We start from the raw sequence: 141,443 nt of genomic DNA, 5'->3' as shown, positions 1-141,443 counted from the left end.
TGAGGCCGCATTTGAACTCGGGTCCTCCTGACTCCAGAGCTGGTGCTCTATCCATTGTGTCACCTAGCTGCCCATCTCTGCTTTTTTTTTTTCAAATTACTATTCAGCTTCTTGAAGAATAGGAAATAAATAGAAAGAAGAGTAATTCTAGGAAAAAGAAAACAGGGATTCTGTTTTCTGTACCTAGAATTCCCTCACCTCTGTCCCTTTCTAATCTCTCCCCTCCACCATCTCTGCCTACTGATATTTCATCATCCTTTAAATGATGCCATGATGCTTTCTCTGATTTCCTTACTCAGATTCATAGAATAAGTAGGACTTTAGAGGTCATGTAATTGAAATCCTTTTTTTTTTTTTACAAATGAGGAAACTGAGGCCTAAAGAGGCAAAATGATTTATTTAAGGTCACATAGTGATTTTTTCCTTCTCATAACAGCATTTTGTTTGTACCTTTCATGTATTTCTCATGTTCTACTTCATATGATAGTAATTTGTGTCTTATTTCTCTTGCTAGGTTAATCTCCTCGAGGGAAAAAATGGGCTCTTACTTATCTTTACATCTTCATCAGCACCAAGTGCAATGTTCTGTATCTGTTAAACACTGAAACTTTTGTTGAATGAATGAATTATGATATGAGAAAGATAGCTGGAGAGTAGGAAGCAATAGGAAGACCTAGGGCAGGGAGTCAGAGGGATGGGATGTGGTTGTAGATTGGAAAGCATTGCCTAATGGAATCCAAAGTGAAAAGGGAGAATTCCTACCCTCAATCCTTCCATTCCTCCTGTCCCCTCCTCATTCTCTTCCCAATCTTTCTAATTTGTCTGACTCATCTGCATGTTGTAAGATTTTTGAGATGCTCCTTTTCTTTCTTACTTTCAACTTTTTCTCAGAGACCATGGTTAAAAATTTTTTTTTAGAAATTTCAGATATGTAGTACACAACAGGTACTCCTCCAAACAAAGAGAGTTTAGACAAGTTTGTCTAAAGCCACACAGCAGTATATTGGGAGTGGGTATGGGACTGGTGAACAGCTGGTGAACAGATTCATATCTAGGATCTTCCAAGCAAGTGGCCAATAGCATCATCTGTTTCATAAAGTATGAAACTGGAAAATGGCAGGGGTTGGGGTGGAGAGAAGGGGAAGGGCTGAAAGTGCTCACTCCAGTGGGACTCTTTATCATCTGGGGTATGAATGAGGTTTCTCCTTAAAGGAGCTAACACCCTCTACCACCAGAATACTGAAAGAACCTAAAATCTAACTGTGGTTGTTTTCCTCCTGTCTACCTAATGCCTCTTTCCTGTTTCTCAGCCCTTGGAGGGAAATGACTGATCTAAGAGTGGGAGGAAAGATGTGTAATTAAAGAGGTGGAGGTTGGGAGAGTTCAGAGGAAAGAGATAGAAAACAATATATTACCAGCCTTTGACCCAGTCTCTCAACGGAGGTATCCAACTTGAACCACCCAGGAGAATAAGAGTTCCCTCCACATCCTGAGGACTATGGAGACCCTCTGTGAGTAACCAAAGATAGAGAACCAGGATGAGAGTGTAATGGGAATCTTTTCTTTCCCCCAAGTTTCTGCCCTGCCTTTCCCTTCCTTCTTTCCCCTTCATCTCCTTAGTTCAGTATCTTTCTCTCTTTTAAGAGAGGTGCCCTCTTGCCCCTCAATCTTCCAGCTACAGCATACAGTACAGTACAGTACTTACTGCTTTCTGGGGTTTTATTAGGCCAATTTCACACACATATCCCATTCTTCATATTTCTGTCTTTCAGTGCTAAAGGGAATCCCTAAAATGGAAAGATGGGATGATCTCTAAATCCAAATACAAACATTAGCAGATTAAAGCAACCTGCCAATCATCAAGGATCCTTGTCCTGAAAGAAACAGGTTATGAGGCTCTCTCTTTTATCCCACTAAAAAACAATTAGCCTTATTTTCTTATTAACCATCTCTTTGGCTAAGGAAAGAATAAGAATCTGTTATTTATATGACTGTGGATAGTTAGCTTAGTTGAAGAGAGGATGGGGCTAAGGAAGTCAACACTGAAGGTTTATAGACCAATTAACTTTGGTCTTAGCTCTGCTACTAACTAGATACATGACTGGGAACTTAAACTCCCTATATTTTACTTTCCTCAGTCAAGTTAAGAACTTGAACTAAATGATTTTAGATATGTTCTCTAGGATTCACTTTTAATCACAATGCCTGGCAGAGAGACTGGGTACCCAGAGAGAATGTGAATGGCTCAATGTAAACCTATCTCTACTGCTAGAAAAACAACTGAAAGTTTATCTGTTATACACTGAGAATTCCCTTCTTGTTAGGATTATTGTGATAAGTAAGATCTTTGAATTGCTCAAAATCATAAGCATCCAGCATTGCAGATTTAATTGGAGTATCATTAGAAGTCAGAGTAGTTTTCAAGGGTTGAAATTCAGTATCACACTCAGACCTAACCAGATCCCATTTTTCTAAGTGGGGAGGAAAAGGAAAGGATATAGCCTCTTTTCTTACTCCTTAAAGGAGAGGACTGTAGATAAGTCCAAAAACTAACATATTTCCCATGGTATATGTGTTGCTATGTTACATGCATGCAGGAATATATACATGTGTGTACATGTATATGTTTATATGTGCTTTGCAGGATGCAGTAGAGGAAAAGAGAGCATTAGGAAGGAAGTCTTAGGCCTCCTAATTTCAGAGGAAAAGTAGGAGAAGAACTCAGAAAAAGGTACCCAGAGATGGAGAAAGAACTGAAACATTCTGGGAATACGTCAGAAGGGTCAGGGCTGATCTCAGAGAAGAGAAGGCTTGGCAAGAATACTTCATTTTAGGTCATTAATCAATGAATAAAATAAAAAACAATAACAACAACAAAAAAAGATCATAGGATTTAAAGTTGGAAGGGACATTATATCTAATACTCCCTTATTTTTTTAGATGAAGAACTGAAGGCCAGTGTCGGGAAATAACCTGCCCAGGGTCACACAAGTGGTAGTAGTAGTAGCAGAGCCAAGATTCAAATCCAAGTATTTTGATTCCTAATTCAGTGTTTGTTTCAGAACATTATACTTCCATTCCCTTCTCCTCCTCCCACCAAATAGATTATAAAACTATTATAAATAGTTGTAGGGTCTATAAGTTCCCAAACTTCTTTGACCTGCCACCCCCTTTTCAAAATAAAATTACTCAGTATCCCCCTGTAAATCTACTTCCTTTAACCCTTTAATTTTTTTTAAATTTGTGTCATTTCAAAAAAATATAAAATATATATTTTTTAAATTATGCATCTTAAATTTAATAATTTATCATAAATTTGTGGGGGTTTTCCTGCATTGAAATTTTGAAGTCACAATATTGTGTCATATAACTGTATAGTATCATATTGTAAACAAGTCATTACATGCACATATTCCTGCCGATGCATGCTGGACTTCCCAACAATGTGCGATATGCTTGCTTGCCAACACTAGCTTGTTAAGATTTGACCACTGATAGGTTATAACTTGCATTTTGTGTGTTTATTTGGAAAATAATGTAATCACTACAACTTTAACTCTGTTACACAACAGATGAAACAAGTACAAATGGTTTTTCAAAATGTTCCTATCTAGGGGGCAGCTAGGTGGCTCAGTGGATAGAGCACCGGCCGTGAAATTAGGATAGACCTGAGTTCAAATATGGCCTCAGACCAAACACTTGACACTTACTAGCTATGTGACCTTGGGCAAGTCACTTAACCCAAATTGCCTTAAAAAAATGTTATCTTCTCTTCTTTCCTTATGTTTTTCAACTGCCCCCTTATTTTTCTTCAGTGCCCCTCAATTGCAGTCAAGGCTACTGCTGCCCCCCTGGATTATTCCAGTGCCTCTCAGGGGGCAGTATCGCCCTCTTTGGGAACCTCTGGATAATGTGTGTGTATATATCCTGATATACATGATATGTGTATAACCTGATATATCCTTAGCACTCAGCACAGTGTTCCTACATGCAGCTTGTTCTTAATAAATGTTTGCTAAATGACTGAATGAAATTAAAAAAGCCATGAATCAGAGTAAGACTTAGCAGCCTGAAAAAAGCCATGCTTAGAGATCTAGGCAAACCCTAAATCAAAGTAAGAGTGGCATGATAAGCCTCCACTCTAAAGTAAAGAATGGAAGATTGGAACAATTGTCCCACCTGCCATCCTTAGACACATCTGCTTAACAGAACCAGGTACAAGGTTATTCCTTTATCCCTCATTAAAAGAGAGAGGAATAGGCAAAAGGAAATAGACATCATCTATGGAAGGAAAAATGGAGGTTAGATGTTAAGATGGTCTTCATATGGATTGAGATGAAGAGACAGTGGAATGAGATCTTGAAAGAATTTGGTATATGAATAAGGAAAGTGGAGTGGAATAAAATCTTACTCTAAAGTAAAAAGATGGGTCTTTTACAAGTCCTCTAATCTATCTTTAAGGGCTCAATGTCCTTAATGGATCTGGAGTCTAGAGTCCTAGCTGTGTGACTGTGGGAATTCACTTAGTTATTCTGTGCTTCATTTTCCTCATTTCTGAAAATGGAGATAATTATGAATAAATGAAAAAGCATTTATTAAGCACTTATCATGTGCCAATCACTACACTAAGTGCTAAGTTACTTTCCTTCAGGGGTTGTTCTGAAGAAAGCATTTTGTAGAGCTTAAAACATTATGTAAACATAAGCTGTGATTTTTAAAAGTTGTTGCCAGTTCTGGGGTTCTCCCAACCCCAGAGAAAGCAGAAGAGACTCTGATAGGTTGTGTCATTAATCTACTGACATGTCTGGAATCCCAGACATCTCTAGTGTTATAGCTATTCTCCTGACTCTAGTCTTTCTCTCTTATCATCTCTAGTGAAACTGTTCCTCATGGGTATAGCATTGCTGAGCCCCTCCTCTCAGGCTTTTAATAGTGAGCTGGTGAAGTGCTTTGATGACCCCCAATATGAAGACCTGCTCAGACTATTGAGGGTTGGCCTGGGAGCACCCACTGAGAAGAAGAATGTGGTAGTGATTGGAGCTGGCATGGCTGGGCTTACTGCTGCCAAAGCCCTACAGGATGCTGGTCACCAGGTATAAGAGCTGAAGACGCCAGAATTCTGGGCCTAAAACTTCAGAGAGGAATGAGAAAGGGAAGGCAGTGGGAGGGAAGTAACATTATGCAGTTGTTTCAGTTACATCCGACTCTTGGTGACCCCATTTGGGGTTTTCTTAGCAAAGGTACTGGAGTGGTTTGCCATTTCCTTCTCCAACTCACTTTATAGATGAGGAGACTGAGGCAAACAGGGTTACGTGACTTGTCCACAGTCACATGGCTAGTAAGTATTTGAGGCCAGATTTGAACTCAGGAAGATGAGTCTTCCTGACTCCAGATGCTACTCTATCCACTGCACCACTTAGCTGTCCCAAGAACAGCAAAGAAATCAAGAAAATAGGAAGGAGAGTGGACTGGGTGGATGGCTAGATCCCTGAGTCTTTAATTCCAAACTTAGTAAGAGAGAGAGAGAGGTCTAAGCTGGAATGGAGCTAGTGCCTGTAACTGGGATCTGGGAAAAGGGAGGAGAGGCGTGATCAGGATGAGATCTAAGGGGTGTGGTACTTGTGTGGGGATAGGGCTTAAGGGGAAACCTGATTTCACTAAGACTGGGCATAGTATATCTTTCTAGGTTACTGTGCTAGAAGCCTCTGGGCGAGTAGGTGGGAGAATTGAGACTCATCGGGTGCCTGGAGCAGAGTGGTATGCTGAACTTGGTGCCATGCGGATCCCTGCCAACCACAGGTAAACAATTATTGTCATCGATTCCTAAATGGAAATTCTTCACCCATTCTATTCCCAGTCTCTCCTTTCGAATTCACCCTTTACACAGCTGCCAAACTTATAATTCTAAAACACAGATCTGACTCCCTATTACCTTTAAGATAAAATACAGATGCCTGTTTTGGCATTTAAAGCCCTGCATAATCTACTCCAACCTATCTCTTCAGGCTCATTATACATTACTCCCCCTCACTTCACTCTATTTTCCAGCCAAACTGACTGATCTGTTGTTCCATATATACAATATTCAGTCTTTCGTACAGTCTGTCCCTCATGCCTCTCCCTCCTCACCTCCCTTCTTGGAATCCTTAGTTCCCTTCAAAACTCAGCTCAAGTGCCACCTCCTTCAAAGAGCATTTCTTAATTTCTCCAGCTGTTAGTTAATCAGTCAGTCAACAAGAACTTATTAAGCACTTACTCTGTGCCAAACACGGAGGCAAAGAAAAGTCAAAAACAAAACCTGTCCTCCAGGAATTCACATTCTAATCAGGAAATAACTAACTATAGTATACACAGTTGTTGTTAGTGTTCTCTCCCCACCCCCACCCCCACCCCCACCCCCAAGTACAAATTGCTTCGTATTTACTTTGTGTCTATTTCACATTTGAAGAAATAGACAGGTGTCCATGGAGTGAGGAAGAATGGAACTCAAGTTCCGTTTCAGACAACATGCTAGGCACGAGTGTGAACAAGCTGCTTTATCCCTCAGTGCCTCAGGCACATCTTTAAAGCTGCAAATTGCAGAACTATTGCAGATCTGCATTCACAAAGGTAGTTTCCTCACCAAGAAATATCTACACCAATAAAATCACAGGTCCAAACAAAATATTTTGTATTTGTTAATCTGCACATACTGCTTCCCCCCCAATAGGACGTAAATAGGGAGTAGGATCATTTTTGTCTTCGTATTCCCTGCATATAGCCCAATGCCTAGTATCTAGGAGGCACTTAATAAATCCTTGTTGAACTGAAGATCCTTGAAATAACAAGGATAAGACCTGGAGTAGGGAGAGGAAGCTAGAAGAGACAGCTTAAGGATATTGACAGGAAAAAAAAATCAGAGAAGAAGATTTAAGGCCTGGACTACAGGTTTGTCTTTTGTTCTCAAAGAGGATCATGACCTCAGGGAGGTGATGCCATGAAATGCAAGTGAACTGAATTTAAGTGAGGCAGATCTGTGCAGAGTCACCTGGATCCAGTTGCAAGATATAGATCAGGATGACTGGAGATGGCCCTGGATGCAGCAAGAGACTTTGGCCTTTTAAAGCTAAGGTCTTTCACAGGTTTCAGTTTGACTGAGGCAATGCCCATTCAGTGATTAAGGTTAGGTAAGAAATGAGGCAGAGAAGAGTCTCTATTACCTAGTAAAAAAAAAAAATCAATCTAGGAGGGTAAGACCAAAACATAAACGACTGCTACTTATATTCACTACTGACTTGGTTATTAAGAACCTACTTGGCACTATGCTAAGTGCTTTACAAATATTATTTTATTTGAACAATTGCTCACCAACTACATGATATATTGGAAAAAGTCCTAGACCAAGAGCCAAGAGTATTCAAAAAGTATTCGAATGCTGGATCTGTCCTAATGCATAGTATGACCATGGCAAATCAAAACTTCCTGCCTCTGGGCCTCAATTTCCTCATCTATAAAATGAGGGGGTGGAATGAATGCTCTAAAATGCAATCCATACAATTCTAAAATTCTATTGTCAGTTCCAGTGAATGCAAAAATATAATATGGAAAGTCTAAAGTCTGCTCTAAGTAAAAGATGTCATCATTCAGTTCCCTGATGATAGGAATAAGAAAAAAATAAAAAGAAATGCTTGCAGTAAGGAAGACTGAGAGCTCTGAAAGACCTTTCTAATAACATGATAGATTCTTGGATGAGGAAAATGGAGGCTGGACAATCTGCCTTCCTAGAGAATTATCAGAAGATATGCCCTGATCTGTGTGGGCTAAGGTGGTAGATAGAGTACAGCTTCTGTATAGAAGCAGAGAAATGGAAAGTAAAACCTCCAAGTAAGAACATTTGATCCCCTGAAAAAGGAAAACTGAAAAATACTTCTCCAAACCAAATTGTCTCCAACACACACACACACACACACACACACACACACACACACACACACACACATATACACACACCCCATTTCTCTAAAGAAAACTGAATTTTTCTATTTAAAGTACAAAAAACTCAAATACATAAAACATAATCACATATACTAAATAAATAAAATTAAATAGGGTGACTGTCAAGTAGCCAGTTCTTCCCCAGCCATTCCTATCTTACCAGGAAGAAATGAAAAGTGAATTGGAGGTAGGAATAATAAGCAAAGGGAGCTATGGTGCATAGCATAAATTTTCTGCTTTCTTCCTGAATCTCTGACTTTCTTCATGAACTCCTCTGACCTGTGCTCCTACCAGGTTTACTCGTGAACTCATCAGTCAATTTGGATTGAAGCTGAATGAGTTCTCCAGATATGATGACCGAACGTGGGTCCTCATCAATGGAGTGCGTCGACGGACTGGGGAGATACAAGCCAATCCTGGCCTCCTTGGCTACCCTGTCCGGTCAGATGAAAAGGGGAAAACAGCTGACAAATTATTTGATGAATCCTTGAGGAAGGTAAGTCTTGGACAGCCAAGGTAGGACCTACCCTAAGCATACTAGGCAAATCCCCAGGAGGCCTAGCCGCTAAATCCCCAAACTCAGGCTATCGCTATTTCTGGAAGTTTGAACAGTGCAAGTTTTTCTCCCTCCCTGGATATCTTTCTGGTGAGAGTTTGCTATTCAGCATTTGTTCTATATGTCCATTGTTACACCTAGCAATAGACACAGTGAAGAGATATGAATTAATGAATGGGTGAGTGAATAAATGAAAGAAATTTTTAAAAAATATTTACTGCCAGGTATGATGGAACATACCTGTAATCCTTACTTTTGGGAGGTTGAGGCTGTTGAGCTTGGAAGTTCTGAGCTATAAGACTAAAGTTGGTTGGGTATCTATCCTGCGTCTGGCATCAATATCCAGAGTCTCTAGGAATGGGAGGCCACCAGACTGCTTACAGAGGGGTGAATTGGCAATAGATCAAAACTTCTGTACTGACAAGCAATGAGATCAGACAGTTAAGGGTTGCTTTACTTAATTAAGCTTGAGTGACATAGGGATACCTAGTCTCCAGAAAAACCCACTATGTGCTACGCATTAAGGATAAAATCTTTTTAAAAAATGTGGATTTCTTGCTTTCAGGGAACTTATACTGGAATTGAGAGAGATAGCATATATAAAGGTTTCAGCTTCTGGGCAGAAAGAAGTCCTGGAGGTCCTAAGGGTTCAGTAGCAAGACTCAGGAGAACTTAGGATGCATCAGTGTTGGCCCCACAATATGGGTGCATGGAGGGGAGTGGCCCACCATCAATGGGAAGGGGAAAGTATGCCTAAACATTTTTACTAGATATACAAGAATGCCTCACTCTCAGGGAATTTATAATCTATTATGAGAGAGAAAAGGCCCTTCCCCTTTTTCAGATTGTTTTCTCTCCATATCTAAATTTAGGGACAGTCCCTACCTAAATTTAGAGAGCTTCCTGGCTGATGTGGAAAACAGCCACAACCACTGGGGAGCTTCCAATCTAATTGGGAAGCAGGAAACACACAAGACACATGTAGCATCTCTTAATAATGCATCTATTCATGGTTTTACTGTTGATACTCTGTATAATTATTTATGCAACTCATGGCCCAAGAGTCCTCATAAAATCCACATTATTGTCAGACCATATATGACACATAAACCTAATATTCAAAGTGTTTAATTAAGACATGAAACACAATAAATAGCAAGTAAAGGAAATTTGGTTTTTAAAAAAAGGGTATTCTCTTTAGTAATACACAAATGGATTCAATCTCTTATACCTCTAGGGAAATTATTACCTAATTCCCCTTTAATTTCCCTGATTCCACATCACAACAGGAAAATTATACAGTTCAGAATGTACAGTCCCAGAGGCAGATATTTAGGATGCAGTGCCTTCTATCTCCTAGAATTTTGGTGGAAAATTTATAGGGGCAAGCTTGAGAATTTGATAAAACCTAGAGACTCTAGTATAATCAGGGTCCAGCTATGGCTCCTGATTTTGGGAACTTCATGTTCTAATGGACCTATGTGCTTCCCTTCTTTCTCTTTCTCCATCTGTAGCCCCACTACTTCCTTCACCCATGACTACTTATGTGGCCACCCAATAGTCCAACTTTTATAAACTCCTTCCTTGTAAAGTATTCCCTATCACTCAAAATCCTGATATTACCATACTACAACCAGCCCAAGGACAGTAGGAAATGAAGCCTTAATGTCACACCCAGTACCAGACTATGCAGAACCAATACACTGACAAAACAAGTCTATGAATGCTAAGGGAAGAGCTGGTGGGAATGAGGGTATGAGAAAATGAACAAAGAAGAAGATGGGAGTAAATCGTGAGAAAAGAAAGAATCCCCTTCTCAACATTTTTTCTCTTCCCCTTCTCTGCCCCAGGTGGTGGAAGAGTTGAAAAAGAACAACTGCAGCCAAATACTAGAAAAATACGATTCTTTCTCCACTAAGGTCAGTCTCTCAGTGCCACTTAGCCCCATTGGCCCTCCTACCTTCCCCTGACACCCACAAAAATTGAGAAGAGATTACAGTTAATCAGATTTATCAGACTAGCACGAATCCTTACTGAGGTGGGATAGAGGTTTTACCTCAAGAATTCAACAAAATAAACCTTATACATACAGCACTTTTAAGGTTTACAAAATGCTTTCCTTATGACAACCCAGTTAAGGAGCTTGCACAAGTATTTTTATCTCCATTTTACAGACTCTGAGAAGTCATATAACTTGCCCCCTGCTGCACAGCTATCCTAGTCACACAGTGTGTCAGAGCGGGGATTCAACTCCAAATCTCCTTTCTAAATTCAGATCCTTTTATCCTCCATCACCCTGCCTCTCTTCTGTGTGAGTGAAGAGACATTGGGATTCTGGAGTCATTACTCATCTGAAGTGTCCTAGCCTGACCTGGGCTGACCTGGATCAATCTATGCTACATGGATTCTGTGTCTTTCCAACTCAGACTCCTTTCCTCCTTGAGTGTCCTGCCTAGAATTAGAGAGATAGATATTGTAATCTCTCACAATGCAAAGATTTTCAACCTCTGATTTTCTTTTTTCCCCCCCTCTGCCATGGAAGGAATATCTGATTAAGGTGGGAAATCTGAGTCGGGGTGCAGTGCAGATGATTGGAGATCTCATGAACGCTGATGCTGGTTACTATGAAGCCTTCACTGAGACCTTAAGAGGAGTTATTTTCTTCTTCCAAAATCCTAGGTGAGGTTTGGGACAGGATGGGCTAGAGAGGTGGAGAGGGAGGAGAAGCAGGAGAAGCATGGGAGAACTGACCTTTCATTCACCTAAATGTAGACAGCCACAAAACTAGGTAAAATAACAAGGTTTAGAAGCTATCTATCAAGCAATGACTACATTAGGTAATAGGTCAAATGGTACCTGTGCAGCAGGACCTAATGTGACTCTGTCTGGACTTTGCCTGGGATGCTGCATGGAAGTCAGTATAGTGGAGTGGGGAGAGCACTGGACTTGGAGTCATGAGCCCAGGTCCAAATCCTAGCTTTGCCACTTGCTACCTTGTGACCTTGGGCAAGTCATTTCATTTCTATGGGTTTCAGTTTCCCCAACTGCAAAATGAGGATTAGATGCCCTCTACATTTCCTTCTAATTCTGAATCTGTCATTCTATATGATCCCATGATCTTGGAAGGACTCTGGCTATGTTTACTGCAAGGAGATGTTGCTCTCTCTGAGCAAGGGGAGAGAGAAAACAGGAAGAAGAAGAAGGCTTACCTGGCAGTGGGGAAAGGTGGTGTAAATGTACACATTGCAAGCTGGAGGAGATTTTAGTATGTGTGTTTTTGTTTCTGTTTTTGTTTTTGTTTTTAACTGTGCTCTGATGCCTGCTTTCCTGGCATGAAATTGTGGCTTCTAAAGGGCTATACCAATAGAGCTGAACCTTTAGCAGAGGATACCAAGCTGAAAAGTGTTTGGGTATTAGTCTCAGGACTGTTAATCTGTGGTCAGTGGACCAGCCTAGATAAGTACATAGAGGCTCATGATCATAAGGTTAGCCACCATGTAATGAATTATATAGCCACAGATACTGTTGTGATCTATGTTAGTGAGGGAGAATATGAAGTCACAAATCCCTAAAATGTCAAAGTTTGTTTTGGAAAAAAAACTGGCAAGGGCTATTCTTTCATCTCTTTCCATTTCATGCCCAGCTGTATATATCCTTCTGAATGGTAAAACTAAGGGCAACAGTGCTTAAAGCTTGAAAAATGTAGTATTAGGACACTATAAAAATATAAACAAGTTCAAAAGGAGTTAAGATAACCTGACTAAAGTCAGGACCCTAAATACAGCAATTCATCTACAATGGGTCATTAAAATCATGGAATGCTAGAGAGGAAAAGAACCATCTAATCCAACACACTGATTTGACAGATGAGAAAACAGTGGCCCAGAGAGACTGAGTGATTTGCTCAGGGTCATACAGAGTTGGTGAAGGAATTGGGACTAGAACTAGGTCTGTTGTTTCTCCTAATTATCTTTTCCACTACACTATTTTTCCTACATGTTTTGAGTAAAAAACTAGTTTTTGAGAAAGACGTCATGGAAGGCAGCTAGCAGGGTATAACAGATTAATCACTTGGTACCACTGCCAGAAATTGGAAACTGGATGAGGTAGACCTTTTAATGTAAATGCAGTTCCCGTTCCATATTAATCCATATCCATATCCATATCTATGACTATCAGCATAATTATTCACCAAAACTCTTCATCCATCCTGCATGGTGGGTGAATAGAATAAGGTGAAAATAACCCATTCTCCTGTGAATGACTCATAGAACATTCTTGCCTTTATACTTTCCTTCCTGTTAAAAAGTCTTGAAGACCAAACAGTCTTCCCAGTGCATACCAGGTAGGATAAAAGCATTAAGACCTAAACAGAATCTTAGAAATCATCTAGTCACAGCTTCATTTTTACAAATAAGGAAAGTAAGGCCCAACAGATCCTGTAAATTGTCCAAGTCTGCTATTTATCAGAATGGGGAAAATAGCAAAAGTAGAATTGGAACCAACATCACCAAACTCCAGATCCATTGCTCTTTCTACTAAACCTCACTGCTTCTAGATCAAGGGTTCTTAACCTGGAGCCTGTGAACTCTTAAAAATATATTTTAAGAAATGTATTTTAATATAGTTTTTCTTTGTAGGCCTATATATGCTATTTCATGCATTTAAAAACATCATTTTGAAAAGGAGTCCAGTACACAAAAGAGGTTAAGAACCCCTGTTCTAGACAAACTCAATTTCAACAGAAATGAAATTTAAACTCATGCCTTCATATCTCAGAGTGCAGACATATTTTCCCTATTTTTCCTTGTTTTCCAGATGTGGAAAAGGAGAACCTTATGTTGGGTGTCTTAGCTCAGTCAGTCATACTGGCACCCAAAATGCTGACAACCTCATGTCATCAGACCACAGAGTAGTAAAAGAGTAGCCAACCTGCAGGACTTAGGACTTCATGAAGAGCTTTATGTGCAAACTGATGCAGTGTAAAGGGAGGGAAATGTAATTTTTAATTGCATTCATACTATATATATATATATATATATATTCATACTATAATTACAAGTAACATTATATCCTTTGAAAGACCAAAAAACATATTGCTATATAGAGGTATATGAGGATACTAGTAATAAAGTCATTTTCATATCAAGATGGTTTAAGTATTGAGATCTTTAAAATAATATCATGACCATTTGTCAATTATTTTTATGAATTCATGCTCTAGGAAAACTAAGAAACTACCAGAGGGGCAAATTTCAACTGAATAAAAGGAACACTTTTTTTATAAGTAGAGTTGTTTTTAAAAATATAAAGGGTTTCCTTTCAATCTGGTGAATTCCCTGTCATTGTTAGTATTCACACAACATCTGGATAATAACCTGTTGAGACCATATAAAGGAGAATACTGCACTGTGTGGGAAGCTAATATCCAAAGTCCTTTACAATTCAAAATGTCTAAGAACTTGTAATTCTTATTCTATTAATTAAAATTCTTGTCTGCAATTTCTAATTGCATCAAAGTTTATGATCTAGTAAAAAAGACTGATGCATGTCACATGTATGATAATCTAGCAAGTAATCCACATTTTCTAATCCACAATTAATCCACAAAGTCTAAAATAAATCAGATAGTGGGCCCCAAAGAAATGGAAAATATTCCACCTTACCTTCCAATTTGATCTGCTCAATAGAGTGTTAAGGAGCTCAGTCTGCTTCCTCTCTCTTCTAATCCTGCTACAGGGCCTCTTGAAGAGGGAGTACCCTTGAGTTAGTGATTCCCAGTCCCAGTTTTGCAATATCCCCAATTATCAGAATAAAATACTGAATAAAATCAGTTTAAATCAACATTTTTAAAATGAGCCATGTATATCTACTGAGAAGCTGTGTAGAAAGGAAAAAGAACAAGGTAGTGATCCCTAACTAGTTGGTAGTGTATGTATGAGGACCTCAGATCTTTGTTACCATAAACTGGCAGGCTAACCTGGTACCAAAGCAGCACAGAACCCATGAATACACACACACACACACACACACACACACACACACACACACACACACACACACACACACACAAATACAGGACAGTACAGGACAATTGCCCCACTTTTCCATTTGCTAGGGACTGCCTTGTCAATTGCAAGACCCCCTCAGAAGACCTAGTGGAAGACTAAATCCATATCTGCCTCATCCTTTGCATAACCATCTCACCATGTTTCCTCCTTTTAGGTTTGAGGAAATTACTGGTGGCTTTGACCAGCTCCCAAAGGCCTTACATGACTCCCTCATCCCTGGCACTGTCCGCCTCTACTCACAAGCAGAGCAGGTAATAAGGGATGGAAACCATGTCCATATTGTCCATCAGACACCTGACCCACTTCGGCCTCACGCCCGCCTGACTGCCAACTATGCCATTGTGGCGACAACAGCTAAGGCTGCCCGGCTCCTCCACTTCCACCCACCTCTATCTCCAGGCAAAGATGATGCCCTGCGCTCAATCCACTACAACAGTGCCACCAAGGTGATCCTGGCCTGCACCAAGCGCTTCTGGGAACAGGATGGCATTTATGGTGGGAAATCCACAACAGACCGTCCCTCTCGATTTATCTACTACCCCAATCATGACTTTCCCAATGGAACTGGTGTCATCTTGGCCTCCTACACCCTGGATGATGACTCTACCTTCTTTGCTGCCATGGATCAAAAACAGGTAGTAGATGTAGTGTTAGAGGATTTGGCTGCTATCCATAATCGCCCCAAGGAAGAGCTTCAAGCCTTTTGTCCCTACTCTGTGGTCAAGCGTTGGAGCCAAGATCCCTACTCCATGGGCTGCTTTGCCTTCTTTACTCCCTACCAATATGTAGACTATTCCCAGGAGCTCTTCAAGCCTGAAGGGAGGATATACTTTGCAGGAGAGCACACCACCCTTCCTCATGGTTGGATTGACACGGCCATTAAATCTGGACTCCGGGCAGCCCAGAGTATTCAAGAAGCTGTGGGATTATTGAAACAGGACAAGGAAGCCAGGAAGGAGACTATGCCTAAGAGTGAGTTGTAACCAGTGAAAAAGCATTTTACATTGGTGAGATAGTGTAGTGTATTATAGTGAAAAGAACCTTGACTTGGAATCAAGAAAGACTCAGGTTTAAATCTTGCCTCTGGCACATATTAGCTATTTGACCAGAGGCAAGTCACTTAACTTCCTCAAAATTTCCTCACTTTTCTCATCTGTAAAATGGAAATAATAATACCTATTGGTTGGTACCAATCCCACAGGATTATAATGATGCTCACTTAAATCCAATTCATCTGCATGTCATGGCATCATCACCCTGATGTCATAGAACTCTTAGAGAACAAAGGACAAACAACAATGATGATGATGATGATGATCAAATGAAATGATGTCTACAAATGTGCTTCTGAAAATGTTAAAAGACGTTCCTGACCTGTCTACATGTTCTTGGCTGATTTCCTAGTCATGGCGATGGGTTGAAGAGACCGGCCTACAATTTGTCTCACCTTTGACACAATGATGCACATTTGTGAAATAGATGCCTGGATGATATCTTCAGCTAAGGAGTAAAGAACAGAGAAAAATCAGGTGGAGATCAAACCCCAAACCTTGCTCTAAAAAGCTCTGTGTTGTGACCAGCCAAGGTAATTAGCCCAGTAACTAGTCTTTTAATAAAGACATCACATTGTAGTTCATTAATCATATTTAAATGTCAGCTGGTACAAAATATGCATTCTAAGGGGACTAACTGACCTAATATTAGCATTTATTAACCAATAAACCACATTTACAATTAACACAATAAATCAGTAATCAAATTTAAATCTGTTCATTAGACAACATAATATGCATTCTAAAAACTAGGAGACTTTCTGTCTTTCTTGGAGTTATAAGCCTGCCTTTTCTTTAATATGGGTCTCACTGTAGTCACCCTGCCTCTCATCTTGATACTTCAGTAACTTTTCTTTCCCTGTTGAGGTCCTGAGAGATGGAGAAACAAATAGAATAAATAAGAATAGGCAGACAGTGATTTGGGAGATGGAGGCAACCTTAATGAATTGGAGTCATTCTTAGCAACCCAATTTTAATTGTATCATTAATCAGTCCCTCTGGAGACACAAAAAAGTGCACAAGAGGAAATAAGGAAGGATGGAATGTGGAGTGACCAGTAGTCTACTGGCCAGCTCAAAGAGGGCATTTCACAACTACAGTCTAAACCTCTGGATATGTTGACATAGGTGAACTCTGTCATTCTTTCTCCTACCTTTTGGGTCAGTGCTCAGGCATTTTCCACCATAGGTATACTCTCCTCCTCTAATCTGTTAAATCCTTTTAACCAGAAGTAGATGCTAGAGACCACAGTTTACAGCATTTAAGATATTACCGTCTCAAAGTGGCTGTTCTGTGCAGTACTTTTTCTTCTGTCAGTCTACTTATACCAACTTTTCTCCTTTCCCTCTCAGGGGAGAGCTGCACTTCATACTTACTTGAAAAAAATAAGATTAACCACGGGGGAGCTTCTTCTCTTTCCCAGTTTCACACTTCAAATCACCTCAATATCACCAGTCTCATCAGTTTCAGTAGTTTAGGTGGCCTTTCTCCTTGTCCTCTATTTATGCCCCTAATCATATCCCCTTCTGTCTCCTCTGTCAATTTGTCCCTTTGACCACCCCCTCCGTCTTCATAATTTTCAATCTCTCCCTCTCCTGCTGCTTAGATTTCCCTGTTCTTAGAAAATTTCACCCTGAGTTCCTTTCAGTTATCCTGTATCATTCCCTTTCTCAGGCAGACACCTAGAAAAAGCTTTCTATAGTCACTTCACCCCCAACTCACTTCACTTTTGCAGTGACTCCTGTCCCTGCTATTTAACTAAAGCTGCTCCTTTGAAGTTCACCAATGATGTTGCAATTGTGAAATACCTAGGGTACCCCCTTCTCACCTGTGGGGCCTACAAAACAGCTACACCAGGATAGTTGCTGTTGCTCAAAACCATAATTCCCTGTACCTCCAGAGAAGCCTTTAATTTTTTTTTCTCTAGTTAGCCAAGACATTATTACAAAGCAAAGGTTATCAAGTACCTTTAGAGGCAGCTGGATGGGGCAGTGACCTGGAATCAAGAAGACCTTAGTTGACATCAAAAAGTGGGCAAGTCATTTAACCTCTGCCTCAATTTCCTCATTAGTAAAATGAAGATAATAATATCATCTACCTCCAAGGGTTATTGTGAATATAAAATGAGATATTTGTAAGGCTCTTTGAAACCTTAAAGCATTAATAAATGTTACTTAATTTTAGTAGTATGGTTTAATATAATATTGTTGTATAATAATAATATAGTTGTATAGCATAGTTTAATATAGTATTATAATTATATAGTAAGAAAAATTACAATGAGACATTCTTCCTATAAATCCAGAGCATATTCTACCACAAATGCACATACCATCAGTGGGAAGAGTGGGTATACATAGGCATCATGTACTACGGGAACATACGTGCCTAAGAGTCACATGTAGAAGGAAAATTCACACGTCTTTATGCTGTAAGACTACTAATATCTTCTTTCTGCCCTCACTGGATTTGCTCCCATTAGACATGGTATCCCCATTGGGCATACTGCTAGTTACTTGGTGACAATCTTTGCTGGATTTCATCTCTTCAGGACCATTTTTAGATTATTTCAGCTCCACTCTGCTAGTGTAGGTATCTAGAACCTCTTCTTGTTAAGAGCAGATTGACCTCTCCTTGGTGATAGCCAACACACCCAGCTAACAAAAGCTAGTCTGTGTGACTCTGGGTTGCAGTTCAGTCTTTTTTTTTTCTTTTTTACCACTAGGTCTGGACTGAAATGAAACCCATCTGTTATAGATAATTATCTGTCAGCAGCAAAGCCATGTTGCTTTGGTACTGTATTTTAGCCAGGAAAAAACAAAAACAAAAACCAAAGACTATCTCTCTAAATTGCCTTTCTTACTATCTCCAATGATTAGCACAGTAAGCCCTTAATTAATGCCTATTGACGGACTGACTAAATTTGCTAAGTCCAATGTAATTTTCCTAATCTTTATCCTTTATAATCTCTGTAGCATTTGGTACTATTGATATACACACAACCCTCTTCCCTCCTTCCCATTTTCCATTCTGAATATTCTCTGAGTTTTTGGTAACTATGCTGTTATGGTTTTCTTCCTTACCTTTCATTTTCCATTATCTTTTGATAAATTGCCCATGTCTTGCCTACTATGTATGTATGTATGTATCCCAGGACTCTGTCCTCTCTGTCTCTCTCATCTTCCCTCTCTACTTTGTTTCTTGGCAGTCTCATCAGCTCCCATGATCTATCATCTCCATATAGTTAACTCCCAGATTACATATCTAGCCTGACTATATAGGTATCGCAACTCCACAACCCTTCAAGGCTCTAACCTCAGTCCTTTTCTCTTTCCTCTTTACATTCTCCCCTGGCAATCTCATTTACAGTATTTCCAAATGGTCCCCAAACCTCCATCTTCAATCTTTCTGTGAGTTTCTGATGAGCATTTCCATTTGCCTGATAAACATTTAGCACTTCAAACTCAACATTTTCAAAATTGAACTTATCTTTTCCCCTAGTTATACGCCTCCTGATGTCCCTGTTTCTATTAATGGAACCACCTTTTTTCTAATCTCCTATTACCTATAATTCTCACCTGCCATATCTCATCAATTGTCAAGCTTTATCCCTTCAACCTCAAAAATATTTTTAATACTCAATCTTCTTTACCATTTCCACGTCTATCACTCTAATTCAGGCCTCCCAGTTTATTAAAATAGCCTCTGCTCCCTCTAATTTCTACTTACTGGAATCCATCCTTCGGATCACTTCCAGGTTAATCGTTCTAAAGTACCACTCTGATCAGCAGTCCACTGCTGAAAAACTATCGATGGCTCCCCACTGCCAAATGAATAAAGTCCAAACTGCTTAGTTTGGCATTCAAGTCCCTTCACATTTAGGGTTTGAATGTCTAACCTTTTGGCTTCAGATCACCCTTCTGTAGTTTGCTATTTGCCTTTTCTGTAACACTTGCTCTCGCTCAGATTTTGCTCGGTGGCAGAGAGCATAGAGTGCTAGATTAGTAGCCAAAAGCCGGCCCCATCACTGACTTCGTGACCTTGGGCAACTAACCTCACTGCTCTGCGTCTCAGTTGCCTCATCTATAGAATGGGGAGGTTATTGGGGGTCTGGGGAGAGATCATAATTCCAAAACTGGAAGGGATTTTTAGGGATTATCTAATCCGGGGGTGGGGAACCTGCAGCCTCGAGGGCACATGCGGCCCTCGGGGTCCTCAAGTGCGGCACTTTGAAAGTTTGGAGCTCACGGTGTGTGTGGGGGGGGAAGGAGAGACCTCTTGCAGACAACTTTGTACACCCACGGCATCTGCGGAAAAATCGGAAGCAATCTCACTAGGAGACGCTGACATTAAGGAGTCCCTTAGGGCTGCCCAGACGCGGGCTGCCCGCGGCCGCGGCTGAGTGCGCGGGGCTCGGCGTCCTCCGCTCCCACGGCCTCAGCCCTCGCTTCCGGCCGTTCCCGGACACGGAGGCCACCCCCACCCCCACCCCCGCGGCCGTTTCTCTCCACTCTGCCTCCAGCTCACCCCCGACTGAGAGCCCAGGAAAAAGGGACGAGGAAAATGGGGGCATGGGGGTGGGGGGTTCGTGATGGGAGAGCCCGGAAGGAGCGCCGGCTGAAACACAAGCAGGCCAAAAGCCAGGCTTGTGGAGACGCACGCGCCCCACAGACATGCAAAAGGCAGGTTCCTATTGTTGATTATGGCTTTTAATTTAAAAAAAAACCAACAAAACTTTGTATATGATATTTACGTATCACTGGTAGAAGTCGAGGTGAGGTGGGAGGGAAAAAAAAGTAATGTGTCAGAAGTGGGATTTGAACCCACGCCTCCATACGGAGACCAGAACACTCCGTTAGAGAAGGAGAACCCTTGAGTCTGGCGCCTTAGACCACTCGGCCATCCTGACACTCGTAAGCTAGCTTGCTAAAGGACCTTATTCAAGCATCGAAAATGGAACGTGATTTCAACTAGACTTGGTTTGTTTCCGATGGTTTTTTTTTTCTTTCTGATTTCGTAATTTTTCTTTTTTTTTTTCCCCCTTGTATCTGCCTCTTTCTAGCCTACGATTTCTGCTGTAAGACATGGGAGCCCCATTTGAACAAGCAGAATTTAACTGAAACAGAAAGGGAGACAATCTATTTGTAATTAACTCAGTAAATATATTGATCACCTACTCTCTACATATCATTGTTTCACAATATAGTTTCTTATCTGGTAATACTAGGCCCCTTAGCTACTCCCTTAATTATTTCCCTTGAAATTCTTGTCTTTTGTCCCTTAAAACCAAGTCTTTTATTTTGTCAGGTTTTATAAAGTAAACCTTTGGTAGTTTGATATCACCACATTAACATTATGGTAGCACCTAGAACCAAATTATTTCCCTTACTACCTGTACGATTTTGGGCAAATCGCTCATTAAATCTCTTTAGGCATCAGTTTCCTCATCTAAATGAGGGGGTTGGATCAGATTTGTCTCCAAAGTCTCTTCCAGTTAATCCTGTTCTTCTCTAAAAAGGAATGTCCACCTATGAGCACACTCCTCTCTACCATTTCAGTCCTTAAAAGCATCTGCCGTAAAGAATCCTCCTAAAAATAATCTGTCATAAATATGAAAAATAGAAATTTCAAAATGCTTTGACACAAAATCTGACCAAAGGGTAAAAGCCCCCCAGTCTCACCACTAGACCAGCAAAGAAATTTTCAAATGAGAAACTTCTTAGATTAACACTTCCTTCCCCAAACCACTTTCGGAAGGGTCTCATGTTGATCGGGTGTCTAACTCCCAGAACCAAGCAAGGGTGAGTGGAGAAGGGTCCAGATGTTCCTCCTGAAGGTTCTGGTGCCATAATTGCTGTTGCTTGCTCTTTCTGCTGCTGAGAGACACCAAGCCTATGATCCACCTCCTTAACTTGATCTTCAAGGTCAAACAATATAAGTCTTAATCTACTTTTTAAACTGTCACTCTCACTACTTACATATTGTACCCTCTTAACCAAATTAGTCTTTCCAAAATCACTGTCCTTTAAATATATTTACACTCTCCAATCTTAGTACCTTTATTCATAATTAATATACCCTGATCTGCAATGTCCTCTGTACTACTCTGCATGGAGCCAACGCCTATTCATCCTTCAATCCTGGCTCAAATTCTAACTCCTTCATGAAGCTTTACCATCAGAAAATAATCCTATCCTTTCACAGAGCTGCTCTACTCACAGAATCACAGAATTTTAGAATTTCTGATTTTAGAATTCAGTGGCCATCTAGTCCTAAATGAAAAGGAATCCCCACAAAAACAAAAAAAAACAATTATTACTTAATAGCAGAGGTCATCCAAAGATAGGTCATTTTCCAAAGACAGGTCATCCTCCAAAGAGAGGAAACCCACCAGCTCTTGAGACAGCCCCTTCCTTTCAGACTGCTCTAGTTTTTCCTGACTTCGAACCTAAATTGCCCCCTTTGCTTAACAACTTAAAATAACTAAATAAATTAACTCCTGCTCATTGCTTCTGGTTCTACTCTCTAGTGCTAAACAGGATAAGTCTAATCTCTCCTTAACATGATAAACTTTCAAACACTAAAAAATAGCCTTCATGGTCCCCCTGTGTCTTCTCTTCTCTACACTAAACATGTTCAGTTCCTATCATTGATCTCCAGCTAAGTGGCACAGTGGATAGAGGGCTGGGTCTGGAGACAGGAAAACCTGAATTCAAATCTGTCCTCAGACATTTACTAGCAGTGTGGCCCTGGGCAAGTTACTTAACCTCTGTTTGTCTCAGCTACCTTATCTGTAAAATGAGAATAATAATAGCTTTACTCCCCCAGGGTTGTTATGAAGATCAAATGAGATAATATTTATAAAATGCCTGACACATAGTAGGAGCTATTATTATATGTCATGAACTCAAGGTCCTTCACCAAGTTTCCTTGATTGAACACTTTCTAATTTATCAATCTCCTTCTTCAAATGTGGTGCTCATAACTGAACATGATATTCAAATGAGATCAGAAGAGGGCAGAGTACAGTTGGACTATTGCATCCCTATTCCTGAAAGTTAAATTATGTGCCTCAATCCAGTCCAAATATCACATTAGCTTTCTGGGCTGCCACCTCACACTGCTGACTCATATTGAGCTTGCATCCACTAAAACTCAGAGATCTTTATCAGAACAACTGCTATTTAACCATGTCTAACCCCATCTTGTACTTGTGAACTTGACCATTAGTACCCAAGTGTAAGACTTTACATTTATCCCTACTGAATTTCATATCATTAGATTCAGTATATTGTTCTATCTAGCCTATCAAAGATCCTTTTAGAGCCTGTCTTCTAATATGTTAGATATCCCTCCCAGCTTTGTGTAATCCCTAAATTCAATGGGCATACTGTCTATAACTTTATCCAAATCATTGATAGAAATGATAAACAGCATAAGGGCAAACACAGATCCATGAAGTACCTTGACTGGAGACTTTCTGCCACATCTGCATTGAACCAGGACTACTCTTTGAACCTGACCATCTAACCAGTTCTGAATCTATCTAATTGTATTATTATATAATCCATACCTTTTTATCTTTTCCATAAGAATAATATGAGATACTTTATCAAAAACTATAAGTCATCAGCTTAGAGATGATTGTTGAAACCCTGAGAGCAGATGAAATAACCTAGAGAGTGCAGAGAGAGGAAGGCCCAGGACAGAGCCCTGCTTACCCCAATGTATCTCTAGAGTGTGGGACATGTATACAGCACAGGAGATGAAGGAGTGGTCAGGTAAGCAGGAGAAAAACCAGCATAGAGCAATATCACAAAAACCAAGGGAGGAAAAAGTATTCAGGAGTCAAAGGTAGTGAAACAGGGTGAAATTCTACAAAGGGGTGAAGAAGAATAATGATTAGTCTTCAGATTTGATAACTGAGATGGTTGATAATTTTGGAGAGAGCAGCAGGCAAGTATCAGCAAGTGGCCCATATAATTGGAGTTGCTGTGCAGTAGTGGGGTGGGGAAGCTTAGCCCTTTTACCTCCTTTCACAATATCTTTTTTCTTCTGGCACTTTCTGACATAAAATATCCCCTGCTCTTCCCCCTACCTTAGGCTCATGCCTTTTTGAAGGTTCAAGCAAATAAGTATTCGTCAACCCCTGGTTACATTTAAAATACCAAACAAAAACCTGTCACTCTTTTGCTTAGTGGAAATTGTTTTCCACAAACTGCTAAGACAGATAAAGGCATTCCCTAAAAGTTACTGTGTAAACAAACTATTATATGCCTTTTGTGAGATAATTTCAAATAGAAAAAAATATCTCTCAGAATACCACAACATAGCAAAGATAGATAGAAGATGAGAGAAAGAATTGTAGTCCTCTTTTTATTAAATGCTGGGCATAGATTAAAATTTTGTTAACTTGTAAGTGTTTATTTTGTCATTTTGGGCTTATTTATTGGCAGTGCATTTCTGAGGATGCAATTGAAGGATTATGCCCTAGAGAAGAGAGAAAAAACAGATTTAACACTGAGGCATTTGCTGAGTGAGGTGCTGTCTCTCTGGATGTGTAATTAAAGTTAAAACAGAATTATAAAGGGGCAGCTAGGTGGTGCAGTAGATGGAGCACCGGGCCCTGAAGTCAGGAGGACCTGAGTTCAAATTTGACCTCAGAGCAAACACTTGACACTTACTAGCTGTGTGACCCTGGGTAAGTCACTTAACCCCAATTGCCTAAAAAGAAAAAAAAACCACAGAATTATTGATCCTTTCGTTACCACTTAACAGAGCAGAGAAATATTAATACCGGGAAACCAATCTAGATAATAAGTTAGTAGGAAGAATCAGAGTGAATAAGATTGCATAGATAACCTTACTCACCACCCCACCTTACCATACTATAAGGATTGAGTTTGGTGTCGAATTGAATTCGACTTCTTGCTGATTTAGAGGGTCGTTATTGGGCTTAGATTTTTATAATATTGATACACAATTTTTTAAAAATGCCCTTTTATTCCTTTTTACTGAAATTTTGTAACCTATTTTTAAAATACTATATTATTTTTTGTTTTCCTTCATATTTTAAAAATGATACTTGTGATGACACCTTAAATTTTTCAAAAATGTTTTCTATATGCTATTTCATTAGATCCTCACAACAACCCTGTGAGATAGGCATTCTTATTACAGTTAAGGAAACTGAGGCTGAGAGGTTAATTGACTTGCCTAGGGTCACACAGCTAACTTTTATCTAAAACACACTTTGGTGTGTTTAAGCATATCTTATGTGTCTAAAAAAAGATTTGTATTCATGTCTTTCTGACTCCAAATACAGTGGAGTACATCCATTTTATCCCTTTATTGAATTCAATCTATAAAATTCCTATGTCAGATTTAAATTTTAACATCCACATTGATATATACTGGACTATCCAGAGTTGTGGACCATATCCCTTTACCTTTACAGGCTTTTTTTTTTTTAATCTTAGAACACTCAAATCTTAGCGCGCTCTGATTGGGAGATACCTGGATGGAGAGATGGAGTTCTTTGGAGACTCTCTGGAAATTGTGTGTGTTTCTGTTCAAAGGTCACATGAGAGAGCCTTTTCAGGAAGAAATGAGGCTTCAGTTCTGCTCTTCTCACTGTATCCAGTCAGTTGCAAGGTCTTGTGATTTCTTTCTCTACATCTCATATGCAATCTCTTTTCTCCATTCACAGTCCATATTCATGGTCCGACCACCTCTCATCTAGACTATTGAAATTGCCTTCTAATTGGATTCATTGCTTCAAGTGTCTTCCCACTCCAGTGCATTCTCTACACTGATAGCGAGGGATTTTCCCAAAGTATAATAAGTCGGAACATTGGATGTTGCCTGTCCCTCCCCTGACCTCCACTTGGCAAGTTCCAGTTGTTCCCTATTAACCTCTGGTATTTAAAGTTCTATATAACTTGGCTCCTTCCTATTATAACATGGTTCACTCTGGCTCCACTCTCTTGGGGACAGTCCTGTTATATCTCCTCTTCCTGGTTCTTCATTATCTGAAGATTTTGTAGGTGCTTCTGTTGTCTTCAGGAAGAGAAAGAAGAAAGCGGGTGATAAGTGGGACTTCCATCTCTTGTCTTCTGCCCAATCTCCAGAAATTAAATGAGGCCTCTCATCTGAGCTTGTGCCTACCATCTAATACTGAGCTTGTCTCCTGAATGATCTCCAGCCTCTTCTGGTATGAGGAGTGGCACTTTCCACTCAATAATTAACATACCCCCTCCTGGTAATACCCTATCCCTGGGATAGGGAACCTGCAGCCTCCAGGCCCTTAAATGCAGCCCTTTGACTGAATCTAAACTTCACGGACAAATCCCCTTAACAAAAGGGTTTGTTCTGTAAAACTTGGACTCAGTCAAAAGGCGGCACCCAGGGACCTAGAGGGCCACATGTGGCCTGGAGGCCGCAGGTTCTCCACCCCTTACTTTCCTGTGATTCTAAGCCCCTGTAGCTCATCATCCAAACCCCATTCCTCATTATCCACTTCTGGTTCCTTGTTCTCATCCCCTCGCTCGCCCCGCAACCTTCCCACCCTAAAGTTAGCCAATCAATAAGTCAGTCCCTAAGTATTTATTAAGCACCTACTATGTGCCAGGCACTGTGCTAAGCCAAATTCCCAACAGAACGCTACTGATGCATTTCACTGTGCGGTCTGGAAGGCCTGTTCCATAGGCAACAAACTTGCCTTCATCTCCCACTCCTACCATCTTCTAGCAATAACTGAGACTTAGCTCCCCCTCATGACACAGCCTCCCTGGCCACCCTTTCCGGTATTGTCTACACTCTCACTTATTCCTCTCAGTTCACAGGTTGAAGCAAGGAAATTTAAATATTCCTTGCTACTTCCCATTAACACTTCCAGATTATTCCCCTACCTGCATTACTCAGGAACCTCTTCTTGCATGCAATCAATGTCTGCCATCCCATCCCAATTCTGGTACCAGTGCAGAATTCAGAATCCAAGACTCTAGGTCACTCTCCTTCCTGTCTCAACAAGTTCAATATCTCACATTTTTCAAGCAAATAAGTATTGCTCCTGTCCTCATACTAGCGGACTTCAACATATGTATTGATTTTCCCTCACACACCCTAACCATTCAGTTCTTCAACTCATTCATTTCCCCATGACCTACTCTTCTATCCCATGTCAACCACACACAAGGATGATCATAGTCTTGATTCTGTCATCACAAAATGTTAAACACTTATTTTAAGAATTCTGAAATCTATTCATTTTCCACCTCTCCCTCTGCCTTCTCTCAGCAAACCCTTATCTTTGTCCACACTGTGACCTCCAGTCCCTTGACCCTTCAGTTCTCTTCCAGGCTATCACCTCTGCACTAATAACCACTTTCTTCCCTTTTCCCCCTCTTCATATCTTTAGGAACCAGTTCAGTACCTACACTGTTCTCTTCTCTTGAGTCACGGGCTCCATTATTGTATCTCCTATAGCATCCTGTCAAGCTTCACCCTTAAGTCACTCCCATCATCCATTGTTTTCACTCCTACACAAATGCAATTAAATGAAGGTGAAGAAAATCATGCAACCATTCTGCTTGGATCCACTACAAATTTATGTTATACAACTTCAACTGGGCCCTTGTTCCTGCTAGGCAATCCTTCTACATCTGTCTTACCAAGTCACTATCTGACTCTTCTAAACCTTTTCATCCTTCCTCAGATTTCCCAGGGCTTCCTCTAATCCCTATGCTCTTAGCTGAGAACCATGCTTCATATGTTATAGAAAAAAGTTTGAGGACATTCTCCGAGAATTCCCTCTCCTCCATACTTTCTCATTTCAAATCAGTCACATACTTTCTTCTACTATCTCCTCCTTCTTCCTGTCTCACAAAAAGAGGTGGTTCTATTTCTTGACAAGGCAAACCCCTCTATCTGCACAAGTGATCTCATTCCATCCTGTTTCCTCCAGAAGAATTCCCTGTCTGTCATCCCTACTCTGTTACTTATCTTCAGTCTCTCCTTATCTTCTAGATCCTTGACTACCACCTATAAACATGCCCATCCCCATTATCATCCTATATCTCTTCTGTCCTTTGTGACTAAACTCCTTGAGAAGGCTGTCTACATTAGATGCCTCCACTTTCTCTCCTCTCACTCTCTTCTTAACCCCTTACAATATGACTTCTAATAATATCATTCCACTGAAATGGCTCTCCAAAATTACTAATGATCTCTCCTGATTGCCAAATCTGATGGCTTTTTCTCAATCCTTATTCTTCTTGACCTTTCTACTGCCTTTCACACTGTTGATCACCCTCTTCTCACTGATACTCTCTTCTCTCTAGGTTTTTGAGATACTGCTCTCTCGGTTCTCTTTCTACCTATCAGACCACTCCTTTTGCTGGACTTTTTTCTAGGCCTTAATCTCTAACCATAGTTGTCCCAAAGGGCTCTGCCATGAGCCCTCTTTTCTTCTCCCTCTATATTATTTAATTTGGTGATCTTATCAGCTCCCATCACTATGCTGATGATTCTGAAATCTACATATCCAATCCTAACCTCCCTACTGACCTCTAGTCTCACACTGCCAATTGTCTATTACTTATTTTGAACTGGACGTCCTATAGACATCTTAAACTCAACATGTCCAAAACTGAACCCATAATCTTTGCCCCAAACTATCTCCCCTTCCAAACTCCCATATTACTGTCAAGGGCAACACCATCCTCCTAGTCTCTCAGACTAGGTATCATCCTGGCCTCCTCCCTATCTCTCACCCTCCCCCCACCCCATACCCAATCTATTGCCAAGGTGGGTTGATTTCACCTTTGCAACATCTCTTCAATATGCCCCCTTCTCTCCCCTGGTACTGTCAACCACCCTGGTGCAAGCCCTTATCACCTCACTTTTGAACTATTGCAAGAGCCTGCTGGTTCATCTGCCTGCCTTCAGTCTCTCCTCATTCCAAGTCTCCATTCAGTCCTCAAAGTAATTTTCCTAAAGCACAGATCCAACCATGTTACCCCTCTACTAAACTCCAGTGGCTCCCTATCACTTTCAGGATCAAATATAAAATCCTTTGTTTGGCATTCAAAGCCCTTCATAACTTAGCCCCTCCCTATCTTTCCAGTCTTCTTACTCTCATCCAAGTGCTCTTTGATGCAGTGACATTGGTCTCCTTGCTGTTCCGTGAACAAGACATTCCATCCCTGGATATGCTCCATACCTGTAATGCTCACTCCCTCCTCATCTCTGCCTCCTGGCTTCCTTGGCTTCCTTCAAGTCCCGACCAAAATCTAATCTACTGGAAGCCTTTCTCAATCCTTCTTTTTTCCCCCTTGAAAATAGTGTTTTATTTTTTCCAATCACATGAAAAGGTAGTTTTCAGCATTCATTTTTTGTAAGATTTTTGAGTTCCAAATATTTCTCCTTCCTTCCCTTCCCTCCCCACTCCCCAAGACAACAAGCAATCTGATATAGGTTATACATGTGCAATCATATTAAACATATTTCCACATAATCTTGTTGTGAAGAAAGAAACGGAACAAAAAGAAAACACAAAAAAATAAAGTGACAATTTTATGCTTTGATCTTCATTCACCTTTCTCTGGATGTGGATAGCATTTTCCATCATGAGTCTTTTGGAATTGTCTTGGATCATTGTACTGCTGAAAACAGCTAAGTCTTTCATAGTTGATCATCATACAATGTTGCTGTCACTATGTACAATGTTCTCCTGGTTCTGCTCACTTCATTCAGCATCAGTTCATGTAAGTCTTTCCAGGTTTTTCTGAAATCCACTTGCTCATCATTTCTTATAGCACAATAGTATTCCATTACATTCATATACCACAGCTTGTTCAGCCATTCCCCAATTGATGGGCATTCCCTCAGTTTCCAACATTTTGCCACCACAAAAAAAGCTGCTGTAAATATTTTTCTCAATCCCTCTTAATTCTAGTGTCTTCCCTGCTAATTATTTTCTTTTTTCCTGTATATAGCTTCTTGGCATATATTAACTTGCTTGTTGTCTCCCCCCTTAGACTGCGGAGAGTTCCTTAAGGGCAGAAATTCTCTTTTACCTCTTTTGACCCCATTGCTTAGCAAAGTGGCTGGCACATAGTAGGCACTTAATAAAGGTTTATTGACTACTTATTGACTGACTCTGTCATAGGCTCAAGCCCCCACTGTGGCTATGTCTCCCTACTCTTGCCCCCTTTTTAAAGACCTGTGACTAGCACTCTCAGTTCCATTTAGCCACCCAACATCAGATGAGCTTTTACAATGGGACATTTTATTCAAAGACATAACAAGAACAAGTATACAAATCTTTTCACCAACACTTGAGTACATTACCTTACACAAAATTCAGCCCTCGGGCCACTTACGGCAGCACTGCTTGTGGCCCTGTGAAAAGATTTCAAGTGGCCTGTGAAAAATGTAGAGGATGTAAAACAGGCCTGCACAACATGCATGCGAATTGTTGTCACACCACAGGAAGGTGAGGATTGGACTGAAAACTTAGCTCAGTTCCCATAAAGCATTAGTTTTCACTAAGTTCATGTTCAGATGTGGAATAACTACTAGATGTGCCTTGTGTCTCAACTATCATTTGGATAGCCCCTGAAGAAAGGCTGCTAGGGGTCAATCTGGGCCTAGACCTCAGACTACTTGCGTACTAGTACCCTGAGCCTTCTGTCTTCTGCTGTGTGTAGTGTGTACCCTGATAAAAGGCTGCTAGGAACCAGGCCAGGTATCTTCTATCTGTCCCAAAGCAACTGGTTTCATTTATACCAGCACAAGGCATCATCCACCTCCTGCTGCCAGCCCAATCTCTGAAGTGGGAAGTAGAGAACCTCAAGAGCAAAATCCCTTTGACTTCAGGCCTCCTGTCTATTGCTGCATGTGTTCTTTGAGGGTAGAAGAGTGGTGTCCTCCACTCAGTGATAAACATTCTCATACCTGGTCATACCCTTCACATCCCAGTGATTCTAAACATGTAGATCATCATCCCAGCCGTATTCCATACCCTCTACCACCTCATTCCCTATTCCCACCATCCTCAAGCTTCCTATCCCTAAGTTTCAACCTGACTCCACCCAGACCTTCTACTGTGCCCTCTGTAATGCCTATTCCATAAGCAACAAACTTCCCTTCATCTTATTTTTTTTCCTCTCTCACTCCTTCTGTTTACTAGCTCTTACTGAAACCTGGTCACCCATGACACAGTTTCTGTGGCCAGCCTTTCCAGTACTGTTGGCACCTTCATTTATTCTCCTAGGCTCACTGGCCAAGGTGTGTGTGGGGGTTGGGGTTCCAGGTTATCCCCCTTTCTCCAGCAGTCAGTAATCTCTCTTCATTTGAGGTTCATGCTATTCATATCTAACACCCAGTCAAAATCCTGGTAGTTATCTATAGACCCCTAGATCCCTCCCCTTCCTTTTTCAATAATTCAATATATAGCTTACAATTTTTATTTCCTCCCCAACTACTGCCTTCATACAAGGGACATCAACATACATATTGATTCTCCTTTAAATACCCTAACCACTCAGTTCCTCAATCTACTCACCTTTCATGAGCTAGTACTCCATACAAACCCAGTCACATACAAAAATAGTCATACCCTTGATCTTGCCATCACTCACAAATGTACCACTTCTATGATAAAGACTTCTGAAATTACTGTATCCAATGATAATCTATTGGCTTTTCACCTCTCCCTCTGCCTTCTTTTACACAACTCTTCATTCACACCATCAACTGGATCCAGTCACTTAACCTCTCAATTCTCTCCCAGGCAATCTACTCTGCCTCTCTTCTCTTCTCTCTATCTTGACTCCTTGTTGAACCAATTCAAATCTACACTGAATTCCTCTCTTGAATTCCTCACCCCCTTATCATACCATCAATTATGCCCAGTTAAACCTTAGCCTTGGATCACTCCCACCACTTTTCACCTCTGTCCTTACACACATGCTGCTGAATGAAGGTAGAGAAAAGCATGCGACCTATCTGCCTGGGTCCACTACAAATTTATGTTATATAACTCAACTGGGCCCTCGCTGCTGCTAAGCAATCATACTATATAATCCCTTGTCAACTCACTAACCCAGTCTCCACACCATCTTTTTATTCCTCCTCAAACCTCCTGTGGCCCTCCTCCTCCAGACCTCTAAACTGAGAACCTTGCCTCATATTTCACAGGAAAAAAAATGGGGCATGGACTCCTCTCCCCTCTTCCTCATCTCCTTTCACTCTTCCTTTACCGCTACCTCACATCACAAAGTAGCCTTAACTCCTTACCAAGGTTAATCCCTCTATTTGTTCAAGTGGATTCCTATTCCATCCCATCTCCTCCAATGGATGCCCCCTCTGTCACCCCAACTCTTTCACTTATTTTCAATCTCTCTCCTTATTTCATACAGCTTACAAATATACTTATGTCTCTTCCAGCTTCATAAAACCCTCACTAGATCATTTCAACCTCATTATCAACTTGTATTTCTTTCCGCCCTTTGTAGCTAACCTCCCTGAAAAGGTCATCTACAATAGATGCCTCCACTTTTTGTCCTCTCACTCTTTTCTTAACCCCTTATAGTATGGTTTCTGACTTTATCATTCCACTTTATCATTCCACCAAAACTGCTCTCTTCAAAGCTACTGGTGATCTCTTAGTTGCCAAATCCAGTTGCCTTTTCTCAATCCTCATTCTCCTTGACCTCTATTGACCTTTTCACACTGTTGGTCACTCTCTCCTTGATACTCTCCTCTCTAGGTTTTCAGGACACTTCTCTCTCCTGGTTTTCCTTCTACCTATTGGACTACTCCTCTTTCTCCCTTGAAGGATCTTCCTCCAGATCATGCCCTCTAAATGTAGGTGTCCCTCAGGATTCTGTTCTGGGCCCTCTTCTCTTCTCCCTTTGTACTCCTTCATTTGGTGATCTTATCAGCTCCCATATCTATATGATGATTATCAAATCTACCTTTTCTGACTCAGTCTCTCTGCTGATCTCATATTTCCAACTGCCTTTCAGATATCTCAAACTAGATGTCCAGTAGGCAACTTAAACTCAGTGTGTCCAAAACAGAACTCATTATCTTTCTCCCTAAACTCTACCCTACCCCCACCTTCCCAAATTACTGTAGAGGGCAACACCATCCTCCTAGTCCCTTAGGCTTGCAATAGGAGTCATCCTGGATTCCTCACTATCTCTCATCCCATATCCAATCTGTTGCCAAGGCTTGTTGATTTCACCTTTGCAATATCTTTTGAACATCCACCTCCCCTTCTTTCCTCTGACATTGCTACCAATCTGTTGCAGGCCCTCATCACCTCACATCTATATTATTGCACTAACCTGCTAGTGAGTCTGCCTGCCTTAAGTCTCTCTCCCTCTAATCCACCCTCAATTTAGCTGCTAAAATGATTTTCCTGTAGGTCTGACCACTGAATTACCTCCCCTCAGTAAACTCCAGTGGCTTCTGATTACAAATACAAAATCTTCTGTTTGGCATTCAAAGCCCTTCATAACCTAATCCACTCCTACCTTTCCAGCTTTTTTTTTACACATTACTCCCCAAGACGTACTCTTCAATTCAGTGACACTAGCCTCCTAGCTGTTTCATGAAAAAGACACTCCAAATTTCATCTCTGAGCATTTTCTCTGACTGTCCCTCATGTCTGGAACACATTCTCTCCTCCACTCTGACTACTGACCCTGGCTTCCTTCAAATCCCAACTAAAATCCTACCTTCTACAGGAAGCCTTCCTTAATCCTTCTTAATTCCAGTGCTTTCCTGCTCTCCCCTTGTATCCTCAGTGTTTTAGCACATAGTGCCTGGCATATTACAGGATCTTAACAAATGCTGATTGATTGATTTATTGATTTGACTTCCCAAAGGTCACTTTTAAAAGTTGTTTCTTATTACCCAGGGCATTCTGGCTATGAAATCTAGATTGTAGAATGAAGAAGGTTCATCCTCTTCAGTTTCTTTTGTCTGCAAAAACAAATTCTTGAATATCAGGATGCCAAGGAGCTTTCTGGACCTTTCTAACTAACAAGGTTATAAGCTCCTTTCCCTCCACCTATTGCTGAGCTCCTCTCTAGAGCACTTACGCAGAGATAGGAACTGAAGCAGACCAAACTTTTTGGATGCCTCCGAAGCCACTTAAAGAGCCTCTTCAGACCTGAATCAGAGACAGAATGTCCATATATGTTCCAGTTCCTCTCTGTAAGGCAATCCCTTAGACATTATCATGATTCTCTAGCTACCTAGTGTCCTCAACCAGTAGAGATGCTATCACGGGTTCTGGGCATGCCTCAGACTTCCCCTTCTCCCCCTAGCATTACAGTATCTTTCCAGTCTTTTAGCATATTAGTCCCCTTCACACAATACAGTCCAGCTATACTGGCTAACATGCTGTTCCTCACACACATAGATCCACCTTCCATCTCTGTGGCTTTGCCTTGACTGTCTATGCATGCCTGGCATACTTTCCCTCTACTTCCTACTTTTTAGAATTGTTAACTTCCTTTAAGATTCAGCTCAGGTGCTACCTCCTATAGGAAGACTTTCCCCAGTCCCCACAGCTGCTAGTGCCGTTTCCTTTAAGATAACCTTCCAGCTAGTCTGGATTTATCTTGTAGGTATTATGTTATCTCTCTTAATTTTTTTTTTTTGCATGTGTGTCATGGACTCCTTTGGCAATCTGGTGAAGCCTATGGAATTTGTTAGAATGATGTTTTAAAGTGCAAAGGATTTTACAAAGAAAGCCAATTACATAGAAATAAAAATGAATTTTTTCCCCTCCATCCTCCCGATGAGCCCCAAGTTTAAGAACACTGCTAATTACTAATGCAGAGGCATTAGAGTAAAGGTTCCATAAAGGCAAGGACTCTTTTTGCTTTTTCCTTGTGTTCCAAGTGCTTATCGTATAGCAAGTACTTAATAAATACTTGCTGATTAAATGATGATTAGCTTTGAAGTGGGTTGTCATTGAGAATAAAAAGCCATGTATGGAGCAACAAGTATGGACCTAATAATCCACTGACTGCAGAAGTGGACAGGGGATAATCATTGTGGACACAGTATGTAAAGTTAAAATAGACTGACCTGTTGTTTAGTTTTGCTAAACTGCTTATTTTCCCCTTTTTATTCTTTATTATAAGGCTGAGGTGATATATTTGGAAATAAAAACAAAAGATATTAATTTTTAAAAGAAGTATAATTTCTCTATAGTAATAACATTATATCAGTTCCTGTTCTAGACCAGTATGTTTATTCAGCATATGAAGCTACCAGACAGATAAATGATTTTTTTTTCAGCACTTCAGTTTTTACTCCCTTTAATTTACAGTGTTAGGTCCTTTTAGTCAGTTCTGAAGCTCCAATTCTGTGAATTTCTTGTAATTCAAGCTTAGTTGAATTTAGTGTGCTTCTTTTTGTGTTGATTTGATACTTCACTTTCTTTTAAGTAGGTTACTGAAAATTTCTTAACTCTATGCTTACTGTATCTAAATCAGATTTCATAAATTCTCTTATTAGTTCTTGCTTCTCCTTTCCAACAAATTTGTTTCTCATTATTATCACACTCCTTATTAGTTGGGCAAATGATCCTTTCATATATGGATATGCTATCTATAAAGCCCAAACTACCCCTGGATTCCACTTTGGCCTTTGTCAAATTTTATATATGCCTCATGCAATTTGACTACCCTGGCCATCATGTGGGAAATTGCCAGATTTCTAAGAACAGTTTGGAATTTTGCCAATCAATTTTTTTTCTATTTTCTTTCCTCTTTGTGTGACCACACTCTAGAACAGAGGTTCTAAATGTTTTTTGTGCTATGGATCCCTTTGGCAGTCTGGTGAAGCTCACCTTACAAACCTTTTCTCAGAATAAAGTTTTTATGTACATGAAATTTTAAACCACACAGTGTTTTCTAAAGAAACTATAATTGTATTGAAATAGTTATCAAAATAGTAGAAAAACAAAGTTCACCAACCCTAGGTTAAGTTTCTCAGAAACTTAGTCTCAATTTCCTAATCTGCAAGATGTACATGATTCAACGACTAGATAGTTCATTGAAGACTAAGTATTCACAGATCATACAGTAGAAATCAGTAGTTTCATAATGGATTATTTTAATTCAGATCTCTAGATCAGTCCACGGGTTGGGCTTGTACAGTCTTCTATACCAGACAAACACAAACCTGATTTTATTTTGGTCCCAGCTGTCGTCTTTCTAACCCTTTTCCCCAAAGTTGAATACACTTACCATGTAATTTTGTATTATACTTAATGACATATGTGATAGATAGTGGCACAGTGAATTTAAAAGTCTTTTTCTAACACTTAATAGCTATGTGACCATTGGTAATCAATTAACCTCTCAATGAACTGGGCAACTTCTCTTAAGACTTAGGTAAGTTCTACAGACAAGTTGCTGATCTGCATTTGTGTAGCGTTTTTCATATCAGAACTTCCATACACTGATGAAATTGTAAGGGTAGAACAACAACAAAAGACAAAATAAAAGGTAGCTTGTCACAGTGGAAAAGCAGCATTGTCTCTGAGGTTGGAAGATTTGGGTTCAAATCCCTCCTCTGTGGACCTTGAGCAAATAAATCACTTTAACCTCCCTAGGCCCCACTTCTTTTCACATGGAAAATGAGAAGTTGAGGTCACTTTCTTAATTTCTCTCTCTTTTTTTTAAGCTAGGCAATGGGGTTAAGTGACTTTTCCAGGGTCACACAGCTAGTGAGTGTTATGCATCTGAGGCCAGATTTGAACTCAGGTTCTCCTGACTCCGGGGCTGGTGCTCTATCCACTGCGACATATAGCTGCCCCTGAGGTCACTTTCAAAGTCCAGGTTTATGATCCTATTCATTGTGTACTTTATTTGTATATATTTCAAATCCTAATTTTTTATTCCTATAATAGAATAGCTCTACTGCTATTCTGGACTGCTTTCTTTTAAGGGCCCATTTATTTGCTCAACTCCCAAACCTTAAGCCACAGTCAGCCTCATCTAGCATTCTGCTCAAAATCCCCACCACATAACAAACCCCAGTCACATTTTCAGAAAACACACAAAAACTTATTCCTCTGGAATGAGACTGCTTATGCCCCTTCCCCCCCCCCTTTTTTTTTATTATCTTTCATCTCCGATCTTATTTTCTCAATGCCCTTTGCCCTCCAAATCCCAATCCCCTCATAAGTTGTTTGTGGGTATGGGTGGGGGCTTTGAGAGTCACACTCTCTATCAGGCTCTTCAATCTTGCTCACCATACTCTTTCTTCAGGCCCCGATGGACTTTCTTTTTGTTATGGTTTTGGCTCTGGAGGGCGGCATGTAGAAGGTCTTCTGTTTTGGGAACCTTCTTGCCTGGTTTGACCCCATTTTTGTTGTAATAGTCATAGATGTAAGAGATGACTGTTTCCTTGGCTTTCGATGAAATGTTCACCTTGTCTTGGTATAGCTTCTTCAGCACCTTGAGGGGAAGAGAGAAGACCATATTATAAGTGGTAGAAGAGATAAAGGAGAAGAAGATTTTGAAAGGGATATAAAAGGGCAGGGCTAAGCTAAGGAACAGAAAAAGGGTGGCTATTAAAGAGGGATCAGCCTACAAGAAGGAATAGGATGTAAAGAGAGTGAGAAATGAAAAAAAATTAGTCAAAAAGGGGATTGAAAAACAGAGAGAAGAGGAATTTAAGACTGAGGGAAGTGGAACTCGGGAGAAGGGTAAAAGAAATGATAGGCTAAAGTAGGAAAGGAAGTAACCAGTAAAGAATTATTTAGGAGTCACTTGGAAAAGAGGCAGGTGGTAGTTGAGGGCACAGAGGCAGACAGTAGGAAGTTTGGGAGTTAAATGAATGAAAGTGGAAAAGGAATGAGGTTTGGGATTTGAGGGAACAGAGGATAGAGAACTAAGACCTAGCAGCTAACCTGGGCTATACAGCGGGATTGCGGTGTGGGTTTCCTTTTCTTTTTGCCCTTGCGCTTCTTGCCTCTATTTCTTTTTTGTCTCTTTGTTTTCTTCACCATTTTGTATGGGGCCCCAGGCAGTCCAACCTTGGCATCTGGCCCCTTGCTATAAATATATAACCCTGGGTTAACAATGAGGAGCCACACCCTTTGCCATCTGATTGGCCAGCCTGGCCCTCCCATCCCAGCCAATTGTATCTCTGAGAAAGCATTGATTCACAAAGTACCAATCACCCCCCCAAAAAAAAACCCACCCAAACTAGGTAAAGACAAGGACGTGTTTGTACATGTCTTCATCGGATCTTCTTGAATTATCCTATCCCCCCACTCACTGTTGTGTTTTTCACTTTATTATTATTTAAGTTCTCATCTCAATTTTAATTTCCTTCTAGCCTCAGAAGAAAACAAATTCCTGACCTTCCATAGTAATATATATGTTCAATATAAGAATGACAAAACATATACCAATATTATATATAATACTTTCAGGGGAGTTGTGATGCTCAAATGAGATCATGGCTTTATATAAAAGTACTTTGCTAACCTTAAAGCAGTATTTAAATAATTAGCCCATAGTCACTGGTGATGCTTTATTTCTTGAGCTTTCTATTGCCCTTCTGCTGAGTTTGAGCAATACAGGTGAAATGAATGAAAAGTCCAAGACATATAATTATTATATCTTTTTATACAGCTTCTTGCAATTTGTCTTTCTAAGTTGCTTTTGCTGCAGTCTGTCTGTGTACCTTACCACAAAAGTTCTCTTCTATTGCCCTTTAGGTGACCCAATTTTATTTTTCAGAGACATTTAGCATTTTGTTGTTTTCAGCCACATATAGCAAAATTTAAAGATTTTTGGAGGGAAGCCCCAGTGACAGGAAGGGTATTGAGTAAGAGGCTATTTCAAAAGTGGGTAGTAATGACTAAAAAGTGTGAAATCGATGTTCTTCCTGATTACATTCCCCAATAATCTAGTCCTGAAGCTTTCTGATCCTTAACCACTTTTATGAAAAATATTTCTGAAACATATGAAACATTTTCCTCTCTTTAATATAGTATTGATGACTCAATAAATACTAATTATTGTACTGTAAAATGTTCTCCCCTCATTATCATGCTGTTGTCATTGAAAGTAGCATAGGGCTCCTGTAGTTTACTATATTACCAGATATTTACCAAATATACTAAATGTGACATTGCTCTTATACCTTAGACTCCCAACTGGACTGACGAAACATCAAAAACTACAGAATCACGCAGTATATAATCAAGTACAATATTGTGTGCTAACCTATATAAATTATACCTATTATATCTAAATTTGTTGACTAAACAAAACAAGGGAAGGATTGATTAGGAATAAAATTAGTCCTAATGACTGTGTAAAAGCCCTTGCTAAGAGTGCTCTCTGAGCTTTTCTAGTTCATGAACAGGGTTTTTGCAGGTAGGTGGCAGGAAATATCCCTGGCATGCCTGAAGTTAAAAAAATCAGAAAAACCTGAGTGTAGAGATTCTACCCTCCATATATGTGTAACACTAATTACATCTTCATCTACCCTTGTGTGCGGGTGTCCTTTATTTCACTCCTCTTCTAGGGTTCTCCAATACTCTTTAAGCCAATGGCTCCAGCTACCCAGATAGTATTCCCTCCAATTGCAGGGGTAGGCTTCCTACATCCTAGGTACCATTTAGCCACTGACAGCTGGATTAGCTTTAACAAAAGAATATTTACTTTAGAGGAATATTACTAATGTCCAAATTATTTACATCAAAGGTATAATACAAATACATACTCCACAACCCATGGGAGGTATAAATTCCTTCTATTCCCATGAGGTACCCACAATTCCCTCCCACACTTTCCACTTCTCCTCCAATTTATCATATTCCCAGAAATAAAATCACAAAAACAGACAATTTTTTTTTTGTATTTTTCCTCATCTCTGGGGAGGAGGTAAGGGAATTGAGCTTAGCTTAATTCTAATAGAGCAATCCCAATCCCAAGTTTCAAAGTCTTTGATTCACCTCAGGCTCCAGTCCCAGGCATTCCTAGTTTCTATGAACTTTCCTGTCAGGGTGGCTGACTTCAATAATCTTGGAATTCAGGCTTCAAGGTTACCTTGGCTCAAGCTCCCACTATCAAGACGAGTGGGCATTTACCACCCACATCTAAAACTGAGAAGAAACACAATGAAGCAGAACAAAAATAGGAACACTCCAGGCCCGTTTCTCAGAGCTGGGAAAAAGTAGAGATGGGAGGAAAGCTTATCCAGTTATCTTCCCTTCCCAGTAGTTTCAAGTTCACAGTATTGGTGCTTGGGGGTGTGTCCAGAGTTACCCCTCTGGGTGCAGGGGGAAAGAGCTCTCAGGAAAGAGAGCCAGGCTGTCTAGTCTTCCAGTGTTAAAAGAAAGAGCAGAACCTCCATGCAGAGCCAATAGAAGGAGGAGGCTACTCCTCCCCACCAATGAATGAGGGATAGGGAAAGAGAAAATCAATCTGCATATTTGTTTGTACACAGTGTATACATAGACTATATACTACTGAATTTAGTCAGGTATATATGTATATCAGCATTAGGATTGAAATAGGGATATTGGGGAGACTGAGAGATACTGATAGATCAGAAAACACCATAACCTTCCGACCACCCCTCCACTTATATGAAAGGACAACATAACCCCCTTTCCTCCCCATCCTCCTATACTCATGAATTTTGGGTCAAAATACATTTTACACATTGAAATTTGGTGGAGAGCTTCAGATATCTGCATATGAAGGTTTAAATGGGGATCCTCTAGGAGATAACTAAAATTAAATAAAATCTTAGAAAGGGTAGCTAGGTGGGCTCAGTAGATTAAGAGTACCTGGCTTGATATGATGAAGACTCATTTTTCTGAGTTCAAATCTGGCCTCAGACCCTGGAGGGGGTGGGGGCAAGTCACTTAACCCTGTTTGTCTCAGTTCCTGCTCTATAAAATGAGCTGGAGAAGGAAATGACAAACCACTTGAGTATCTTTGCCAAGAAAACCCCAAAGAGTCAGACCTGAACAACAAAACCTTTAAAAAACAGACAGCCACCACCACAATTCCTCCCCTCATTCTTTCTATCCCTCCCTCCTTCTCCAACCTATCCTGTCAAATCCCAGAAACAAATCACAAAAAAAAAGATAGCAAAATTGAAAGCAATATCTCAGTTGTTTTTTTTTTTTAATTCTCCTCTCTTCAGCTAGGGGATGGGGTGAAAGAGAGCTGAGTTGTCTTCACTGAAAGTCCATATTTGGTCTCTGACTTTCATTTTATTTTTTCCTAAAATATTGGACCCCAGCACCTCTCCGGACCTCTGTCTTTTCCTCCATGGTTCCTTCCTGGGGCTTTCATTAAAAAAACAAATAAAACAAGCAAACAAAAACACCAAAATCCATGGGCCTTGTTCTTGGGAAAGGCCTATCTTCCCTCTGCCCAAGATCCAGAGTCATAAGTTTCTCATCTCTCCCGAAGCCTATGCTTATTGCTATCTTAAAGAGTCCTTCAACTCTGCTTTCCACAGCTGCAGAAATTTCTTGAGAGATTGACGTAGGGGCAGAAGAAGAAAAAGTACATTTCGAGGCACAAAGTGGGTGGGTGGGGTCGGGAAGCAAGGAAGAAAGGTTTGGTGGCGATGGTGGTTGATGGTTCTGGTGGTGGGTACTTAATGGGGGGCGGGGAGTGAGGGGAGAATGGAAGCAAAGGGGAGAAGAGGAGGACGAGACATTTCTTCCTCTGCCCCCAGACCTCCTCCACCTCAACGCCACCTGGGATACTCCCGGCCTAATAGCAAAGGCTGAACGAAGCGATTGGGCGGGGGTTGAACAATCCTGAGCTGGGAGGGCAGGAGGATCTGCAGAGCGGCCTTGATCTCGTTTGGCCCCACTGGGTCTTCTGGATCACCGTCCAGGCACTCCTTCAACCTGTTGGCCTCCAGGGCAATGCGGTCGAAGAGGTCTTTGACAACCGAGTGGAGGATGGTCAATGCCCCCTTCGATAGAGGGGTCTGGCCATCGGACAGCTGCTGCTTCAGCACCTGGACCACGTAGGAATCCCTCCAGGGCATCCTCCGGTGCCTCTTTCGGTGAGCTTTTTTCGGAAGTCTGCGCTGGGACATCCGGGCCTGCACTGGGGTTCCCCTCGTGAGAGTGTCGGGGGAACCGGAGGAACGATCTCCACTTTCCACGGTGCTGGTGGTTTCCTCGTCCATCGTGGTCTGATAGATTAAGATTGTGTTGGGTGGTTGGTTGGGTTTTTCCCCCCTTGATCTGCCCCAACCCTGCTAGTTCCCCGGGGTAACCTGGCTTGAAATGCGCAAGCCAGAACCTCCCGCGGCCTTTTTATACGACCCTTCCCCCTCCCCACCAGAGCTCCCCAAACACAAGTCACAATGGGAGCGCCTATGCACCATCTTGTCTCGGTGTGATGATTGGCTAAAGCAGGGCACAAAGGAAACTGGGACGCTGGGGGTTTAAACACATTCTGTTGCTAGGGCAAGAGGCATGTTTAATTTGTTTAATCTTCCAGAGTTACGCGACTCTGTTCCAGTTCCGTAGTTCATCCTCACACCCCCCGCCTTCCCCCCAAGTCCCAGCCTTCTCCCCAAGTCCCAGCCTTCTAAGAATCTCAGTCACTTTCTATGCAGGTGCAAACAAAAAGTTTACCATTCAGCCCCGTTTCTACAGGTCTACAGTTTCTGCAGATTATTAACTTCACTAGGGGATTTGGTTTTAGGTTCGGGTCCTCTCATTTCAGGCAGCTCAGGAATATAGTGCCAGGAAGCTGACGAAATAGTATTTGTTTTCTCCCCCTGCAGACAAGCCAGGTCAGGAGATAGGCAGTGGGAGCTGGAAGGAACGGTGTCTTTATCCTCTTCAGGCAGGAAAGGTTTTCTGTAGACCGGAAGATTCCCTTATAAGTGGGAAGAGGTCAGTGTAAGAAAGTGGCACAAGAAAGAATGTCATTTCTCTGATTCTCCTGAAAGCAGGAAGGCACCAGGTCAGGAGACCACACTCAAAGGAGTGGTGTTTCTCTGAGCCCCTAGAAGCAAGAAGGGACCTTTAATTCATGGAAGCAACATGGATTTGTAGTTAGACGATTTATATTCAAATACTAGCAAGTCACATTATCTCTGGGTTTCAGTTTTTTTCAACCATAAAATGTAAGGTCTCATAGCTCTAAACCCATGATTCCCTCAAACAGTATAAATCAGCATATTTATTTCCTGAGCTACAAAAAAGTTGAGTAAATCTTAAAGTTCCCACAAGGACTTTTCTAATCAATGAGTCAAAAGAATTTATTAAACACATCAGATATTGTACTGAGCAAAGAGGATACAAAGAAAGGCAAAAAAATATAGCCCCCCCCCTTAAGGGGGTACACATTCAAACTGGGGAGATAACAAGCAAACAACTACATACGTACAAGTATATACTGTGTAAACAAACAGGAGGTAATCTCAGAGGGAAGGCATTAGAAGTGGCAGGGATAGGGAAAGTCTTTTCGCTGGTGGTTTTGTGCGATTTTGAAGTTTAATTGTTCAGTGAAATTTAACAAATGCATTCATTTACTAAGAAGGCACATTTCCCTGGTCCTGTGGAGGCACATTATGTCTAGTAGAAGGATAAGACACAAATAGCAGATTATGTTCATACATAATATTATATGAAAAGGGACAAAACAATGTGAGAATTCGGACTGAGAATGTCCTGTGGGGTCCTGGGAAGAGGTCAGTGTATCATAACTTCTATTTGAATATTACAAAAAAGTACTATAGTGGTGGAAGTGTGAACAATCAAAGAGCGAATAGATCAAGCAGGGACTTCAAGAATGTAAATTTTGAGTCGAGTAGTCTTTCTTTTTCTTCCTTCCTTTCTGTACACACACACATAGACACACACACAACACACAACACACATGTATGTGTTAGATGCTTTGCAGAGAATAAGAATGTTCAGAAAAATTAAAAATACATACATTTTAGCATCCTTTATGAAATAAAAAAAATCTCATTTCTCTTGGAATCCAGTCTTCTTTACTCCCACCGTAAACACCTCAGTTCAAGTCCTCTTCACATCTTGCCATAATTATGCAATTGATTCCTAATGTGGCTCTCTGCTGCTAGTCTTATTTCTCCAATTCATACTCCACACGGATGCCTAATTGATATTCCTAAATCGCATATCTTGCAATGTCACTTCCCTGGCTCAAAAAGTTCTATTTGATTCCCTATTGTTTTGACATTCAAATCTCTATTCCATTTTTTCCAGGGTCATCGTTCTACATTCCAACTAACTTAAGTAAACTACTTCATGTTTCACCTCTGTGTCTGTGATGAACTACACTTCTCACATGCTCTATTACCTCAGAAACCCTTCATTGCTTAGGTCAACTGCCATGGATTTCCTCTTTTCTTTATCTCCCCTGCTCCCCACCACTTTTAGTATCTCTCTGTGAAGTCATTTTGGTTTTTGTATATAGTATGTGTTTGCTTCTCTGAAAACATTATTGTCCTAATAAAATGTAAATCTGTTCAAGGCAGACTGTCTTATTTTTGCATTTGTATCCATTCCATGCTGAGACAGCAAGGTGGCCCAGGGGATAGAGCCCCAGGCCTGAAGGGAAGAGTTCAGATATGACCTCTGACACTTACTAGCTGTATGACCGTGGGCCTGTCACTTAACCCTGTTTGCCTCATTTTCCTCATCTGTAAAATGAGCTGGAGAAAGAAATAACAACCCACTCGAGTATCTTTTCTAAGAAAACCACAAATGGGTCACAAAGAGTCTGATACGACTGAATAGACTGAACAATAACAAATCCCCAGTCCATAAGTGCTTACTAAATGTTAGTTGATTGATTTCATTGGGTTTGTTCATAAAAATTATAGTGCAAAATTATTTTTGTTCAATTGAGTTTCTTCTATTAGGTTTGTGAAGCTTTTTAACAAAAAAAGTTAGGAAACTGTCTTAAAGGGAAAGGTACAGAGTTTTTTCATTCGACTGTCCTTCCACTTTCCCCATCCTGGTTCACAAGCACTCAGAACACATTTTGAGCTCTCTGGCCTGGCCAATACATGACAACTCCCATGATCCCTTGCTTCTTTAAAAAAAACAAAACAACCGGTAACCTTTTGCGGCTCTGTGCGTGTGTGGGGGGGGGTATTAATTCGTGAGTCTGTTTACAAAATGAGCGGCGGACTACAATTCCCGACAACCACTGCTTAAGGTTATTGCCTAGGCCCACGTCCTCTTGCCTCCTGCCCCGAGTTGCTGTTCCGGGCTCGACACTCCTGCGGTAGCAGGGGCGGTTTTTTTCTTAAAAAGAAGCGGCGGTGGGCTCCTTAACAAGGCCTTTCTCCCCCTCTCCCGCCCCGGTGGCCTGAACGAGGGACTACAGGGGGCGCAGGCGCACACGGGGTTGGGGTGGGCGGGGAACACAGGTAAGAGGGGTAGGCGGCGAAAGAGAGAGAAACAGAGGTTGGAGGGGTTGAGGGTTTCTGTAGAGCTAAAATGCCATTTCTGACTCTTATCTCCCATGCTAGACCGAACTTTAACTAGAATGCTTCTTAGCTGCCATTTATATCCTCGTTTCAGTCTTACAGCAGGGCAGCCACCCAGCCTCTATTGTGACGTCAGAGTTATCCGCCACCGGCCCCCCCCCCCCTTTCTATATGAACTCGTATCCACAGAGCAGAAGCCTAGTAGAGGCTGCTCAGAGGTGGTGGGCCTGGCTGCTTGGAAAACTGGGGTTGGTGCCCGGTGCGGTGCTAACTTGTGATCTCTAAGTCCCCTTCCAGCTCCGAAATTCTTCCATTCCTTCATTATTTCACCCTTGTGGAAAAATCTCATTCCATTCTGGGATAAATCCAGCTCCCCCGATGCAGGCCCCTATCCAATAAATTAGTCTACAGGTCCCACCGTCCCACTGTGGCAATGTGGTGGTGTTTAGAGGGTTGGATAGGGAGTAAGAAGGCCCAGGTTCAAATGCCAGCCCAGCTACTTAATTACTGACCGTGGACAAGCAACTTTGCCTTTTTTCATTCCATTTGTGTGCCATCTTACACCTCCTCCTCCACTGGCCTTGACCTTCAAAATCAGGAAAAGGCAAAAGTTTCACACTTAAAATTTGTGCCATATTGGAAAGGCCTGGGAGAGAAATAGAATATCAGAGCCAAAAGGGATCTTCTTAGAAGCTGTTTGGTTTATGCTTTTCATTTTTTTTTCCTCTGTGGTGAGGCAGTTGGGGTTAGTGACTTGCCCAGAGTCACACAGTGTTATGTGTCTGAGGCCGGATTTGGACTCACGTCCTCCTGACTCCAGGGCCGGTGCTGTATCCACTGCACCAGCCTAGCTGCCCCTATCCTCTTCCTTTTACATATGAGGAATTAAGGCCCAGAGAAGAGACATGATATGTCCAGGTTCACAAAGCTGGTTAGTTCTTACATAGGGAGTACTTTAACTACAATCTAATGTACTCTATGTGACTTTGGATAGTCACCTTTTAGGCCTGTTTCCTCTTCTGTAAAATGAAAGCTACAGAATCTAAATAATATTTTTATCTTCTCCCCTTCCCTCATGGAGGGATTGTCTCCCCACCTTCCCAGTCCTAGGGATTCCGATGGCCGCTTCTTTGGGCTCCCAGAGGCAGAAACGAAGGGAATTGGATGCCCGCCGAAGTAAGTGCAGAATCAGGCTGGGTGGCCACATGGAACAATGGTGTCTTCTCAAGAAGCAGCTCGGTTTCTCTCTGCACTCCCAGCTTGCCAAGTTCCTGCTTGATAGGTCAGGAGGATCTCTGTTGGGCTATATAGAATACTGTGGGAGGGATTTGTAGTAGAGGTGTGAAGGGGGGGGGAAGCAGGAAGAGGAATGAATTTGGATAAGGCTGAAAGGGAAGAGTTTGGTATTATTGGTACTTTTTTAAATAAAAGTTTATTTTATTGAAGTATTTATACACAGCATTGCATCCTGTTTTCCTGGTGTTAAACTTGTCTCCTCAACTAGACTGTAAGCTCCTTTGGGGCAGGGAACATTTTTTAGGTCTTTATCCACCTCAGTGCCTACCACCTACCATGGTGCTGCTGTGCAGGTGGTAGATGCTCAATAAATGCTGATTGATTTGAAATGAGGAGCTCACCTGACTCTTACCTCCTTTCCTTCGGCAGGTACAATTCTCCAGGCTGTGTGCTCTGTGCAGGTAGGTAGGGTAGAGTGAAATCAGTTAGAGAAAGGAAAATATGTGGGGTGATGGAGACCCAAAGCTTTTACTATGGTTGAGTTAGCAACCACAAGAAACAACCAACAAACTATACTCAACAGCCAAAGTTAATTAAAATTAGTAGGTTGTATGTAAGTTTAAAGGGGATCTGCCTGAAGGGGATTCAAACATGTCTGAACTATATAGAGCAGAAAAACAACTACCAGTTAAATTAGGAATCAGGATTAGGGTTTGACATTGGTTAAATTACTTTAACCTTTCTGAGTTTATGTTAATACTTATCTGTGAGATAAGGGGTTTGAACTTGATGACCTCTAAGGTCCTTTCCAGCTCTGAAATCTATTATCCTGAGAAGAGAAGAGGAAAAGTGGCCTGGGGAGCCAGGTAATTTGTGCTAATTTTGCCATAAATGATAATTTAGATAAAATGGATGGGAGACTCCAGAAATGTTTTGTAGGGGGTGAAGGTAGTGGAGAATAGCATTCATTGTAAATATGGGCTCTCTGGAGGGTTCGGGGATAGGAAAGGGAGAGAGGGGAAGACTCTATGGTTAATAACAATTTCTCCTTTCCAGGCCCTGAGCCATCCCCCCCAGAGGGTCTCCAGTATCTGGTATTCTTGTCCCATGCCCACAGCCGTGAATGCAGCCTGGTACCAGGGCTTCGGGGACCAGGAAGCACAGAAGGGGGGCTCATATGGGAGTGTTCAGCTGGTCATACCTTTTCCTGGGACCCCTCCTCTGGCCCTGCACCCTTAGGATCCAGTCCTTCCTACATCCAACACTCAGCACTAAGGAACTGGTGGACCAAGTCTAGGAGCTGGCAAGAACATGAAGGTGAACTGGGAGGAGGGGAAAGGGGTGGTGGAGGAGATGTTTCCTCTTCTCAGCATTGGACTCTTCCTCATTTCCCCTCCTAGCACTTGTGTCGCCTCATCCTAGTTCTCTAATTTGTTCCCTGACCCCCAGTTGATCTTCTACTTTGACTCCTCCCACTCCCTTTGGCTCAACCTATTCCCTCCTGACCTCAGTGATTCTCCTCTTTGACCTCCACCTCCTCGATGACCATTTTATCTTTTTCATTTCAACTCTGACTTCTCTCCCTGTTTCATCCCACCCCCATCCCCAGCCCAGGTAACTGAGCACTATGATGGGACCCAAGAGTCTGGGATGCCCAGGTGAGTCCATGAAGAACTGGGGACAGATTAGGAATGGAGGAGTGGGGGAAAGGGTGTGAGAGATGATTAGGCTAGATTAGGAAAAAAATGAAGTGTGGGAGGGAATGAGTCCAGCCTTGACACCCCTTGGGAATGCAGGGGGGTGGCATCCCTACCTGAGACTTCCCTGTCCCATGGAGAAGACGAGGAAGAAGTAGAGGAAGAAGCGGATAATGAAGATGATAATCTCAGTGATGTCAGCCCTTGGACCTACAGCCCCTCTCCAGATTGGTAAATGCTGGATGAGAGGATAGGGATGAAGATTAGTAACCTGGGCAGACCTGGAGAAACCAGGGATGAGAGTTGACAGAGGAGTGAAGATATTTAAAATGTAAGGTCTAGGAAGACAATGAAGAGAGAAGTTCTCTATAGGAAAGACTAGGAGGAAGGTTAAGATGGTTGTCTGGAAGTACAGAGGGCTTGAATGATAAGGAAAATTTGAGAAGAAAAGCTTATCAGGGAACTCTTGTGGAAATGATATCAAAGTCCTGCAGTAGAGGTTGATGGTAGGGGTGAGAAAAGGTAGTGGAAGAATTTTAGAGGTGGGGTGGGGCTGATGGGCTGATCAGAGACTGAGGAGGGTAGGAGTGGGGGTCTAATATTCCAAGTTCAGGATTTTGACACTCAGTGTGTAAAATATAGAGGGAGATGATGGGGTTTAGGTGACAGGGAGTGGTTAGTCATCTGATATCAGTCAGCTAGCATTTATTAAGTGCCTACTATGTGTGCCAGGCACTGTGCTGAGTGACTGTCCCTTCCCTACCAGTGAACTAGGTACATCTAGTCCCCTTCCACCTTACCTCCCCCCACTCAAAGAAGAAGAAACAACACTTCCACTCTCAAGTTCCCCCACTGCTGATTCATCAGAAACTGGAACACCCCATCCTGAAGATGACAGAGTACAGCTTGAGCTAGACAGAATACCCCAGTTGGGCCAAGGGAGCAAGACCCAACCCAGGTAAAATAGGCAGTAAACAAGGGAGGGCATTCTGGCAAGACTCCCTTCCTGTGGAGCTTCCAGTGAAGGGCTGGAATAGATAACTTCTTCCTCATTTCTACCTCTGGAAATCTGTGATTCTTTGCTCCCCATCTCCCTTCCTTCTTCATTCTCAAAGCAGACGACGACGACAAGGACCTCCTCCCGTGCCTCTGGATGAGGACATAGCACAGATTGGTCCCAAGAGGATCAGGTAAGATTGATGAGGCTTGAGGATAGAGGGAGAAAGGTAGGGGCGATAGTATAGACAGCCTGGGAAAAACCTCATTTTCCTGCCTTGTCTCCCTTCAGAAAGGCTGCTAAAAGAGAGCTCCTTCCTTGTGATTTTCCTGGCTGTGGGAAGATCTTCTCCAACCGACAATACCTGAATGTGAGGCATGGAGAATGGGATGCTGGGTGGGAGATGGGATGGAATGGTTTGGGGAGGATGGGGTTAGGGGATTAGGGTTTGGGATTGAGGGGGAGGACACTGGGAAAGGAGAAATACCAAGATTTTAAAAGCTTGCTTAAAATATATGGCAGTGGCAGAAGAGTTGATGATGTATTGTGTTGTTAGAATACCAACACTATATAATAGTTGTATTGCACTCACAGGTTTACAGAGTGCTTTACATGTAATATTATTTGGTCCTTACAAAAACCCTGTGAGGTAGGTGCATTATTACACATTTTATAGATGAGGAAACAGATTTGGAGAGGTTAAGTGATTTTGTCCATTGCTACAGTTAGCATCAGAGGCAGTATTTCAACTCAACTCTTCCTGACTCCTACCAGCATTCTATCCACTCTGCCACACTGCCTTTTGAGAAGCACTAGATTTGGAGTCAGATCTCAGTTTGAATCAGAAATGTGCTATTTACTGTGTGACCCCCAGGGAAGTTAATGTATCTTTCTGGATACACTTCTTTATTTATACGAAAATGGAGTTAAATGAGATTATTTGAATTCTGTGATTCTATGTCAACAAACAGACTTTGTGCAAACAGGCAGAAAATCTAAGCCAAAAACATAAAATGTTTACAGTATCATTTCTTAAAGCTATAATCAAGTAAAATACCTTAGGACTTGGTGGGAAGAAGAATGCCAGTGTCCTGTGATATGTCAGAATAGAAATCCCATTGAGATGGGCAAATGGGAAGTATAGTAGTACTATATGTAAAAGACATCGTAAACAATAATAGGGTTAACATCGGTTCTTAACCTGGAGTTTGTAAACTTGTTTTTTTAATACAGCTAACATTTATGTAGTACTTTAAGGTTTTCAAAGGGCTATACAAGTATCATCTCATTTTGTAATATTTAGATAACTATTTCAGTATAACTGGTTTCCTTACAGAGTTCCTTTGTAAATCTATGTTTTTTTATTTTATTAATTTAAAAATGCACCTAGAAGGGGTCCATAGGCTTCATCAAACTGTAAAAGGGGTCTAAGACACAAGAAAGGTTAAGAACCCCAGATCTAAGTGGATAAAAAAAAATCAGTGGAATCTTTGTGGGTGGAAATTCCATACATAAAATACAATGAGGCAGAGACCATGTTATATGTGAAGGTAGTTAATGGCTAAGGTGAATTTAAGCATATCTTCAAAATATTTTATTTCAGAGACATGAAAACTTAATTGCCAATTTCATATTGCAAAAATAATAAGTGTATTTAGATAGTAAGGAGGGTATGTAATAAGATGTAGATTATAATAAATATTAAAAAAGAAAACTCCCTGTTATTTATTAATGTCCTCCTACTTTTCCCTCTATAGCCTTTATATCTCCTACATCACTTAGCAATATTAGGCATCTGTTCTGTATTCAATATATACTCATTAATTGAGGTATCATTTTAAATATTAAAAAAGAAAACTCCCTGTTATTTATTAATGTCCTCCTACTTTTCCCTCTATAGCCTTTATATCTCCTACATCACTTAGCAATATTAGGCATCTGTTCTGTATTCAATATATACTCATTAATTGAGGTATCATTTTGCAGTAGAAAGTGCACTAGTCTGGGAGACAAAATACCTTCTGGCATTAACTAGAAATGAGGTCCTTTGGCAAGTAAGGCACTTATCATCTCTGGGCCTGTTTTCTCATTTGACAAATGGGGTAGTTGGACTGAATAATAATAGCCCACATGTATAGCACTTTACAGTTATAGAACCACAGAATTTGATAAAAGACCTTAGGACATCAGATGAAAAGGAATTCCCACTATAACATCCTCAATTCAACTTCTGCTTGGAGACCTCCAAGGAAAGAGAACCCACCACCTCTCAAGGCAGCCCATTCCACTTTTACACAGTTCTAATGGTTAGGAAGTTTTTCCAACTTCAAGCCCCATTGCAATTTCTGCCCATTCATTATTCCATGGTTCTGCTCTCTGGGGCCAAACAGAAGTCAAATCCCTTCTTCACATGACAGTCCTTTAAGTGCTTCTTCCTCAGTCTTCCCTCAATTAAACTTGTAACCCCAGTTTCTTCAACTGAAATCCCAAGGAGTTAGGGAGGAGGGTCAGAATAGCCTTGGGTTATTTTCTTAAGTGAGTAATCAAAGGCATTATAGAAGTGCTTGGTTTTCTGCCGGGGAGTTTAAAAGTAAAATGCTAATTTGAATTCCATAGGGAAGGGGGAATAAACTCCCAATACACAAAGCTCCTAACAAAGAAGGAAAGCTTTATTTATTAACACAGATATGTATATAAACATATATGCATGTATATATTCTGTAGTCTGCAGAATCACTTTATTTACATTCCTCAGAGGAAGGGGAACACTTGCACTTATAAAATCTCTAAGCAAAACTGTATCTTTACACACATAATAAGAAAAGAATATAGAACAGAGATTAGACATTATAGAAAGCAATGCAGCAGTTTTGTTGGCCCTATCACATAGAATCATAAAATATCATAGCTAAAAGGGGCCTTGGTGACAGTCCAGTTTGTGTGTTTGTCATGTAAAGAAACTGAAGCCCAGAGAAGTAATGGTTTGCTTTTGGTTATACTCTTTGGTAGGGGAACTCTGACCAGGATGAGAAACCAAGCCCTTCAGTTCTAAATCCAGAGCCCCTGCATTCTGTAATCACTATTCCATGGTAGTTCACCTATAGCTACTTCTTGTTCCTGTTCATAGGGATACAGCAGGAATATTTCCTTTTCTTACGGGCACTAGAATTACAGCAGACTAGGAATTAGTCATTTATCAGATCCATCAACCTCACACCACCTATTCTTATGTTGACAAATGATAAAAGCTGAAAACAAATGATTCTGAAAAGGGGAAGGGAAGAAAATGGAGGTTTTGTTGAAGACATCTCTAAATACAGACATTAACATCAAAAAAGACAATCATGTCCCAAACATCTTTGTTGATACCACACACAGAATATTGGGTTAGACAGATCATTGTTGTTTTAGGAACTGGGAAGAGGAGTAGGGTATACTGATTGTGAAGGATATGGAGAATTACAGGAATTTAGATAGTGGGTGTTTGGGAAGAAGTGCTGGGATTCAAAGATACTGAGGGACATGAACTAGGGTGAGATGGGAATCTCTGGTAGGTGGAGCTAGATGAGTGATAGGTGGATAGAGGTGTCTCAAGGAAGGGCAGAGGGTGAGATATAGTGTAGAGAATTATGTATGAGCTGGAGAAGATTAATAGACACCTGGTCCAGGGTTGTATGTGATAGGATAGGTAGAGAAAGTGAAGATAGGACTTTGGATAAAACTGGGGATAAGGAAGGGAAATTTTCTGTTACTTATATTTAAAGGAGGATTTGGGGTGGAGTGGTTTGAGAGTCAAGGCTGTGATACTCTATAATGGGAGAAGTGTGCATGTGTTAGTGTTGGAGGAAGGATGGTCTGCCTCAGGGTTTGATATGGTGGGAACTGGTGGGGAGAGCTATACCTTCTCTTTCCTTCAATCACTGTTCATTCTTCCTATGCCCAGCACCATAAAAAGTACCAGCATATCCACCAGAAATCTTTCTCCTGCCCAGAGCCAAGCTGTGGAAAGTCCTTCAATTTTAAGAAGCATCTGAAGGAACATGTGAAACTGCATAGTGGTAAGGACCACTCACTTCAATTTGACAAGTAAATGCTTATCAATAGGCTCCTGCGGGGTACCAGGCATAGTATTAAACATTGGGTATATAAAGTTAAAAAGAAAATAGTCCTTGCCCTCAAGGAGCTTTGGGAAGCCCTCAAAAATGAAATTGGGAGAAATTCTACTGGGGAAAAAAACAACATGAATGCAGATAATACAAAATATGTATAAATTAAATACAAAGTAGTTTTGGAGTATAGAGTACTAAGAACTCGAGAGATCAGAAAAAAAGCCTTGTGTTGGAGGTGATACTGAGCTGAACGTTGAAGGATGCTTAGAGCTTCCAAAAAGCATAGGCAAGTAGACTGTTAAATAGGGAGTAATATGAAATCAGTCTGGAAAGAAAGGTTGAATGAGATTGTGAAGGGCTTTTAAATGCCAAACAGATAAGTTTGTATTTTATCCTAGAGGAAATAGGGAGCTACTGCACTTCTTGAGGAAGGGAGTGATGTGGTCAGGTTTGTGCTTTGGGAATAGCAATGTCATTATTATATAAGGAGGCAAATGATGAAAGGAAAAACCTTCCTAAGAGACATATCCAAAAGTGGAATGGGATTCTTTAGAAGCCTTCAAAAGACCATTTGTGGCATGTTTTTCCCATTCTCAGTGATCTTTCAGAAATCACAGGCAGGGGCTCAGAAGCATATCTGCCAATTCTTTCAGTATCTGTGGATGTAGTTGTTTTGTACCAGGGTATCTGTGCACTCTCTTACTTATTTAGGGTATTGACTTCCTATTGGCCATTTTTGTTTTGTCCTTTCAAATCCAAAGATTATTTTCCTTGGCAGAGAAAACAAAAGGAAAATGAGGTTGAGCAGCTCTTGCCTTTTCTCTGTCATCAGTTATCATCCTAATTTATTTTATCCTTTCTTTGATTCTCTTTGCTTTTTATTCATTTTCCCCAATATAGCTAAAAATAAAAACAAGAATAACTTTTTTGATGTCATTACTTTCCTTAAACTTTCACTAACACTGAGAACTATTGCCATGCTTTTGAATCCACCCTCTTTTACCTGCCCTTGCTGTACATTAAAATATCAAGTGGAGTATATACTTGAATAAACATTAGTCTTTTTTTTTTTTAACAATTCCCCTTTTCTCTTCTCATGGGAATTGTTTGTTTGTTTGTTTGTTTTACTTCAAATTTCATTCTTGAGGGCTTCCCACATTTCCTGGTCTTACTTCTGTAGAATTACAGACCACGCAGCCCTTTCTCTGAATCCTTTGAAATTTATCCAAAAAATCTCTACTAAACATCAGACTATTTCTGGCTTTACTCTTTTCTATCACAGACTCTGAGATATAAGTAGTCACTTCTCTGAAGGTTCCCACAGTTTCCATATCAGTTCCTCCTTGTTTGGTGAAATCAAATCTAGAATAGAATAGAACGTCCCTGCGTTGACTTCTCTACCTTATGAACGATGAAACTATCATTACGTCACATTAAAATTCCACAAGATGTCTGTATAATTGAAGGGACATTCCCCCTCACCTGTATGTGATGCCTTTGTGCCAGACCCATGATCTGTTTTCCAGTCTCTTCATCTACAGCTTTTTGTCCTTGTGGTCTGTGGTATGCTCTGATGATAGTGTTATTTCTCTTTCTTCTTCACTGATTTTTATGCATGTTTTCTACCATGTTGTTCCATGCTGGTTCTTGTACTTCATAAGTATATTTTATGATATACAATACATAATATATAACACAATATATAATTCTCCAGTGTCTCCTTCACTACTAGTCCCTGCTACCCACTTCAAGTATCTTCATCTAATTCTTCAGTTCCATTTTTCCTTTCCTTTCTGTTTCATACCAACCCCCAAACCACCCCATTTCATCTACTCCAGTTTCCTTTCTAGTACCTAAATATCCATATAAATCCTAGTTTCTCCCTGCCCAGCATTCTCTCTTGTCAGGAATGTAGTATTTTTTCTCTACCTACTGGGCCTTCACAAAGAAAGAAATCTAGATGACTGTATTTCAGGGCAGAATAGGCAGGAAGACACTAAGAGACTCTTCTTTACCCCTGGAAGCTAAGGGGACAGACAAGAAGGTGGTGTGGGGAATGATAATGATTTAGAAATTTACCCAGGTTGTGTCCTTTATATTTTTTCAAGTACTTTCACACTTCCTTAGACTCTCAAAACAACCATTTTTGGTGGGAAGAGTACCTTTTTGACAATTAAGGAAACGAATTTACAGAGCAGTAAATTACTTGTCTGTGTTATCATAGTTAAGAGCCAAGACTGTAACTGGCATTCCTGTAGCCAATAGGCTTTTCCTCTGAATTTTCCCTGTAGCAGAATGAGAGGTATGGCTAGAGTAAATATACAGCAATGCTGACAAATTCTGGGATGTCTCCTTTTGTGCTTTCAGATACTAGAGACTACATTTGTGAGTTCTGTGCCCGCTCCTTTAGAACCAGCAGCAACCTCATCATCCACCGGCGTATCCATACTGGGGAAAAACCATTACAGTGAGTAGAAAGGGTTGGGGTGAAGAGTGTGAGGTACATGAGTACTTGAAGGAACTGGAGTCAAGATACCAGAATTCTGGGAGAAGAGAACTAGAGCTGGGGTCAAATGGAGAGACCTAGGTGCTGGAAGATAGGGAAAAGAAACTGGAGCTGTCAGCCTCAAGAAAGGACAAGGAAGGGGCAGCTAGGTGGCACAGTGGATGGAGCACCGGCCGTGGAGTCAGGAAGACCTGAGTTCAAATCTGGCCTCAGACACATAACAGTCACTAGCTGTGTGACCCTGGGCAAGTCACTTAACCTCAACTGCGTCACCAAAAACAAAACAAAACAAAACAACAAACAAACAACAAACAAGAAAGGACAAGGAAGAGGTCGGGACTTGAAGGAAGGATGCTAGGGTCCAATCTAATCTAGCAATCATTTTAGCACTTATTATGCAAAAGGCACTGAACTGTGAGCTGGTAATACAAAGACAAAATGAAAAATAAGGAGAAAAAAATATTGGGGAGGATAGAAAAAGCATATATGAAGCATTTATTATTTGGCAGCCATAGTGCTGAGTGCTGGGCATACAAAAACAAGCAAGTAAGAAGTTCCTGTTCCCCAGAAGAGGCCTGGTCAAAAGGGCAAAAGCTTAACTGTTAGAAGCAGGGGTAGTGCCAGGGACAGGCTGTGATGAGTGGTATCTCACAATAATGATGCCTGGACTCTGAACAGGAACAGGAACTTGGGCCAAATGTGAGGATACCTGCATCCCTGCATCCCCAGGATTCTTGAGGGGAAGGACGACTTGGGAAATGTTAAGGCTAACAGAGTGTGTAGATAGCAGAAAACATCTGTTTTTTGAGGACAGATGGTTAGGACCAAGGAGGGACCTAGACACCTTGGTTTCAGGATGACCTGGAGGATTAAGACTGGGTACAATGCTAATGTTTTGAAGGGCTTGTGGAATTGGAGGGTGTGCAGTTACTGGGATCTTATTCCTGACTCCTCTCTCCGTGACTCCAGGTGTGAGATCTGTGGCTTTACCTGCCGCCAGAAAGCCTCTCTGAATTGGCATCGACGCAAGCATGAGGAGGCAGCAGCAGCTTTCCAATATCCTTGTGAGTTCTGTGGCAAACGATTTGAGAAGCCTGACAATGTCATTGCCCACTGCAGCAAGAGCCACCCTGCCCATCGTCCTGGCCCTGGCTCAAGCCCCACCCTCTCAGAGCCCTACCCTTCACCCACTGTCTCTAGTTCTACTTCTACCATTTTGGAATCTAGCCTTTCATGTGAGTCCCAGAAATCTCCCCCCTTGGATTCTAGCCCTTCCTCACAGATCCAGAGGAATCAGACCTCAAGGTGTTAGGAAGCAGAGTGGAAAGTGGGGTGGGGAAAGGCAGGAAGGCCTTCAGGGTGACAGTATAAGTACATTAGTGCCAGTCATACCTTTAAGGGGAGCCAGAGGACTGGATTGCCTTGCTTCCTACTGCTAAGAAAGCAATAAAATTATTATTTTACATATATACTTAGTTGAGATTGAGTTTTTCTTGTTTTTTTTTTTTTTTTTAGATTTGAGTTTGTTAGAAAACTGAGCTGTAAGAATTGAGAAGCTATTTACTGGAGTCCCTTGAAGAAGTGTGAGGGGTCTTTTTTCTAAATACCCTAAGCCTTAACAATAATCTTACCTGCCACTCATCCCTGTTAGGGGCCTAATTTTCCTTTCAGGACCTACACGTTTAGTTTCCAGTTCTTCCCCATATGTCTTTTCAGAATGCCTTCCTTTCTGGAGGAGGTAAAGAAAGGCCCAGAAGAGGGAGGGAAATAATGGAAAATCTAGAAAATGGGTTTTGGAAGAGGTAGGAGATGAAGCATTAAGGTATGACTTCAGGAGATACTTTAGGGGGCTGTCAAGCAGGAAATGGGAGAAGGATCACCAGAAGTGTACAGCTTCTCTCTCCCAAGGACATTTGTTGGTTTGAGAGAATGATATTAGTCTAGACTATGGGAGAGAATGTCTAATGTAAAGAAGGTCCTTTAAACACTGAAGTGTGGGCATAACTTATACTTTAAATTCCTATAGATTTCAATAAACAAGGCTTGAGGCATCAGGAACAAAAAAAAACAACAACAACCTTTATTCTGATGACCAATTACAAGGAGAAAGGGATGTCTAGGGGTTTCTTTTGGTTTTCTCCATTTTTGTCCCTCCTCTTCAGTCTCATTAAGGATAAAGACTGGCTGCCAGGGTGCCCCCAAATTAGCCTCGCAAATTACAAACACTTCCATGCTCCAGTGGGGAATCATAACTGAAATATATGATAAATTCTTGGCTTATCCACCTTCCTCTTAATATATGAGGGACCCCAGCTATCACAATCTTGGGAGCTTAGGAGTTGAGTCTGCCAACATAGAGTATTTTGACTGAACCAGGATTCTTGAGGGGAAGGAGGACTGTTTGCAAGGGACCTCATGCAAAGAACCATTATCCCTTCCCTTCAATTTCATTGGTATAAGGCTATTTCTGACATGCACTGGTTTGTACTATTTTGCCATGTGGGAATATTTTGGGGGTCTCTTTCCAGGTCTTTTATATTTTCACACCTACCCTTCTCATCCCTTGTATTTCACCCACACCTCATTCTCTCAATTTTCTCTTTCCATTAACCCCACAGAAATGGAGAGGCCAATATACATGGAAATAGAGAAAAAGAAAGAGAGCAGACATAAGAGAAATATAGAAGAGGGTAAGAAAAGACAGAAAGCAAAAGAAAACCAGGCATCAAGGACAACTGGAGACAGGAATACAGAGAGGTGGGAAAAGACAGAATGAAATAAACATAAAGATGTAGACAGAAGAAGGAGATGTGGCATAGACAAAGAGGAAACAAACAGGCCAAGATAAAAAACATTATCCTTTAATAATGCGACTGGGATCTCTCTCCCATCCAAGCAGAGAGGGTTAATTCAACCTAACTTCCACTACAAACACTGATACCTATACTATTACAGAGAGATAATTCAGATAGGAATATGAGTAAGTGTAAAGATAGTAGAAGTGGCAAAGTACATACCCAGAAAAAGAAAAAGAAAACAAACACTGGAATACAGAAAACTAAAAAGGAAGACTAATAGCAAATGAGGAAAGAGATTGAGAATGCGGTGAAAGAAGATATACACAGGAAAGACAGGAGAAGGCAGAGAAAGCTCAGACCCACTACTATCTTTTCCCATTATTTAGTCAAAACTTTTCCCCAGACTTCCTTTTGGGAGGTTAGAGAGAAAGTGATTGTTTTTTACTTAGGAACCTCAGTACCTCTCTCCTACTCCTGTCACCCTCAGGCCTGACTTCTCTTGGCCAGAGTCTACTGAAAAGATCAGGGTAGGTGCTATCCCCACCAATCCACCTGCAGTGGCTCCTGCAGCTGCCCTGGCACGGGCATGGGCCCTCTGGTGCTGTGACAGTGATCGGCTATGGCTAAAGCACTTCCCACATTCAGCACACTCTGAGGGGCGTTCACCCTGGTGGGTCTTTCGGTGCAGTGCCAGTTTGGAGCCAACACTAAAACACTTGCCACATTCAGGGCACTTGTGAGGCTTGTCACCAGCATGGTTCCTCTTGTGAACATTTAAGTTGGAAATACATGTGAAGAACTTGCCACACTCCTCACACCGATACGGCTTTTCACCTGTGTGAGTACGCTTGTGCTTTGTGAGGTCTGAGCGATCACTGAACCGTCGGCCACACTCTTGGCAAGGAAAGGGCTTTTCCCCAGTATGAATCCTTTGGTGAACAATCAGGTCTGACCGTTGCCCAAAGCTCTTGCCACAGGTGGTACACTGGTGTGGCTTCTCTCCCTTATGGCTTCTCCGGTGCCTCATTAGTGTGGAACTTTCACTGAACTTCCGCCCACAGTCTGGGCAGGCATAAGGCTTCTCCCCTGTGTGAATTCGGTGGTGCCGTACCAGGGTGGCACTCTCTGTGAAGCACTTTCCACACTCAGGGCACTTGAATGGCTTTTCCCCTGTGTGTGTCTGCTGGTGTCGTGTCAGGGTTGAGCTTTTACTAAAACTCTTTCCACACACGTTGCACCGGTGAGTTCGAGTCATCCCATGTGTCTCCTGGTGGGCCTGGAGCTCTGATGCCTGTCTAAAGACTTCTCCACACACAAGGCACTTGTGGGCTCCCTCTAGCTTGGCTCCACTACTTCTCTGACTGTGGCTTCGCTTCTGGTGTGCAGAGAGCTGTTCCCCATTGTCAAATGCCCTTCCACACTGACTGCACTTATAGGGCTTTCCAGCCTCATGGACACGATGATGTTTCAGCAGACCTGAACTACTTCGGAAGTCTCGATGGCACTCACCACACTGATAGGGTTTTTCCTCAGGGTGCAATGGGGCAGGCAGGATAGGCCCTGTATGAACAGTAAACCTATCTCCACTGGCCTCTGGGCCTTTAGGAAGCCCACCTGCAGTGACAGCACTAGAACCACTATGGGTCCTCTCATAGTGGAAGACGTAGGCACTCTGACGGAAGTTTTTTCCACAAACAGGGCATCGGTAAGGCCTTTCACGAGGGTGATGTCGCTGGTGACAGTAGAGGGCAGAACGATAGGGAAAGCGTTTCCCACAGGCATGGCATTTGCAGGGCCTGCCTCGAGTATGGGTACTCTGATGCAGATCTAGATAGACACTTTGATGGAAGCTCTTTCCACACTCATTGCAGATATAGAGAGTCTCACCAGCATGTGTGCGCTGGTGGGCCCTAAGCTCTGCGTTCTGTGCAAAACCCTTACCACACTCTAGGCATCGGTAGCAGCAATCCCCAGCATGTGTACGCTGGTGGAGGTGCAGCACTGAACTGTAGCGGAAGCTCTTGTTACACTCAATGCATTTATAGGGCTTCCCTGCTCCATACATAGCTGGAAAGGGATGGGTAGAATACCAGGAAACAAATGATTTCTGTAACTGGATTCTCAAGGAAAGGGAGTCGGCCAGTTAGAGGAGGTATGTGGGGGATATTTTCCCCTGCACTCTGAGGGGTGGGTGTTAGTAGTGTTCTTTCCTCTAACACTGAACTTTCTGGTGGTAGGGAACCTGAGAAAGTACAGTGTGTTGAGTAACCTTTTTCTTATACTTTGCTTGCCTAAAAGCAGAGATGACAACTGCGTAGGGATAGATGTAAGCTTTCCTTGCTTTCTGGAGGGACTGTGGACAAGAATGATATTCTCCTGATAAACTTAATTTTCTTCTTAGCTGAAAGGCATTTGTCCACTTGAAAACTCTTCTGCTTGGAATCTTTATTTTCTTTCTATCATTGTCAGCTGCCTCGGTTGTTCTTTCATGGATTTTCTTCCCTATAAGGCATCAGGGGGTGAACTGGTGTACCCTGGAGAAGAATGAGAGAATCTAGCTCAACAGAGCAAACTAATACATAGGTGCTGAAGGACACGGATTAAAAGCGAGATTAAGCTTCCTTGAGATGTGTTTTGATAAAAGTTAGGAAGGCAAACTATAGCTCCAAACTGGACCCAGCATAGTGAATATATTCCTATTGAGTACAGGCAATATAAGGGTAACATGGCAGACTTGGATACACTAACTATAGGAGTGTAGCCAAATCTCTCTTAATTTTTGACCCTTTTTAAAAAAAATTATTAAATGTGAATAATGTCCTCTGCAGCTCAAATGATATAACACGTATAAGTATTAAAGCACTATATCAAAGGCTGTTGTTGTTATTAACAGGAGGCAAATTAAAAATCTGTTTATAATTTAGGAGATGCTTCATTATCCTTCAGCCATCTTACTAATGAGCCTCTCTAATTCAGTTAGGCTAGGACAAAGCTAAACTTGAAGCCCTTCTATGCTGGCACAACCTGTCAAGCTTTCTTCTATCATTGCTTTCAGAGTCCAGAGTCCACACTATAACAAAATAAGGTATCTGATTAAAGCTTTTGTGGAATTGTATTGCCATAACTCAAATTATATTTGTTATAATTATATTTATTTATAACTCAGCTGATTCAAGCTTAACTTCAGGTCATATTAAGAAATTTAACCCAAAGCAAATAGATGCTCAAAATTATAAATTTCATGGACAATTTCATGTATTTATATTCACCTCTAAATTATCCATGGATGAATCAATGAAAAAATTTTTAAATGGTTAACTTCTCCTAGCAGCATGCTAGGTTGATTCCCGCATAATACTCCATTTGGGTCCTAACCCTAAATTATGCTCTTGATTCAAAGAATCATTGAATTTTAGAGCTGGAATGGACCATCTGGTCTACCACATTATCTCCCCTACTCCCTCCAACCCCTATCCATTCATTTTATAAATAAGCAAAAAGAGACCAGAGATGCTCTGACTTGCCCAGTCAGCTAGCCCCACTCCCAAAGAACCCCTGAGTGAAGGATGGCCAGATAGCCAATATATAGCAGTTTGGATTAGTCTTGGCCCAGCTCCTTCATCTCTCAGTGACTCAGGTCTGAACCAGGCTGGAATTCTACTAGAATGTACAAAAAGGCATGTGCCTTTACCCTGAAAAAAACAAATAAGCACACAAATGCACTCAAACCAAATACAACTTCTAAAATATCCTAACTTTTGCTTCCTTAAATTAATGTGAATAATCTAGTGGTGATTATTATAGAAAAATTTAATTAATTTGGAATAAACTGTGGGTGACAGATATGGAAGAATTGTCTGATTGTTAAAAGTTTTTTTTATTATTTTGAAAGATATACATTTGTTAGTTGGGAATAGTTTACATATAAACTAAGATATAATGGCACTATTAAGTAAATAGAGTATGTTTTTAAAAAATGTAACATCCCATTTATAATGGGCTTACAACAAAACCCTAAGTTTTACTACTTTTCTAGTCTTTTGCTTAACAGGCAAATCATATCTTATAATGAGATTTTAAAATGTGTATATGAGATTTTATTGTATTTGTGAAAAGTTAGTTTGAAGTTAAATTATTTCCCTATTTCTCCAAGTTGCAGCACTTTTACTTTCCTGCTTTAGGCTCAGAGGCCTACTCGAGGGTGCTTAACAGATGTTTATTGACTAAGCATAGATTAAGGCCCCTTTGATTAAGTTAAAATGTTTTTCATGTTAATTATTTCCTGTGCTTTCATAAAATCCCTGTGAGATGGAAGGAAGGGCCCAGAGACTTAGGGTGAGTATTCTAGAAAAGTTATTTATTGGAATGATAACTAGATCTGGCCCTGAAGACTTATGTGAATAAAAAAAAGGCTAGAAATACAGCAGGTTTGGGACATTTTGAAGGATGTTTCAAACTAGGTTGTTAAAAAATGATGGAAATAGGAATAAAGTCTAATTCACAGCACAGTGTTGGGGGACTTTTCATAACAGAAGAGAAATTTATAATCCTAAACCCTAAAGGATTGTGGTCAATTTTACTCAAAGGAAAAGGGCAGATGCAGTGATTTTTTCAAGTTTTCTCATCCTTACATTCCCAGAGAAAGAGAAATGAAACCGGGGAGGTGGAAGAATACAGGCCTTATTACCAATTTGATCCCTAGTTCCTGGACTCTTCATATCCTCATCTTTAACATTTTTCTTTGCAATCGCAATCGACTCCTACCCAGAGGGTGAAGGGGCGGAATGCCCCAGTAATTAATTTGGAAGATTTACATTTTTTGGTGAGGAAAAATGAATCTTGAATGCCTGGAAATAATGGAGATTTATTGTACTTTCCTAGGATTTCTGGTAAAAAGTAAATAGTAGTTGAAGTTCATTTTTGTCTCCTCTTTTCCAGCTTCCCTCAATTCACTTCAACATTTGAACTATAAATAACTATAAGGCACTTTTCTCACTGTCGATATTCTATATGAAGAGTAAAAAAAAAATCTCAAAGGAATTCAGTTGAATTCCCTGCTAAGAATTAAGAGGAGAAAAAAGGATGCGGGGAGAATACATCCCCAGTTTAATTTTTTTTATGTGCCTAGTTGTGTTGTGCCTGAGCTTTTTAATCTCCTTATGGACTTGAAGGTAGTTCTCAAGCTACTGTATTATAATTTTACACATCCCCCTCCCCCACTCCCTTCCTTTCTTCAGACCAAAGGGGCTGCTTAGGAATGTGAGGGTGCCGAATTGTTTTCCATCTCTTTTAGTTCCCTCCCCTCTATCCCTAATGCCCCCGCCTCCCACCCCCAGGGAAAAAAAAAAACAAAAAACAAAACTCACCGATGCGATAAGTAAGGCCCAACTTTGATGACAAGTGGTCCTGGGGTGGGACCAGATAAGGAGAAGGGAAGGGAATAGAAGAGTCAATGCTTACTGCCTTTTGACTCCTTGTCTCGATGTCCTCAGTGTCCAGAACAGGAAGTCTCTAGCAGGAGCTCCTTCCTGTCGGACAGTCTGGGGCCGCTCTAGGATATGGGACTTTATAGGATCTCAGACACGTTAACCCTTTGCAGCCCTGGACTAGACAGCAATAAAAAGGCCTAGATGGGATGAGAGTTTGAGGGTAAGTTTAAAGGAGGGGCAAAAGAGGGAATAGAAAACTGGATTGTGGATGCTGCAGAATTTTTTTAAATCTTGGGTGCCACTATTCCTCTCAAACCAGACAATTTGAGAGAAAAGAAAGGGATTTAGGAAAAGGGAATTTTTCCTTAACATCCTCATCCTACCCACCTCCTCCAACCTAAACTATAATTAGGGAAAAGCTAAAGATTCAAACTGTAACTTTACTAATTTTAAAGTTCAAATCCAACAAAGATGAGAAGCCCATTCCTCCCAACCAATGGCTAGAGAGCTGGGGGTGCAAGTACTTAATGCGTAATAAAAAACAACAGATTCTGTTTGCCTATTCCCATTTACCTCCAAACCCAAAGTTAAACGCTCATCTTGGGGTAGGATCATTTGTGGAATTTAGAGGACTTGAGTATCTTATTTGTTTAATTTTCCAAAAAAGCCAGGGTCTTACAGACTCTTCCAAATCTCTCTTGCCCTCTTGGGTTCCAGAATCAGTCTGATATCTTTAAAGAAGTTAGTGTGTTGGAAATGGGAGAATAGTCTTCCCTTTTCTCCCTAACCCCTAACTTGCCCCCTTCAAATACCTCTTAGGGATTTGATAATAAAAATAACTTATCCTAATTTTCCTCCTGGGAGTTTTGCCTTAACTCCTCCCAAGAGTTTTTAATAATAGGTAATATAAATAGCATTTTACATAGATTGTCATATCAAAACAACCTTCTGAGGTAAATGCTACTATTATCTTCATTTTGCAGATGAAAGTGCTGATAGGTTAATAAACTTGTTTAGGGTCACACAGCTTGAAAATGTCTAAGGTAGCATTTGAACTTAAGTGACTTCCCTGAGCATCACAAAGGTAGTAAGCATCAGTGGTGGTTTCCAGATTCCTTGACACGTTACCACTGTTGAACTGAATCTAGTCCAAAGCCCTCATTTTTGCATCTGAGATCTCATGGCCCAAAAAACTCAGGATCCCCCTGGTTGCAAGTGGTAACAGTAGAGTTCAAATCCACACCTTCTGGGTCCAAATACTATCCTCTTTGCACTATACCAGTTGGCCTCCCTCCATTATACTAGTCCCAAATTAATGGGAACCCCAAAGAAACCTCGTCTGCATAATCCCTATGATGTTCATCAGCAGTTCTATTCTTAATAAGTGATTTTTGATAGCCAGAGTCTGCCACCCATTTTTCTTAAATTTTATTTCTATTATTTCTTAAGTTCTATTTTTCTCTGGCAGGAGAGCAAGAATCTATTATTTATTGAGTAACCACCACAAGTGTTATGCATACGAGAGACCCAATAAATAATTGGAGTGTTTTATTGTCATTCGAAGCTGAAGTGGTATTTGGGAGGAAGAGAATTTGAGGTTATTTGTTGACTACTTCCTATTGTCTGGAGGTAGGGGGAGGAGATAGGAATCTAATTAAATTCTTCAGAAATCACTAACAATACTGTACGTGTGCATGGATTTTTACAACACGATCACATCCAATAACACCTCTAATCTTTCTAACAGCTCTTTCAGGTAGGCAGGATAAACACCCTATTTCAGAGACCCGACTCAGAAAGACTATAAATGATTTAGCCCCAAATCACAAAGCAAGTTAGTGGCAAAACTGGGATTAGAAACAAGGCTTCACTACATGGCCCCTCCCTCCAGCCCTTTACCCCACCACATTCAGTTACTTAAGAAAGAAATGTTGGGGAAAAGGATCAGCTCTCCTTATTCACAAACCAGAAAGTTATTAATATTCCCTTGGGTTACTTAGACTCCTGTTCCTGTGTGTGTGTGTGTGTGTGTGTGTGTGTGTGTGTGTGTGTGAGAGAGAGAGAGAGAGAGAGAGAGAGAGAGAGAGAGAGAGAGAGAGAGATAGCATCAAGGTCAATCCTAGGGTAGAAGGACAATTATGGCAAGGCAAGGGTGGGTACTGTTGAGATTGGCACAGTGCTCTCCACATAGTGGTGCATGAATGTCTCAAACTCATCTCTGGGAAGAGTTGAAGTTTCTCCCCTTCCCTCTCCTGTTCCCCAAGTTAATGAAAACTCTGATTAACTTTCCAGGGCCAAGGAGCTATGGATTGCCCCTAAAGCTTTCGCCTACAAATGTAGAGCCCCCTTTTCTCTCCGCCCCAGATAGGCAAAATCCCGGTTCTTACGGGTCGGTACAAGTCCCCAATCCCTGGTCGATCCCTGCAGAATGAAACATCGCCCCCTCCGCTCTACCCCGGAATTTGAGTCAAGAGGTATTTTATAAAGGACAAAAGAACGAAAAGGGAGAGGGAGGTGGCCAGTGAGCCGGAGATGGACGTGACTCCTCCCCTCCATCCCTAGACCCTCGCTCAGTTGTGGAGCCAGGAGCCAGGGCTCCCAGTGCAGTCGCAAACCTTCCCGCTGCCCTTCGGAGCTGGGAGTCTTCGCGCAACAGGGACCAGATGAAGAAAGGATCGTACTAAGAGCCAGAAACAGGCTTACAGAAGGGGGAAAAGGAGAGAGAAGAAGAGAGAAGGGGAGAGAGGAGGAAGAAAAGAGGGAAAAGCGAAGGGGAGAGGGGGAAGAAGGATAGAGAGGAGAAAGAAGGGGAAAGGGATGACAAGAGGAGAGGGGAGGAAGAAGAGGACGAAAAGTCGGGAGGCCAAGGGAGTCGAAGACAGGAGCTGGAGGGTAAAATGTAAAGATTCGAGGCGAGAAAACGAAATGGCAGGAAAGAAGCTCGGTGAGAAGTGAGAGAAAAGGCAGCAGGCCGGCATGCAAGAGACTTTGCTTTTGGTCAATCCCCCCTCCCCCAGCGCATCTATAAGCGCGCGCTAGTCTCGCTCCCCCACGCGTCACTCAGTTGCCAGTACAGACTTCCAGGAAGACGAAGGTTTACTCCAGTTGAAGGCGGGGGTGTGGAAGAGCTCGCACTAGGCTCAGGGTTAGGAGCCCCTGCCACCCTTCAAGCCCCATCATGACCTCCCCCACTCCCACTTCCCTCATCCGCCCAGTCTGTGCTCCCTCACCCGTGGTCGGACTGACTCCTCCAATGCTCGAGCTGCTCCCGCCCAGCCGGCTCAACGACCCCCAACCGCCAGAGCTGGGAGCGCGAGAGGAGACAGCGGGCGGGGAAGAGGTGGATGGGAGGATAAGCAAGACAGGAGTGGGGGATAAAATGGGAGGGAGGGAGGTGCCAAAGAATCCAGCGCCTCAGGATAGGGATTGATTACCCGGCCTCCTCCTCTGGGTCCTCGCCTTCTCCGGGTTGCTCGCCGGGCCAGGCCTCGCGTCACGGGTTACTGGGCAAACTGTCCCTCTGCACGCCCCCTCCCGCAGGCACTATAGCGCCACCTGAAGTTCGAAGTCGCGGGCTGGAGAAGCCGGCTGGGAGAGGAGAGCGAGGAAAGCAAAGAGCCAGATCGATGATTTTGCTAGGGTGGAAGATGAAGGAAAAGACTTGGACAGAAAACCTGTGCGATCTGGTGTAACTTAACTTCTTTGGGTCTGAGGTCCCTCGTCTTTAAAAAAATTTTTTTTAATTTAATTTTAAAATGAAAGGGTTGGACTATATGAGCCCTAAGTTCCCTACTGACTCTAAATCGACCGATCTCCTCTGTCCAGCCTCCTGATGTCCTTGATCGTGGTCCCTAGCTCTCATTCTCCTCTTCGCTTAGCCAATCTTGTGTTTACCCAATCTTCTCCCAATCAATGTCCACCTAAGTAATGACTGGATTAAGGTGGTTCTGAGCCTTTTAACTTTACTTCTGCCAACCAAAGCCTGCGTTGTGTCATCAGTTACCATGTGGCACTCAAACTATAGGCAAGGCAGGCACACTAATTTCTGGACTGTAACCTAGAGCTTTCTCCCAATAAGCATGCATGCTTTGGGCCTGGATTATATCCAGACTTTAGGATACTGTGCCGTCCCTCAGCGACAAGACATAGAGATTCGGGAGTTTAGGCCTTGAGACCTCCTAAGGGTGCGCTGGGTAACAGGGGAAAACCATTTTTTGAAAGTGCTTACAAACTCTCTTCTGTTACTCTGCTAATGTCTTCATGGCCCCTCTCCCCACTTAATTCCTAACTAATCCACGACAGCCAGGAGGGGGTGTAGGTGTGTTTGTGCCTTACTGCTGCTTCCAGACCTTTCCCCCCCTTCACTTAGTTACCTTTTTGACATATACAGATCCTGATGGCTATTGTCTCCTGATTCCAATGCAGTACATGGTTCACAGTCTTCTCTATTCTAAACCTGAATCTTATACTTGGTAACTTCAATATACATGTAGATAATTCCTTAGATACCCTTGCTTCCCTCCCCATCAACCTTGAGGTTGATCTCTCTACATATGTCAGAAACTTCTAAGAAAAGTCATACCTATGACCCTTTATCACCCCAAGTTCTACAGCAACAATCCACAATTCTGAAATTTCTCTATTTAACTATAATTTATGGTGCTTGCAGCTCTCCTTATGACCCACCTCTAAACTTATTATTTGCTCTCCCCTCAACCTCCATTCACCCCAACCATTCTTGCTATCTCTGGCTTCAGTGCCTGTTTAAGCTTTAATGTTCCTCTCTTAAGGATTTCAGCCCTTTAGTTAACCAGTCATCTTTGAACCTTGCCACACCATCCTATTTTTGTCTTTCCAAACCCCAAAACTGGATTACTTCCACCCTCTGCCTTTTCTGTTCCTTCTTGGTTGCTCCAGATCACCACTATAAGAAACTGACTATACAAGTGTACTATACAATCGACTATACAAGACTATAAAAATCAGTGCTTGTAGTCCATTACAAATTTGTGCTTTAAACCTCAGCTGTGCCCTCTCTGCTGTATCCATTCTTGCCTTTCACCTCTATTCCACTCCCAACAGAAGCTGTTCCAAGATCCCTACACTATCACCTCCCCTTTCCATTTCAACAGAGGGCTTTGTGTCACAATTCACTGAAATTTAGATTAGTAACTTTTAAAACTAGACGTTAGATTAGTAACTTTTACAGAAAGCAGTTTCTGTTGAAATAAAGGACAATCTAGAAGAGAAGCAAAAAACTTTAATTGAAAATATGCTTACTATGCAAGCAAAACATACTAATCTTGAAGACAAGATGGGCAGATAATCTGAGGGTCATTGTCTCCTAGAAGAACAAGGCAAGATTAAGAAAAGAAAAAACAACCTTAAGACCACAATGTAGGAAATAATAGAAGAGAACTGCCTAGAACTTCTGAAGATAGAAATGAAATATCAATGAAAAGAATTCATACTTTGTTCCTGAAAAAGACCAAGGTTTTGAACTCTAAGACACATGGTGCTAAATTTTAACAATTCAGTTCAGAAACAAATTCTGCATGATTAGGATAAAGACCTTCAAATACAAAGGAAAGGGAATTTGAATAACACAAGACTGTTCTAAAGTATAGTGGAGCTCAGCATGCAGCCCAGGGTGACTTACCCTGCAAATCCTAGCTTAACCATACATGAAAAAGGATGGACATTCAATTATAAAGAAAAGTTTGAAACATTTTTAGAAAGAAAACCAGAAGAGATTACTTGCTTCTCAAATCATACCCCAAACAGAAATGCAGAAGGAGTGAATAAATCTAATAGCCAAGGACTGCAACATCAGCAGCACTGAGTAACAGCTGAGTGACCAGTAAGAAACTTCTTTCTAAATGTACATAGGGAAACAGGAGTGAAGGCAAAATTCTGATGGAAGTAACAGGGAAGAGACAGCAATGGGAAATTATGGACAGTCACCCTGCCTACAGGTGAATCAATGGTTGTGGTTTTTGGTTTTGTGCGTGTGTGTCTACATTACAACATGGGAGTGTACATGAAAATGGGGGAGGGGAGCAGGGACTTAGTGAGGAGACTGTGATGTCCTGGGGTCAAACTGAGCAAAGAGGTGACCCCTACCGTCCAAGAAAGAAGAGAGCCTGCAGTGGAGGAGCTGAGGAGGTAGAGGAGAAAAGAACTGAAAAGGAAAGAGGCCTTACTTTGGTGGCTAGAGGGGGTTCCACTGATGAATACTGATTTGGGAGAAGAGACATGGTTTGTGAAGTGAGATGGGACTCTGCACTGGGTGTGACCTGAGAGATTTAGTGCTTGAAAAATCTACTCATCTTACATTGAGAGGGAATCAGATGAAACTCTTATGGGCAACTGGCCCCTAGGAAGTAGGAGAGTATGGACCAAGGGAGGAGAATGTGAGACAAATGTGGACAGAAAGGTCACCATGCGAAGGCATAAATGGGTTGTATAATCAGAGACATGGTACAGAGGAGCCCTCCCATGGGCCAGTGTCATCATCTCTGACACTTGTAATAATTGGCATTGTTCTGGGAATGAGGTACTCATGAAAAAGGGGAATCCATGGGGCAAGCTCTACAAGGCAGTGGAAGAAACCTAGAATGGGGAGCGTAGAATTTGTACCTTGGACACTTTGATTGCATGAGGAATACAGAGAGATCAGATAATTAATTATAGGTGTCATGAATCAAGAGAATGAGGATCTAAAGAGAAAGAGAAGAAGAAGAGAACTAAAGAAACCCTCTGGAAAGAAACACAAAATTGTTGAAATCTGAACAACAAGCATTCTTCATCCATTTGATCTTTCCTGTGTGGATAAACAGATTCAAGACCTTTGAGTGATTAGAGGAGGCTCTGCAATGTCATGAAGTTTGATGGAATCAACACAATGTCATCTGCAAACAGAAGTATCTGAAAGACTTTTCCATCTATGGAGAATGCCTCCTCGACCTGGACTCTGTTAGATGCCCTTGATTACAGTGCAAAATAATTTCAGCAAGCATACATTTTCAAAATAGCCTTGCTTCCCGCATTCATCCCCTTCTATGAGAATGGAGAAAAGGGGGACAGATACAAAATATTTCATGTATATAGATTAATTAAGAGTTGTATAACTCACCTGATGTTTATTACCAGAGGATTGTTGAACAGGTTCACTTTCTAAGGAATCCTGAATGATCTTGAGAGAGATATATGAGATAAGTTGTAAAAGATCCTGTTCTATTGTTTAATCCTTTTTCATAATCAACAAACAATAAACACAATGGGATTTTATAGTCTCTGTATATTTCAGTCAGTTGTGAAATGGCAAAGATATGCTTCATCATTGAATACTGTTTGCAAAAGTTTGTTTTTCCTCTCCTTATAACCTCATTGAGGATGCCCTCAGTTTGTATATCGATATGCTTCCCAGAGATTTTGTATAGCTAGGAGAGTGGCATATAATTCCATGGGTGACGTTCTCTCAGTCACCTTTTTTTTTGGTTTCAGGAAGGTCTGAGATTTTTTCCATGACTTTGGTATGTTCCTCTTTTAGTTACCTTGTATATCAATACCCTCACAATTGTATTACCTCTAGCACCTTTCTCCTCTGTATATACAGATAGGTATAAGTGAGAGTAATTAATCCTGCGGAGTCATATTATTCAAAATCACACTATTAAAAGTTATAATTACATGTAAATTGTTATAATTGGTTCCAGCCCATTAGAAAGATGCAACAAAAAATTTTAAAATAAGTCCTTTTATCTATTATTAGCAAAATATAACAGCAAAAAATAAGAAAAAAGTATTTCTCACTCAAGTTTGTTATAAAGTAATAGAAAGCAACATTTAAAAAATTTTTAAATTAATGATTATGGTACCTAAAGATAAGCCTATACTTATGATGGGAAGAAAACATCATTATTGTTGTTTAAAATATTTTAGACACATAGATTGAACTGTCTTTTCTTTTTTTTTAGCTTTTCATATACTAGTGGGTACAGAGAACTTTATCCACATCTCTGCAAATTTGCATGCTTATATTCTCACACAGTGAATCAAGTATTATAAGAATTCCCCTGGTTGGAGAATCCTGTAACTCCCTCATAACCATGGGATGTTCTTTTTATACCAAAGGAAGAGGCCAAGTATCTCCAGATTGATCATAGGTACTAGTGTAATCAATCATTATGAATACTTACAAAACAGGGACAACCTTCAGTCTGGGGTGGCAGCCAGATAGTTCAGTGGATCCCCGAAAAGAATCCCAAAAATCTCTATGGTAATTATAGAAAACAGATAAAGGGAGGAGGAGCTATTGAGTGCATCACTACTGATAGGTGGATATTTCTGGTTTTCTGCTTAGTAATGAGCTTAGGGGTTAAGCCAATATTATGCCCAAGCATAAGTTTGTGTATTGATCATGTACTGGTCACATATGGGTCACAAATATTCTTGTTATGGCTTTCAAAGGTCATAGTATCTTTATGTTATGACTCAGTGTCTAAAATATAATTTGGTATCTAAGTAATGATTCTAATAGATTATCATGTCCAGGTTCCACCCTTCACAGAATTTAAGTTTTTTATGGCTTTTCACTTATTACTGTATTCTATGGCTTTTCCCCAACAGGAACCCTACAATCTACCCCTGAAAAGCCTTCCCATACATTCTTTCTGAAGGTCTCTGGGGTGGCTCTATAATAGGGTATTTGGGGCCTTTTAGGGCACAGCCAGGATGATCTCATTTGTAAGCATAAACTACATAAGCAATATAAGCACAAATAGGAAAAAAAATGACCAATAAGAAAACTACCAAAATTATTACAATTTTCTTCCATCCTGGAAGGTGAAGGAAGAATCAATGGCATTTGGAGATTAATGGGCGAGCTAAGTTTCTGAAACTTAGTACAGGCAAACTGAGTTTCTGAACTAGGTTCAGAGACAAATAAACGTAGTGGTTTTACAACATATTGGGAGTGACAGAGAATAGAATCAGTTACAAAGTAGAATCAGAACAATTTAATTTTCTCAATTTCCCCCTTTTTATGAAGGGGAGACTTGTACAATGATGAGGTCTCTGGAAAACTTTTCTTGGAGCAATCTGGAAAATGTCTTGTCGTTAGGGGCAATTCTTCAGTAGAACTGTTTTTCTGGTTCTAAATTACTTGTAGAGACTCCTTAGATGTTCCTGCTAAAATCTTTTACAAAACAGATCTCAATGCAAATTTAGTACAGCTTCTCAAATATTACTTCTCCAATAACTAGTTCATATTGTGAAGACCAACTCAAATCTTAGAGTTTTGATATTAATAATAGAAATATAAGTGGGAACATAAAAGTAGGAACCCATAATTTGCTTAAAGCCTCAGAAAATTTAGGGTTTTTTTTCTTTTACATGCCCCATCAGAATCATTTACATTTGACATACAGAATTGTCTGATCTTGTTATTTTCTCAAACTTTTCTACACTGAGTCCAATTCTGTTAGGAAGGTCAGATGCTATTGGTGATCTAGTCCTGTATATGAAAACATAAGTAACAACATTCTTGCAGGTAGAAGCTTTCCACTCCCAGGTTCAATGGTTACACAGATGAATTTAATTATAAGAGGCTGACTTTACTCCAATTATAACAAAAGACATGAGAGGATACTTAAATAATTAATTCCAAAAGAGTGCATATCAATAAGTTGTTTATAGTAAAACATATTTGTACCATAGGACACAGTACAAATAAGTGTTATTTCCTCAGTAGTAATACACTTGAATAATTTTTCCATTAATGTAACACAAAATATCATTGATTGCACTGAGATTCTCTTCCCCAAACCAAACCAAAGATGTTTCTGATCAGTAATTAATAGAGTAACAGCTATATCCTTCAATCAATTGTAGCAATACCCAATTATTCTTACATAATTTTGAAACATTTAAAGATCTTATTTTATCTTTGCCTAATTATTCTCATATTATTCTGAAAGAAGGAGCTATTTCAGAGATTCAGTCTTATATAATACTGTGTTTGCATTAGCATAGTCCAAATACTAATTTACCAAGTTGTTTGGGATATGGAATTATTACACCTTCAGATTGAAAACAGCAAGATACTTGCATTGTGCTTATACCTTTTCCTCACCACTTACTCTGATTATAGAAATTTGCTATAAAAGGAAAAAGCATGAATATGATTATACCAGCATCAAACTGGTCCTTCAGGCTTAGGCCGAAGGGCACATATATGATGGGTTAAAACATCCTTAGCTCTGTCTGATTTCAAGTAAGAGTCACAGTTTAACAACTAGCCATGCAGTAATAATTACACCTCATAGCCAGACTCAGGAATAGCCAAGTGGGAAGCATTCCTGCTCAAAGGAACACAATCTGAACCAGGAGAATCCCACCTTAGGCTAATGCCAAGGCTGTCCTCTCAGCTTTTTCCCAGATGCAGACTTGTAACCGTTCAGGATCACATTCCCTCTGAGTAGTTTGTGGCATTTCTCTTGAATGGTGGATTACTGACTATACATAAATTCAAACCTCAAAATAAAATCAGTTACAGTCCCAAGAGCTTTTACCTCAAATTGACAAGTTTCACTAATAACAGCTTAGGGCTAGATAGTTATTTTTACTCTCATGGAGTTGCAATAAGCAATAAAAATTTACCAAGACTCACATACATAAGAGATTTCAGTTAATATTTTTTCACTTGTTTTTCTTCTCAAATTTAAATTTATCCTGGGATAAAGACCAATTGTTAGAAATAATTTCTATATTATACATAAACTTGAAAGTTCTCAGTAAGCCAAGTTCATTGTTTAGTAACTCCACAACCCAGATAAGCTCTTTTCCCAGTGCTGATGACCTTGCCGACACAAGGACCTGGCAAGTTAACAAAATGAAAGGACTCAACAGGGACCCCAGAGAAGGTTGCTAATCCCAATGCCCCTGCCTGCCTACCCCATGATATTCTTGCACTGGACTGATGTAAACCACATCTCTGGGTGGCAAGTCCCCTGTTTTCAGCCTTAATTTAGTTCGTTTTGTCCTGACTGAATTTCCCCTGTACTCTTCTATGGCTACCCACTTGCCAGGATGTCTTTCAGGTTCCCATAGAGCATCATGCATTCTGCACCAGTTGCAGAATGTCTCTACTCTACCAGAGTAGACATGGTTTGTTTATTTTTAGGGCCCCAGTATACGGTAAGTGGCATGTGGGGCCTCTGGTCACCACCTATAGCCCTACATTGGAGATGACCTCAGCTGTCTTCCTTAGGGAGGTGAGTTGGGGATATCCACCCTATCTACCCTTAGAGCTGCTGTGGGCTGTGCTCTTTAACACCATCCCTTCCCCCAAGGTGGAAACCCTCATACCTCAAGGAGGACTTCTCTGAATGGACACAACCAATCTGGATAAAGTTTTTAGCTTATCTGCTCCTTTCTACACACAGTAATCAATTACCAATTTTAGGTTTTAACATTAAAACAACAACCCCAAATAACTTAGTTAAAAATCTTACAATTTTCATAAGTGATAGCCAAATTGTTTTAGCTGCAACTTTCCCTTAAAGGCAAAGGTGGAAATATCCAGTTTTCTAAATGGCAGTTACATTATAAGACAGGGTTAGCAGGGCTAATAAAATAACCTATTTTAAACAATTTTCCCACCATCTTTTAGTTTCTTTCAATTCATATTTCAATACTATCTAAGTTATAAAAAGTTGCTTGACATAAGTGATACAAAAGTTTACCAATTTGAAACAATATCATATATTTGAAACTTGGAACAAACCCATTGCCAATCAGGTGACTCCAATTCTGTTGAATGAATTTCCAAATTACCTTACATAGAAAATCAGGCATCTCATCACCATTGACATTGTATACTGGTCACATCTAATTAAGTAAATAATAATAATAATTAACATTTATAGTGTTTGCTCTATGCCAGGCATTGTGTTAGGCACTTTACACTCATGTGAAGTAAACTGAAGTAACTTGCTTAAGGTCACCCAGTTAACAAATTTCAGATCTATGTATCTTTCCAATTTGTCTTAGTACCAAAAGTATCTTAAGCATCAAATTAGGAGTGACACATTTCATTTAAAATTTGAGCAGAATGAATTCAATTACCTGGATCTATGTTTCAAATGGTATTACACAGAATCTGGGGTTATGATTTTAATACTGACTGTAATATTATGTTTTACACAAATGCTACTTATTCCAATCATTTCATGTTATGGGGTCCACTGTTTCCAGCCAATCCGCTGCCAAAGATTGTAAAAGTGGCAATCTGACATTACAATTTAATCTACCCTAATTATCACACTTAAGATCATGTTTTAATTTAGTTCAAATCTCAGTTCCAAAATCTCAGAAGGAACTTACAACTCTCTATGATTTTTTTTTTCTTATGAATAGGAGTCTCATATAATTTGTAGTCAAATTTCCAATTTTTAACACACCAATTTAAAAAGTTATTTTAAAATTGACCAGGACTTAATTTTAGTTTGTAAGACTTCCTAAATTCTAGCTAGATATTCCAAGCAAACTCAATTACCTTTTGGTTGTTTTCTGATTCATGCAAACCTTTCCCCTTTTTGCGAGCCAGGAAAGGTTGTTAAGTGCCAGTTCTGTTCCGAAGTATACACCTTTTCCCTCTAAACTTTCACTGGCACAGCCCCTAAATCTGTCTGTCTCTAATCAGTGAAGTGATCTTCTCTTTTTGTGAACCAGGAAAGGGTTAAGTTCCAGTTCTATTCCAAAGTGCAAGCCTTGAAACTTTCACTGGCACAGCCCCCAAGCCCATCTCTCTGTCATCACTGAAGTGACCTTTTTCTCTTAGATCTGAGGGGAAAAGGTTGCCTCCTCACCTTCCCCTGCTTTTTTTTCCTGTTGTCTATCCCTTTATATCCCAGAACTTAGCCACAGTTCTGGAATGTAGAGGGAAAGAAAGAATACTTTTTTATCTTTTAGGGGTTTAATTAATAAGATAGAAAGGTTTGCCAGCATATGTCTTATTTCTTTCAAATTCTGATCCTACTCAAAAAATCTTCACTGAATATATTCTATTTTTCTCTCTCTCTTCTGTTCACCCATCCAGGCTGCTTCAATCAGCCAGGGATAGAGAGAGAGAAGGAGAAAGAGGCTGTCTTATAATTACATGCCATATCACTTTCCTGTCTACATGCTTAACTCTCTTCAAGCTGACTAAATGGCAAACCATCGTTTATACATGTTTATTCTAACTGGAATTCTTTTCTATTCTCAGCCTTTGAGTCTAGGAACTTAGTAGTGGCTTCTTTCAATGCTATGAGGAGGGGCTAACCTACATTTATTTGCTTCTACTTTCTGCCCTTTCCCAAACCTAATGGAATATAGTTCCATCAGAAGGGACTCTAGGCTTTTTGGCTTGTTCAGGGCATCCCTACTTACTCGATACTTTCCACTGTGTCCCACACAGGTGCTCCCCCCATCCCCCTATGGAGGTTATCCAGGGATTCCCCTCAGGCCTATCTCCTACTCAGTTGGCATTACATTGGTATCCTGCCTGACTATACCAATTGTAAGGTCCAGAATTTTATTGGCTGGGGAACTCTGTAACTCCCTCATAACCATGGGATGTTCTTTTCATACCAAAGGAAGAGGCCAAGTGTCTCCAGATTGATTATAGGTAGTAATGTAATCAATCATTATAAATACTTACAAAACAGGGGCAATCTTCAGTCTGGGGTGGCAGCCAGATAGTTCAGTGGATCCCTGCAAAGAACTCCAAAAATCCCCATGGCGATTATAGAAAACAGACAAAGGGAGGAGGCGCTATTGAGTGCATCACTACTGATAGGTGGATATTTCTGGTTTTCTGCTTAGTAATGAGCTTGGAGGTTAAGTCAATGTTATGCCCAAACATAAGTATAGTTGGATAACCTCAGGCATTATCTAAAAATCAACGTTTTAAATGTAATACTTTTCAATAACTTGAAAACCAGTCTTCGAAAATAGCTTTAGTCATTCATGCTTTCTTATTTGATCACCTCCATCCTCCTTTGTGACTTCCAGGGAATGGGAGGTCCTGGATGCTAGTCCCAAGAAACTAAGTAGGTGGTAGTACAGGGTAATTCTCCATATGAATCCTGGCATTGAGGCAGGCTTGACCAATGGGTATCAGTATGCAGGAAGTGTCTTAATCTTCATTATAGCTCTCATGTTCCAGGTGCTGCTCTGTTTCCCAATCCACTGTGAATTGCAAAGATTTGGTAAGACCTACCATATGGACCAGATCTTTTACTGATTTATTTGAGTTACTTAGCAGATATAATACGTTATTTAACAAAGTAAAATGTAGCAGAATTATGTCTCTGGTATTTATAATCATTTATTTTTCAAGTGCGATTACATATGTACATTCATTTTTCACCAAAACCTCTTCATCCTGGAAGATCACTTCAGCCCTGGAACTCACAGCTGGAAAGTACCCTATGACCCTGTAAACCCTCTTTCTGATTGGATGGCTTCTCTCAGAACTTCCATTTAAGTAGAGGCCCAGGCCAGCTACCTCTTCATTTTTCATCAAGCTGGGAATAGAGATTTCTCCTAGCTTCTAGCTAGGTACCGTTCCCTACACACCTCCCTTTCCTTTTTCCGCATTAGAATGTAAACTCTAGGATGGCAGGGATTTTTTTTTTGCTTGTATTTGTATTCCTGGTGCTTAGCACAGCACCTGGCATGTAGTAAGCACTCAATAAATGCTTGTTAACTGATCTTATTTCACTCAATTACACAGAGTATGGAATTTAATTTTTACTTTCAAGTAAGAAGTAATTTACATTCATATAATATTTCATAGTTAAAAATTTCTGTACTTATAATCTCATTCAATCCCCAGAAGAAGTCTGGTACATGTGTCCAAGAGTGAAAACCAGACTTGATTAGGAGATTTAAGTTCAAGTCCTAGATCTAATACTATCTCTGTGACCTGCACAAGTCATTTTAAGTTCTCTGAGCCTTAGTTTTCTCTTTTGTAAAATGAAGACAATAAAACGTGCACAACCAAACTCACTAAGTTTTTAAGAAGTACCATGATGGGGCAGCTAGGTGGCACAGTGGATAGAGCACCAGCCCTGAAATCAGGAGGACCTGAGTTCAAATGCGGCCTCAGACCAAACACTTGACACTTACTAGCTGTGTGACCCTGAACAAGTCACTTAACTCCAATTGTCTAAAAAAAAAAAAAAGAGGTACCATAGAAAGAACACTGGATTTGGAGCTAAAGGAACTGTATTCAGATCTTTTCTTTGTCATTTACTAGTTATGACTCTGGCTAAGTCATCTTATCTTTTGGAAAATTAAGAGACTAAAAAAGATGATCTCTATCCTCACTTCTAGCTCTAAATTTAAAATTTTTATACCCCACCTTTCTCTGTCCCCTCTGCCCTCCATACTACTGCCTCCTCCCCCAGAATTACCTTAAAATTTATTTTGAATATATTACATATATTAAAATATATTGCAATATAAGTATTATTTGCAATATGTGTTCTTTTTTCCCCTCTGCTGAACTGAACAAATAGCAAATAAAATGAGCATTTCCATATACTGTGTAGAACAGAAATAGGATTGCAATGAAATGGCAAACTCTTTTATATACATCTTGCTTTTCTTTTTAAGTATATAATAAATTCAACATGTAACTTTCAAAATTGTTATGTTTGTGTGTGATTCTAGCCTTCCTTTTGTTAGCATCTATGAGTTTTTTAAAAAAAATGCTTCAATGACCTTGATTTCTTTCCCTTTTTTTTTTGACAACCCTGTCACTAATCTTCTTCTCCTCACCTTCTTTCCTTCCAAATTGGAAAAAAAATAAAAATAAAAACAAAAACTTTGTAACCAATATGAGTAATCAAACAAAACAAATTTCCACATTGGCCATGCATGAGATTATTCTGCATGTTAAGTTCATCATCTTTCTGTTAAGAAGTAGGCTTCAGAATTAACTATCTAGGGGTAACTAGGTGGTGCAGTGGACACAGCACTGGCCCTGGAGTCAGGAGGACCTGAGTTCAAATGCGACCTCAGACACCTGACACTACCTGTGTGACCCTGGGCAAGTCACTTAACCCCATTTCCTAGCCAAAAGAAGAAAAAAAATCCAGAAGTAACTATCTAGAATCTTGGTCATTGCACTGATCAGAGTTTTAACTACTTTAAAATTGTTTGCATTTTCAGTGTTGCTGCTATTGTATAAATTGTTCTCTTAGCTGAGCTCACTTCATTCTGTATCAGACATTCCTACAAGTTTTTCCAGGTTTCTCTGAAATTGCTCTTTTCATAATTTCTTATGGTGTAATAATATTCCATACAATAATTTGTTTAGCCTTTGATGGGTACCCCCTTAGCTTCTAGTTCAGGGATAGGGAACCTGTGGCCTCAAAGCCACATGTGGCCCTCTAGGTCCTCAAGTGTAGCCCTTTGACTAAATCTAAATTTCACAGAACAAATCTCCTTAATAAAACGATTTGTTCTGTAAAATTTGGACTCAGTCAAAAGGCTGAACCGGGACCTAGAAAGTCACACGTGGCCTTGAGGCCACAGGTTCCCCACTCCTGTTCTAGTTCTGTGCCTAGAGCTGTCATACTATAAATTTTTTTTATATATGGGTCTTTTTCCTCTTTCTCTGACCTTTCTGGGGTACAGGCCTAGTGGTGGCATCATATAGTCAAAGGGTGTGTATGGTTTAGTGGCATTTGGGAATAGTTGCAAATTGCTTTTCAGAAAATCTATAGCTCCAAAAATAGTCCATTAGTGTTCCTGTTTTCCCACAGCCCCTCTAACAATTATGGTTTTCCTTTTTTGTCAGTGTTATGGGTGTGAGCTAAAAATTCAGTTATTTTTATATTCATTTCTTCATTAGCAATTTGGAACATTTTTTCACATGGCTATTGATAACTTGGATTTCCTTGCCCTCTGCATAGTGTAACAATAAATCTTTGCCAACTCGACTTAAAAAAATGCTTGAGTCTGTGAATTCATTCTAGATGACCCTGTCTTGCACTCCGGTTTTTAAGGGGGCTTAACATCTCAGACTGCAACAGTTCTACCTACATTTTTTTCATTAATTCCCTTGAAATTCTTGACCTCTTTTCTTCCAGAGGAATTTTGTTACTGTTTTTCTAGCTCTATAGAATAATTCTTTCAAAGTTTGATTGGTATAGCACTGAATGAGTAAATTAATTTAGGCAGAATTGTTATTGTAGTTATATTGGCATAGTCTTACCCATAAGCAATTAATATTTCTCCAGTTATTTAGATCTGTATTTGTATATTAGGAGCTTATTTGTGTTTATTAATCATGTTGATATAGTTCCTCTTTGTGTCTTGGCAGGTAGACTCCCAAATATTTTATATTTTCTGTAATTTTTAAAAACAGAATTTTTCATTCTTTCTTTTCTTGCTGGGTTTTGTTGGCAATATACAGAAATGCTGATGATTTATATGGGTTTATTTTATATTCTGCTCCTTTGCTGAAGTTGGTGACTATTTCAATTCGATTTTTAGTTTACTTTCCAGATTTCTCTAAGTAAACTTATTATTATTATACTTAGCTTTTTCCAGGCTACTTTCCAGTTTTCTCAGCTGTTTTTGTCCATAACTCAGGAGTTAGGGTTTGAGGTTTAATTAACATTATGCTTATTATGTCATATGCTTATTTCATTTGCTTATTATGTCATGTACCTACTATGCTCCACTGATAGACCTCTACTTTTTTAACTAGTACCAAATAGTTTTGATCATTACTGCTTTGTAGCATAGTTTGAAATCTAGTACTTTTAGGTTCCTTTCCTTTTCACTTTTTTTTCATTATTGCTCTTGAGATTCTTTACCTTTTGTTCCTCCAGATTGAGAGTTCTTAAACTGGGGTTCGTTAAACTTGTGTTTAAAATATTTTGATAATTGTATTACTATGTAATTACTTTCCTTTGTAATCTTATGTATTTTTATCCATTATTCTGAGAAAGGATCCATAGGCATCACCAGAATGCCAAAGGGGTCTATGAAGAAAGCTGTTAAGTGAAAAAATTGAGAATCCTTGATCCAAAAAAATTTTATTACTATTTTTCTAGTTCCCTAGTACGGGAATGAATAAGTTAAGTAATTTAGGCAGTATTGGCATTTCCATTATATTGGTTCAGCTTACCCACAATCAATTAATATTTTCTCTAATTATTTTGGTCTGTATTTATGAAAATAGTGTTTCATAATTAATAATGTTCAGATAGTTTCTGTGTGTCGTAGTAGACTCCCAAATATTTCATTAATGGAATTTTTTTTCTATCTCTTTCTACTGCATTTTGTTGGTAATATTAAATCCTGATTTCTGTGGGTTTACTTTATACTTTGCTACTTTGGTTAAATTATTTCAATTAATTTTTTACTTGACTGTTTTCGCTTTTCTAGATTAATGAAATCTTTTAAATTAAAACAATTCTAATCTTTTTTTTTTTTAATTGGAGGGCTGGAGGATGGAATGATAAACTCCTACCAAATGCTTCTTTATAAAGGGCTGGGAACTTTCCAGGTAATTCTGCATTTTCCATTAGGAGCTCTGTGCCATGCTTCCCTCCCACATGCTTTTCAGATTCCTTTTGTGTTTTGTCTTCTCCTATAGGTGCTTAATATTTGTTTATTGAGTTGAGAATCTAGACCTTGGTCTTTCCATAGCACAGAGCTAAAAGCCTGAAATTTCTGGTCTTCATTCTTCCATATTTGGTCACTTTGTGGGGTGGGGGAGTGTATTCCATTGTTTGTTATCTTTTGTTTTGTTTTTGCAGTCTTTCTGGTTTAAATTTTCTTCAGGTGCTGCCTGTGCCAAACTCCTTGCATTAAAGACTTTAAGGGCCTTGTCACCAAGTGTGTGGAGTGTGGTGGGAGCAGTATTTAAACAGGTCTATCCCATGCAAGTTAGGCTAATTTTTCTTTTAAAGGTATTGAAACTGTCCTTGAAGTTCATTTGGATCAGGGGACTAAGACTCTACCTGTTGACTTCATTTCCTCATCATCTGAATACAAAAAACCAAGAGGAATTCCTGTCAGGCCACCATAAGTAATACAGAGGTAAGCAATCTCTGTCAAGTGCTATTTCCCTCAAGAGGCCTTTCTTGATTTTTCTAGTTATTCCTGCTTCCAGCTTTCCCTCCATCTCCTATCACTTGTTGTTTGTTTTATATAAACACATCTATTTATTTTAGAGAAGGAAATGGCAAATTGCTCCAATACTTTTGGCCAAAAAGATCCCATGGACAATACAGTCTACAAAGTCAGAAAGAGTTGGACGTGATTGAACAAAAACAATCTACCTATCTGCTCATTCACTTGTTCATTTATTTATTCAGCCAAGCCAGCCATCTGTCTATCTATTATTACAAGTATCATATGTAAAGCTCAAGGGCAGTGACTGCTCCACTTCCACTTTGTATCCTCATCATCTAAAACTGTGCCTGGAACATAGCATAACAAACAGATAAATGACTGTCGATTGTCTTATATGAATAAATCACAAATTTTGTTACCTAACCTAAATAAAAGCCTGTTTTATAAGCATAAACATTGTTTATCTTATCAGTATTAATTACTGATCCTAGAGGCTGAATTAATATTTAATCTTTTATTATTATAAATATATTATTTATATATTATATTCTAGAAATATTTCATATTTCTAATCAGTCTTCAAAAATCAATGGAGGGGCAGCTAGGTGGCGCAGTGGATAGAGCACCGGGCCCGGAAGTCAGGAGGACCTGAGCTCAAATGCGGCCTCAGACCAAACACTTGACACTTACTAGCTGCGTGACCCTGGGCAAGTTGCTTAACCCCAATTGCCTAAAAAATAAATTAATTAATTTAAAAAAATCAATGGAACGTATTCTATATCTAACTAATTTGCATAAAAACAAGAGCGCTGAAAATGCATTATTAATTTCTAAAGTGTGAATATGTATATATTTCTAAACATATGAAAGTAGCTGTCAGAAGAGTGAGTGTCATGAGAGGGAGGGGCGTAATTATGCACGGAACTGGAGAAGCCTCGTTTTTAATTAGTATTTTTAAAATTTTCATGTATTTATTAGTTTTAATTAGTATTATTTGATTATAAATTATGGTTAGCTTTTTGGAAGGCACTCTACCAGTCAACATGGGGCAGGGATGTGAATAAGTACTCTCTGTTTATATTATGTAATATTTAGCATCATTTCGCTCTGCCACACTAAAGCTTAAATAACTGGTCAGAATTGAGTTCATTTTCTTTTGAAAGAGGAAACTTAAATTTACATTAATTAAACAATTCCTCATCCCTAATACAGATGAATAGATGCTTCTTGATTTTCTTCCACCCTCCTAGATCGATTCTTGGAAAAGTTCAAAATGGCTCTAAGACTCAAGTAGAGCCGCGTTCATTGATTCCATTGGCTGAGCTTCCCTTGTCAATCGAAAGCCCACCTGGGTGCCCCGGGAGGCATTCTGTGGCGTCACCGCCCATTCCTGAAACGCCCTACCTTTTCCTTCGCGTCATCGACGCGGCAACATGTCGGTCCCCGTGAACCAACAACAGGAGGACCGCTCTCTGTCTTCATTTTTTCTCTATACAGCAGCAACCCTCCGTTTTGAGAATACGATCTCTTTTTATTGTACTTTTGGCTTTCAATTTTTACTCCCAACACAGACTCAGCATAACTTAGATCCGTCCGAGGTGATTTGAATTCCACATAGGTGGACGCCATGTTGTACGGAAAACTAGTGCATAGCTGAGGCGGAGGATGGAGGGTGGGGAAGTCGGAAGTGGATGGTTTTTGGGGGAGGGGCTAGAAGGCGCGAGGAGAGGTGGGGTTGCTAAGCAGTGATGCATTTCCTCTTTTGCTTTCTCCTGTAGCGTGTGGTTGGACGGGTTTGTTGAGGGGAGGGATAAAGGGAACGTAGAAAGAGGTTGGTTGTCACTGAGAAGCCCCGGACACTGGAAGGTAAACTGAGGCGCGGGAGGGACTGGGACTGAGGAGGGAGTGAACATTTGTCTGGGGGTGTTTGACAGAGGTGTTTTGGGGCTACGGTTGTGTGAGTTTGGAAGGAGGAATGTGGGGTAGGGCACTGAGGTGAGAGTAATGAGGAAGAGAAGGGAATTAAGGGCAGGAGCCTCAGGCAGGTCTGGGGGCTCGAGTTGTTGGAAAGATCTTCAGGGCGTGCGATAAGAGGAGTAAAAGGTGGGACCAAGAATACTGTAAGTGCTGAGGGAGGAGAGAAGAAAGAGGCTGTTAATGGTTGAGACAAGAGAAACAAAGGAATAGTAGAGTTGGAAGGGCCCCAAGACCATCTAGTTCAACCACTACCTTACTGAGAATCCATGTATAAGCTCCCCAACTGGTGGTCATCCGATTTTAGATTTGAAGACTTTTAGTGAGTTGGACCCCCATATCTACTGAGGCAGCCCATCCCATGTTTGGATAACCCTAATTTTTAGGAAGTTTATCTTTCTAACTTAGTCCTCTTCTCTGCGACTTCCACCATTGCTTCTAGTTTTTGGTGCCAAACAAAATAAGTCTAATCCTATTCTAACATATGACAATCCTTTGAATACTTGAAAACAGTTATCCTATCTTTTTTTCTCCAGGCTAAACGTCCCTCACTTCATTCAACTTATCCTCATATGGAATGGTCTCAAAGCCTTTTACCATCCTCTGTCAGGAGGTTGGTAAAGGTTCATAAGGAAGAAGAAGGCTGGTGAAGGTCGAGTAGAAGATGAGAGAGGAGGAAGGAGGCTGGTAAAAGGATGAGAAAGCAAGGAGCTAGGAAGGGGGTAGGAAGAGGGAGAAGGTGAGAGCTTTCTCTCTTACCCTCTACCTCCATTCTCTCCAGAATGAAGAAGGGTTTAGAGGAGATAAGAGGTGGTTGATAAAATGCTAAAGGAAGTAGGTTGGAGAAATGGGGGTGGGGGGGAATGGTATGCTCTGTTGGAATAGAGAAATACATAAGGTGAAGGAGATACAGTGTATTTTGGTGTTGGGGAAGTGGGGTAAAAGAAGAACCTTGGACTAGTCTTGGGAAGGAGAAAATTTCTGAGTAGCATAGGCAATTCAGAAAAAAAAGGGTAGGCAGATGAAGATGTGGGGCCTTCAGAAATGAGGAGGACCCTTCACAGTTAGCATTTTTGAGAAGAGATGGAAGGCTTCCATTTGGTCAATGTGTTAGAGATGAGCAACCAGCTTTTGGTTAGAGAAGATTAGAGAGGAAGAGGAGTAGAATAGAAAATGGGAGGGATATGGATTGATGACCAGAGAAATAAAGGGAGAAATTAAAAGAGCATTGTGAGAGAGTTGAGAGAGGAGATTGGGAATGAATTGGCATTTGGGGAGAAGACTTATTGTTGGGGACTCTGAATTTGAGATTAATATACCTTTTGATCTTTGTAATCTCGTCTCAGAAATCTCCAGAGACCAATCCAGTTTTCTGCCTTCATTCAGCCTCTACCATATCACTTCAGCTACCACCTCATCCTGGAGGCACTCTGCCTCTTCCCTACCCGAATGGTGCTACTTCCTGCTGCCCCAGGATCCAGGCCTCTTCTGTTCCCTACCTCAGAGCTGGTGTTCCAAGTCTGTCCTAGTAGAAGGACCCTTACCAGGAAACAAGGACTTTCCCCTAGACAGTATTTCTCCAAACTAAGAAACCTGTTTATCAGTTTGAATTTGAACTTCTAACCATTGTTTTACCCTCTCTGAGGACTCAAGAGCTCTTGTCCTTATACCTCCTTTCTTCATCCTTTGAGGAGAAACTTCTCCCTAATAGCTCTAGCTTGGGTCCCTGATCCCAACATGCTACTCTGTTTTTGTGAATAGGGCCTTGCCTATTTCCTGGTTGGCATGGCTGAGCCAAGACAGGTTCCAGGTGGCCGGGAGACTCCACAGGGGGAGCTTCGGCCAGAGGTTGTTGAAGATGAGGCCCCTAGGAGTCCAAGTCAAGAGGAGATGAGAGGAGGAAGAAGCAGCAGTAGCAGTGAGACAAAGTTATCTCCTAGGGAAGAGGAGGAACTGGATCCTAGAATACAGGTGAGAAAATGAAAATATTTGAACAACTCTCATGGAGAAGAGGGATTCAACTAATTCTTTGTTTCTTCAGAAGGAATTTTAAAATAAATGGGTAGAAGTTACAGGGAGATAGATTTCAGTTTAATACTGGCTAGGGGAGGAAAAATGAGCCCTGGATTTGGAATGAAAAGACTTTCTACTTATTAAGTGACCTTCCTGTACATGCCACTTCTCTCTGGGCTTCAGTTTCCTCAACTTTAAAATGAAAGAGTTGGATTAATTCATCTAATTGATTCATCTAATACATAAGATCCCTTTCAACCCTTTAACATTCTGTGATTCTGTTATTGTATTGTATGTCTCCCATCACTGGAAGTGTCAAGGCAGAGGACTGACATTGTTTAAGAGATCTTGTAAGGTATTCTTTATATTTGGGAGGTGTTAGATTATGTGACCTCCAAGAAGTATGTCTCTTATGTCAGCAAGTTTAGATGAAATGTTTTATACTTAATATTCCCTTTTCCTTTTCCCAGGGGTGCACTGGAGCCAGCTTGAACTGGCTCTCAAGAACAAGTAGTTTACATTTTTAGTGTAAACATTTACACTTCATAAATTGGCAAATGCTACATTATTGTTTAGACTTAGAGAAAATGTTAATGCAAAATAAATTCAAAAATGTCTTGTGCATACATATTTTCCCCATTGAGCTGATTGATGAATATTTATCAATACACTCTCCTATCCCCTTTTAAAAAAGTATCTTATGGCATATTACAAATCTAGAGGATAACAGTGTAAAGTATTGTTCACAAAGCAACGTGTGAACAATTGGAATTGAATAGAATGCAAACTGAATTTCTGAGTGCTGAAGAGATTAAGTAGAGGAACTATCACAGTGGAATTAGGAGGAGGCACATTTTGAAGTAGGTAAAGGAGAAGGGAAGACTACAGTGCTTTTGTGTACCAACTTGACATCTTGGTTAAGCAATGTTGCTGTGGCCCCACTGTTATGGATGTAGCTTCTGAGAAGCCACTTCGTCCCATATCCTTCAACTTCTGCCTACAAGCATTTTTTGAGGGACCTCTATATTCAGATTTCTATACAGATGCCATGATGGGCAAAGAAATAGATTAGGTCACTGTCCTTAAAATGTTTTTCTCTTTGTTTTTTTTTAAAAAAAATTATTATAGATATCTTTTTTTAGTATCACCAGAATGTCTTCCAGAATCTTTCTTCCTCTCACATATCAGAGCCATCCCATAAAACAAATATTTTTAAAAAGAAAAAAAGTAGGAAAAGGAAAAAAAAAGCAGAACTGATTAATATTTTGGGGGGGGGAAAAAAGAGAATATGTGCAATGTATCATACCTGTTGACTTGGTGCCTCTGCGTCATAGTGTAGTGAGGGTTTCTCAATAGTGATAGCAACAGCAGAGATAATAATAACCCACATTTATATAGTGCTTTAAAGTTTGCAAAGCATTTAAAAAATATCTCATTTCATCCTCACATTATCCCGGGGAGTAGGTGCTATTATAATTTCCATTTTACGGGTGAGGAAACTGAGCAAAGAGAGATTGAGAGACTAGCCCAGGATCTCATAGGGGGTAAGTATCTGAGGCTAGAATTGAATTTAGGTCTTCTGAACCCCCGGTGTAGTGCCGTATATTCCACCTGCCTGTTTCTTTTGTATCTGCTCTTCTCTCTGTCTTTTTTTTTTAATCTATCTCTTCTTTTTGACCATGCTTGTTCTTTGTAATTTTGTGACATTCACTTTAATTTTTTATGGTAGTGTTTTTTTTTCATTTATATAGCTGTAGTTTTCTTGGTTCTGCTTACTTTACTCTGCATCAAATTTCTATCTTTCCATTCTTTGTATTCATCATATTCATCATTTTATACCATGTACCACAATTTATTAGCCATTCCTCAACTTTTGTGTATCTATTTTGTTTCAAATTCTTTGCCATCACAAAAGCTACTGTTATAAATATTTTGGTGTATATGAGGACTTTTTTTTTCAATCAGTGATCTCTGAGGTATAAGCCTAGTAGTGGAATTGCTGGGTCAAAGATTATAGACATTTTAGTCACTTTACAAAATGATTCTTTCTCAGATGTTTTCCTGACTGACTGACATTAATTGATTTCTGTTTTATTTCATCGTATGAAATGCACCAATACCCTTTAATTCTTTCATAAACTAAAAGAATTTAGATCCAGTAGTCAAGTGAAAAAAGCCTTGGCCTGAGTTAGAAGATCTGAATTCTGTTTCCAGTTCTGCCACCAACTGTGACTTACACAAGTTACTTATGTTCTCTACGTCTTCATTTTCTCTTCTGTGAAATGAAAGGGTTAGACCAGATGATTTTGAGATTCCTTTTAGCTCTACTATTAATATGAATCTTATTCCTAACAACTTATACATTCTTAATGACCTAGAGCTAGATTTCTTTGTTTATTGTGTAAACTTGGCTTGGAGTCTTCACGTAAGAATTGGAGAAAATACTCCTCTTTTGTAGTTGAATGAGCAAAGTTGCTTAGCTCCCTTTGTCCCTTTCCTTGTCTATAGTCAGGAAAGAAAAGGCACTTTTCTCATTGATGGAGGTTCTTTTGAGAGTTCTCCAGAACCTCTTGCCTTTCCAGGAAGCTTATCTAAGATTTACCTCCATCCTTTCTCCTATACATTCCTTTTTGCTTCAAGCCAAGGAGAAGAGGTACATAAAGTGTCTTATATTTCTATAGCTGTCCAAGGTATACAAAAGCCCTCTGAGTTAGGTAGTGCAAGTATTATCACTCCTACTTTACAAATGAGAAAACCAAGGCTCTGGTAAGTGTCAGTGCTGAGACTTAAGCCCGGATTTTTGACTCTAAGACTAATGTGCTCTAACCACTATATCAGGCTGCTTCTTACTTATTACATAGTAGGAACTAAGGAAGGCTTGTTATCCAGATCTTTCATTTCATTGGTTTGGTGAATATTCACTATGGAATCTTCTCTATTATAAAACATCTGTAACATATAATCTATGTTACATATAATCTGTAACATATAATCTATGTTACATATAATCTGTGAACATATAATCTGTAACATATAATCTATGAAAATTACTTGGGGACTGGGAGCTAAAGTGATTTGCCAGTAATCACATTTTGTTGTCAGTATGACATGCACTCAAGACTTTAGGGATTCCAAGACTAGCCTTATATACACTATGCTTTTTATAGAGTAGGGGTTAAAATAAAAAGAGTATGATGTCTGTCTTGGCTCTGAGAAACTGAAACCTCTTGGTGAGGGACGGAGGAGGGAAGACTTCAACATATGACATATAACAAGGTAACAATGTAGGACTATGTAAACAAATGTTAAATTATGTAGTACAGACTATAGAATTTCAGGGAAAGTAGTGATCAGTTGGAATAGGGAAGATTTTGTAAGACTTAGTTCAAGGTGAGACTTGAATTTGCTGTAGAAACCTGCTAGTTCACCAAACTCTTCATACTAATTCTTGTTACATTTACCTCAGTACTTTGATCTGAAGGAGTCCAGATTTTTTAATATCCTGATGGGTTATTGATAGGATGAGATTTAGCTTTGTGGATAGAGAACAGTGATGTAGACTCAATGATTGGTACCCAGGTATCAGTAGCTGATTTTGTTGTTGGATATACATTTTAATCCCTTTAAATTGTACCCTGCAAATAATTTTCTTAGACCTATGTGCTTTTACCATTGTTCCTATTTGGAATGCCCTTCCCATCCTCTCTAACTCTTTCTAAACCTCAGTCAAGATTTCCTTTCCTTAGGCTGTTTTTTAGTTGTTTCAGTTCTGTCCTGTACTTTGTGACCCTATTTGGGGTTTTCTTGGCAGAAATGCTGGAGTAGCTTGCCATTTCCTTCTGCAGCTCATTTTACAGATGAGGAACTGAAGCAGACAGGGAAGTGACTTACTCAAGGTCACATAGCTAGTAAGTGTCAGAGACCAGATCTGAACTGAGGAAGATGAGTCTGCATGACTCCAGGCCCTGCACTCTGTCCACTGTGCTTCCATGCCTTCCCTAATTTACTGATCATTGCTTTACTTTCATTTTCATTAGGATTTTAGTAGTCTTTTTGCTTTCCCTCTTATTTCTGTGAGTCTTTTTCCATATGAGTGCATTTTTCCTGTATCCTGTAGTAGGCTTGGAGAAACCATGTTTCTGATTTTCTTCTCTACTTTAACCGGAGTTCAATGCAAGCATTACATATAGGAAATAACCTGTATACCTATATAGTATTGAATAAAGGACTCCTTCAGAGTCAAATGCCCATACAGTTTCGGGCAATTTATTCTGTTTGCCTTTTTCTGTTGGTAGAGGGAAATGAGTGACCTGAGCTTTTAGGAATTCAGATTGTTGTCCTGGCATCCTGGGAATTTGTTTGACCTGCTTTGGGGAGGTCAGCCTACATTGTTGACTTATTGACAGATGAAGTGAGCTAACTCAGGTAGCATTCTTCACGCATTCCATTAAAGCAGAATATTCTCAGAGTTCTCTGCTTGAAAGCTGAAGTGGCATGTGTCACCAAAAACAAAAAAACAATGACCACTACAAATAGAGCAACAATGCAAGTCAGTAGAAATTTCCTGACTCCACTTTATCTTTGCTCTGCTCTTCATCCTGGTCTGGCTATTATCCTATATGAAGAATTAGCTAGAAATTTGTGACTCAGAAAAGGTATGCTGGCCTCCTTGCTCATGTGTTATTATTATTATTAAAAAGCTTTTATTAATTATCTAATTGCATAGAAAGCATGTGTTGCCCTTTATATAGGGAAGCAGTATAATACAATGAAAAGAGTGCTAAAGGCAGCTAGATGGCACAGTGGATAAAGCTCTGGTCTTGGAGTCAGGAGGACCTGAGTTCAAATGCAGCCTCAGACACTTGACACTTACTAGCTGTGTAACCCTGGGCAAGTCACTTAACCCCAATTGCTAGATTTGGAATCAGAGGACCTGGATTCAGATTCCAGCTCTGCCATTTATTACCTATGTGATGTTGGGCACACTTAACCTCTCTGGGCTTCAGTTCCACATCTAAAATGAGGGAGTTGGATTAGATGAATTCTAAGATTCTGTCCCTGCTCTAAATATACAATCCTATGATCTTGGGCTCTCCTGGAACCTCTCACCCCTCTCACCTCTTACCTTTCCCCCATTCCTCCCCTCTCCTCTCCCAACCCTTCATTTCTTCCTTGGTGCTGATGTGCTTAACTGTCATTTAAAATGACTCCCAGATCTATATTTCTGGTCCTTCTCTCGCCCCAAATTCCCATCCTGCATCACCTGGCCTGTTGGCCATTTTGAATTAGGTGTCTCATAGGCATCTCAAATTCAGCATATCTAAAATCGAACATTATCTTTCCTCATCAAACCAAGTTTCTGAATATCCCTATTGTGAGAAATAACGTATTCAGACTCAGGAGGGATGAAGTTAAAAGCCAGTTTATTATGCAGTTGCAACTTCGGGTGTCCTATGCACTAGGACACATTATACCAAAGTAAGAGTTCACTATTTATCTCTAATCCTGGCCCCAAAGTCCCTCCTCTGTTTCCTCGCTGGCTGAGTACTCCAGAGTGTACAACTTTCTGGCATGCCTATTACACATCTACTCCTTGACATATCTTCTCTCCTTCAACATACATTGCATGTTCAGAAAATGGGGTCTTAGCCCCTCCTGGAGATGGAGAAGATAGTAAACTTAGTATTCATGAGCCTATTAAGCATAAGCACTCTAAGCAAAGCTTAACCTTTGTCCTATTTACTGACTTCTAACAGCAAAACAAGACCAGCCTTATCCTGTTTTACTTAGTTATTTTTCTAGCTGTTTTCTCCAAATTTATGGAAACAAACATTTTCATTGTATCTCTCAATTTCTCACTTTCTGTTTCAATATGGGTTTTGTTTCCATAATTTCTTATTTTCCTTTTTAGCCCTTTTCAAGAAGTTTTAAACATTCTTGCTCCTCCTTTTCTTCTCTAGGACTATGTTTTCTTTTTACTACCATAATTGAGACACCTTGCTTTGTCTTTTTTGGCAGCGTAACAATTCACATCCCTTCTACCAAATGTGAAATAAGCTTTATCAGGGAAGGAATCGAGCAGGGTATAAATAATAATCCGCCTGATTTTAACAGAATTATCATTTCAAGTTGCTTCCACCATGACCCTGTCAGCCAATTAAACCAGTTTTAGTCAAACCATACTTTCCCCTTTTGACTGGCACATGTACTACTTTACAAATTTTTGTAGCCAGATTTCTAACTATTTGCCCATTATCATCAATTTGTAGACAGCAATTACTTACTTAGTTTTCCATAAACCCCTTCTTCTGCTAGAACATAATCTAATACTACTCTATGTTGATACACAGTTGCCTGTGGCTGGATGGCTTGATCAGCAAGAAGTTCTAAAGCTTGTGCAGGTTGGTCTACCTGGAGTCTAATTAATCTATTAAGGAGATAGATGGCAGTTCTGTATCCTTAGCTCCCATCTTGGGCCCAAGTTGCTGGCCCATAGATTTGAATTATTCTTTCAGGTGGCCCTTCATTACCCCAGCCATTGGCACCTCCTGATTGGGTAATACTGGTGTCTAAGGTTCTTTTTCTGTCTTTGGAAACCATCATATAATGGGATCCCAATGTCATACCCCTTTGGTCCTTCTGAAAAGAAAAAGCCTGATCTTACTAATCCTATATAACATACTCCTGTCCAATTAAATGATAGGTGGGTGTAAGCAGTTAGTCCACAAATCCAATAATGCCCCTTTAATGCAGGACTTTCTTCACTAAACAACCTGGGTCTCCCTCGCACTGTGGGGTAATATTGCTTTTCTTCTGATCAAAAGAGTCCTTCTTCCATAAATGTTGAATTACACCACCATAATTGCTGTTTCCCTTTCCATGTACAATTAATGAGGCAACCACTTTCTCTTCTATAGTCCTCTCCCCAGGTTCTCACCTGCTTCTGTTTGGTTCGGGCAATATTGTCCTAGAACACTTCCAGCCAAGGGCCAACTATGTGTTTTTCTTCTTGGTCCCAGAAACCAGTGCCATTCCTTACCTCTGACTGGTTACTGAATATCCCGGCCAGACTCAAAGGTTCTGGGTACCACAGCCACAATTCCGATGTTTCAGGACCTCCACAGACCCAACAACCACTCAGGTTGAAAGTGTTAACCACTATTTTGGCTAGTTGTAAAAGGGCATTAGGAGCAATGAAAGAGGAATGGGACTGCTCTCACTAAGTATGACAGTGGAAGCATTTGCTGTGCTTCTGCCATAATTCTCTCAGGGAATATAGCTGTTCTTATGATTCCTAATACTACACACACAAGAGCCCTACACTTATTATCGCTAAGTAGCTCCTTCAGTAAAGGATTCCCTTCTCTAGGTTTCTCGTAAATGGCCACCAAGAATATTACTACAAGTATAAGAAACAATATTGTAGCACAAGAATGATCAATCCAAGGTCTTTTGAGAACCTCTTCCCTCCCAGATCAGGGCAACTTTAAACAGTCTATTCCTGAGGTTTGTCCACTGGTCCTTTGACTCTGATATAATATGTCCACCCTTTTTCGACTGTCCAGATTGCTGTTTCTGTGGTCAGCAACATTTGGTAGGGTCCTTTCCAGTCAGGCTGAAGTTTGGTCTCCTTCTAGGATTTGAGCAGTCCCCAGTCCCCTGGTTTGTACTTATGCATCGCAAATTCCAATGGAATTCCAGAATTCCAGTCTGAGCCAAAAGTCCTTTCTTCCTCAAATCTGAAAATGTAATGGATAGTGCCAGTATGTAGTTCCTCAAAAATCTATCTTTTGTCTCAAAAGTAGAGATGTCTCCCTGCCCTACTGGATAAGGTAACCCAAACAACATTTCATAAAGTGATATACCAAGATCTTTTTGGGGTGAAGTCCTAATTCTTATTAAAGCTATTGGCAGGCTTTTAGTCCAGGGCATTTTTGTTTCTAACGTTAATTTGGAAATGTGTGTTTTTGGAGTCTGATTCATCCTTTCCACCTTCCCGGATGAGGGAGGGTGCCACGGGGTATGAAATTCCCAGTTTATTTCCAAATAATCCATTATTTGCTGTAAAATTCAGATGTAAAATGACTACCATTGTCTGAATCTATATTTTTCTACTAAACCTTATCATGGAATTACATGTTCCAAAATTATCTTAGATGTGCCTGCCACTGTAGCATTAGGCAAAGGATAAGCTTTGACCCATCCAGTTAAATGGTATTTTCTCAAAGCTAGATCACACATCACTTGCATGCCCCAATGACTTCCTTGATGTAGAATTGATAAAATTTTTCTCATGATTTGTTTATTAACCATTTCTCTCCATCTGGTAATAACTAACAGTCTTGCTCAGTTTCAATCTCCCCAAATTTAATCAAGTCTTCCTTTTCAACTTCTGTAAACACAGGGATCACTTTTGTCTCAGAGACTTGGGGAATTACCACATGCATTTTTGTAGGCTCCATAGGCAAGGCAACCTCCTTAGACTTCTCATCTGCTAATCTGTTCCCTTTTGCTCCAGATATTCTTCCTTTTTGGTGTACTATGGCAATTTCATTTGGTAACAATAAGTTGGCCAGTACCTGCTTTACCAACTCCTTATGTATTAATTCCATCCCTTTGCTGTTATCATTCCCCTTTCATACCAAATTTTTCCAAATGTATGCTTATGTACCCCATAAGCATACTTGGAGTCTGTATATATAGTACCCTCCTTTCCTTCCAACAACTTTAGAGCTTGATTGAGGGCATATAATTCACAAGTTTGAGCTGACCAACTATTGGGTAACCTATCAGATTCCTCTAAAGAGTTACTTTAACCATTAATGACAGCATGCCCATTATGTCTTTTTCCCTCTATTTTTCTGGAAGATCCATCATTGAAAAGACGACGCCCTTCATGGAGGGTGATGTATCTGAAATCTGTATGTATACTTGTTTGATACTCTATGATGTCAAGGTAATTATGTTCCAAATTTTCATATGCTGTCTCTCCTTTTTGAAGGAAAGAGACAGGATTGATACAAGATTCAGTCACTAATACTAAATCATCCTTTTCCATATATCGTAATTTTTTTTGACACTGTAAGACCTTCTTTCCTGAGGAAATTTAGTAGAGCATTTGTTGCTTCCACTACTTTATTTTTCTTTTCTCCTGATATTAATAGATCATCTACATATTACAGTAAAGTGGTTCCTTTTGGCACTGCAAATTTTTCTAATAATTGCTCTAAAACCTGCCCAAATAAATCTGGGAATTCTGTAAATCCTTGAGGTAGAACAGTCCACTGAAATTGTTGTTTTCCTCCTGTAAGGGAGTCCTCCCATTCAAAGGCAAATAAATCTCTTATTTTCTGGAGCTAGAAGGCAGGTCCAGAAGGCATCCTTTAAGTCTACTACACTAAACCATCCATTCTGTTGCGGAATTTTTCCCATGATGGTATAAGGATTGAGGACCACTGGCAGTGAAACTATTTTATTAACTACCCGTAGGTCCTGGACTAAACAGTACGACCCATCAGGCTTACGGACTGGCAAAATGGGAGTGTTACATGGAGACATGCCAGGTTCCAATAACTCGTCTTTTATTAATCCCTCAATAACCAGCTGTATGTAGCCTCTTCTTCCTTTCCATGGGAATGGGATATTGCCTGACCCTTCTTTCTTCAGGGTCACAGTAAATGGAGGGATTTTCAGACCTTCTCTATTTCCTTCTCTAATCCAGACTATTGGATCTATTTGCCTCTCTTCTTCTGTTAGTAATGCTATTTTTACTTGTATTTCCTGGTTATACACTTCCATTTTTAAATTTAAATCCCTCCCTAATAAATTACTCCCTGACTCAGGAATAAATAACAGTTGTCCAATTATCTCTACTTTTAATTTTAATTTAATAGGTTCAGATACAGGTACTGAGAATCTCTCTCCCTTAACTCCCAAGACTATAAGTTTCTGAGTAGAAAATTTTACCCCTTCTGATTTGAAATTCAAAGACAAACTAGTTGCCCCAGTGTCCATTAAAAAGACTACCTCTTCCTCCCATGGTCCCAGCTTTAAGTTTATCAAGGGCTCCAGGTGGGACCAGCCATTCAGGAACCCCTAATCTCCCCATTCCTCATCAAAAGTCTTGAGAGGTGCTAATTTTCCTTCCTTCTTTAGTTTAGGACATTTCCTCTTAAAGTGTCCAAATTTTCCAGAATAGAAGCATCTGGCTGAATTAGAGGAGTTATAATTTGGCCTACCTTTGCCCCTTCCTCTTCCTTTTCCTCTTCCCCCATCCATTCTTCTTGCAGAGCCCTCCTCCCTTTCTTTCCCTTTCCTCTTCCATTTCCTGATCCTTCCCCATCCAACTTTCTCTTAACCGCCTTATCCACGGCTGAAACCATGATTTTGGCTTTCTGTCTCCGCTTCTTGTCTTCCCTCTTCATAAATATTTTCTGTGCCTCCTTAAGCAACTTGTCTAATGGTTTTTCACTCTATCAATTTTCTGCATCTTTTCCTGGATGTCTGGCCTAGATTTGGTGACAAAATTGACCTTTAACAAACTTTGAGCCACCCCCAACTCAGGGTCTGTACCTGAGTATTTTTTTATTTGATATCTAAGTCTTTGCAGGAATGCAGAGGGTGATTCATTTTTCTCCTGTTGAATCTTTTTTTTTTTGGCTAGGCAATGGGGTTAAGTGTCTTGCCCAGGGTCACACAGCTAGTTAAGTGTTATGTGTCTGAGGCCGGATTTGAACTCAGGTCCTCCTGAATCCAGGGCCTGTGCTCTATCCACTATGCCACCTAGCTGCCCCCATCTCCTGTTGAATCTTAAAGGCTTTGTGGAAATTTTGAGACTTAGGTTCAGCTTCCTTGATTCCTTTGATTAATTCCCTCAGATCTCTCATTTTTCTTCTATCTGCCGGGTCATTTGGGTCACTGTTGTCCCAATTAGGGTCAGTATTTGGAAATTTTTGTTCTACAACTAGAACTCCGGGGGCAGGCAGATTATTCCTCTCCCATTCTCTTGGGGAGAAAATCATAAGCATCCCCCTTTCTTTGTCTGAGAACAAAATAATCATAATTGCCATCATTTCAGACCAGGCCTAAAAACCAGGGTCTAAAAATTGGTCTAACTGATCTGCTAAGCCAGTCTCGGGTCCTCTATCAGAGATTTCATTTCTTTCTTAAAATTCCTAACTTCAGTACTTGTTAAAGGGGTGTTTACATATCCAGTCTCCCTTTGAGCCACTGGGACCTCCCTTAAGGGGTATAATTTAGGTTCTCCTTTCTCTTTAGAAGGAAGGGGGGTAATTCTGGAAATCCTTCTGACATTGTTCCAATTCTTTCCTTAATTTACTAAAGTTGGGAGCACTACATGCCCCCGAACTTTCTGGATCTCTCTGTGAGTTCTCAGCTTTCTTTCTCTGATACCCAGATCCTGATTCCTGAAATTCAGCTCTTTCCCGTAGATCTATCAAATCCATCTGGAACTCTGGATGTAGAAGGGCATAAGGGGGCAGAAGGGCAAGAAGGGGGTCCCATTTCTGAGAATCTTCCTTTTTGCATCCATGTTTTCCTTTTTCCTTCGTGTTAAATGAAAACAATGTGACAGAACTCTCTCCTTTTCTAGCAGGAGGCATAATCAGATTCCTGACTGAAAAGATTTTTGTTATTCACCAAAACATTTAATATTTGACCTACCCAATCCTCATCTTCTCCATTTTTGGCCTAAACACTACCAGTGGTAAAATACTCTGTCTAGGCCAAGTAAAGCAGCAATACTTTATCATTTTCTTCTTATCTTTCCCTCTTGGACAAGACTCATCATTCCAGTGTTCCAACATTCTCCCTAAAGGACTATCTGGAGGCAATGTTTTCTGGAGAACTTCCTTTCTCCTTGCCTGGCATCTTAGTTCCCTAATTTCCCATCCTACCTATCTTCCTGATGTATCTTGAACGTGAAAGACCCACTCTTAATTAGAGGTTCAGTTTTGCAAGTCTAAGTTTGAACCTGCGGAGCCAAGCCCCATTTCTATACTTCAGAAGTACACATTATACTCTCAGTCCCCTGTAGGGATAATTCCCCCACTGACAAGGTAATAATAGTCCAGATTTTCTTACCTTGCCCCATATATAAGCTTATGCAGTGGTCATGGTCCTTTGTGCCTATTTTCCACTTTTTTGTTCACGCTTCCTTTTCAATCAGTCTCGGGTCACTGCAGTTGGATGGAAAGGGTGCTCACCCTCAGTCCATGAGGCCGTTAAAAATCAACAGGTATGATAAAAAATTAGCTTCCTGCTCTTTGGTGATGATCGCTTCTCCATCTCAGTGCTTGGTATTCTAGAGGAGCTCCCAAGGAATTATGAGAAATAACTTTCAGACTCAGGAGTGATGAAGTTAAAAGCCCAGTTTATTATGCAGTTGCAACTTTGGGTGTCTTATGGACTAGGACACACTGTACCAAAGCAGGAGTTCACTATTATCTCTAATCCCAGCCCCAAAGTCCCTCCTCTGTTTCCTCACTGGCTGAGTACTCCAGAGTGTACAACTTTCTGGCACGCCTATTACACATCTACTCCTTGACATGTCTTTTCTTCTTCTACGTACATCTCATGTTCAGAAAATGGCATCTTAGCCCCTCCTGGAGATGGAGAAGTTAGTATTCATGAGCCTGTTAAGCACTCTAAGCAAAGCTTAACCTTTGTCCTACTTACTGACTTCTAACAGCAAAACAAGGTAAGACTGGCTTTATCCTGTTTTACTTAGTTACTTTTCTAGCTGCTTGCTCCAAATTTATGGAAATGAACATTTTTGTTATATCTCTCACTTATTTCTGTTAAGACAACACCATTCTTCTAGTCTCCAAGATTCACAACCTAGTAATCTTTGATTCCTTATTCTTCTTTTCTCCACATATCTAGTCAGTTGCTATGCCCTTTTGATTCCTTCTCTATAATATGTTTTGAATCCATACCTTTCTCTGTAGTGTTTCTTGTATCCATGCCCTTCTGTCCATACGTATAGTCACCACCACGTTCAAGAGCTCATCACTTTTTGCCAGAACTATTGCAGTAGTTTCCTAAGTTGTCTCCTTACATCAAATCTGTCCCTTCTCTAATCTATCATCCATTATATGTCAAAATTATAATATTTCTAAAGAACAGATCTGACCACAACACTCTTCCTTAATAAGTTTTGTTGGTTCTCTAGGATCAAATGCTTTTTAAGCCCTATACAACCTGGTTCCAGCTTCCCTGCCAGAATTATTTTACATTATTTTTCTTTAAGCACATAATGTCCAAGCAAAATGTCTTTTTTGCTACTCCTCACAACATTCCATCTCCCATCTCTGTGCCCTCTGTGCTTGCTATTCTCCATGGCAGGAATGTATTTTCTCTTCAATGCCAAAGCTTAGCTCAGGTGCTGCCTCCTTTATGAGGCCTTTCTCGATCCCTTCCTCCCACCTGGTAGTGTCCACCCCATTCTCCCAAATACTTCACAATTATTTTTATATTGCATTTTTTGTGTTTAAATATGTGCTTGTTATCTTTCTTGATAGTATAAGTTTCTTGAATTCAGGGATTGTTTTATTTTAATCTTTGTATCCCCAGTGCCTAAATAGTGCTTTGCACATGTTGGGGACCTAATAAATTGACTTGTGGATTGATCTAGCAATATTATTCTCCTGGCCTACTTACAGTAGGACAAAGTGTTAACTTTGAATTATTTTCTTTTCCTTTTAAATACTTTATTTATATTCTTTTTTAAAAATATATTTCTGTTATTTCTCAATGTCTCCCTTAACTTTCGCCTTTAATAAATAAGAACATTTTAGCAAAATGAAACAAAACAACCCATTGGCTATGTGTGGAAATGTATACTTATTTGGAACCTAGAGTCCTAGGTTCCTAGGATCATATATTTAGAACTGGAAGGGGCCAGCTAAGTGCTGTAGTTGATCTCCCTCATTTTATAGATAAGGAGGCAAGGTTATATGTTTGCTCAGTATCATGTCAGTAACAAATGGCAAAACTGTAATCTGAACCCAGGTCCTCTTACACATCCAGTGCTAAATACAGTGAAGTCGTCATTGGTCACTGCATTGATTCTGAAGCTCTTTAGCATTGTTTTGCTGTTGTTTTCAATAGTGTTTATTGTTGTGATTGTGTAAATTGTTCCCTAGGTTTTGCCTACTTTGTTCTTCATTGATTCATACAGATCTTCCAGATTTTCTCTGAATTCTTTATATTTTAGCTTTTTAATAGCATAATAATATTCCATTACATTCATATCCATTCTCCAAACAATAGGCACCCCCTTTCTTTTCAGTTCTTTCCTACTACAAAAATTTTTGTATGAAAGGGAAAGGAGACTTTTTCCTCTGTGTGTGTATAAGCCTGGTTGGGTAAAAGAGTATGTACTGTTTAGTGACATTTTTAGGGTGATTCCAAATTGTTTTTCAAAAGGATTGGATCAATTCACAGTTCCACCAACAGTGCATTAGTGTACTTATCTTCCCAAAGCCCTTTCAACATTTATCACTTTCATTTTTTGTTATTTTTGTCAATCTGATGGATTTGAGGTGAAACCTCAGAGTTGTTTTATTTTGCAATTTTGAGTTGTTTCCATTTGGGATGAGGTGCTATCATCTGTTTTCAATGGTAAACAAAAGTCAGTGGTACACATTAGATGGCTGTGGAATTATATTTATGACCTAGGTTTTAGCCAATATTTAAAAGAAATAATTTTTAAAATATATTTTGTTTTTACATTGAGTTAATTTCTGAACATACCCCTTCCCATTGAAGTATCTCTCTTAACAAAGAATAAAAAAGAAAATTTTTTTAGCAAAACTGATCAGTTTTTTAACCATAATCTGATTTTATACACACACACACACACACACACACACACACCCCTTCATGATAGTCTTACACTTCTGCAAAGTAGGGAAGAGTTTTTATTTTCTTCTTTCTTCTTTGGTGCTATGCTTGGTCTTTATAATTACCCAACATTCATTTTCTGTTTTCTGTTGTAGTTATTATTTTTTCCATTTATATTGTAGTCAATATATATTTAAAAAAAAATTCTGATTCTGCTTACTTTATTCTGCATTAGTTTATCCAAACCTTCTCATGTATCACTGAGATTAAGGATGCCTGGGAAAGGCTTCTTGCAGAAGGTGGTAGTTTAGCTGAAACTTGAAGGAGGCCAGGGAAGATAGGAAGTAGAGATGAGAAGGAGGATTTTCAGGCATGAGGGAGTGGAGTCAGGAGATGGAACGTCATGTGTGAGGAGCAGCAAGGAGGCTAATGTGAGTGACTGAAGAGTACATAGAAGGAGTAAGGTGTAAGAAGACTGACTGGGCCATGTTATGAAGAGCTTCAAAAGCCAAACAGGATTTTACTTTTGGAGGTAATAAGGAGCCACTGGAGTGTATTGAATAGGGGGGGTAATATGGTTAGACTTGCATTTTAGGAAGATCAGTTTGACAGCTGAATAGAGGACGGATTGGAATGAGGAGAGACCGAGACAGGGAGACCTGAGTGAGCTCTTGATAAGACTATTTTCCAGATGTAAGGTGTTAAGGGCCTGCACCATGATGGTTACAATGCCAGAGAAGAGAAGAGGCATATATAAGAGATATTACACAAAGGTAGACATGATTAGACTTGACCCCTGGTTGAAAATGGAGGTGTGAGAAAGAATGAAGAGTGGAAAATGATACCCAGATTCTAAGTTTGGATGACTGAGAGAATGGTAGTACCTTCAACAGTAATGGAGAAGTTAGGAAGAGGGAGGGTTTGAGGAAAAGATAATGAGTTTTGTTTTGGACATGTTGAATTTAAGATATATATGGGACTTCCAGGCAGATGGATAGATTATCGGGCCTGGAGTCAGGAAGACCTGAGATCAAATGTGGCCCCTGACATTTATTAGTTTTGTGACCCCGGGCAAGTCACTTAACCCTGTTTGTTTCAGTTTCTTCATCTTTAAAATGAGCTGGAGGATGAAATAGCAAACCACTCCAGTATCTTTGTCAAGAAAACCCCAAAAGGGTTCAAACATGACTGAAAAATAACTAAACAACAAAGCTTTATGACTTTGGGAAGTCATTTTTCTGGATACCAATTTCCTCTTTTGTCAGTAAGAATTGTCTTTTTTTTAATTTTTAGGCAATTGGGGTTAAGTGTTTGCCCAGGTTACACATCTAGTAAGTGTCAAGTTTTGGTTTGAGGCCGGATTTGAACTAGGTCCTCCTGACTTCAGGGCCAATGTTCTATTCAGTGAGCCACTTAGCTGCCCCTTTTTTCCCCCCCTTTTTTTTGTCAGTAAGAATTGTAATCTCAGCTCTAGGTTTATGTCCAAGGAGGTTATGAGGACTACATGAGATGATGCTTATAAAAAAATTGGAAAGCATATACACACACCTCCTCATATGTGAGGGTGCATACACAATATACAAAATACTATGCTTAATAGGCATATGACCCAGTTTGGCTTGCTGCATTTGACTGTGTGATTTTATTTGTGATGTGGTGATATGTCAGTGTAGGTGAGAATGGGTTAGCACTCTAGTTAAGACCTTTCCTTTGTCCAACCAGAGTCCCTTCTCTCTATCTTTGAGGGAATGAGGTCCCACTGCCCATTCATGGACATGTATAGATCCCATCTTTCTGCTTCTTCCCTTGCCTATAGGCCAAATAAATTTCCTTTCCATCTTGGGTAGGAGGGAGAATGCCTCTGTAGATAAATCTAGAGAAAGAGACCCCTGATATTAATAACTGTGCCTACCTTTCTGTTGGGGAGGTTCTTGGTTACCTCCTTCCCTTTTGTGAGAATTTTAAGGTTCCTTCTGTGCTAGGGGAATAGAAAATAACAGCTCTATTTTAGGGGGAGATAATTTTTGACTGACAGGCCCATTTCAGACTCTTTCCTCCTAGTCCACACTATTGATTGCCATTACAAGTCTTTAAAAATTCTCTGTGTATGGATATAATAACCCTTCCTATCCTCCAAAAAATGCAAAGAAGGTTCTTAATTTTTCATGATAGGATTTATACCTTCTAAGGGCCTACCTGACTAATCTCTCCCCCTTCGTCTCCCCTCGGACAGGAGGAGCTAGAGCACCTGAACCAGGCCAGTGAGGAAATCAACCAAATAGAGCTACAACTCGATGTGAGTGTCCCTGTACATCCACCTGGGACACCAACATGGGAACAAGTTAGAATAGATTCCCAGGAATCCAAGAGATGTCTTGTGCAGGGAGCAGCATTGGATAGTGGAAAGGGTATTGGATTTGGAGTCAGAGGACTTGGGTGTCTGTAAAATGAATGGGTTATATTAAATGAACTTTTAGGATCCTTTTCAGCAATAAATCTGTGGTCCTGTAATAATTGCTTTCTGCAATTGCTTTCTCTTTTCCTCCCTTGTCTTCCTTTTTTTGTTTAAATTTATATTGGGGGATGGAGGAGGGAATGGAGGAAAAGAAACTTTTTTTCCTCCTTTAACTTTACCTTCTATGGAAGACATGGAAACAGCAATAATTTTGTTTTTGTTTCAAACTAAATCTTGGATTCCTGGGACCAAGGATGACCGTTTCCCTAGCTATAATTCCATCTTGAGACCATGGTATATTTTGGGGAAAGGGGAAAGGGGACAGTCTTTAGGTTGGGGAATTTTAGAGCAGCTAGAGAACTATCCAGTAATCTTGACTTTTCCTCATATCTTACTGACAGGAGGCCCGGACCACATATCGGAGGATCTTGCAGGAGTCAGCTCGAAAGCTCAATACACAAGGTTCTCACTTGGGAAGCTGTATTGATAAGGCCCGGCCATATTATGAGGCACGGAGGCTGGCCAAAGAGGTACAGGAATTGGGTGCTTCATCCCCTGCATATGCTCTTATCCCCTGAGCTAAGGATCTGGCTTGTGTGTAGGCTTATTATACCTGCACATGTGCACATTTAGTGCCCGTTCTTAGTTCTTCTGCTGGACTAGAAGTTAGGCAGAGTGGACTCTCTGATACTGGTCTGCCAGTGGCCAGCTATATAGTCTTGGACAAATAATTTCCCTTCTCTTGGCCTCAATTTTTGATCTGTAAGAAGAGTGAGTGGTTTGGACTACATGATTTTTAAGGTTTCTTCCAAACTTTCTCTCCTGGTATTTACATTTAAATAGACACTTTAAGGTTGAAAAGGGCTTTCCTCACAACACTATGACATTGATAGTGTGGGTACTTATATTCTCATTTTACAGATGAGGAAACTGAGGCTCTGAGAGGTAAATGGTCACACAAATAGAAAGTGTCTGAGGTAGGAATTTAATCCAAATCTCCTGAGCCCTAGTCTGGTGCTTTATCTGTTATACAATACCACTTCTCTTGCATCTGTCTCTGCATCCTTCATCTCTTCCCTCCCTTTTTTCCTATCTTTCTACAGAAATGAATCTCCAGTTAGGCTCTTCATAGCGTAGTTTGAGAGAGAAAGGAGGACAGTGAGATTGACTTCTCATTTCTTCCGACTCTGTCTCTCTACAGGATATGGATTGCCGTTCACTTGGGGCAGACATAGGGGGAATCTCTACCATATCTACCTTTCTCATGACTGGCTCTCCTTCAGCCAGGATTTTCTTGGTAGGGGTCTGGGCCCCTCCCATGACTGCTCCCCACCCTCCCTCCAGGCTCAGCAGGAAACACAGAAGGCAGCCCTGCGCTATGAACGGGCGGTGAGCATGCACAATGCTGCTCGAGAAATGGTGTTTGTGGCAGAACAAGGTGTCATGGCTGACAAGAACCGGCTCGATCCCACGTGGCAGGAGATGCTTAATCATGCCACTTGTAAGGTGAGGGGTAGCTAGCAGCATCAGTCATTTTTTAATTCTCATGTTTTTTCCTTAATTTGTATCTTGATTTCCCTTCCTCCTTAAATTCTATCCCTTACTATTTTTACCACTCCCACTCCCTCTTTCCTTATCATTGAATTCTTTTTCTTTTTCATGACTTCTCAAGTTTGCCCTCCCTGTTTCATCCAAGAAAAGCTCTTCACTAACCCCTTATCCAAGCACTCACTCAGGCTGTTCCTCTGACCTAGGCTTTTTTATTCATTGCTCTCTTAACAGATTTTTCTTTCACCAGCAACTTCCTTTGAGGACTAATCTCACACAATTTATTTCTCCATTATATTAGTATCACTTTAGTCCTTGTGTATATAGCTCTGTGCAACTGTAATTATTTAGGTCTTTGTTATTGAGTTCTTATTTATATTCTTGCTCACCAGTCCCTCAGTCAGCAGCTTTAATAGTCTATGAATCTGTAAGTATTTGAATACATTTTACATGTAGCAATAGTAATAATTCACATTTATGTAGTGCTTTAAGGCTTGGGAAGTGCTTCACATACATTCTCATATTTGACTTCATCCTTATGAGGTAAGTTATTATTCTTCCTGTTTTAAAGGAGAGGAAATAGAGGCCCAGTTAAATGACTTGCCTAGGATTATCATATAGCAAGTAAGTTCCTGACTCAGGATTCAAATTCAGGTCTATATCCATTCTACCATACGGTCTCTCAGCGAGGTTATAATAATAATAATAACTGAAATTTGTATATCAATTAAGTTTTGCAAAACACTTCATGTATTATTTCATTTGATCCTTATAACAACCCTGTAAAAATAGGTGATATAAGTATTATCTCCATTTTACAGATGAGAATATTGAAACTTAGAGAAGTTAAGTGACATATAGCAAATAAGTGCTGGAGGTAAGCTCTAATATGGCCTAGAGTCAGAAAGACATGAATTCTAATCCTGCTTTAGACACTTTCTAGCTGTGTGACCCTGAGCAAGTCATTTAACCTCTGTTTGCCTCAGTTTCTCATCTGTAAAGTGGGGATAATAGCCCCTACCTCTCAGGGTTGCAGTTAGCACAGTGCCTGGCACATAGAAAGTGCTATGTGAGTGTTAGGTATAGATAAGACACATATCTATGAAAATCTTTACCCATGCTCACCAGGAATAACTAAAAACAAATGTCCTACTGCTGATGTATCAGTAGAATGCTTTAATGTGATTATTTTATCAGACTCCTTTCTTTCCAGTAGACTATGGTATAAAAAGAGACTGATATTATTACATGACCATGTGTATTCTGCTGTTGGCTCACATGCTTCAGAACTAAAAATAAATCAGTTATATAGACAAATAGGGATGGAATAAAATCTACCTTGACTTTCATTAGGTTTATTACCTTCCCCTCTATCTCCTTAGTATATCTAATGTGAGACTTTTTACTCTTTTCACTCAGTGAAGTCTTTAGCACAGAATGATAATTGTACCAGATCTGTCCCCTACAGGTTAGCTGTCAGATGGTAGATTGGGAGAGGCCAAATGAAAGAAAGCCATTGGAGTGATTCCATTTAGTCGTCTCTCTTTCTCTTGCTTTGTGTTTTCTGTCTCTTGGGACTCAGGTGAATGAGGCAGAGGAGGAACGTCTTCGGGGAGAGAGGGAGCACCAACGGGTGACCAGGCTGTGCCAACAGGCAGAGGCTCGGGTACAGGCCTTACAAAAGACTCTTAGGCGGGTCATTGGCAAGAGCCGTCCATACTTTGAGCTTAAGGCCCAGTTTAACCAGATATTAGAGGTGAGTTGCTTTGACATACTGGCAGGGGGAGACTGGGAGGCAACTGAACAAGGAGAACCTGGGACAAACCTGAAGAGAAAATAGTATATGGGGATGAAGGGAAGGGAGAAGAAAAGGGTCAACTGTGAGTTTGTGTTATGAGCAGCAGATATTTTGCTACTCAAGATAACCCCGAATACAGTAAAGATTTGGATGTTTGATCCTAGATGATCATACAATGGTAGACTTCAATTTAGTGGACATCTACCCTGTATTGTGCCAAAGAAGGTCTATGAAGAGACTTCAGAACAGGTTGATAAGTGAGAGGAAGGGAAAAAGAAATTCAGGGTAGGCAAAAGAGAAAGTAGAGGAAATGTGAAGAGATGAAGAACCAGGAGGAAAAGATTGGGGAAAGTGTAGGTACAGAGTAGAAGAGATGAAAGGGACCTTAAGGAACATAAAGGAAGAACATAGAGAAACATTAGGAAGGAGATAACACAGGAGAGGAGGACAAAAAAGAGAGGGAAGAACAGATGGAGTAAAGAAAGCAAAGAAGAATAATTGTGGGATTAAAGGTAAAATTAATGAGCAGAGAATTATGTGAAGAGAATAAAGGAATGAATATAAAAGGGGAAGAATGCAGAATAATTGTTGAAAGAGGAGGATGTTTGAGGTAGATAATGGATTATGATAGTGACCCAGATATTTAAAAGTGGAACAATCCCTTGAAGTTGGTAGAGGAAGAAAATACTAATATGAGGGGAAGGAAAAGTGTCAGCATTAGAAACTAGTAGAGGAGAGAGGGAATAAGAAAAGGTAAAGTTGAGAGGGAACCCAGTTGAGGCAGAAAGCAAAATAACAGGGAAGATGATGGAGTAAATTGAGGCTGGAAGGGAATTAGGAAGACCCCTAAAAGATTTGGGTTGGTAGAGCATCTCATGTTTTTGTTCTTGCCTCCCTCAGGAACACAAGGCCAAGGTGACTGGCTTGGAGCAACAAGTGTCTCAGGCAAAGACCCGCTACTCTGTTGCCCTGAGAAATCTGGAGCAGATCAGCGAGCAGATCCATGCCCGCCGCAGGGGTTTGCCCCAAGCCTCAGTTCACAGGCGCTCTTCTCCTGTAGGGGCTGAGGCTGGACCTGAGAGTGGGGATAGTGGAGACATCAGGGTTGAGGGGGCAGAGGGTGGGTATCTGGAGGAGAGTGGGGCCCTTGAACCTGGCCCCGCCCCTGATACCTTGAGTCTCCTGAGCCTTCGCACTGTTGCCTCAGACCTACAGAAGTGTGATTCAGTGGAGCACTTGAGGGGCCTCTCAGACCATGCCAGCTTAGATGGCCAGGAGCTAAGCCCTGAGGGTGGGGGAGATCATGGGAGTGGGAGTCGAGGTCGTCACCAACGAAGCATCAGCTTATAGCCCTCACTTTCCCAAAGAGCTGTGTATCCTCTTTTTGTCCCTATTCCTCTTCTCACTCAGGGGGTTCTTACAGACTCTGTTGGTCTCCCTTATCCTTTTGAGTTCTCCTCTATTTTGAAAAGCCCCTTACTTCTATCTCCTCTGCCTCTGTGATGATTTCTTTTTTTTCCCTCTATGTCTCATGCACCTGTCTCTTTTCATTGTTACAAGTTTCACTTCTGCCTTATTCTTATTATTAAATGCCCTCTTTCTTAGCCTAGTTCGCTCTGTCATTCTCTGTCTCCTTCCCTCTTCATATTTTTCTTTCTACCTGAATTTCTGTTAATCTTTCACCATTTTTGTCTGTCTCTAACTCTCTTTCTCCTTCCCCTCAGGGAATTCAGTCCAGAAGGAACAGGAAGTTGACCAGGGGAGGAGTGCTGTCCATAGAGGCTCCAAGTTGCTCTTCTCATTTTTTTCTACTCCCCTAGTCCAGTCCTACAGACATATCCTCCGCAGTCATCCTTTCCCATGTTGAGATTCTCTTAATAAGACTCCCAATACTGCTGGACCCTACTAGGGATTCTTATGTTTTTTGTCCTATCCCAGACTTGCAACCCTACATATAATAAGTTCATTTATTCAAGATGCCTTTCACCTAATTTTTGATGACTATTACATAACTCAAAAAAAGTCAAGTCTTATAGGATAATGGGGGAGAAATCTGAAGATTTCCAACCTTTATCCTGTCTCCCCTGACCCATGTTGGCAGTGACATTAGGTTTTCAGTGAATGGTCCATATAAAGAATCCTCCTGTTACCATACATAACCTTTGGTGTTTTCCCAGCTTGACTGCTTATTTTTTTAAGGTGAGAAGGTCCTATGGAGTCTCTAATTTGATAGATCAATTTGGGAGGGCCTGAAGTGAGTTGTCCAGACTTTAAAATAGATGACTTTCCTCCATGTTCTTGCTGGAGCAGTGTTTTACCATGTTCACCATGTTCTACCTGTCAAGTGTAAATGATTGGTCCTCTTCCCCACATGCCCAGCATAGTCAAGGATAGAATTATGAACTACTGTTCCTCATTTTACCATCTCTCTGACATCATGGGTAGGAAAACTTGGGTACTATAAGGGTTGGACCCAAATCCTTTCTCCCTAGCCCTTCTCCTATATAAGTTTCTATATATCCCTCTAGGAGTTTCTTGACTTGGCTGTTATACTACTCCCTTCCCTCTCCCACTACCCTCTCATCTATCCCCCACCCTACCCCACCACCCCCATCTCGTATCAGTTGAAGATGGAGAATAAGTTGTGGCAATGAAATCTCCATTGAAATCAGACACTGGGGAGGTCGGTCACACCTATAGTACACAATGATCCTCACACATCTCCAGGATGTGTGTTGGAGGGGTGGTTATTTCCCTCTTCCTACTATCTAGTAGAATGGAAAGTTGTTCCTTTTGACAGTGGGCATAGAGGAATCCATTTGCCTCTGCTCTCATCTTGCTTTGTCTCACCTCCTCTGTCTTTCATAGGTACTGTTCTACCCCTGCCCACCCCCAATAAGCTCTCTGTGTATGTATTTTGTGAGAGAATGAAGGTTTACATTCTAAATTCCTGTCCTGTGTGTCATTCCCCCAGGACAGGGCGAAATGGTCACAATGAAAACCATTGTGTTTGAGGTGACTATTGGGTGGAGGTGGAAGGAAAATGGGGAGTGTGTGTGAGAATGGAGGGGCAGACTGATAGGATTTTATTTAAATAAAAAATGCAACTGGAATTTCTTCCTGTCTATTGTCTGTGTACAAAGGGAAATGGTGAACAGCTCTGAGGAGGATAAGATTTGAAAGGTTGAGGTGGTATTAGCTTGTCTCCTGTCTCCAGACCGATTTTGGTTTATCTAGTTTTAGACATTTCAATATGGTGTTTGTATCTCTGTACCTCTTAGAATTTAGCTTTGTTTTGTAAACTTTGAAGGAATTCATAAATAAGTTAAAGTTATTATCAAGTATTCTGATCTGTAAGCAAACAAATCTTAATCTCTAGAGTTCTATAACCTCTTTTGACCTATAGGACTTTGATACTTAAGAAATGTGGACTATCGGTCAGCACTACAAATTCACAATATCTGAAAAAGTTTCTTGCCATCTGAATCTTTGCCTCACTGATATTTTCTGTCAGTAGTAATACCTTGTTTCATACCTTGTGTTTCTTTGACCTTCCTTCACCTTTCATATCCAGAAACCAAATCTTGATGACTCTGATAGTATGTTATCTCCTCATTTGACCCTCTGTCCCATTCCCATTGCCACTGTTCTAGCAGAGGCCCTTATTACAATCCACCTCTTAATAGGTCTTCTATTGCTGCTCAGTTCTCCAAACCAACTTTTGTATAGATGTCAGGATATTTTGTTCATAAAACAGTTCATGTCAGTGCTCAAAAATCTTCATTGGCTCCCTGTTGCCTACCAAATAAAGTTCTTTTGGCTTTCAAGGCCTTCCACAATCTTTTTAGCTGTACCTTAAGCTATAGGCATATGAACTAGATCTTTGATTTCATTAGTATTATTAATATCCATGGGAGGGAACTCCCTCAACCAATACTTGTCAGCGCCTTAAATACAATTTATGGTCTTAAGAGTTACCTGAGAGGTTAAATGAAATATCACACAGATAGTATGTGTCAGTCAGGACTTGTGCACAGGTTTTCCTGGCCTCAAAGCCAGCTTTCTCACCAACTATGCCATGCAATACCACTGGCTACTTGCCTGGAGCATTCCTCAAACTCCTATCTCTGCCTTTGTTCACATTGTTTCCCATACCTGGAATGCCCATATTCCCCTCTCCTACTGTTAAATTTTTACTCATTCTTTAAAGCCCAAATGAAAGACTATCTTTGGGAAGCCTTCCTTGATCCTTCTGGACCTTTTTCCATTCTGGCCTCACTTAGCATTTTATTTGCACTTTTATGTATGTAATTCATTAGGCCTTTAAAAAAATTTTAAATATATAGATTTTAAAAATTTTCATTGAAAGACATAGGAATTCAAATATGTGAACAAGAACATAAAAGAAAAATGATCATGTAAACAAACAAGAGATTGTAAGTTGTTTATTTACTGCTTGTAAACTCAACCCCAAAAGATGTGTATATTGACTTTTAACGTAGCAGTGTCCACATTGTCCTTGATTTCCTAATCTTTTCTTACCTTTTCTTTGTCACATGAATTTGTTGCTATAATTGTTGGTTTTAACTACATAGTTGTGTCATATATATATATGTGTGTGTGTGTGTGTGTGTGTATGTATATATATACACACGCGTACCACACACACAGAAATATACACACACACACACACACATACATATATATACACATATTAGTTTCTGCTTCCCTTCTATCACTTTATATGTCTTCCTATCCTTTGAATTCTTCATAATCATTGTTTTTAGGATGTAATATTTTCTTATATTTGTAAACTAGCATTTAATTAGCCATTTCCCATTTGACAGACACCTAGTTTTTTGCTGTAACAGATAGTGTTGCTGGAAGATATTTTTGTACCAATAGGTCTTTTTCCCCATCTGTAATCACCTGGTGGATAGAGAAAGGGTGTGCATATTCTTGTAGTTTATGGGATAATTCCTTATTGCTTTCCAAAAATGTTAGATCTTTTCATAACTCTAGTAGTAACTCAGTGGCACATGCAGCATACATTGCTAGCATTGAATTTTACCCTGTTCATCTTTTCCAGTTTGATGATGCTGAGGTGGAAACTCAGGTTGTGTTATTAATTAATTTAAACATGCTTTTGTTGATATCTTTCATCTTTACATTAGTTATTTATGGTGAGCTCCCCTTCCCATATTGAGCCTTTCTTTCTTAAAAAAAAAAAGTAATTCTTCAGTGACACCCATTATGATGTTCATGTTTGGTCTCGTGTTTTTGTCATTCAGAAGGAAGCATATTTCATTATCTATTTTCTTAACCATCATTGGTTTTTTCAGTTAACTAAGCTGAAAGTCCTTTTAGTTATATTTTCATTTATGTTCTTTTGTTTCTTTACTCTAAGCATTCCTTCAAATCACTTAAGTTTCTCAGAATTTCTCATGTTTGCCATTTTTATTGCACAGTAATAGAGCATATATAATACATGAATATACACCACAGGTTTTTTCAATCACTTCTCAATTGATAGGGTACTCTCTGTTTAATTCTTTACTACTACAAAGAATGCTGTTATGAATATTTTGGTATGTATTGGACCTTTGTTTCTGTCTTTTATATACTTGGGATATATACTCAATAATGGAATTGCTAGGTCAGTGGGTCAGGATGAAGTTATAGCTTATTTACTTTTGCATAATTCAAGTCCATATCCACAATGGCTGGACCAATTCATATTACCACCAGCAATGTATTTGCGTCCCTGTTTTCTCACTATCCTTCCAACATTCACTGTTCCAGTCTGCCAATTTACAGCATATGGTGAATCCACAGTTATTGTAATGCTCATTACTGTGCTAAGTGCTTTACAAATGTTTAATTTGATCCTCAAAACAACATTGTGAGGTGGATGCTGTTATTATATCTCCATTTTACAGTTGAGAAAACTGGGATAAATAGATTAAGTGACCCGCCCAGGGTCACACAGCCAATGAGTGTCTGAGGTCACATTTGAATTCACTTCTTCCTGGTCTAGCATTCTATCAACCACACCATCTAGCTGCCTCATAATAACAGTGTTTAAGTATTTAATAAATAATGAGAACAGCTACCATTTATATAACTCTTTAGAATTTGCGAGATGCTTTACATATATTATCTTGTTTGAGCCTTAAAATAGTCCTGTGAGGTAGGTGCTATTATTATCACCATTTTACAAGTGAGGAGACATAACATGGCTTTATGTAATTTGCTCAGGGTTACATAGCTAGTGACTGACAGGTTTTGAACTCAGGATTTGAGGCATGTTTTCAAATAATTTAAAATTTCTATAAGCTAGTAGCACTTATTCATCACCCTATAGAGGCTACCCATCCAGCACACTGGAAAAGGCCTGTCATTTAGAATCCCATAGGGGAGGTTATTTCTGCCTAGTCACAGAGCCTTGTCAAGCTTTGAGTTCACAGTATACTTCATTTTTCCTTGTAGTATAATAGCATTCACTACATTACATTCCTGTACTTTAATGCATCTTGTCTCATTGGTGTGGGAACTCCCTCTGGTGATGCAGAGCACTACTTAACTAGACCATCTCTGCTACTTTTTTCCTTTTCCTCCCATAAATTAAATGTGTTGATATACTTACTAACAGAAAACTCCGAAGTCCTAATCTGATAGCTCATTGTGTCACAGAGGTGACATTTGTCAAAGGCCAGTCCAGCGGAGACAGTAGGCTCTGGCAGTTTCTGCTGTTCTGGAAAGGTTTTGAATTTAGTCCTATCCACTGCCTTCTAAGTAACAGCCTACCGAAGTACAGAGAGGCTTATCTCCAGTAAGTTTTTTTGGGTATGGCAATGAAACAAAATTGTCTGTAAGGCTTGTGCCATCTTTTCTGCTTCTGCAGGGGCAGAGGATGCTACACGGTTTTTAGACTGAGTGCAAACACTTTGGCTGTTGGTACCTTAAGTGTAAGATCTATGTATTCAGAAAATATTGAATGGAGAGTATTTTAGTGGCTTGTTCTAACCCCTAGTACCTATCTGCTGATCCATTTCATAAAAGCAAGACACTACAGATATATGAAACACAAAACAAAAGCCCTCAGTGAATGTTAACTGGTTTATTGTACTTGTATAGATGGCATGCCATAGAGTCAAGAAACTGATTTGGAAAAGGTAAGAGCTGTTAGAAATATAAATACAATATTAAAGCCATGAAATTGGGCCCCTGTCTTCACAGTTAATTGTAATTTTCAAAATCAGCCATGGGATGGGTTAGATTGCATACTTTCTTTTTTCCCCTTCTTTCTCCTCAATCAGTTACAACACTCAGAGATCCTAAAACATAGATTTGGGAGTGGAAGCAAAATATAACACTTTGCTTTCCCAGTGAGCATTGCCCTGGAACACTTGGAAATTGTGGAAAATGGATGAACCATGACTGATGTAACAGCTCCTAGATATAGGGAGTAAGACTGGAGGCTACTTTTGACCTGCTTGCTGCTTCTGCTTGTAAAACGGACCTTTATTAGACGACAAAGTGTAATGAACACTTTTCAGAACTTCTTTCAGTCCTGCAATTCCAGCCCATAGATTTTTATTAAAAACAAAGAAGCCCCAAGTTCTTCAGTAAATCTCATTTTGATGCACATATTTTGTTCCTGAACTATCATTTCTCAGGTGTGGTCATTGGGTTACCACAAAACCATCTAAGGAACATTTGGTGCTAAATGTGGACAGGAGAACTTGATTATTTCTTCTCCATTCCCAACTAGTTCCCTACAATCCCTCCCAAGTGAATTCTGACAGATTATAGAATAATTGATATGCTATAATTTATTCAACTCTTCCCCAATCACTGGGCATTTACGAATTTTTCATTAAAAATAGTATCACTAGAAATATTTTGTACATGTAAGCATTTTTCGTATCAATAATTTTCTTAGGTTATGGGCTCAATAGTAGGATTTTTGTATTAGAAAACATGAACATTTTTGTAATTTGTATAATTCTAAATTGTTTCCCCAAAAGATTGAATGAACTGATAATTCTACCAGTGATGTACTGGTTTTTTTTCCATATCCTTGCTAGCATTCAATTTTATTATCTTACTATCTCAATTTGATGGGTTTGGGTTAAGAAGTTTAAGAAGGCTTGAGCCTTCTTAAAAATTTTGCACTTTTCCCATTTGCTATTTTGAATACTCTTACAAGCAGTTATTTTTTTTTCTTTTGACAGTTGTCTGTATCCTTTGACCCTTTATTTCTTGGAGAACAGCTCTTATACTTGCAAATTTTTGTCAATTCCATATGGATCTTGGATGTCAGACATTTATAAAAAATGTTCAATGCAATGATTTTACTACAAGTTCTTTCCTGGTTTTGGATACGTTACTCTTAATTATGGATACTTTCGTATGTAATTAAATTAATCCAATTTTTGCCTTTTTATAATTTCTTATAAGTAGTGGCTGTTCTGGACTGTACCTCTTCACAGATGCAAAAGTTATTTATATATATAATTTTTGATTTTACGATTTTATATATTTATATTGTTGTTCTAGCTGGAATTTATTTTGGTTATAGTATGTATGAGATATCAAGAAAATTAGAGCAAGGCCCCTCAGCATGCTGGATAGGCCCCCAAGGCAAACTTATGGGAAGACATAGAGGAAAATCATACATAATTGTCAGGTATGGATGGGTTGCATTCTACATTTGTGCAGGCAGTATCCATATCAATGAGATTATAGCTCCGCTGGCATAATGAGAGATGCTGGTGTGTTCACTTTTTTTTTTCCCCCAACAAGTGCTTTTAGGTTTCTTCAGCAAGTTGCATAGTGAATTCCTTCACCAGTTATTTCTGTTGTTGGATTTGTTGACTACTGTGTGCATGATTCTAAATTTTGCTTACCTAAATTATCCCACTGGACTTTCTTTTAATATCTATTACCTGGTAGTTCTCATTATTGCTGCTTTATAGTGTAATTTGAGACCAAGTAGTGCAAGACTCCCTATCTATTTTTTTTCTCCATTATTTTCCTTGGTATCTTGATCTTTTGTTCTTCTGAATGTACTTTGTTATTTTATTCAGTTCTTTTAAGTATCCCATTATTGTCTTGATTAGTACATTGTTGAATCTATAGATTAATTTGAGTAGTGTTATCCTTATTAGAGTAGCATGTCTGAAGTACTTATACTGAATGCATCTTGAATTTAGTTTTTCCTTTATTTCTGTAAATACTGTTTTATAATTGCATTTACATAAGCTTTGAGTATGTCTTGATTAATTCCTAGGTATTTGTTATATTTTGTTATTGTTTTAAATGCAGATGATTTTGAAGATGAGACTTTATATTCTGATGTTTTTATGTACCTTCATTTTACAGATGAAAACAAAAATGAAAACCTTGAGGTCCACAGAAGTTAAAAGGATTTACCCAATGTTACACAATAAGTTAATGGCACAGCAAAGACTAGAACCCAAATCTTGACTTCAGTCCAGTGTTCTGGAGGGAGTCAATTAATGAAGATTCCTCACAGGACTTTTTTTGGAGAGATTACAGGAGAATTTTTAACTCATATCAAATGAGATTCAATCTTGGGGAACTTCTGGCTGATAACATTGATATGGCTTATGTTCACATTCACCCAGAAGAACCACTCTTTGGGAACATTTGAATTTGCCCCATTTTCTAGGGTATTCAGTTGATACACAAGCAACAAAGATTAACAATAAACATTTGAACATAAAGCAATTTTATTAGAAATCATAAAACAATAGAAATAGGACTTGCCTCTGAGTCCTGGCTAGCAAATTCGGTTTCAAATTTGATTCAATTCGACAAATGTTTATTAAGCTGTTTGTGTTAAAAGACATTGTTAGAAAAGGCATTATTCCTGCCCTCACAGAACTTAAAGTCTAACGCAGAAATAACAGTCCTACAGAAATAATTATACTACACAATAATACATGATTAGTGCAACAGTGAGATTCAGTTTTACAGAGAAACAAGAGGGTTGACTTTGGACTCAGGAAGAAATAGTTGAGTCTTTCCTCTGATACATTCTTCCTGCAACAATTTAAATTTTTTTCTTTATTATGAACTTATCAACAAACACAAACATATGGACAGACAACAAAATTATTGTATATGAAACTAAACATGTAGTTAGTTTTAAAAGGGGTTATCTTCAATTTAACAAAGCACCAACATTATTTGTTTCTGTGTCCCTTTCTGAACTTTTGCTCTGATGATTTTTAAATGATTTATTGATCTTATTTTTCCGTCTCTATCACTTCTCAATACAGCTCCCTAAGTCCTCTATTTGCCACCCCAATCCCAACCCTCCTTATTATGAAGTAAAGTCAGGCAAACGTATCAACACATTGACTTTGTCTGAATATATATTACCTCTAAGTCCATTGCCTCTCTGCCAAAAAAGTGAGGAAGTATGTTTCATCATCAAGCTTTTGAGGTCATAATTAGTCACTGCATTGATCAGAGTTCTGCCTATGAGTTATAATTTCTTGATTTGTGTAGGTGGAGGGAGTTTACATGCAGGAATTTTCTTACCCCAATGAAATAATAGATCCAGATGAAAAGTTTAAAGATGCAAAAGGTTAAAAAAACACAAAAAACTAAAGTTAGAACAAAAGTCATTACTAACAAAGTGATAAGGACCAGGAAAAGCTTAGTGGAAGAGAAGAAATTTCTAGTTCATAGGATTTAGAATCATAGCAGACTTTTAGAGATAGTATAGTCCAATTCCTTTATTTTAGAGGTGAAGAAACAGGCTTAGAGAACTTAAGTGATTTGGGAAAAGTCACCCTGTATAAGTAGTTGAGTTAGTCACACCAGAAAGTTGAGCTTTAAAATGAAGGCTAAGGATTCAATAAGGACATTACAGGCAGAACAGCATGAGCAAAGACACAGACAATATAGGCCGTATTTGGGGAATACAAAGTAATTTGGGATATTGGAATGATCCATCAATCAACAAATATTTGGCAATGAAATAATTGAGCACTTAGATTGTAGTTAGGAAATTTTTCTGAAAAGGACCTACAATTTTAGTTTCTGAATGTTAGATTCGAATAGCTACACAAAGAAACAGTAAAAATCATTATAGAATCTTTATTGTCTCTCTAGGAAGATTTGGGAAATAAAAAACCCTACGAAGAAGTCAATCACAATTGCACCTTCAAAATAAGTGATACTTTTAATTTTAATAATGAGTATAACAAAGTGCTCAAAACCTAAATCATCGTCCAATGCTGCAATAGCAATAGCAAAATAGGGAAGTGCCAGTCAGGTTATGTAACTCTGTGTTCCCTGAGACCACTATAGAAGCTATGGAAATATAGTAGGAATTTGAAGTTCTTGATAGGCTCCAGGGATGCTACTGAGTTAGGATGCTCTCCAGGGTAATATAACTCCTACTATGAATCTAAGATACAGATAGGGCAGCATAGAGTTACAGGTTGGCTGTGCTTGGAATCATGATAATCAGCTTGATGAGGATGATAAATAGTGCTCTTTCATGTTTTGGTTTGACAAGAAGGCATGATACACGAACGCATCAGATATGCCAGTACCCCACCTTCTGGGATTGTTGCAGTGTGGAGGGCCTTGATTGCTATGTCGGGTAGACCATGAATAAGCATAAAGTGGATTGAAGATATGAATGATTTTATTATGCACCAGGACCATATAGCAAAATTTAAACCATCTTACTATTTATAAGAAGTCATATTTATTTTCATCAGCTATAGCATTAACTCCAAGGTAAATAACATTGTATTACAGATCAGTGTAGGGTAATCATAATAAATAGCTTAATTCCTAAACCCAGAATAAATGAAATAAGAGTGGAAATTGAGTTACTTAAATCTAAATAAGTTAAAGCTGAAGAATCTAAATACATTGAAAGTTTAAAAAGTTTAAAATTGATTCAAACTCCAGAAGTGCTATTAATAGATGAATGCTAATGTTTTGGATGATTTTGAAAAGGAGATGGGCATACTTAGAATGGAAATACATATTCTTTTAAAATATTTGACAGGAAAAATATACACACTTCAAGATGTGGATAATAAATAGTATAGGTTGCCATGATAAGGACCATAGGAGGAAAGGTGAAGCTATCTAGGAACACTCAAGAACAATCACCTGAGGACAATGGTAACTTTAGTGATTCTAATCCTTTATGACAGGTAAGTTCTAGACTCTAGTAAGGAAATGATTCTTAGAGCTCAGCAGAGAGCTATACCTAAGAGGTGAGGACTCTAGAGAAAGTAATAGGAGGAGGAGAAAAGGAACTCATGCTTCTCAGGTTTTTTTTTTTTTTCTGTAGAATATGAAGCAAGATTTTCAGCTAGGAGGATGGGGTTAGAGGGAGCCATGGGAGGTTTCAGGAGGGATGAAAAGGTTTGGAAGAGTCACTGTAGAAAGAAGAATTAATGAATCAATGAAGGAAATGTAGATGGGTTGTCTAGTAGCAGTGAGGACCAAGTTGAGGTTATGTAACATAAACTTGTAGTGGATCAAGTCAGAAAGATTGCCTGATTTTCTCCACCTTATTCAACCACGTCAGGAGTGACGGAAGCAGATAGTGGGAGCGACCCAAGGCTGAGGACCAACCTATTTGGGGTATGCTCCCCTGCCTCCCTCTCACCTTCCTCCCCCTCCCTCTCACCTTCCTCCTCCTCCTCCTTCTTCACCACACTCTCACACCAAACAATGGCATTTAATAGACATGTCATTGTAAGGAGAAGAGACAAACAGGATGTGAGAGTGACAAACACACTATATAGTATAGAGTGCTGGACTGCTCATAGACTTATCCTCTCCAAGTGAAATATTTGAATTCAGCAAAAGTGGTGGCCCCAAGGCAAGACAACTACTGGAAGAATTAATGTCAGCAGATTAGAGCACTTCTCCAAGCAGGACCAGTTAGTTGCTAATGTAGAGAGAAAGCTGAGCCAACATATGGTTGCGCAGAAAAAGAGCGGGCAGCTTTCAGAGATCTTTCAGAGATTTCAGCATTGCAGTAACTTGACTCCTACATAGTGATGTCATTTTGGTCGTCTTTGAGAATGAAGGACAGCAACCAACCAACCAAAGTTGAGAGGAGGTGTATGGGATTTGTGACATTGCAAGCTCTCTTGCCTTCCCCTCACCTCAAGTTCCCCAGTAAGTCCCCCTTCACCCACCCCACCATTGGGATTAATGAGTCAAGGACCAAAAAGTTAAATGAGCCAGATGTTATTACAAGGAAGAGAGAAAAATAGCCTGTTCTCCTTGTCATTTTAACAGAAGACACGAACATTGAAAGGACAGCTAGGTGGCACAGTGGATGGACTGCTGGGCCTGGAGTCAGGAAGACCTGACTGTGTGACCCTGGACATGTGACTTAACCCTGTTTACCTCAGTTTCCTCCTCTGTGAAATGAGCTGGAAAAGGAAATGGCAAAACACTCCAGTATCTTTGCCAAGAAAATCCCCAAAGGGGTCATAAAGAATCAGAAATAACTGAAACAGCAACGTAGATATTGACCTGTAGAGACAGAATACCTGGGTACTAGTCCTTGGCAGCTCTATCCAGTTGTCAGATGCTAGGCCAATTACTCAGTTATACTATCAATTGGTTTGGTCAATATTATTTACCCTCCTGGGCTTCAATTTTCTTACTTGCAAAATAAAGGGCACTAGATGATGATCTTTCACTTTAACATTCTGTAATTTGTGCTTCCCTGATTTTTGATGAGAATGGGAAAAGGAGGAGGAGGAAAGGTTGAGGCAGCAACAATGGTCTCATTGGTTCAGAGTCAAGGGAAGGGGCAATCTGGGGACCAATGAGATAAGTGAAACCAAACAACAGATTCTGAAAGTATAGACAATGTAACTTTTTTTGAAAATCACGCTGCCTTTAAAAGAGTGAGGTGAGGTGAGGTTAGGATTCTTCTTCTCATTTTTACTTAATTCTACAATCAGTACTCCTCTGCCTTTGAAATAAAGTCTATTGATTCTGGGATTTTCTGAGTGAAGGAAAACTCAGTGTAGGTATGTAAAATATGTCTCTGTGCAGGATTTTGTCTCTTGTTTTCGTTTCTTTACCCTTCTAGATGTTTCTTTGTCCCTCTGTTTCTGTTTCCTTAGTCTCTGCTAAGTTGGCCCACAGTTTTTTCTTGTTCCATCCTATCTCTGCCTCATACTCTTTTCTCTTCATTAACTGCACTTCCCACTTTCTGTCTGGTCTCTCTATGTGCAGGTATCTTTTCATCTTGATCTTTCCCTTTGTCTCCCTGTGTTAGATGGTTTATGCTTTTCAGTTTCTATCGGTCTCATTTTTTCTCCCTTTCCTTTCTACTTTTCCTATATAATATAGGACAGACCTATATTCTTGCCCCAAGAGCAAGACATATTCATCTTTTGCTTCATTTAGAGAAAGTGTTAGCTGGGTTCTCCCTGGGAAGTTTTGGGACCTTAGCTAAGAGAGATCTTTGAAGTGATCGTTTCTCATAGGTACTAAGGTCCTGGGATCTTAGGCTTTTTATGGAAAGATGGTAATCACAGTATGCTGGAGTTAAAAGAGATCACAGGCAGGTAATCTAGGCCATTTTTTCTTCTAGAATTTCTCCATTTATTTTTTTCATGGGAAAGGAACCACTGGAGGTTACCCTCTGTACACCCTCAAACATCCCGTATACAGGAACATGGTGAACTGGGACAAATGACTTTTAGACCTTAATCTGTCTGAGCTTCTGATTCCTCATCTGTAAAATGAGGGAGTTGAACTCAGTGAGCTTTAAGGTCCCTTTTGGCTCTGTCTGTGATCGTATGAATCCATAACAGACATTTTTTTTCCTTGTAAAGACATTTGGGTATAATTTCTTTATTGTCAGCAACTAGGTCTGATTTCTGGATGCCATTAGGTGCCCTTGATAATCTACAAAGTTCTTTTCTAGGAAAGAAAAGAATAACAAAAATTTATTGGTCACAGCTCACCAAATTATGAGCTCCCTGAGTCAGAGGGAAATGTCTTATTTTTTGTGTGTCCACCAGGACCTAGTGCAAAACTAACATTCAGGGATGTGCTGGCAAGGTTTAATAACTGGCTCGCCCGAAAAAAATATGCAAGACATACTTATAAGTTTAATCTGCATTGTTAACATTTTTACCACTTTCTCAAATTGAAAAATCAACAAAACAATAAACGAGCACCTTATTTGCTTAATAGGCAGCTTATGTGGCACACAGTGAATAGAGTGCTGGGCTTGCAGTCAAGAAGAACAGAATTCAAACATAGCCTTAGACTCTTACTAGTTGTGTGACCCTGAGCAAGTCACCTAACCTCTGTTTACCTCAATTTCCTTATCTGTAAAATGGGGATGATAATAGCACCTACTTCCCAGGGTGGTTTGAGGATCAAATGAGATAATTGCAAAACACATAGCACAATGCCTGGCTGCTCTGGCACATAGGAAGTGCTATATAAATGTTAGCTCTTATTCTTATTATTTCCAAGGTGTAAATGTTCACATTGAAAATTTAATAACCTCTTTAGAGGTGACCCTGGCAACATGGTTGATATGTAATAAATTGTTGGGGAAGTTAAAGGTTAGGTCTGGGTCAAAACCCAGCACTCAGTCAGGAGGAGCACATATTTAGAGGTGGAAGTCCAACCCCAATTATTTTACAGATAGATTTACTGATGCTCAGAGAGGTTAAGTGACTTGCCCAAAGGCCACACAGGTAGTAGGGGTTAGAGGAAGGATTTGAACCCAGATTCTCCTGTTCCAGAGCCAGAATGAGTATGCAGAAGTTGTTTTGACCTCTCAGGTTTTTCTCATGGTTGCCCTGTCTAGTCACCAATTTGTAGGGTGACTTTTTTTTTCCCCTTAGAAAATCTCTGTAGAGTATGAAATAAGCCCTGTGTCCAGGACACAGGATAAGAATCCAAGTCAGCGGTCAGCTACTCCCTCACTACTTCATGGAGTTTTTTGTTATAATTATATCCTTTGTTAAGGGCTTTTACTCCTTTTACCATTTTCTGTCTTCCCAGGCTCCAACTAAACAAAGAGGCAGGAAGGTTGCCATTAGCCATGAAGTGGCTCCTCATCACCATTGCCCTCACCCTTCTTGTTACAGGTGAGAGAAGACAGACATTAGACAGCCTTTCCTCTATGAAGGACCTGGAATCTGGAGGCTAGGGAAAAGGAAATTTTTCTCATCCTGGGAGGGACCCTGTGAACCTATGCTCTTTTTGTGGCCTGAGACTTACTTCGCTGCCTTTGAGGCCCTTCAGAGAAGGGAAGAAATGGACACCTAGAGCAGAAGTCTATACTCTGTAGATCACATGGTGGTGGTGCTAGTGGTAGGAGTGTGAGGGGTTCAGGTAGATTTGGAGCAGAAACCAGAAATCCCAATGCAGTAGTGAGGGCTGACTGCGCTGCTTCTGTCCTAAGTTAACCTCCTCTTCTGTGTGCTGGCTGTTCTGAGGTTCCACAGAGTCAGAAGGGACTTTTGGATAGAAATATTCTCCCAGAAAGAAGGAATGACTGTAAGGAAGATTATGTAGAACATTGGGACAGGAAAATCAAAACTCTCCCTTCTATTAAAATCTATTTTTGGAGGGTGGGCCTAGCTAGACATCTACTGTGACTTCATTGATGTGGAGTAATAATCAGTATGTAAGTTTCTATCATCACAGGATCATACAGCTAGTATTTGTCTGAGACAGGACTGGAAACTTTGGTTTTCTTGATTTCAAGGCCAGCTTTCTAATCATTATGCTAGGCTAGCTCATTAGAATAAGAGCCACATAATTTTGAAGTTAGAATGGACCTTAGGCATCATCACATCCAGCCCCCTTTATATTATAGATGAGAAACTGAGATCCAGAGAAGGGAAATGCCTTATCCAAAGTCAAGTAGATAATATTCTCGGATTGTAAATTCCTTGAGGACAGGTACTGTTATCGTTTTCATCATTGGATCTTCAGAGATTAATAGTACCTTGCACATGGTAAATGTTTGTTGAATGAATAAATATAATTAATATAAATGAATAATATATAATAAATATAATATAAATGAATAAATTTAGATTTTGGATTTGGGTTTAATTCCCTTTACACTTCTCCCATGCCCCAACCAGAATAAATAATGAAATGTCGCTACTGATCTTTCTTATGTTCAATGAGGGGGCTTGAAATTTGTCTCCTAATTCTTCCCTTTTCCCCCTCCTATCTCTTCATCTTCCTCATTCCCCTTTTCAAGAATCCTATGATGAAGGAAGGGAGTCATTCCCATTGTAAGTGGCAATAACATATAACTTAAGGCTTTCTTGTCCTGGGGAATTTAACTTTAAGTACTTTAGTAATTAAAAGATCACTAAATTAAGCTTTTTTTGACTGGCATTGTGGACATCAGAGGTGGGGAGGGAGTGTTCCATTTTTTCCCATTAACATACCAGGTAGGTATTATAGCTGTGCCTAACCCTACATCCAACTTTCTCTAACTGTAAAATTTTCTGTTAAATACTTGATTTTTGCCCAGAATCACAGAAGTCAATTCAACCTAAGAGGTATTCATTCAGAGCCTACTATGTGCAAGGCACTGTGCTAGGTACTGGAAATTCAAAGACAAACACTTTAAGTTGTTTCTACCCTCAAGAACTAGAAGGGAACTCAGAGATCATCCAGTCCAACCTGCTTACTTTATATGAGGAGAAAGGAATAACTCAAGGTGACGTAATGACCTTGATCTTTCTACATCCCAGTCATGTTATATAGCCTTTAAGCCATTCCTCTTCTTGGTTGGTAATGTTTGTAGCCTATTCCTATTTGCTGCCATTTGTTCATCTATTGCTCTTTAGGCAACCCTCGGTTGGTTACAGAAATGGGACTAGAACCCAGTTCTCTTGGATCTCAGTTGAGACTCATTCCATTATGCCATGCTGAGATTCCTACTTACTCTGAGCATCTGCTCACCAAGGAAGATATGCTTCTTAGCCTTTGTGGGTGTTGGGGAAACAAAGAAAACCCTGTAGGCATCATGATACCTCCCTTTCTCCCCAGCTAGCGCTGATTTTGGCTCGATTAGAATGGCTTATGTTTGTAGTGGAAAGGTCTTGTAGCAGTTGAGTTTTGAGGTGGGACAGTTTCTGTCCTTCATTGTACTTTTGGGAATAAATGGGTAAAAACAGTATCAGAATATTTTATATAACCTCTTTCCCTCTCTTATTATCTTTCTTAGGATCATAGGTCCATAGATTTAGATCTAGAAGGGACCTTAAAGGCCACTGAATTCAACTCTCTCAATTTACAGATGAGGAAATTGAGGCCCAGAGGAGTTAAATGATTTTTTTAAGGTGATACAGGTAGCAAAAACCTAAAGTGCATTGAGTGCAAGTTACAGAGGAGCAGATTCCAGTCGGATATAAGGAAAAACTTTCTAATACTTAGAGTTAAGAGTAGAATTGGCTGCCTTGAGAGGTAACAAGTTCTTTATCATTTCAGGTATTTAAGTGGGGGCTGGAAAGTCACTTGTCAGAGATATTGTAGAAGGGATCTCTGTTCAGATATAGATGGGACTAGATGATAGTTGAGGTTCTATCTGTCTCTGAGATTGGATATTTAACAATTTTTTCAATCTCTCTGGGCCTCAGTGTCCACATCTGTAAAATGGAGATTTTTACTTTTACGTCCTTCCTCACAAGGTTGTTGTTTAGATGGAATATGATAGTGTTTGGGACAATACTTAGGAAATTAAAAAGCACTATATACAAATGTAAGGTGTTATTATTCTTAAATGACGTTAATTAGGGCCTGAGATTGAATTGATTTTTGCTGGGATAGAAACCTAATCTTACCGAAAGCTAAAAAATTTCTAAGGATGGTTCAGTGTAGAGAACACGAGGAAAGAGAGGCATTGCAAAGAGTCATCTTCCTTTTTACTTTTTTTTCTTTGAAGGATCTAAGAGGGCACACTCAGAAGTTCAAAAAAACAGCTCCAGTAGTCCGAGTTGTCCATCATGTGCAAAAGCCAGGAATGAAGACAAAGAAAAAAGAAATGCTGAGGGAAAGACAGATGAACCTCTTACATCTGAACTTGCAGGGCAGCAACGTTTGCTGCCACCATTTTCATGGCAAGACTTGAAAGAGGAATGGAACAGACCATTTTCACCTGCTTTGTCAGAGGAGGAAATAGCTAAAAAAAATGATTCCAATGGCTTACTCTGCCCATCTTGCAATGTGCTAGGAGCTCAGCGAATCTGCAAGGAAGAATTCAAGTGGTGTATCCACCAGAACAAGAGTTGCCTCACTATTTACGGAAACACAAAAATGGGTATTTCTTTTAGTCCCTAACACTACTTTGGGCCACAGCTGGGGAAGGGCTCACCCACAGGGCAATGAGCAGCTTGATGGTGGGGACAAGAGTGAGGGGATAGGAGAAGTTAGGCTGGAGGAAGGGAGCAGGATAGGAAAGCTGAATAAGAGAAGGAAGTGGGGTAGTGAGAGTACCTTTGGAGAAGGTGGGAAGTGGGGAGGATAAGGAAGTAGCAGTAGTGATCTCAGCTCTTAGACAAACAGCTTAGTGTTCTGGCTTCCTAGGTAAGTGCTTAACCTGCTTTGGAGAGGTGATTGAGAACTTGCAGACATACGCTAAAGCTTTTCAGTTTCATTCTGGAAACACGGGAATCTCTTTTGGGGTTGAACAGGGATGGGAAGAGGCCATTGTAGCTTATTTCTCTGGGTTTGTTAGTTTTAACAATCAAACCCTGAAAAGAGAACTAGGAAGAATTGACTCTTGGGTAATTTACACCTTTGCTTTCATGCCATTGTACAGAGGGACATCAAACTACCGTTTGAGGACCATAATTGATGATTTGAAAACAATGCTATTGATATTTGTTTGGTTAGGGACTGGAAGGATTATGAGACCAATGCTAGAAAAATTCCAATAATGACTATAGATGAAAGTTCCTGGGACAGAGAATCTCAATCAGAGCTATAGAATCTCAGAACAAATAGATGACTCAGTGGATAAAGCTCCAGCCTTGGAGTCAGGGGGACCTGAGTTCAAATCCGGCCTCAGACACTTGACGCTAGCTGTGTGACCCTGGCCAAATCACTTAACCCTAATTGTTTCACAAAAAACCAAAAAAAAAAAACCAAAAACCAAAACTGTAGAATCTGAGTTGGAAGGAAACTTAGAAGTCACATAATCTAACACATACCTGACTAAAAATTGCCTCTAAGGTATCCCCAACGTGTAAACCCAATATATATTTTTACAACTATAATGATGGGTAACTCACTACCTTGAGAAGCAGCTCATTTGACTTTTGGTTGGCTCTCTAATTGTTAGGAAGCTTTTTCTTACATTAAACCAAAATCTGCTTCCGTGTGGGTTCTATCTATAGCCCCTAGTTCTATGCTCTGGGGCCAAATAGAATAAATCTAATTCCTTTTTCACACTAGTGTTTCCAGTATCTGAATGTAGATATTGCATCCCACCCTCAACTCTTAAAAAAATTATTTGCTATAGGCTAGCCTTTCCTTCAACTAATCTTTATATGTCATAATCTCCAAACCATTTTCTATCCTGTTTACATTCATCCAGATACCCTTCAGCTTATCAGTCTACCCTAAAATGTGTCATTTAGCACTAAACACAATATTCTGTTGATCAGAGCAGGATATTGCAGGTCTGTGACTTCGCTTATTTCTGGCTGAATCTTTCTCAATGTAGTTTAAAATCACATTAGCTTTTTTGGCTACCATGGCATGCAGTTAAGCTTACAGTTCAATAAAACCTCAATAGCTCTTTCATATGAACTGCCATTTAGCTGCTTCACCATTTTATCCAGACCATTGGAAAAAATGCTAAGCACCATAGGAACCATTATTTCTACTTCAGACATCATATCCTGGCGCTTTCCACTAAAGATCTTTCAGATCAACATCAAGCCATTAATGACTAATCCAGTCATTCAGCCATTTCTGTTCTACATAGCCATATTCTACATAGAAGTAGTCCACATCTTATCCCCAGTGGGGCTTAGATGTTGGTAAACACTTGGAAATCTAGATACACTATAGTTCTAATACTAAGATAGTATGAATAAACCTTTCAGAAAAGGAAATGAGGTTAGTTTGGCCTTGTCTATTCATGACAAAGCCATATTAGCTTTTGATCATTGTTTCCTTTTCTGGATATTCAGTGATTGTCTCTTTAATGACAGGGATAGGGCCTGGATCTGTGATTTCATTGGCATAGGGAACTCACAGGTGAGAAAATTCTACTAATGTAGGCTATCACCTTCTCTAATTTATAGTCTTTGAGAGTGACTTAGAACATTGAGAGGCTAAGTTAGTTGCTAAGGGTCACACAAATTGTATATGTCAGAGGTAGGAACTGGACCTAGCTCTTCTTGGCTTCAAGGCTGACTTTTTATCCACTGCACCATACTGCCTCTCTTTATTAATGTATTCTAAACTTTTTTATTTTATTTTTTCCTCTTTCCTTCCTTCCTTCCTTCCTTCCTTCCTTCCTTCCTTCCTTCCTTCCTTCCTTCCTTCCTCTCTCCCTCCCTCCCTCCCTCTCTCTCTCTTTCCTTCTTTCTTTCTTTCTTTCTTTCTTTCTTTCTTTCTTTCTTTCTTTCTTTCTTTCTTTCTTTCTTTCTTTCTTTCTTTCTTTCTTTCTTTTTTTTCTTTCTTTCTTTCTTTCTTTCTTCTTCTTTCTTTCTTTCTCTCTCTTTCTCTCTCTTTCTTTCTCTCTCTCTTCTCTCTCTCTTTCTTTCTTTCTTTCTTCTTTCTTTCTTCTTTCTCTCTCTCTCTCTCTTCTCTTTCTTTCTTTTTTCTTTCTTTCTTTCTTTCTTTCTTCTTTCTTTCTTCTTTCTTTCTTTCTTTCTTTCTTTCTTTCTTTCTCTTTCTTTCTTTCTTTCTTTCTTTCCTTCTTTCTTTCTTTCTTTCTTCTGGAAATGAAAGTCAAATTCTCTTGGCTATAGTTTGCAGACCCACAATTTTCGCTTTAAAAAAAATGAGGACATTTGCCTTTCCCCAGTCTTGTTAAATCTTTCCTATTTTCAACAATCTTCAAAGATCACTGACTGGCTCAGGGATCATATTTTCCAGTTCATTCAATAATCTGGGCTATATATAATTCATATGGACCAGGGCATCCAGATGCCCTCTTACTTATATTAAATTTCATCTTTCTATAGAAACTTTCCCCCTCTTCATTTATAGCCCAAAGGTTCTTCTTGGCAGAGAAACTAGTAGCAAAAGAGGAATTGGGTAGTACTGCTTTCCTTCCATAATCAGTTATCATCAACTCCCCAACCCTTCTCCCCTTCTTTCATCAAAAGTAGCTTAACTACCACCCCCACTCCTTACCCCTACCCCTTCCCCAGCCTCTAATCTTTTTTTTCGGTCTTAGCTTTATTCATTTGGACTCTATTGTTATAGGACCATGCCACAATTTCTATTCATTTTTAGTTATATGCTTTAACTTCTGTCTTCTCTACATGTCTTTTAAAAATCTATTTGTTGATGAGTCTCTTGTTCGTACAGATTTGTTTCTTTGTACAACTTCCCCTTTTCTTCATCGTTAGAATTATTTTTCTTTATGTTTTCAGAATTTAATTCCTGAGAGCCTCCTATCCCTCCTGGGCTTATTTCTGAATATTAGGCTATAGGTGTCTACCTGTTCTTTCTCTGAACCTTTTGAAATCTACTTTCCCCAAATCTAGGGTACTTGTCAGGCTAGGCATGACTTTTCACAAATCCAATATTGAGCAGACACTTTCCCCTCAATGTTCCTATAATTTCTTGGTTATTCTTGGTTGGAGAGAATCAGTTCCAGAAATTCCCCTTGTTGATTCCTCCACCTTTTGATAAATGAAATAACCATTAATACAAGCTAAACTGCTCTGCTTTTGGCACAAATAGCCATCAAATGGGTAATTGAAGGCCCCCTCACTCTTAGCTCCACATATTTTGTCATTTTGGCCTAACTTCCAGAGCAGGATTTTAGGATATGTCTGAGGAATTGGAGTGACTCTCTACTGCTATTGGCTTGTACCCCTATTGTGGTGTTGATCACATTGTTAATAGCCAATGACTTAGCACCCTAGTTCCAACTGTCTAATTAATGTCAATTAGTTGTTTGTTTGTTTGTTTTTTAAGAAGCAGTAGGGGTTAAGTGACTTGCCCAGGGTTCACACAGCTAGTAAGTGTCTGAGGCTGGATTTGAACTCAGGTCTTCCTGACTTCCGGACCAGTGCTATACAGTACCACCAAACTTCCCCAACATCAATTAGTTGTTTGTTTGTTTTTTTAATATAATCCTTGGCAGTAATTTCTAGGCTCCTTCCTGACAGAGTAGGCAGAATTCTGCTCCCATAGTCCCCTGACTCTCTGTCAAGAGAAGGATGGTATGTTCCATTATATGTTCTCTGTGATCAAGATTTGCCATTTCAGATGCTTGGAATTTGACTTATTTTTTGTGCTCTTAAAAATTATTGTTATCTTTGTACATATTGATCTTTTCATTTAAATCTTTCCGTGTTCCTCTGAACTCATATTCACCATTTCTTTAAGTGATATAATATTTGATTACCTTCACATACCACAGTTTGTCATTTCTAGGCTCATGAGCTCCTACTTTATTCTTTGCTACTATAAAAAGTGCTACCTTGTCCTCCTTATGGTACATGCATTTTTATTTACCTTTCTCACATAATTCCAAATTGTCTTCCAAGATAAACGAAGCAATCCACATCTCTACCAATTATTATTATTATTGTTTGTATTAGTATTCCTATCTTCCCTTACCACCTCCAACTTGACTGTTTCAATTTTTTTGTCATCTTTGCCAGTTTGCTGGTTGTGAAGTAATAATAGCTAATAGCTAAATTTATGTAGCTCTTATAAGGTTTATTTATTTGTAGGCTTTGTAAAGTGTTTTATACATATTGTCTCATTTGATCCTCACAACAGCCCCATGAAGTGGGTGCTGTCATTATCTCTACAAATGAGAAGACTAAAACTGAGAATGATTCGTCCACGATCACAGTGGGTACATACAGTGGGCACAGACAACTACTAAGTGTCTGAGTCAGGATTTGAACTGAAGTCCTCCTGATACCACCCAATTTTTTCTGAGACAAAAAACTCATAGCTGTTTTAATTTGCTTTTTCTCTGATTATTAGTACTTTGGGGGCATTTTTCATATAGGAGTTGATTTTGTCACACCCTTCAGCACTCCAAACTCCTGCCACAGATCAGAATTCCTCTCTGTCTCTTCAGATTTTTTTTACTCTGTTCTTACCTTGAATCCACTCTTTTGTGTTTTTTAAGGAATACTTCATTCTCCCTGATGATCTGTAGAATTCTTCAACCCCTCCTTTACCTTTTTTTAAAAATTGGAACCAATCGCGGTTAACCCAGGGTCACATAGCTAGTAAGTGTCTGAGACCAGATTGGAACTCAGGTCCTCCTGAGTTCCTCCAGGGCCAGTGCTATATGCACTGGGCCAGCAGCTGCCCCTGCCTTCTGTTTTAGGAGGAAGACCAATTTATACTTTCAGCATAGATAGCAATTACTTGGCCATAGCAGAAGGACAAACATTGCTGAATGCCCGGAAGTCAGACCTTCAGTTTATTGTTGGGGGAGAATTTACCTAGTGACACACAAACATAGGATCTCAGAATTGGAAGGACTTTCAGAAATGAGCAAGACCAATCCTCCCTAAGCAAGAATCCCTACAGTTTCCCTGTTAAATAGTTATGTAATTTCTCTGTGAATACCTCCAGTGAGGAAGAACCAACTGAGATATCTCCCTCTGCCCAACCTCCTCTCCCAGGCACATCACATTTAGGTATTTCTCTTTTAAATTTTTTTTTTTTAACATTGAATGAAATCTGCTTTCCTGCAACTTTTGTCTATTGCTCCTCTGGGACCAAGGAGAACAAATTTAGTTCCCCTTTCATATATTAGCCCTTCAATTCCTTGATGGCGGCTTTTGTGTTCTCCCCATCCCCTATTCCACCCCCCAAAAAGAAAGAAAAAATCTTTTCTACAGGCTGTTTTTAGTTCCTTCAACTGATTTTCTTAGGCATGGTTTCTAGTCCCTTCACTATCCTGACTCCTATTTTTGGAATATCCTCCAGCTTGGCAATATCTTACTTAAAATGTATTTCCCAGAAGTAAACATAGAATTCCAGTGCCAGCTGACCAGGACAAAGTACAGTTGAAACTATACCTCCCTAGTCTGGAACATTTTGCCTTCTTTAATACTGTCCGATTTTGTTAACTTTTTTGGCTTCCATGTCATATTTGTTTCCACAGAAAGTGTTGTCCTGTGCAGGCCTCCTTCTCCTGTGTTTATGCAATTGATTTTTTTTGAAAGCAATTGTGGTACTTTATATTTATCCCTATTAAGTTTTACTTAATCAGATTCAGTGCAAAGGTCTTAGCCTGTTGATATATTTCTGATTTCTGGCTACAAGAGGTTCATGCACACACACACACACTCACACACACGAGGTTTGTTGGAGCAAAGCAAACTGTTTTTCTGGGAAGCTGATATTTAAAATGTCAAAATATGGGGCATCTAGGTGGCACAGTGGTTAGAGCACAAGCCCTGGATTCAGGAGGACCTGAGTTCAAATCTGGCCTCAGATATATAACACTTACTAGCTGTGTGACCCTGGGCAAGTCACTTAACTCTATTGCCTAGCTAAAAAAACCCAAAAAACAAAAACCCCACAAAACAACAAACAAAAAAAATAGAATGTCAAAATATGAGACATTTTTATGAGACATCTGAATCAATTTCATCTTCATCTTGGTTCTGTACCATGTCCCTTCCGGTTCATATGTTGTGGCAAGCCATGTCAGAGGTTGAGCTCCTCTTCCTTTCTGTGATAATTTTCTCCTCCAAGAACACTGTAATTAACAAAGGATACCTTCTTTAGTGCAACTGGTACTGACTGAGGGACTCATTACTCCGAAACCCTCAAGCTCACAAGGTTGCCTTCAAGACTGAAAACATCCTTCTCAATCTGTCGCAAGCTTCTTACTGGGGCACCTATCCTGAGGGAAAGAAACAATATGGAAGAGGTAGTCATAGGCCTGAGGTCCTGAACCTAAATCTCTTGAATTTTGGGCCAGTGCTTTTTCGGCCACTCTGCCTCTTTAGTTTATAATATCTTGAATTATGAAGGGCATTTCTCTTATTTCATTTTCAAAGCATTTTCCCCCATAAATATTTTAGGTTTGGCTTTCCCTTATATGAAATCATGTGCCAGTTCTAGCTTACAGGGTTTTAGGGGAGAGGAGTTGTAAACAAGAATATAGTGGGGATTTATATTCTTGTGCTTATGACATAGCTGGCCAGTGGTCCCAGTGAGATGAAATAATGCTTCCTTTAAGGGGGATCATAAGATTTAGCGATGTAAGAAACTTTAGAAACCAACTTCTATCAACCAAACATGTCATTTTATAAAGATTAGAAAGCTGAGGCAGGTAAGTTAAGTGGCTTGTTCAAGGTCACACTAGTAGTAGTGCTTGGATGCAAAATGAAATTCTCTGATTCCAAGTGCATTGTTCTTTCCATACTAACACCCTGCCTCTGACCTGTATTAGGAAAATTCGGTACAAAAAATACAAAACCCCAAACTAACCAAATAGATAAATTGGAATATGAGTATCACTTATAATATTTTTGTGCATGTGGGTCCTTTTCCTTTCATCTAATTAGGATACAGCTCTAATAGTAGTATTTCTGGGTGAAATTTGGGAATAGTTCCAAACTGTTTTCCAGGATGATTGGACCAGTTCACAATTCTACCAATTGTGCATTAATATACCTATTTTTCCATATCACCTCCAGCAGTTGTCATTTTCCTTTTCTATCATTTTAGCCAATCTGATGGGTGTGGGATAATACCTCAGAGTTGTTTTAGTTTTCATTTCTGTAATTATTAGTGTTTAGAGCATTTTTTCATATAGCTATTTATGGCTTTTATTTCTTCTGAAAGCTGTTCATATCTTTTGACTATCAATTGGGGAATGGCTCTTATTTTTATAAATTTGGTTCAGTTCCCTATATATTTGAGAAATGAGCTTTTTATCAGAAAAACTTGCTATAAAATCCCCCACCTCCACCCCAGTTTCCTGCTTTCTTTCAAAATTTGGCTACATTGGCTTTGCTTGTGCAAAAACTAATTTAACATAATCAGAATTATCCACTTTACCTGCCATAATCCTCTCTATCTCATATTTTGTCATGAACTCCTATCCAGAGATATAACAGGTAATTTTTTCTGTTCTTCCCTAAATTGCTTGTGATATCAATCTCTATGTCACATCATGTACTTATTTTGACCTTATCTTGGTATATGGTATGAGATGTTGTTCTGTGCCTAGTATGAGATAGAGCAGAGCTGGTAAATTCCAAAGTCAGAAAATTAAACTTCTTTAAGGAAGCTTGTTACTTGGAGAAGTTTAAAAAAAAACATAGGCCCAATGACAGTGTGGGAGGTAAGATAAAAAGTCATAGAATGACTTAAGTGAAATTAGGGATATAAATAGCTTCAATCTTTAGGGTTGTTATCAGTAACAACTGAGTCACTTCTGCAACATGAGATTCTGTTTCTTTATCAAAGACAGGCAGGGTTCTAGGCTCCATGGATTAAAAGCCTGAACCAGGGGGTTAGAAGAGAAGGCAAGAGAAAAGAGAGAAGGGAAAGCTCATTTCTGGTTCCTTGTGGGTGAGTCTTACTATGACATAATAATGAAGAGCTGTGGCACTGAAGAAGATTGTCAAGGAGAAATTAAGACTTTATATGGTTTCCCATTCCAGACTAAGGAGAAAATGTGTGTGAATGCTAGACCCTTTTTTGAATCCAAAGGCCCAGTTTTGTTCTCCTTTCCAGCTCTACTGGTCTTCCTTCCATGGGTGCTGCTTTTCGGAGTAACCTTATGGCAGATTTAGCCAGCCAGCCACTAAATCACAGAAACTGAAATTTCTAATTAGAAGAAATGTATGACTCATTAACATGTACAATATTCATTGACAGTGTTATTTTTCTGTTAGTATTCTAGAAGTTATTTGTTCATTTTTTTAAAAATTTCTCTTCCTTAAATCGAGACACTTTGTGTGGTCTTTAGTGTAGAGATGTGAAATCAATTCTTTGTATTACACTTAGTTGCTTCCTAATATGACAAATAAAAAAAATTTCAGAGACATAGTATCTGGGTTAATCATTTTATTAAGAAGGCCAGCACATTTATTAATAAAAGGATGATCATTTGGCCATCTCTCTTAAACCAAAGACCCCTCATGACAATAGGCTCACAGTTTATATGCCCTTTGAAGAGTAGGTATTCCTAAGGGGTACCCATCAACTCTGACTGGCTAACATAATGCGAAATGGACTATATTAAAATGAGAGGCTTGGGGCATATGTCAAAGAGACATCAATTTCCATATCACCTGTATGACAAAAGGGAGACTCTGCCTCAGATTCTTGCCCAGATCTGTCTGAGCAAAGATGATTGTGATTTATAGCCTCAACCTTTCTTTTGACTTCCAGGCTTAAATCTCCAATGGCTTATTGGACCCCTTGAACTGGATATCTTGTAGACATCTTAAACTCAACTTGTCCAAATCCTTCCCTCTTCCTAACAATGAGCAGGAATGCACCCATTAGCCCAAACTTGGAATTTCTTTTACTGTCAGATTAGATCTTGGCCTAGGTAAATCTTTTTTTTTTTTTAAATTTTATTAATTTATTTTGATTTATCAACAATCACTTCCATATGCTTTTGAGTTGAAAATTTTTCTCCCCCCCCCCAAGATGGCACATAATATGATATAGGCTTTACATTTACATTCCTATTAAACATATTTTCACATTAGTGAAGTTGTAAGTAAAAATTAAAACCAATAGGAGGAACCATCAGAAAGATGAAACAAAACTCAACAGAAGGTAAAAATAAGTGATAGCAATTCAACTTCCATAGTTCTTTCTTTGGATGTGGACAGCATTTTCCATCCTGAGGCCTCTGGAGATGTCTTAGATCCTTGTAATGCTGAGAAGGGTTCAGTTTAACAATATTAGTCATTGCATAATGTGGCTGTTATTGTGTACAAAGTCCTCTTGGTTCTGCTCACTTCACTCAGCATCAGACCATATAAGTCTTTCCAGGTTTTTCTGAAGTCAGCCTGTTCATCATTTCTTATAGCACAATAGTATTCCATTACATTCATATACCACAACTTGCTCAGCCATTCCCCAATTGATGGGCATCCTCTCAATTTCCAATTCTTTGCCACCACAAAAAGAGCTGCTATGAATATTTTTGTACATGTGGGTCCTTTTCCCATTTGTTTGATCTCTTTGGGATATAGCCCTAGAAGTGCTATTGCTGGATCAAAGGGTATGCACATTTTTGTAGCCCTTTGGGCATAGTTCCAAATTGTTCTCCAAAATGGTTGGATCATTTCACAACTCCACCAACAATGTATTAGTGTTCCAATTTTCCCACATCTTCTCCAACATTTATCATTTTCCTGTTTTGTCATGTTGGCCAATCTGATAGGTGTGATGTGGTACCTCAGAGTTGTTTTGATTTGCATTTCTCTAATCAATAATGATTTAGAGCATTTTTTCATATGACTATAGATGGCTTTAATTTCTTCATCTGAGAACTGTCTGTTCATATCCTTTGACCATTTATCAATTGGGGAATGGCTTGTGTTCTTATAAATTTGTCTTAATTCTCTATATATTTTAGAAATGAGGCCTTTATCAGAGAGACTGGTTGTAAAAATTCTTTCCCAATTTTCTACCTTCCTTCTAATCTTAGTTGCATTGGCTTTGTTTGTGCAAAAACTTTTCAATTTAATGTAATCAAAATTATCCATTTTGCTTTTCATAATGTTCTCTATCTCCTGTTTGGTCATGAATTCTTCTGTTCTCCATAGATCTGATAGGTAAACTATTCCTTGTTCTCCCAGTTTACTTATGGTATCAGCCTTTATATCTAAGTCTGAACCCATTTTGACTTTATTTTGGTATATGGTGTGAGATTTGGGTCTATGCCTAGTTTCTGCCATACTCTTTTCCAGTTTTCCCAGCAGTTTTTTTCAAAGAGTGGGTTCTTATCCCAGAAGCTGGGGTCTTTGGGTTTATCAAATAATAGATTACTATAGTCATTGACTACTGTGTCTTGCATATTTAACCTATTCCACTGATCCACCTCCCTATTTCTTAGCCAGTACCAAGCAGTTTTGATGATTGCTGCTTTATAATACAATTTAAGATCTGGAATTGCTAGGCCACCTTCCCCTGCATTTCTTTTCATTAGTTCCTTTGATATTCTGGACCTTTTTTTTTCCAAATGAATCTTGTTATTATTTTTTCTAACTCTATAAAATAATTTTTGGTAGTTTGGTATGGCACTGAATAAGTAAATTAGCTTAGGTAGGATTGTCATTTTTATTATATTAGCTCGGCCTACCCATGAGCAACTGATGTTTTTCCAATTATTTAGATCTGATTTTATTTGTGTGAAAAGTGTTTTGTAATTGTGTTCATAGAGTTCCTGGGTTTGTTTCAGGAGGTAGACTCCTAAATCTTTTATAATGTCTACAGTAAGTTTAAATGGGATTTCTCTTTCTATCTCTGTTGGCTTTGTTGGTAATATATAGAAATGCTGATGATTTATGTGGGTTTATTTTATAGCCTGCAACTTTGCTAAAGTTGTTTATTATTTCAAGTAGTTTTTTACTTGATTCTCTAGGATTCTCTAAGTATATCATCATGTCATCTGCAAAGAGTGATAGCTTTGTTTCTTCTTTGCCTATTCTAATGCCTTCAATTTCTTTTTCTTCTCTTATTGCTAAAGCTAAGGTTTCCAGTACAATATTGAATAACAGTGGTGATAATGGACATCCTTGTTTCACCCCGATCTTATTGGAAATGCTTCTAGCATGTTCCCATTACATATAATGCTTGCTGAAGGTTTTAGATATATGCTATTTATTATTTTAAGGAAGACTCCATTTATACCTATGCTTTCTAGTGTTTTTAATAGGAATGGGTGTTGTATTTTATCAAAAGCTTTTTCTGCATCTATTGAGATGATCATGTGGTTTCTGTTGGTTTTGGTGTTGATATGCTCAATGATGCTGATAGTTTTCCTAATATTGAACCAACCCTGCATTCCTGGTATAAATCCTACCTGGTCATAGTGTATTATTCTTGTGATAAGTTGCTGCAATCTACTTGCTAGTATTTTGTTTAAAATTTTTGCATCTATATTCATTAGAGAAATTGGTCTATAATTTTCTTTCTCTATTTTGACTCTTCCTGGTTTAGGTATCAACACCATATTTGTATCATAAAAAGAATTTGGTAAGACTCCTTCTTCACCTATTTTCCCAAATAGTCTATATAGTATTGGAATTAATTGTTCTTTAAATGTTTGATAGAATTCACATGTAAATCCATCTGGCCCTGGAGATTTTTTCCTAGGGAGTTCATCAATGGCTTGTTCAATTTCTTTTTCTGAGATGGGGTTATTTAAGTATTTTACTTCCTCTTGGTTAATCTGGGCAATTTATATTTTTGTAAATATGTATCCATTTCACTAAGATTGTCAAATTTGTTGGCATATAGTTGGGCAAAATAATTCCTAATTATTGTTTTAATTTCCTCTTCCTTGGTGGTAGCTTCCCTTTTCATTCTTGATACTAGTAATTTGGTTTTCTTCTTTCTTTTTTTTAATTAAATTAACCAAAGGCTTATCTATTTTATTGTTTTTTTCATAAAACCAGCTCTTAGTTATTTTCAATAGTTTTCTTAATTTCAATTTTTTAATTTTTCCTTTGGTTTTCAATATTTCTAATTTGGTGTTTAGTTGAGGATTTTTAATTTGTTCTTTTTCTAGTTTTTTTAGTTGTATGCCCAATTCATTAATCTCCTCTTTTTCTATTTTATTTATGTAAGCATTTAGAGATATAAAACTTCCCCTAAGAACTGCTTTGCTCTGCATCCCATAGGTTTTGGTATGTTGTCTCATTATTGTCATTCTCTTGAATGAAATTATTGATTGTTTCTATGATTTGTTGTTTGACCCAATCATTTTTTAGGATTAGATTATTTAGTTTCCAATTATTTTTTAGTCTATCTTTCCATGGCCCTTTATTACATATAATTTTTATTCATGATCTGAAAAGGATGCATTTAATATTTCTGCCTTTCTGCATTGGATTGTGAGGTTTTTATGCCCTAGTACATGGTCAATTTTTGTGTATGTGCCATGTACTGCTGAGAAAAAAGTATATTCCTTTCTATCCCCATTCAGTTTTCTCCAGAGGTCTATCATACCTAACTTTTCTAATGTTCTATTCACCTCCTTAACTTCTTTCTTGTTTATTTTGTGGTTAGACTTATCTAGTGCAGAGAGGGAGGTTCAGGTCCCCCACTAGTATAGTTTTGTCTCTATTTCTTCCTGTAACTCCCTGAACTTCTCCTGTAAGAATTTGGATGCTGCTATACCATTTGGTGCATATATGTTTAGTAATGATATTACTTTGTCTATGGTGCCTTTTAGCAGGATGTAGTTTCCTTCCTTATCTCTTTTGATTAGATCTATTTTTGCTTTTGCTTTGTCTGAGATCAGGATTGCTACCCCTGCTTTTTTTACTTCAGCTGATGCATAATATATTCTGCTCCAGCCTTTTACCTTTACCCTGTATGTGTCACTCTTTTTCAAATGTGTTTCCTGTAAACAACATATTGTAGGATTATGGTTTTTAATCCATTCTGCAATCCATTTCCTTTTATGGGAGAGTTCATCCCATTCACATTCACAGTTATGATTACTATCTGTGTCTTTTTCTCCATCCTTTTCCCCCTATTTATGCTTTTCTTTCTCCTTTTTCCTTTCCCCCTTCACTAGTGTTTTGCTTTTGACCACCCTCCTTCAGTCCCTCCTCCCTTTTATTATCCCTTTCCCTTTTCTTCCCCTTTACTCTTACTGCTTCTTCCCTCCCTTCTTTCCCCCCCCCTTTTCTTTCCCCTTTTCCCTCCTACTGCCTATAGGGCAAGTTAGATTTCTATACCTAACTGATTATTATGCCCTTCTTGAGCCAAATCTGATGAGAGTAAGGTTCAAACAATGCTCTCCCCCCCCTTCTTTCCCTCTGCTGTAATAGGATTTTGTGTCTTTTCCTGTAATGTAATTTACCCTTGTCTCCTCCTCCTTCTCCTTTTCTAGATACATTACATTTTCTAAGATCAGATTGATCCACTTATTTGGATCCATTTAACCCACTTGATTAGATTTTTTTTATCATTACATCAAAGTCAACTAATATCCACCCTCTTTATGTATACTCCTTTAACAGGTGTAATAACAATACAGTTCTCAAGGGTTGCAAGTGTCATATTCCCTTGTAGGGGTTTAAACAGCCCCCCCTTATTAACAACATATTGTATCTTTCTGTCCCATTTACCTTTTTAGTTTCTTGAGTCCTGTACTTGAAGATCAAATTTTTTGTTGAGCTCTGGTCTTTTTATCAGGAAAGTTTGGAAGTCTCCTATTTGTTGAATATCCATCTCCTCCCTTGAAAAATGATGCTCATTTTTGCTGGGTAATTGATCCTTGGCTGCATTCCAAGC

The 141,443-nt window shown here is 39.6% G+C and overlaps 4 protein-coding genes and 1 non-coding gene across 24 annotated transcripts; 3 read left to right on the top strand and 2 right to left on the bottom strand.

The window, feature by feature from the left end:
- The first annotated feature begins 4,791 nt into the window (after positions 1-4,791).
- Positions 4,792-15,659, top strand: LOC110194214 (L-amino-acid oxidase-like). Its single transcript, XM_020966407.2, has 6 exons — positions 4,792-5,093; positions 5,687-5,799; positions 8,269-8,470; positions 10,381-10,449; positions 11,073-11,209; positions 14,756-15,659. Exons 1-6 carry the CDS (start codon positions 4,890-4,892, stop codon positions 15,582-15,584), a joined length of 1,554 nt encoding a protein of 517 aa, XP_020822066.1. The 5' UTR covers positions 4,792-4,889; the 3' UTR covers positions 15,585-15,659.
- Positions 15,660-20,455: 4,796 nt separating this feature from the next.
- On the bottom strand, positions 20,456-20,562 carry TRNAL-CAA (transfer RNA leucine (anticodon CAA)). Its single transcript has 2 exons — positions 20,525-20,562; positions 20,456-20,501 (listed from the first exon to the last, which is right to left on the bottom strand). It is a non-coding gene; the product is annotated as a tRNA-Leu (tRNA).
- Positions 20,563-44,839: 24,277 nt separating this feature from the next.
- Positions 44,840-57,176, top strand: ZNF692 (zinc finger protein 692). 12 transcript variants are annotated; one of them, XM_020966639.2, is made up of 13 exons: positions 44,840-45,104; positions 46,269-46,446; positions 46,830-46,861; positions 47,213-47,266; positions 47,457-47,717; positions 48,010-48,058; positions 48,197-48,328; positions 48,864-49,055; positions 49,213-49,287; positions 49,386-49,464; positions 53,038-53,152; positions 55,571-55,670; positions 56,679-57,176. In XM_020966639.2, the coding sequence occupies exons 2-13, from the start codon at positions 46,283-46,285 to the stop codon at positions 57,019-57,021; spliced, it is 1,596 nt and encodes a 531-aa protein (XP_020822298.1). In that variant the 5' UTR covers positions 44,840-45,104; positions 46,269-46,282; the 3' UTR covers positions 57,022-57,176. The 12 variants fall into 12 exon arrangements, with proteins under 12 accessions (XP_020822298.1, XP_020822297.1, XP_078011855.1 ...); XM_020966638.2 differs by having other exon boundaries at positions 46,246-46,446; XM_078155729.1 differs by having other exon boundaries at positions 44,845-45,104; positions 46,269-46,340; positions 47,518-47,717.
- A 584-nt stretch (positions 57,177-57,760) lies between these two features.
- Positions 57,761-67,466, bottom strand: ZNF672 (zinc finger protein 672). Of its 3 annotated transcripts, none has more exons than XM_020966645.2 (2): positions 67,371-67,466; positions 57,761-61,041 (listed from the first exon to the last, which is right to left on the bottom strand). In XM_020966645.2, exon 2 carries the CDS (start codon positions 60,570-60,572, stop codon positions 58,962-58,964), a length of 1,611 nt encoding a protein of 536 aa, XP_020822304.1. In that variant the 5' UTR covers positions 60,573-61,041; positions 67,371-67,466; the 3' UTR covers positions 57,761-58,961. The 3 variants fall into 3 exon arrangements, with proteins under 3 accessions (XP_020822304.1, XP_020822303.1, XP_078011846.1); XM_020966644.2 differs by having other exon boundaries at positions 67,167-67,441; XM_078155720.1 differs by lacking the exon at positions 67,371-67,466 and adding an exon at positions 63,874-67,105.
- A 17,373-nt stretch (positions 67,467-84,839) lies between these two features.
- On the top strand, positions 84,840-110,848 carry SH3BP5L (SH3 binding domain protein 5 like). 7 transcript variants are annotated; one of them, XM_020966649.2, is made up of 8 exons: positions 84,840-84,948; positions 85,593-85,669; positions 86,403-87,027; positions 104,168-104,230; positions 104,791-104,919; positions 105,734-105,895; positions 107,520-107,693; positions 108,636-110,848. In XM_020966649.2, exons 3-8 carry the CDS (start codon positions 86,842-86,844, stop codon positions 109,083-109,085), a joined length of 1,164 nt encoding a protein of 387 aa, XP_020822308.1. In that variant the 5' UTR covers positions 84,840-84,948; positions 85,593-85,669; positions 86,403-86,841; the 3' UTR covers positions 109,086-110,848. The 7 variants fall into 7 exon arrangements, with proteins under 7 accessions (XP_020822308.1, XP_020822306.1, XP_020822307.1 ...); XM_020966647.2 differs by having other exon boundaries at positions 85,593-85,743; XM_020966648.2 differs by having other exon boundaries at positions 85,593-85,778.
- Positions 110,849-141,443: the final 30,595 nt, after the last annotated feature.

This window comes from Phascolarctos cinereus, unplaced genomic scaffold (assembly GCF_003287225.1).
Source record: "Phascolarctos cinereus isolate Bilbo 61053 unplaced genomic scaffold, phaCin_HiC Scaffold_5;HRSCAF=322, whole genome shotgun sequence".
NCBI lineage: Eukaryota > Metazoa > Chordata > Mammalia > Diprotodontia > Phascolarctidae > Phascolarctos > Phascolarctos cinereus.
Note: the sequence above shows the minus strand (reverse complement) of the source record. Positions and strands in the feature narration are given on the sequence as shown.

Bases quoted from the DNA above. Each gene is read 5' to 3' on its own strand.
- ZNF672 (XM_020966645.2), bottom strand. From the start codon at position 60,572: ATGTATGGAGCAGGGAAGCCCTATAAATGCATTGAGTGTAACAAGAGC.
- LOC110194214 (XM_020966407.2), top strand. From the start codon at position 4,890: ATGGGTATAGCATTGCTGAGCCCCTCCTCTCAGGCTTTTAATAGTGAG. The intron at 8,471-10,380 runs GTAAGTCTTGGA...TCTCTGCCCCAG, and splicing joins TTGATGAATCCTTGAGGAAG to GTGGTGGAAGAGTTGAAAAA. The intron at 11,210-14,755 runs GTGAGGTTTGGG...TCCTCCTTTTAG, and splicing joins TTCTTCTTCCAAAATCCTAG to GTTTGAGGAAATTACTGGTG.
- SH3BP5L (XM_020966649.2), top strand. From the start codon at position 86,842: ATGGCTGAGCCAAGACAGGTTCCAGGTGGCCGGGAGACTCCACAGGGG. The intron at 104,231-104,790 runs GTGAGTGTCCCT...TCTTACTGACAG, and splicing joins AAATAGAGCTACAACTCGAT to GAGGCCCGGACCACATATCG. The intron at 107,694-108,635 runs GTGAGTTGCTTT...TGCCTCCCTCAG, and splicing joins AGTTTAACCAGATATTAGAG to GAACACAAGGCCAAGGTGAC.
- ZNF692 (XM_020966639.2), top strand. From the start codon at position 46,283: ATGGCCGCTTCTTTGGGCTCCCAGAGGCAGAAACGAAGGGAATTGGAT. The intron at 47,267-47,456 runs GTAATTTGTGCT...TCTCCTTTCCAG, and splicing joins AAAGTGGCCTGGGGAGCCAG to GCCCTGAGCCATCCCCCCCA. The intron at 55,671-56,678 runs GTGAGTAGAAAG...CCGTGACTCCAG, and splicing joins ACTGGGGAAAAACCATTACA to GTGTGAGATCTGTGGCTTTA.